The sequence below is a fragment of the Triticum urartu genome, chromosome 5A (assembly GCF_056163025.1).
Source record: "Triticum urartu cultivar PI428250 chromosome 5A, HENAU_Tu73, whole genome shotgun sequence".
Lineage (NCBI taxonomy): Eukaryota > Viridiplantae > Streptophyta > Magnoliopsida > Poales > Poaceae > Triticum > Triticum urartu.
In genome coordinates, this window is record NC_141877.1 from 603087080 (window position 1) to 603231258 (window position 144179).

The 144179-nt window shown below is 46.0% G+C and overlaps 4 protein-coding genes, 2 non-coding genes and 1 pseudogene across 9 annotated transcripts; 2 read left to right on the forward strand and 5 right to left on the reverse strand.

The window, feature by feature from the left end:
- Positions 1-2861: 2861 nt before the first annotated feature.
- Positions 2862-25802, reverse strand: LOC125506789 (tubulin beta-6 chain-like). Of its 4 annotated transcripts, XM_087524838.1 has the most exons (4): positions 25350-25802; positions 25153-25248; positions 4833-4974; positions 4133-4194 (listed from the first exon to the last, which is right to left on the reverse strand). In XM_087524838.1, the coding sequence occupies exons 1-4, from the start codon at positions 25800-25802 to the stop codon at positions 4154-4156; spliced, it is 732 nt and encodes a 243-aa protein (XP_087380964.1). In that variant the 3' UTR covers positions 4133-4153. The 4 variants fall into 4 exon arrangements, 1 of the variants encoding a protein (XP_087380964.1); XR_007284805.2 differs by lacking the exons at positions 4133-4194; positions 4833-4974; positions 25153-25248; positions 25350-25802 and adding exons at positions 2863-2940; positions 3423-3459; positions 3982-4124; XR_015603628.1 differs by lacking the exons at positions 4133-4194; positions 25153-25248; positions 25350-25802 and adding an exon at positions 2862-2940 and having other exon boundaries at positions 4833-4920.
- Positions 25803-34682: 8880 nt separating this feature from the next.
- Positions 34683-37036, forward strand: LOC125507937 (uncharacterized). The gene is made up of 3 exons (XM_048672469.2): positions 34683-36055; positions 36155-36280; positions 36558-37036. The coding sequence occupies exons 1-3, from the start codon at positions 34989-34991 to the stop codon at positions 36715-36717; spliced, it is 1353 nt and encodes a 450-aa protein (XP_048528426.1). The 5' UTR covers positions 34683-34988; the 3' UTR covers positions 36718-37036.
- Positions 37037-41207: 4171 nt separating this feature from the next.
- LOC125507938 (small ribosomal subunit protein uS19) lies at positions 41208-43771 on the reverse strand. The gene is made up of 4 exons (XM_048672470.2): positions 43622-43771; positions 43384-43535; positions 43221-43278; positions 41208-41658 (listed from the first exon to the last, which is right to left on the reverse strand). Exons 1-4 carry the CDS (start codon positions 43622-43624, stop codon positions 41410-41412), a joined length of 462 nt encoding a protein of 153 aa, XP_048528427.1. The 5' UTR covers positions 43625-43771; the 3' UTR covers positions 41208-41409.
- On the reverse strand, positions 41851-41939 carry LOC125511865 (small nucleolar RNA Z102/R77). The gene has a single exon (XR_007285137.1). It is a non-coding gene; the product is annotated as a small nucleolar RNA Z102/R77 (small nucleolar RNA).
- Positions 42060-42146, reverse strand: LOC125511866 (small nucleolar RNA Z102/R77). Its single transcript, XR_007285138.1, has one exon. It is a non-coding gene; the product is annotated as a small nucleolar RNA Z102/R77 (small nucleolar RNA).
- Positions 43772-129065: 85294 nt separating the features above from the next.
- Positions 129066-130379, forward strand: LOC125507939 (uncharacterized). Its single transcript, XM_048672471.2, has 2 exons — positions 129066-129374; positions 129485-130379. The coding sequence occupies exons 1-2, from the start codon at positions 129177-129179 to the stop codon at positions 130115-130117; spliced, it is 831 nt and encodes a 276-aa protein (XP_048528428.2). The 5' UTR covers positions 129066-129176; the 3' UTR covers positions 130118-130379.
- A 1920-nt stretch (positions 130380-132299) lies between these two features.
- LOC125540190 (protein FAR1-RELATED SEQUENCE 5-like) lies at positions 132300-134391 on the reverse strand (annotated as a pseudogene).
- Positions 134392-144179: the final 9788 nt, after the last annotated feature.

Consider the following 144179-nt stretch of genomic DNA (forward strand, 5'->3'; position numbering starts at 1 on the left):
TTTTTTGGCTTCCGCAAAATGCACAGATTTGCTTCTCGTGCAGGTACATGTTTACTCCCGTGAGAGGCACGTGCATGTTTTTTCTGCTATTTTTCTCTCGCGAGAGGCACGGTTGTGCCTCTCAAAAAGGGAAAAAGGTAGAAAAAAACCATGCTTCCCGCTCAATTTTTTCTCTTCTAGTTTTTCCCATGAAACAAAAAGGTCATCGAAATCTATTAACATGTGATATAGTTTGAAAGATTTCGAAGCGAGAAATTCAACTGTTGAAACGATTTGGGATTTGAATGCACGGTTGTGAAATAAAACATTTTGAATAAACGAATATACAAAAAAGAAAATACTCTTAGATGAGAGTGACCTTTGCAAGGAGTACCTCTTAATTACTGATTTCTCGTTTGTGTCTCGCATGAAGCGAGACTGTCTCCCTTCAAGCAGCTGCCCAATTGGGCCGGCCTAGCGCGGATACATGCCTTCAGTGCTTTGCTTCTTCTGTTTCTTTTACTTTTCCTTTTATTTTGGAATATTCTGAATATGTCTTTAATCAAACTCACTTTATGTACAAAAGTTGAAAATGTATAGTGCAAATGGAAAAAAGGAAGAAATCAAAAAAATAAAATCTTCAGTTTCTAAAAAATGTTAACTATGCACTTAAAACGTTAAATGTGCATCTAAAACATGTTTCAATGTATAAGAAAAATTTATGCAAAAAATATACAATGTGAATGGGGAAAAGTAGACATAAAAAATTCCATAAATTTAATCATGTATTTGTACAATGTTAAACGTGTATAAAATATATTCTTGATGCATACAAAAAATGTAGAATGTGTATGAAGAAATTAGACATAAAAACTATAAGTTTTAGAAAATGTTAATCATGAATTTGAATATGTTGTATGTGTATACTGATGTATACAAAAAATGCACAATGTTTATGGAAAAAGTAGACATCAAAAAAATTATGTTTTCAGAAATGTTAAGCATGTATTTCCAAATGTTAAACCTGTATATAAATGTGTATGAAAAAATTAGACATTAAAAAATATAGTTGTCAAAAATGTTAATCATGAATTTGATAAATATTAAACGTGTATATAAGAAATGTTTCTAGTGTATACTAAAAATGTACAAAGAATACCTAAACCAAAAAAGAAACAAAAAAAGCTAAGAAAAACAAAAGAAACAAACAAAAAACCAAAAAAATTCAGGAGAAAACAAAAAATAAACATAAAGAAAGAAAAAAACTGGTAACAAATGTGAAAGAAATGAAGAAAAATGATGAAAACCCACAAAAACCGATGAAGAAAAAAGAAAACCGAAAAAATAATGGACTGAACACATACGAAGAACGAGCGACCGACTGGCTCAAGTTGCAAGCGAGCGACAGCTCTAATGGTCCGGCCCATACGCGCGAGCCCTTCATGTGAGACAGATGGTAATCTCGCCATAAGTAAGACTAGTACAAATGCCCGTGCGTTGCACCGGGTGAAAAAAAACGCAAATCCTGCTCCACGTGCCACTACGAGCCACTTATATCCAATTCTGACAAACGTCGGAAACAATGTTATCCTCATTCTCTATAAGGTGAACATGCCTTTGTGTTGCCACTGGTTGAATTGTCGCTTTTCAAGAGAAACATACATTGTGATTGTTGCGTATACATACTCTTTGAGAGTTTAATAATTTATGTAACTAAATTACCATGAAACCAAATTTCATAAGATCTATATGTTCATACAAATTTAGTATTTTCTTTTATTTTGAGAAATGTAACTAAATTTGTAATAGTAACAAAAATAGTTAAAAATCTACACATATACTGTCAAACCTTTAAAGAAGAAAAAAACTCAAAGCAGTAGTAGATAAGCACAAATGGTCACAAATTTACTTTTTCTTGGTGCACTAAAATAAATGTAGAATAAGTTTAAAAACATGAATGAAATGTTTGCAAAGTTTGGATATGAAAAGAGAAGTCTGCAAGGTTTGTGGTTGCAAGGCTGCTTGTGCTTCACGATATGTCCGTGAGTATCAGCTAGTTAAGTAAAGAAGATTCTACATACTCCTGCAGTTAGACTTTTAGTTGGAGAACTGCAGATAGAAAGCATGGCCTGCCACCGTCGGTACTGTGATCGGTAAAGAAAGTTATATAATCCTTATAGCATCTTATGTAAGACACCTGCACAGCAAATTAAATGCATGAAGAAGAAAAAATAATACTAAACTCAAACCAGAAAGAGAAACTAAGATAACTTAATGGATTCCTAATCCCAGTGTATATGCATTTTGCATTCTTTCAGGCTAAAAAGTTCTAGCAAACTAAAAGCATCACCAAGTAACCACGATTCTAATCAAACATCATGCATGTCAAGCTGCTATCTCCGCCTCCCCAATTAATGCCCGCCACTGTCAATGGCACATTAGAATCACAGTTCTTTCCTTCCATCCCCATCCACAGACTATGCAGATTTGTTTTTTGAACTTCTGAAAGTTCGAATTCTTAATCCAGTGACTCTTGTTCTATCTTTGTATGCATGAGGTAAAAAAAGTTACTGAGCAGTACCTCAGGAAAACCAGAAGGTTATGCAATGTTGAACTAAAACCACGACAAGAATTATGTAACGGAAGGAGTACAGAGTGATGTCCGTACGTGATGATTATTTCCTGGACATAATGTATACTGAGTGTAGGTTTCAGATGACAAACAGTATAAGCACAGATTCAAAATAGAAAGATGTCTAAACTAAGCCTAACGACGACACCGACTGAACAGATCTACTGGGAGATCAGAAAAGTTGTGCAACAATAAAAGCAAGACCAGGATAGAATAGTACACAAGGTTGTCACACTTACATCAGAATTAATTGTGCTCCTATCATCAACCCTCACTGTCATAGAATTCACCTCAGCTTTTTCAGCAACGGAAGAAATGTAGTTACCTCCCTGCAAAAAAGTTGAGTTACCAATTGCAGGAAACAAATTGCACCACAAGGAAACATATTTATTGCCATGAAACATAATCAAAAGGACCAAATACTATTTACTTGGATTGTTAGTGTAATCCTACCATATGCTTAAAGCCTAAAGAAATTGGCTGTGAATCACAATAACCAAACAACAATAAAAAAAATGAATTATTCCTATGCAAGCTTACAGATATATTTTAGTGGCTGTTGCAGAGTTAAATGGGTTGTACAGAGAATTACATAGTAGACTATATATGCTGAAGAACCATGAGCATGGAGATGTACTAAATTTTTGACTATCAAGTAGAAGGGAAAGAAGTAGAGATAGCACAGTAGAAGAGGAAGGGGCAGCTCCAATATATCTACTGGGAAGCCTTACAAAAATAAGAATCCTACTGTACTAAGCCCACAAAATTGGCTCGGAAGATTGTATGATTAGAATAACCAATAGGATTTTACCTGGTTGAAGCACACAACAAAAGACTCCATACATTTTCTTCAAGAAATTCATTGAACGTTCGGTGTGCGACAACAATGGAACCATAACTGGATTAGTAATGCCATAAAAATGTAATCGTATGTCAATACCTGCATGTCACCTATTTTATGTTTGATTCCCTCTACAGTGGCAGATAAGTTTGCTCTTATCTTTCAGACTGAATTGTACAATAAAAATGTTTTTTCAGATTTAAAAATCTTATTTATGTTGGATGCCCTCTATAATGAACAAGAACTGATTTTTATCTATCCTGAGAACAACTGGATCAGCATTGATCAGTTGCAAGTGCAAGCAGGCTCGGATAACCTGTAATTGAATGCACGTGCACAAAATTTTCTGGTACAACAGTAGTTACTTCACAGAACAATAAGCTAAACTGTTGTTACAATTTCTGTTCTAATAAGTTGAAGGTTTTGTTAGCATGACCAACTTCAGTTCAGGTGTCACAAAAAACATTAGTTCAAGATTTTGAAACAGTTAGTCAGCTTAACCGACAGACTAAAGCCATACTTCACTCACCACGGGCATCCAAGCATCCAGCTTATTTGCATATTGAATTGCAAATGTAATCAAAGGGGCGTAGGGATGGAGGTGCAAGTTAGCCCTGACAGGCATAAAATTCTGGATCACACCCACATATCCTGGTCCAATTTTCCAAGAGGGGTCTTTCTTATCACCCAGATGTCTGGTGTTAAGAAGTTCTCTTGGAGAGTGTCCTCATTCCACCACCTACTGTCAGCAGAAAACAGTTCACCCAGCTTCCTCACCCTTGAAATTCCCTGGGACATTAGGTATTCAAGGTCAACCCAAATATGTTTGGTCGTGCCATCTCAAATTCTCTTCACTAAGCCTATTTCAAGTGCTCTCCTCCTTTTCAGGATTGCCTCCCAAGTTGTGCGAACTATTGAGCTTAGATCTCACATTAATAAAAAATCACTATTAGAAGTACAATGTGCAGCCAATTGGTGTGCTAAAAAAACCAGAGCACCTTGTAACAACAAACCGGTTAACTGCTCCCCTATAGAATGTTTTGCCACCAAATCTGCACTTCTATTTTGATCTCACTTAACTAATTGACAATGTGTGCCACAGTAGAGCAATCTGAATCCCTGCTTTAAACTGAACTAATCCTATGTATATGATTATGACAAGAGTTGCAAAGCACATGATTTTACAGTTAGCTTTCTACTAATCGCTAGACTATCACAAATCACGGTTCCATCTGTACCAGAATCTCGGTCAAGAAACCAATATAAAGTTGCCAAGCCAGAGTCAGTGTATTAATCCTCTATCTCTTCTATTCATTTAGCATTCACATTAGTAAAAAAGTACAGGCAGGTAATATAGCTTGATGTCACAGATTTGCTTACAGCTAGGTGTGGTCAGCTTGAGGGTGCGGAAGCAAATGTCGTAGAGCGCCTTGTTGTCCAGCACCATGCACTCGTCGGCGTTCTCCACCAGCTGGTGAACCGAGAGAGTGACGTTGTAGGGCTCGACCACCGTGTCAGAGACCTTTTGTCACATCCCAAGTTTTGGTAATGCCTAGTGCTAACATATGGTGTTGCATCATGTCTACTTTACTCAGAAAATTTGAAATGGGGATGACAAGCCCTAGCACCAAATGAAATGCAATTAGGATCAAAATAAAAATATTTTCAATGAACCCAGAATGCCCTTTAGAAAAGTTCATTATTTTTGATAAAGGTGAAAACCTCTGCCAAAAATGATGCACATATTTTTAGGCCATCCTGGATTTTTGAATTAAATCATATGTTATTTGCAATTGGGCATTTAAATGCTATATAATATTTTAAATGCTCAATTAATTCTGAACTTAAGTGAGGGCTGTTGGGAATATTCCAACCAGAGGCCACAATTATTTTCAGGATTTTTGGAAACGTTCTGGTATTTTTAATAAAGTCCAGAAGTTACAGAGAAATAGAAAAACATTAACAAAGGAGAGAGAGAGGTTACCTGTGCAACTTACCTAGCAGCCCACTAGCGGCCCAGTAGACAGCCGGCCTGCTAGGCCCAGCCCAGCCCCTCACGCGTCGTCTTCCTCGCGCCTACTGGCGTTGTGCGTGGCGCGCGCACAGCCGTGCCACGGCCACCTCCTGCTAGCCATGCAGCTGCTCCCCCTCGCCCTGGACGCTGCCACGCGACCCCTCCCCCTCGATCCCCTCTGCCTCTCCCCTCACTCTCTGCTCTCCCCCTCGCCTCTAGCCCTTCCCCGAGCTCACCCGAGAGCAACCGCCGCCGCCGTTCGCTGCCACCATGCCCAGAGCCACCTCCTCGCCCTCCACCCGAGTCCAGAAGCTCTGCCTCGTCTACCTCGTCCTCTCCGTCGACTCACGCGACGCCGGACGCCTCGAAGCGCCGCCATCGATGCCTTCTTCAACCTCGGGACCGCCGGCCATCTCCGTCAAATTTGTCGGCTCCGGACCGTCCCTGACCTCGCCGAGCGTCCCCTCGTCATCGCTGTGAGCCATTGACCTTCTCCCCTAATTCAGCAAGCTCGCCCCCATGCCGTAGCGCCGTTCCCCACGAGCACCGAAGCCGCCGTCCGCCATTACTGCTGCACGCATAGCCTCCGTGCTCCCCTGGCCTCACCGTGCTGCTCTTAGTGCTCCCCGTGTCTAGCCGGTGCTGCCCAGCCTCTCTATTTGCTCATTGATGCACCGTAGCGACGAATCCGTCGAGCCCGTGCTCCGGCCGCCGCTGACCTTGACGCCATCGTCGCCTCCGGCCATCCCACGGTCTCCTGCGTGTTCCATTGGATGCGCGAGAGCCTGGGCTTCGCACCGGTGGTCTCGGCCGCTAATTTGGTCGCCGGAGGGCGAAAATCCGAGCCCCTCCGCCGTCTCGGCCTCGCCGGCGACTCAACGCCGGCAGGGTTTGACCCCTGTTTGACTGGGGTTTGACTCCCCTGAGTCAGTGACATGTGGGCCCAAGCCCCTAATTAGTTAACTCGAGATTAATTAGAGCTAACTAATTTAGTTAACTAAACTAGACACTGACATGCGGGCCCCGCCCTGCTAACAGCCTGGTTAGGGTTAGTTTAACACTAACTAACTCAGTTAGTGGACTGAGTCACTGACTAGTGGGTCCCACTGGTCAGGTTTGACCCGGACCAGCCCCTGTTGACCTGCTGACATCATTCTGACGTCAGGCTGACGCAGTAATGCTTTCTGGATTTTAAATAAATTAGAAATGATTTATTAAATTCCAGAAAATTACCTAAACTTCAAAAAATCATAGAAATTCAACTGTAACTCCAAATGAAATAAATTATATATGAAAAATTATCAGAAAAATTCAAGGAATCCATCTGTGCCATTTTCATGCATGTTAAAACAACTTAAGGCCACTGTTTAGGGCAAATCCAATAAAGGGCATTTAAATAATCATATATGGAGTTGGAATTTGAATCTTGTATTCAAACCAACTTCATTTAATTGTGTTGCTAGTTGCATTAGCTCAATCAACAACATATTTCCATGTCATTATCATGCATCATGTTGTGCATTGCATTGATTGTGTTCCTTCTCTATTGCCGGTGGTTGTCCCCTCTCGATAGACGTTGTACCGACGTTGTGATCGTTGACACTGATGCAAACCCAATGATATCTTCAGAAGTGTCAGGCAAGCAAAACACCCTTGTTCATTCCGATACAATCCCACTCTCTCGCTCCTGCTCTCTTTTACTGCATTAGGACAACAATGATTCATTTGTTACTTGTTGCGGTAGTTGAACCCCTTATCCTCTGCATGACCTGTCATTGCCACAGTAAATAGATGAAACCCACTAGCATGAGTAGGAGTTGTTTGAGCCCTGATGTGCCTACTCATCCGTGCTTGTTTGTCATGCCTGCTACTGCTTAGAGTTGAGTCAGGTCTGATTCATCGGGGGTGAATTGGGAACAGTGATGAACATGTCCTACTGTGTGTGAGCTAAGTGTGTGAACACGATTTGGTAAAGGTAGCGGTGAGAGGCCATGTAGGAGTACATGGTGGGTTGTCTCATTGCAGCCGTCCTCAGGAACTGAGTTCTGTGTCTGTGATCCATGAACAGCTACTACCACTCATTGGGATCCTTAATTGACCCTCTCGGCTTCTTAATCACCCTAGTACTCGGTCCAGGAGTTGCAACTAGTTTCTGGTGTTTGTAGGTTATGTGTTGGCGGCCGTGCGTAGCGCTGACCCTAGGGGTGGGCTATGTTGCGGTAGATACACCATGGCACGGTGTACCGGGCGCCCGTTTGGTGTCTCGGGAACCCTGTTCACATCGTTCGGGGCCGTATGTGGAAACCTCGGCCGGACTCCCTGCGGATGGAACCTGGATAGGCGATAAACCTGGACTAGAGACTTAAGTGTTTAGGTAGGCCATGGCCGACACCCTCGCCAGGCTTCCGCTTGAAGGTTGCCGAGATACATGACGTGTATATGGTGGTAAGTGGTGGGAGCGTGTGTGAAGAAGTACACCCCTGCAGGGTTATCATTATCTATTCGAATAGCCGGATTCCTCGGATATGGAAACTTGGGCCCCTTGCATAGTTCATAGACAAGTGAAAGTGGATACTCTAAAACTCGCAAGATAAGCGTGAGTGCTATGGATGGCCTTCTCGTAGGGAGACGGAAGCAGTTCCATAGTGGTGTATTGAATGGTGAATATGTGGACTCGTGTGCGCCACCTCAAAAGAGTTGCTTGCAGTCGTAGTTCAGGTTAGCCACTGAGTCAAAGCTGGCTTGCTGCAGTTAAACTCCACCACCCCCCTTGTTGATACCGATGCATGTAAGTCTTGCTGGGTACATTTGTACTCACGTTTCCCTATTTTATGTTTTGCAGAGAGACGTCAGTCTCGCTAGTAGTTTCGCGTGGACTTCGACGTTTAGCTTGATACCTCAGCTAAGATCTTGTGCCCTTGACAGGATCTGGTAGATAGTCAGGCTTCTCAGCCTTCTTCATTTGTAGTTGTCTGTACTCAGACAAGTTAAGCTTCCGCATGTGCTTGTTGCTTGTATGCTCTGTGTGTTGGGTCATAAGACCCATGTTTGTAATATCTCGCTCCTCGGAGCCTAATGAATAAATACTTTGAGTCATAGAGTTATGTTGTGATGCCATGTTGTATTTACACATATCGAGCATATTGTGTGTATGATTGAAATGCTTGGTATGTGTGGGATCCGACAATCTAGTTGTTTATCCTTGGTAGCCTCTCTTATGGGGAAATGTAGTCCAGTGCTTCCTTGAGCCATAGTAGTCCGCTACAGCCCGGTTCACCGGAGTCCTGCTAGCCCAGTACTATTGCTCAGATCACTTGACTGGCCGGCATGTGTTTCACTTCGTTCCTGTGTCTGTCCCTTCGGGGAAATGTCACTCGGTGACATCCGGAGTCCTGCCTAGCCTGCTACAGCCCGGGTTCCCGGAGTCCTGTTAGCCCAGTGCTACAGGCCGGATTCACACGCTGCTGACCGACATGCTCGATGTGATTCATGTATGCCTGTCCCCATAGGTTAGTGCCGCTTTGGGTTCATGACTATCCATGTCGGCCCGGGTTCTCTGTCATATGGATGCTAGCGACATTATCATATACGTGAGCCAAAAGGCACAAACGGTCCCGGGCCATGGTAAGGCGACACCCGTGGGAATACCGTGCGTGAGGCCGCAAAGTGATATGAGGTGTTACCGGCTAGATCGATGTGACTTGGAATCGGGGTCCTGACAGCTTTGGTATCAGAGCCTGACTGCCTGTAGGATTACCAAGCCAAATCGGTCGAAGTTGTGTCTAGAAATGCTTTAGTTATGTAGGGGAATTGATTGTGGAAGGGAACGTAAGGCTCTCTTTACTCCTTTACCTTATGCCCTTCTGATCTGAGTCAACCTCTTCTTTTCTACGGGGATTAAGAATTAGGCCTTCTCATCTTTCTATCAGGATGACGTGTTACTAATCCATAGACTTATAGAATTGATAGTTTCAAGCCTCAGTTCCGTTCCTACTACCTCCGTATGTTGTCAGTTGATCTCGGAACCTTGATATTGTTGTTGAGTGGCTATGCCACCATTTTTGCAGGTTGTCTCAAATCTTTTTGAGCATTTACAACCGTTATGCTGTCCGAGTCATCCCAGGCTTCTAAGTAGTCTGATGCATTTGCAAACCCCTTCCTCCTGTTCCTAATGTCCATTTGGGCCAGATTAATCACACTAATCGGTGAGTTGACGTACTTTGTTGCCTCGACATATATGCTGGAGCTATTACTATGACCCTAGGTGTTTTAGGGAGTCACCTAGTGATCTAGCCATGTTTTGTATTCCCAGTGTGTGATTCTGGCCATTATTCTCAAAAGCATCCCGTGATGCCATGTAGTGGTAGGTATTCTATTCATGGGTTCTTGAACCCGAGATCCACTCTACTTTACCTCGTGTTGATAGTGTTGCTAGTTCCTTTAGGATATTAGTAACCCTTGCGATAGTCCTCGAGGTCTGTGGTATATCGTTCTTCCAATACCATGAGCCAATATGGCAGTAGTTATTTGAACCAAAAGATCACAATCAAAGTACTCTTGAGGAGTTCTCCATTCATAATTGTGACTCTGCTAGTCCTACCTCTCTGCATGGGTTATCCGGAAGAAACATGTCGAACTTGGTTCGACATACTAATCTATGCATCCACAACTCAGAAAGTTATATGTTTCTTTGAGTTGTCCCTCTTTAGTTGTGCATTCGTGTTATCGATGCTTATTTTTCTCGTGGTCCGTCGAGCCATTCTATTTCAGAATGACTAGGAGAAACAAACTCCAGTACCTCATCCATATCCGGAATTGGGTCAAAGTAGTTGTGTTCTGCAGATCAAATGCCATCCAGCTTTTGCTCTGTTCTACCCTAGAGTATTACCCCTTTTATGTTAGGACTGTCATGAGAATTGCACCACCTCTTATGAATTCTTGACGCAGTAATGCTTCTTGCCATCATTGTTCATTCCTCAGTTTCGTGTTATTATAACCGGAATGCCGACAAGTGAACCGTGATGTGTGAAAGCAATATTCCTAGCAACTCCGTTGCTTGGTAGTTAATGGACAATACTCTCATTCTTAGTGTGCTGGTAATTAAATCACCATCCTAAGATTGATCGTGCTACCTAGTCCTTATTTCCTAGTGCACTCTTCGATCAACGAGTTAGGATTTTGCCAAACCCTTGCTCTATTGATCATATCGTCTTGCTCTGAAAAGCAAGATTGATCTCGAGCTTAGTATCATATCAGTGGTTCGTGATGTTCCGATTATCTTCTCGGAAGTATTACCTGGTTGTCACCTGACCGCTATGTTGAGTTCGTGATCATGTTGGTTTTCCTCCAAACCACCCATTCTCCAAGAATCTATGTTGGATACCCTGAGCTAGTTGGTTAAGCTAAACAACAACTTGGAGAGTTGGAAGATGAAAACTTGTCCGATTTAGCTCATCACTAAGGGATATCCTTGTGTGTGTGTGTGTGTGTGTGTTGAAGAAAGATGATATCTTCATCGACTGATCCCCGTGATCAGCTGTTGAATCTATTATCTTGTCCAAACCTTGATTTGAGTGTGGGCTATCGTCAAATCAAATCAGAACCAACGATGTTCGTAATGTTGTCTTACTTGCGGTTGTCCCTCGAGCATACACCATTATATCTTTGGTCTGAACAATACTATCACATTGTTCACATAGTGGTGGAAGTCCAGTGATATGGAGATTCCGATGAGTTGCTGTTAAGCCCATCAGCAGCATTTTGTCTCCCCCATGATTCACGTTGAACATTACACTAGTGTTGGAAACATTATAAGCATTGCCCTCATGTCCCGATCATGAAGCATATGTCCGGTTGAAAGATGTGACTTCCTCTAATTCATGTGCATCCGATGTAACTTGCCGCCGTGAATTCGAGAAAGTTTGTTTTTGCTTCCTCTGGAATCATCCCAAGTCAGTCATGCATGTGCGAAGTATTCTATGGTCTGATAGACTGATCATCCACATTCTATACGTATCCCTAGCACACCAAGCCACTGATTGATTTGTTCAAGGAGAAGAAGTTTCTTCTTAAGAGTTAGACCTACGCAAGGACTTCGATATCCTCGTTGATGGTTTCCCCTGAACTCGGTAGTGTTTCATTTTAAGACTACTAGGTGACCATGCTTGTCTAGGACAACGTGTTCACATGCTTGTAGCAGAACCGGCTCATGTTTTGGAGCTTACTACCGTAGTTCATTCCCCTGAGAATCTCGCAACGTCGTCTCGTCGATTTGTGTTGCAAACCTTCATTTTCCTTTCTAGAATCGATGAGTCTGGAATATCCTGACACCAACCAGATCTGAATCTCAGGCAGATATGATGGTTGGAACCTACTCCAAGAACTATAATGTTGGTCTCTCTGTAACCGGTAACGTGGATGTCGTGGCCAACACACCTAGCCAGAAGGCCTATTATTGTAGTATCTTGATTGAGGAAGTTGGTCACCTCCCCATAAGGATTTCATACGATTTACTCCAGAAGTTGTTCCTTATGGATGTATTGTATTCCGAAGTCCGACCACTACTTGGTGGCTATGCCGATGCCTTAAAGCATGAACGTGGTAGCCAGTACATCAAGGAGAACATTAGAAGCGGAGAGCTAAATGTCTCTGGGTCGATCATCCAGATTTCATTCCCTTGGCCTCGCCAAGGTGAAATCTGAGAAAGTGTTATCTTCCTTTGCACCCGCATTGTCCATCACTATTCATCATGGTAGTAAGATGTGTTGCCAGGATCCTCGGCACGGATGTTGGTAAGACCTTGATGAGTATGGAAATGCTCAAGTTCTTGAGAGCACGCTCAGGCACTAGGTTCTGATGTTGTCGTTAACTGGAATGTGCCTCCGTTCTCTCAGTTGTTCGATAGCCATCCAATTGGTGGAATCACCTTTGCCGGTGAACCTTCTCCCCAGTTACTAGAATCATTCCCAACATTTGCATTTTGTTCCCAGCTTACACCTCAGTAGTTGTTGTTCAGGATCGTCTTCAAAAGTGGACTTACCATGGGTCTCATCCATTTCTGATGATAAGCAAAAATCATCCATTGCGTTGTCTTCAACAAGATAGTCCACATCATCCATCCTAGTCGGAGTATGCCATTCTTTCGAACCCCTTCCAACGATCGATTATGATTACCTCAGGCTGGTATAGAGAGTTTCAATGATCTTTGTATCAAAAGTAATTCTTTTTGCCACTTAAGGGAAATGCTCTATGAGTCACTTTTCCCTAAGGTGTCCCGTTATGGAATCATGGCAATTACCTCCTCGCTACTTTGAAACCATGCACCATCCTACTCCAGCAGGGAATTGTTGCCTACCAATTTGAACCCTTGTCATCTATTACCTTCCATCTCTCTCAATGTGTGTTTTGTGTCTCAGCTTAAGAGATGTTCCAATGTCTCACTCCATGAGTTGATCCTAAGTTGCTCGATCTTTGAGAAGATCGTTTCCTGTAGAGTTTCCTTCCCTCTTCATCGTGTTGGATGAAGATCTCGAAGACAAAGACGTCAAGAGCAATGTGATGCAATATATCGGTATCTTCGAGAAGGGCAGTTCGATCAAGAAGACTGTGATAGTTTTGTGACCCCTCTGTCTTCTTACTCCACCTCCTGAATCTCGGGACGAGATTCTTGTTTTAGTGGGGGTGAGTTGTCACATCCCAAGTTCTGGTAATGCCTAGTGCTAACATATGGTGTTGCATCATGTCCACTTTACTCAGAAAATTTGAAATGGGGATGACAAGCCCTAGCACCAAATGAAATGCAATTAGGATCAAAATAAAAATATTTTCAATGAACCCAGAATGCCCTTTAGAAAAGTTCATTATTTTTGATAAAGGTGAAAACCTCTGCCAAAAATGATGCACATATTTTTAGGCCATCCTGGATTTTTGAATTAAATCATATGTTATTTGCAATTGGGCATTTAAATGCTATATAATATTTTAAATGCTCAATTAATTCTGAACTTAAGTGAGGGTTGCTGGGAATATTCCAACCAGAGGCCACAATTATTTTCAGGATTTTTGGAAACGTTCTGGTATTTTTAATAAAGTCCAGAAGTTACAGAGAAATAGAAAAACATTAACAAAGGAGAGAGAGAGGTTACCTGTGCAACTTACCTAGCAGCCCACTAGCGGCCCAGTAGATAGCCGGCCTGCTAGGCCCAGCCCAGCCCCTCGCGCGTCGTCTTCCTCGCGCCTACTGGCGTTGTACGTGGCGCGCGCACAGCCGTGCCGCGGCCACCTCCTGCTAGCCATGCAGCTGCTCCCCCTCGCCCTGGACGCTGCCACGCGACCCCTCCCCCTCGATCCCCTCTGCCTCTCCCCTCACTCTCTGCTCTCCCCCTCGCCTCTAGCCCTTCCTCGAGCTCACCCGAGAGCAACCGCCGCCGCCGTTCGCTGCCACCATGCCCAGAGCCACCTCCTCGCCCTCCACCCGAGTCCAGAAGCTCTGCCTCGTCTACCTCGTCCTCTCCGTCGACTCACGCGACGCCGGACGCCTCGAAGCGCCGCCATCGATGCCTTCTTCAACCTCGGGACCGCCGGCCATCTCCGTCAAATTCGTCGGCTCCGGACCGTCCCTGACCTCGCCGAGCGTCCCCTCGTCATCGCTGTGAGCCACTGACCTTCTCCCCTAATTCAGCAAGCTCGCCCCCATGCCATAACGCCGTTCCCCACGAGCACCGGAGCCGCCGTCCGCCATTACTGCTGCACACATAGCCTCTGTGCTCCCCTGGCCTCACTGTGCTGCTCTTAGTGCTCCCCGTGTCTAGCCGGTGCTGCCCAGCCTCTCCATTTGCTCATTGATGAACCGTAGCAACGAATCCGTCGAGCCCATGCTCCGGCCGCCGCTGACCTTGACGCCGTCGTCGCCTCCGGCCATCCCACGGTCTCCTGCGTGTTCCATTGGATGCGCGAGAGCCTGGGCTTCGCACCGGTGGTCTCGGCCGCTAATTTGGTCGCCGGAGGGCAAAAATCCGAGCCCCTCCGCCGTCTCGGCCTCGCCGGCGACTCAACGCCGGCAGGGTTTGACCCCTGTTTGACTGGGGTTTGACTCCCCTGAGTCAGTGACATGTGGGCCCAAGCCCCTAATTAGTTAACTCGAGATTAATTAGAGCTAACTAATTTAGTTAACTAAACTAGACATTGACATGCGGGCCCCGCCCTGCTAACAGCCTGGTTAGGGTTAGTTTAACACTAACTAACTCAGTTAGTGGACTGAGTCACTGACTAGTGGGTCCCACTGGTCAGGTTTGACCCGGACCAGCCCCTGTTGACCTGCTGACATCATTCTGACGTCAGGCTGACGCAGTAATGCTTTCTGGATTTTAAATAAATTAGAAATGATTTATTAAATTCCAGAAAATTACCTAAACTTCAAAAAATCATAGAAATTCAACCGTAACTCCAAATGAAATAAATTATATATGAAAAGTTATCAGAAAAATTCAAGGAATCCATCTGTGCCATTTTCATGCATGTTAAAACAACTTAAGGCCACTGTTTAGGGCAAATCCAATAAAGGGCATTTAAATAATCATATATGGAGTTGGAATTTGAATCTTGTATTCAAACCAACTTCATTTAATTGTGTTGCTAGTTGCATTAGCTCAATCAACAACATATTTCCATGTCATTATCATGCATCATGTTGTGCATTGCATTGATTGTGTTCCTTCTCTATTGCCGGTGGTTGTCCCCTCTCGATAGACGTTGTACCGACGCTGTGATCGTTGACACTGATGCAGACCCAATGATATCTTCAGAAGTGTCAGGCAAGCAAAACACCCTTGTTCATTCCGATACAATCCCACTCTCTCGCTCCTGCTCTCTTTTACTGCATTAGGACAACAATGATCCATCTGTTACTTGTTGCGGTAGTTGAACCCCTTATCCTCTGCATGACCTGTCATTGCCACAGTAAATAGATGAAACCCACTAGCATGAGTAGGAGTTGTTTGAGCCCTGATGTGCCTACTCATCCGTGCTTGTTTGTCATGCCTGCTACTGCTTAGAGTTGAGTCAGGTCTGATTCATCGGGGGTGAATTGGGAACAGTGATGAACATGTCCTACTGTGTGTGAGCTAAGTGTGTGAACACGATTTGGTAAAGGTAGCGGTGAGAGGCCATGTAGGAGTACATGGTGGGTTGTCTCATTGCAGCCGTCCTCAGGAACTGAGTTCTGTGTCTGTGATCCATGAACAGCTACTACCACTCATTGGGATCCTTAATTGACCCTCTCGGCTTCTTAATCACCCTAGTACTCTGTCCAGGAGTTGCAACTAGTTTCTGGTGTTTGTAGGTTATGTGTTGGCGGCCGTGCGTAGCGATGACCCTAGGGGTGGGCTATGTTGCGGTAGATACACCGTGGCACGGTGTACCGGGCGCCCGTTTGGTGTCTCGGGAACCCTGTTCACATTGTTCGGGGCCGTATGTGGAAACCTCGGCCGGACTCCCTGCGGATGGAACCTGGATAGGCGATAAACCTGGACTAGAGACTTAAGTGTTTAGGTAGGCCATGGCCGGCACCCTCGCCAGGCTTCCGCTTGAAGGTTGCCGAGATACATGACGTGTATATGGTGGTAAGTGGTGGGAGCGTGTGTGAAGAAGTACACCCCTGCAGGGTTATCATTATCTATTCGAATAGCCGGATTCCTCGGATATGGAAACTTGGGCCCCTTGCATAGTTCATAGACAAGTGAAAGTGGATACTCTAAAACTCGCAAGATAAGCGTGACTGCTATGGATGGCCTTCTCGTAGGGAGACGGGAGCAGTTCCATAGTGGTGTATTGAATGGTGAATATGTGGACTCGTGTGCGCCACCTCAAAAGAGTTGCTTGCAGTCGTAGTTCAGGTTAGCCACTGAGTCAAAGCTGGCTTGCTGCAGTTAAACTCCACCACCCCCCTTGTTGATACCGATGCATATGTAGCTAGTTCTGATGTAAGTCTTGCTGGGTACATTTGTACTCACGTTTGCCTATTTTATGTTTTGCAAAGAGACGTCAGTCTCGCTAGTAGTTTCGCGTGGACTTCGACGTTTAGCTTGATACCTCAGCTACAATCTTGTGTCCTTGGCAGGATCTGGTAGATAGTCAGGCTTCTCAGCCTTCTTCATTTGTAGTTGTCTGTACTCAGACAAGTTAAGCTTCCGCATGTGCTTGTTGCTTGTATGCTCTGTGTGTTGGGTCATAAGACCCATGTTTGTAATATCTCGCTCCTCGGAGCCTAATGAATAAATACTTTGAGTCATAGAGTTATGTTGTGATGGCATGTTGTATTTACACATATCGAGCATATTGTGTGTATGATTGAAATGCTTGGTATGTGTGGGATCCGACAATCTAGTTGTTTATCCTTGGTAGCCTATCTTATGGGGAAATGTAGTCCAGTGCTTCCTTGAGCCATAGTAGTCCGCTACAGCCCGGTTCACCGGAGTCCTGCTAGCCCAGTACTATTGCTCAGATCACTTGACTGGCCGGCATGTGTTTCACTTTGTTCCTGTGTCTGTCCCTTCGGGGAAATGTCACTCGGTGACATCCGGAGTCCTGCCTAGCCTGCTACAGCCCGGGTTCCCGGAGTCCTGTTAGCCCAGTGCTACAGGCCGGATTCACACGCTGCTGACCGACATGCTCGATGTGATTCATGTATGCCTGTCCCCATAGGTTAGTGCCGCTTTGGGTTCACGACTAGCCATGTCGGCCCGGGTTCTCTGTCATATGGATGCTAGCGACATTATCATATACGTGAGCCAAAAGGCACAAACGGTCCCGGGCCATGGTAAGGCGACACCCGTGGGAATACCGTGCGTGAGGCCGCAAAGTGATATGAGGTGTTACCGGCTAGATCGATGTGACTTGGAATCGGGGTCCTGACAGCTTTGGTATCAGAGCCTGACTGCCTGTAGGATTACCAAGCCAAACCGGTCGAAGTTGTGTCTAGAAATGCTTTAGTTATGTAGGGGAATTGATTGTGGAAGGGAACGTAAGGCTCTCTTTACTCCTTTACCTTATGCCCTTCTGATCTGAGTCAACCTCTTCTTTTCTACGGGGATTAAGAATTAGGCCTTCTCATCTTTCTATCAGGATGACGTGTTACTAATCCATAGACTTATAGAATTGATAGTTTCAAGCCTAAGTTCCGTTCCTACTACCTCCGTATGTTGTCAGTTGATCTCGGAACCTTGATATTGTTGTTGAGTGGCTATGCCACCATTTTTGCAGTTTGTCTCAAATCTTTTTGAGCATTTACAACCGTTATGTTGTCCAATTCATCCCAGGCTTCTAAGAGGTCTGATGCATTTGCAAACCCCTTCCTCCTGTTCCTGATGTCCATTTGGGCCAGATTAATCACGCTAATCGTTGAGTTGACGTACTTTGTTGCCTCGACATATATGCTGGAGCTATTACTATGACCCTAGGTGTTTTAGGGAGTCACCTAGTGATCTAGCCATGTTTTGTATTCCCAGTGTGTGATTCTGGCCATTATTCTCAAAAGCATCCCGTGATGCCATGTAGTGGTAGGTATTCTATTCATGGGTTCTTGAACCCGAGATCCACTCTACTTTACCTCGTGTTGATAGTGTTGCTAGTTCCTTTAGGATATTAGTAACCCTTGCGATAGTCCTCGAGGTCTGTGGTATATCGTTCTTCCAATACCATGAGCCAATATGGTAGTAGTTATTTGAACCAAAAGATCACAATCAAAGTACTCTTGAGGAGTTCTCCATTCATAATTGTGACTCTGCTAGTCCTACCTCTCTGCATGGGTTATCCGGAAGAAACATGTCGAACTTGGTTCGACATACTAATCTATGCATCCACAACTCAGAAAGTTATATGTTTCTTTGAGTTGTCCCTCTTTAGTTGTGCATTCGTGTTATCGATGCTTATTTTTCTCGTGGTCCGTCGAGCCATTCTATTTCAGAATGACTAGGAGAAACAAACTCCAGTACCTCATCCATATCCGGAATTGGGTCAAAGTAGTTGTGTTCTGCAGATCAAATGCCATCCAGCTTTTGCTCTGTTCTACCCTGGAGTATTACCCCTTTTATGTCAGGACTGTCATGAGAATTGCACCACCTCTTATGAATTCTTGACGCAGTAATGCTTCTTGCCATCATTGTTCATTCCTCAGTTCCGTGTTATTATAACCGGAATGCCGACAAGTGAACCGTGATGTGTGAAAGCAATATTCCTAGCAACTCCGTTGCTTGGTAGTTAATGGACAATACTCTCATTCTTAGTGTGCTGGTAATTAAATCACCATCCTAAGATTGATCGTGCTACCTAGTCCTTATTTCCTGGTGCACTCTTCGATCAATGAGTTAGGATTTTGCCAAACCCTTGCTCTATTGATCATATCGTCTTGCTCTGAAAAGCAAGATTGATCTCGAGCTTAGTATCATATCAGTGGTTCGTGATGTTCCGACTATCTTCTCGGAAGTATTACCTGGTTGTCACCTGACCGCTATGTTGAGTTCGTGATCATGTTGGTTTTCCTCCAAACCACCCATTCTCCAAGAATCTATGTTGGATACCCTGAGCTAGTTGGTTAAGCTAAACAACAACTTGGAGAGTTGGAAGATGAAAACTTGTCTGATTTAGCTCATCACTAAGGGATATCCTTGTGTGTGTGTGTGTGGGTGTATTGAAGAAAGATGATATCTTCATCGACTGATCCCCGTGATCAGCTATTGAATCTATTATCTTGTCCAAACCTTGATTTGAGTGTGGGCTATCGTCAAATCAAATCAGAACCAATGATGTTCGTAATGTTGTCTTACTTGCGGTTGTCCCTCGAGCATACACCATTATATCTTTGGTCTGACCAATACTATCACATTGTTCACATAGTGGTGGAAGTCCAGTGATATGGAGATTCCGATGAGTTGCTGTTAAGCCCATCAACAGCATTTTGTCTCCCCCATGATTCACGTTGAACATTACACTAGTGTTGGAAACTTTATAAGCATTGCCCTCATGTCCCGATCATGAAGCATATGTCCGGTTGAAAGATGTGACTTCCTCTAATTCATGTGCATCTAATGTAAGTTGCCGCCGTGAATTCGAGAAAGTTTGTTTTTGCTTCCTCTGGAATCATCCCAAGTCAGTCATGCATGTGCGAAGTATTCTATGGTCTGATAGACTGATCATCCACATTCTATATGTATCCCTAGCACACCAAGCCACTGATTGATTTGTTCAAGGAGAAGAAGTTTCTTCTTAAGAGTTAGACCTACGCAAGGACTTCGATATCCTCGTTGATGGTTCCCCCTGAACTCGGTAGTGTTTCATTTTAAGACTACCAGGTGACCATGCTTGTCTAGGACAACGTGTTCACATGCTTGTAGCAGAACCGGCTCATGTTTTGGAGCTTACTACCGTAGTTCATTCCCCCGAGAATCTCGCAACGTCGTCTCGTCGATTTGTGTTGCAAACCTTCATTTTCCTTTCTAGACTCGATGAGTCTGGAATATCCTGACACCAACCAGATCTGAATCTCAGGCAGATATGATGGTTGGAACCTACTCCAAGAACTATAATGTTGGTCTCTCTGTAACCGGTAACGTGGATGTCGTGGCCAACACACCTAGCCGGAAGGCCTATTATTGTAGTATCTTGATTGAGGAAGTTGGTCACCTCCCCATAAGGATTTCATACGATTTACTCCATAAGTTGTTCCTTATGGATGTATTGTATTCCGAAGTCCGACCACTACTTGGTGGCTATGCCGATGCCTTAAAGCATGACCGTGGTAACCAGTACATCAAGGAGAACATTAGAAGCGGAGAGCTAAATGTCTCTGGGTCGATCATCCAGATTTCATTCCCTTGGCCTCGCCAAGGTGAAATCTGAGAAAGTGTTATCTTCCTTTGCACCCGCATTGTCCATCACTATTCATCATGGTAGTAAGATGTGTTGCCAGGATCCTCGGCACGGATGTTGGTAAGACCTTGATGAGTATGGAAATGCTCAAGTTCTTGAGAGCACGCTCAGGCACTAGGTTCTGATGTTGTCGTTAACTGGAATGTGCCTCCGTTCTCTCAGTTGTTCGATAGCCATCCAATTGGTGGAATCACCTTTGCCGGTGAACCTTCTCCCCAGTTACTAGAATCATTCCCAACATTTGCATTTTGTTCCCAGCTTACACCTCAGTAGTTGTTGTTCAGGATCGTCTTCAAAATTGGACTTACCATGGGTCTCATCCATTTCCGATGATAAGCAAAAATCATCCATTGCGTTGTCTTCAACAAGATAGTCCACATCATCCATCCTAGTCGGAGTATGCCATTCTTTCGAACCCCTTCCAACGATCGATTATGATTACCTCAGGCTGGTATAGAGAGTTTCAATGATCTTTGTATCAAAAGTAATTCTTTTTGCCACTTAAGGGAAATGCTCTATGAGTCACTTTTCCCTAAGGTGTCCCGTTATGGAATCATGGCAATTACCTCCTCGCTACTTTGAAACCATGCACCATCCTACTCCAGCAGGGAATTGTTGCCTACCAATTTGAACCCTTGTCATCTATTACCTTCCATCTCTCTCAATGTGTGTTTTGTGTCTCAGCTTAAGAGATGTTCCAATGTCTCACTCCATGAGTTGATCCTAAGTTGCTCGATCTTTGAGAAGATCGTTTCCTGTAGAGTTTCCTTCCCTCTTCATCGTGTTGGATGAAGATCTCGAAGACAAAGACGTCAAGAGCAATGTGATGCAATATATCGGTATCTTCGAGAAGGGCAGTTCGATCAAGAAGACTGTGATAGTTTTGTGACCCCTCTGTCTTCTTACTCCACCTCCTGAATCTCGGGACGAGATTCTTGTTTTAGTGGGGGTGAGTTGTCACATCCCAAGTTCTGGTAATGCCTAGTGCTAACATATGGTGTTGCATCATGTCTACTTAACTCAGAAAATTTGAAATGGGGATGACAAGCCCTAGCACCAAATGAAATGCAATTAGGATCAAAATAAAAATATTTTCAATGAACCCAGAATGCCCTTTAGAAAAGTTCATTATTTTTTATAAAGGTGAAAACCTCTGCCAAAAATGATGCACATATTTTTAGGCCATCCTAGATTTTTGAATTAAATCATATGTTATTTGCAATTGGGCATTTAAATGCTATGTAATATTTTAAATGCTCAATTAATTCTGAACTTAAGTGAGGGTTGTTGGGAATATTCCAACCAGAGGCCACAATTATTTTCAGGATTTTTGGAAATGTTCTGGTATTTTTAATAAAGTCCAGAAGTTACAGAGAAATAGAAAAACATTAACAAAGGAGAGAGAGAGGTTACCTGTGCAACTTACCTAGCAGCCCACTAGCGGCCCAGTAGACAGCCGGCCTGCTAGGCCCAGCCCAGCCCCTCGCGCGTCGTCTTCCTCACGCCTACTGGCGTTGTGCGTGGCGCGCGCACAGCCGTGCCGCGGCCACCTCCTGCTAGCCATGCAGCTGCTCCCCCTCGCCCTGGACGCTGCCACGCGACCCCTCCCCCTCGATCCCCTCTGCCTCTCCCCTCACTCTCTGCTCTCCCCCTCGCCTCTAGCCCTTCCCCGAGCTCACCCGAGAGCAACCGCCGCCGCCGTTCGCTGCCACCATGCCCAGAGCCACCTCCTCGCCCTCCACCCGAGTCCAGAAGCTCTGCCTCGTCTACCTCGTCCTCTCCGTCGACTCACGCGACGCCGGACGCCTCGAAGCGCCGCCATCGATGCCTTCTTCAACCTCGGGACCGCCGGCCATCTCCGTCAAATTCGTCGGCTCCGGACCGTCCCTGACCTCGCCGAGCGTCCCCTCTTCATCGCTGTGAGCCACTGACCTTCTCCCCTGTTTGACTGGGTTTGACTCCCCTGAGTCAGTGACATGTGGGCCCAAGCCCCTAATTAGTTAACTCCAGATTAATTAGAGCTAACTAATTTAGTTAACTAAACTAGACACTGACATGCGGGCCCCGCCCTGCTAACAGCCTGGTTAGGGTTAGTTTAACACTAACTAACTCAGTTAGTGGACTGAGTCACTCACCAGTGGGTCCCACTGGTTAGGTTTGACCCGGACCAGCCCCTGTTAACCTGCTGACATCATTCTGACGTCAGGCTGACGCAGTAATGCTTTCTGGATTTTAAATAAATTAGAAATGATTTATTAAATTCCAGAAAATTACCTAAACTTCAAAAAATCATAGAAATTCAACCGTAACTCCAAATGAAATAAATTATATATGAAAAATTATCAGAAAAATTCAAGGAATCCATCTGTGCCATTTTCATGCATGTTAAAACAACTTAAGGCCACTGTTTAGGGCAAATCCAATAAAGGTCATTTAAATAATCATATATGGAGTTGGAATTTGAATCTTGTATTCAAACCAACTTCATTTAATTGTGTTGCTAGTTGCATTAGCTCAATCAACAACATATTTCCATGTCATTATCATGCATCATGTTGTGCATTGCATTGATTATGTTCCTTCTCTATTGTCGGTGGTTGTCCCCTCTCGATAGACGTTGTACCGACGCTGTGATCGTTGACACTGATGCAGACCCAATGATATCTTCAGAAGTGTCAGGCAAGCAAAACACCCTTGTTCATTCCGATACAATCCCACTCTCTCGCTCCTGCTCTCTTTTACTGCATTAGGACAACAATGATCCATCTGTTACTTGTTGCGGTAGTTGAACCCCTTATCCTCTGCCACAGTAAATAGATGAAACCACTAGCATGAGTAGGAGTTGTTTGAGCCCTGATGTGCCTACTCATCCGTGCTTGTTTGTCATGCCTGCTACTGCTTAGAGTTGAGTCAGGTCTGATTCATCGGGGGTGAATTGGGAACAGTGATGAACATGTCCTACTGTGTGTGAGCTAAGTGTGTGAACACGATTTGGTAAAGGTAGCGGTGAGAGGCCATGTAGGAGTACATGGTGGGTTGTCTCATTGCAGCCGTCCTCAGGAACTGAGTTCTGTGTCTGTGATCCATGAACAGCTACTACCACTCATTGGGATCCTTAATTGACCCTCTCGGCTTCTTAATCACCCTAGTACTCTGTCCAGGAGTTGCAACTAGTTTCTGGTGTTTGTAGGTTATGTGTTGGCGTTCGTGCGTAGTGCTGACCCTAGGGGTGGGCTATGTTGCGGTAGATACACCGTGGCACGGTCTACCGGGCGCCCGTTTGGTGTCTCGGGAACCTTGTTCACATCGTTCGGGGCCGTATGTGGAAACCTCGGCCGGACTCCCTCCGGATGGAACCTGGATAGGCGATAAACCTGGACTAGAGACTTAAGTGTTTAGGTAGGCCGTGGCCGACACCCTCGCCAGGCTTCCGCTTGAAGGTTGCCGAGATACATGACGTGTATATGGTGGTAAGTGGTGGGAGCGTGTGTGAAGAAGTACACCCCTGCAGGGTTATCATTATCTATTCGAATAGCCGGATTCCTCGGATATGGAAACTTGGACCCCTTGCATAGTTCATAGACAAGTGAAAGTGGATACTCTAAAACTCGCAAGATAAGCGTGACTGCTATGGATGGCCTTCTCGTAGGGAGACGGGAGCAGTTCCATAGTGGTGTATTGAATGGTGAATATGTGGACTCGTGTGCGCCACCTCAAAAGAGTTGCTTGCAGTCGTAGTTCAGGTTAGCCACTGAGTCAAAGCTGGCTTGCTGCAGTTAAACTCCACCACCCCCCTTGTTGATACCGATGCATATGTAGCTAGTTCTGATGTAAGTCTTGCTGGGTACATTTGTACTCACATTTGCCTATTTTATGTTTTGCAGAGAGACGTCAGTCTCGCTAGTAGTTCCGCGTGGACTTCGACGTTTAGCTTGATACCTCAGCTATGATCTTGTGCCCTTGGCAGGATCTGGTAGATAGTCAGGCTTCTCAGCCTTCTTCATTTGTAGTTGTCTATACTCAGACAAGTTAAGCTTCCGCGTGTGCTTGTTGCTTGTATGCTCTGTGTGTTGGGTCATAAGACCCATGTTTGTAATATCTCGCTCCTCGGAGCCTAATGAATAAATACTTTGAGTCGTAGAGTTATGTTGTGATGCCATGTTGTATTTACACATATCGAGCATATTGTGTGTATGATTGAAATGCTTGGTATGTGTGGGATCCGACAATCTAGTTGTTTATCCTTGGCAGCCTCTCTTATAGGGAAATGTAGTCCAGTGCTTCCTTGAGCCATAGTAGTCCGCTACAGCCCGGTTCACCGGAGTCCTGCTAGCCCAGTACTATTGCTCAGATCACTTGACTGGCCGGCATGTGTTTCACTTCGTTCCTGTGTCTGTCCCTTCGGGGAAATGTCACGCGGTGACATCCGGAGTCCTGCCTAGCCTGCTACAGCCCGGGTTCCCGGAGTCCTGTTAGCCCAGTGCTACAGCCCGGATTCACACGCTACTGACCGACATGCTCGATGTGATTCATGTATGCCTGTCCCCATAGGTTAGTGCCGCTTTGGGTTCACGACTAGCCATGTCGGCCCGGGTTCTCTGTCATATGGATGCTAGCGACATTATCATATACATGAGCCAAAAGGCGCAAACGGTCCCGGGCCATGGTAAGGCAACACCCATGGAAATACCGTGCGTGAGGGCGCAAAGTGATATGAGGTGTTACCAGCTAGATCGATGTGACTTGGAATCGGGGTCCTGACACCTTTGGAGATGGGAACACGAAGAAGGTGAGCATCACCCGGCCTAGGTACTCCTCCCTGATCTTGGAACTGGTGCCCCCACCGAGGGAGTGGCACACCTGGAAGCCTCACGACAAGCACATGAACAAAAGTCAGAATCGCTGGCCAGAATCTGCGGAACGGAGTAACTGGAGCGACTCCTCAAGAAAGGGGAAAGTACCTTGGAGGCAGCGCAGTTCTCGGCCTCCTCGCGGACGACGTCGAGGACGGAGTCGATGAGCTCCCTGCCCTCGGTGTAGTGGCCCTTGGCCCAGTTGTTGCCGGTGCCGGACTGGCCGAAGACAAAGTTGTCGGGGCGGAAGATCTGGCCACAGGGCCCCGTGTGCACGGAGCCCATGGTGTCGGGTTCGAGATCCATGAGCACGCACCGAGGGAGTTGGGAACGTGCGCTCCTGGTCGCCGCTGGCATACATGAGATGGTGGAGGCGCCGGTCGGCGTGCGGGATGGAGCCGGCGGGGACGGCAGCCACGGCGCCGCCGCTGACTTCCGAGTCTCCGCGGAGGAGGGGGGCGAGGCGGGCCTCGATGTGCTCCACACCGGCTGCGGCAACATCCTCATCCCGCAGGTAGACGAGGCAGGCGAGGCGGCCGCGATGCGACCACGCCCTGGCATCGACGACGCTGCAGCTCATGTCACTAGCACGTCGAACACCTCGGAGATGAGCCCTGTGCGGTCGGCGCCCGTCAGCTCAAGCATGGTGGCCGAGGCTGCCGCCGGCGACGCCGTTTGTTTGCACGGAGAGGCGAGGTCGAGGAGGAGGCCGGGGTTGCGGGGGACGGCGGCGCGGCGTGGCTGGGGCTTCGGGGTGGCGCGCGGAGAGGTGCGACGGTCGCTGCTTATGGTCGCCGGCGACGGCGTGTGGCGAGTGAGGCCGCCGGAGCGGTGCAAGGAGGCGCGAGGCGCGGGCACAGGAGCTCAGGCGCGAGCGCGCCTCTCCGCGCCGTCCATCCTCCCGGCGAGCGCACTCCATCCTCCGGTGCGAGGCACGGCGGCCGCCGGCGCACGATGGAATGGGCGTAGCCGCCGGCGCAGAGTGGATAAGAGGAAGGAAAGGACTGCGGACTGAATTGAAATGCCTATAGGGTTTTGTTTGTAAAAGTGAAACGTTTTTTCTGGGTGCCACTAAAACATGGACTGCGGGTTGATTTCCTGTAAATCAAGGGGCTTTTTTTGCAAAACAACCACGACGGACGACCAAAAGCAATAGCTGGTTTATTTTTTATTTTATTTTTGAGCATCAGTACAGACACAAGCGCGCATACCCTCACCCCTATGAACGCATACACGCACATCCTACCTCTATGAGCACCTCCGAGAGACTGAGCCGGCATATCATCTTGAGATTTACGAAGTCACCGTAGGCGCCTCGTCGTCGACGGGAACGTCTCCTCCCACTGAAAGCGCATCGCCGGAAATCCTGAAATAAATCCAGGAATAATGCGAGCACCAGGATTTGAATCCTGGTGGGTTAGGGATACCACTGTCCACATAACCAACTCAACAACAGGTTGATTCGCCAATAGCTAGTTTATTAGTAGGTAAAGATATACCATTCGCCCGTTTGGTCGCCTCCCCGCCTGCCCGCCCTCACTGCTAGGAGGTCTCAACACGCGGGGACTATAATCTTACCATCCCCACAGTAGCCGATCACCAAATAGTCCAGCCCTGGGTTCCCGTGGGGGCGATTTTAGGAAGTTCTATGACTCATTCGCACCAGTTTTAGAAGCTTAGGTGTTCGTTTATTTTTGTTCTTTTTGTGTAACTTTTTCTTTCGGTTTCTAGTTTTCTGGGATTTCTCATCAGTTTTATTCGTGTCTTTTTATTTTATTTTTCCCCTTTTCCTTGTTTTGCAATACATGTCTGCATTTTTCAAGACATGTTCTACATTTTCTGTACACATCTGGCACATTTGTTTGATACATGTTGAAAAAAAAATTAAACATGATGAACATTTTATTCAAATGCATGTTAAGCATTGTTTCAAATACACGTAGCATTTTTTTAATGATGTGAAACATTTTTGATACGCGAACATATTTATCACTGTATAGAAAAATTAAAAGTGTCCCATACATTTTTTTATGGTACAAAAGATTCACTTGAATGATGCGGCAAATTTTTTGGCACTGTGTAAACATTTTTTTCAAATGCGTGAACATTTTATAAAACTTGCTTTAACATTTTTAAAGAGAAAAGTATACTTTTCGTCCCTTAATTCTTGGCGGAGTCTAGATTTGGTCCCTTAACTTCAAAACCGGGCAACTTGCATTCTTCACTTCTGAAACCGGACAAGATTCATCCCTGATCACGGTTTTGACCGGTTTTGGTGTTGTCTCACCCTGGTTTTGACTGTTCCGACCCAAATATGCCTACCTTTTCCAAGTCCACGCAATGTTTTCAAATTCGGTTACTTTTTTCAAATATGCGAACCTTTTTAAAATTTGTGTACTTTTTTTAATCTGCGTACTTCCAAATTCATGTGCTTTTTCAAATATGCTTATTTTTTTAAAGTTCATTTAATTTTTTAAAATTGATGTAGCGTTTCATATTCGAGTACATTTTTTTGAAAGAGTTCATGAATTTGAAAATTTTATGCGAACTTGAAAAAAGTACACGGATATGGACTTCTTTTATGCAAAAATATGTGGAATTCAAAAATTATTTCAACTTGAAACAAGTACGTGAATTTCAAACAAAGTTCATGGATTATAAATGGAACACGGATTTGAACAAAAATGCGGACTTTGAAAAGCATGTGGATTTGAAATAAGTATGCAAATTCAAAAACAGTTCATGGCTTTGAAAAATACTTGGATTAGATAAAATTACACAAATTTGGGAAAATACAGGGATTTGGAAAAGTACGTAAATGTTAAAAGATCACGGATTTGAAAAAAATATGTGAATTTCAGAATAGTTTGCTGATTTGAAAAAAGTATGTTTATTTTTGAAATAAATACGCGACCTTGAAAAACTACGCGAGTTGAAAAATGTACGTGGATTTCAAAAAGTTCACGGATATAAAAAAATTACAGGAATATGAGTGAGCACCAGTCAAAACCGGGGTGAGTCAACACCAAAACCGGTCAAAACCGAGTCAAGGGACGAACCTTGTCCGGTTTCGGTAGTTGGAGGTGCAAGTTGTCCGGTTTTAAAGTTGAGGTACCAAATCTAGACTTCACCAAAAATTAAGGGACGAAAAGTATACTTTTGTGCAAAGAACATTTTAAATTTTAAATATAATATTTTTCTTTTTCAATAAAAAAAAGGGAACCAACACTTATCCCATCCTAGGCCGGCCTAATGACGAAGCAGTAGAGGCGAGCATGTTCTTTTTCTCGCACGAAGCGCAAGAAAACCGAGAAGAAACAGTGTCACGCCAAACTGGACCGGCGGCCCTTGACTGCACCCACCGCGTCACAACAACAGTCTGAAGCTAATCGTCATAGGATGCCTCAATATTTAGGCCCAACATACTACGAAAAATAACTCTTCGAATATAGCAAGTCAGAGATGTGAACATCTAATACTATACATCGAAAAAATAGAATAAAAGGGATAATGTACAAGTCGGCCGACTGAAAACTGGAAAAAGTCCGCCATCTCGTCCACCATTTGATCAAAGCATAATCAATTGTTGGATTCCCTCAACACTGTAATTTCCCGCTTCGACCTCTCAAGAGTACTTTGCAACATGAGTCATGTTGCGCTCGAGAGTATACAACATGACCCATGTTGCAACCACGTGGGTCAATCTGCAACATGAGCCAAGTTGTGCTTGCTTTGTAAAGGTTTGGATGGGTTGGCAACATGAGCGCATTGGTCAGCTTGCAAGTGGCAGTCCCTTATGAAACCAAAGATGGGGAGTAGTGGGACAAGACAAATAGCGGACGGTTCATTGATGATTTGAGCAAGAGTGATAGTGCGCCATGGGAGGGGGTGGGATAAGCTAGAAGTTGGGTTTGACTCGCGTGGAGCATCATGGACGGGAGGGTCAGGGGAAGGACATGGCACGTGTCGCTTCAAGGAGGCGGTCGACATTTCGAGTGGAATCACCCGGGTGATTTTGAGCATTTCCCAAAAAAATATCAAAGAGCCAACTCGAGGCTTGGCCTGTTTTGGGGTTTTCCCCTGGAAATATTTATGTGATGATAGCTTTATGAATGATTATATGTATATCATTACCACAAGACCTAAAGTTTCAAACATCATGTTGTAATTAGAGCCACCAAGAACACACTATGTCTTGTGTTCTTATGACTTCGAGAATCTCTGTTGGTAGATGCTTCATTGGAAAATATGCGTGGGCCGAATGTTTATGCACGTCCTAAATTTAGGTCTCTTTGATCCAAAGGAACTTTGTAGGTATTTTGAGGGATCATAATTCTTAGGATTTTTTTAGGTCATTTGATCTGCATGATTTAATCCTATAGGGTTTGTTTCTACGGATCACTGTGTACTACATTACATATGAATTTTAGCATCCACTCAAACATTGAAAATAATCCTTTGTTGTTTCTGTAATGCAACTAAAAGAAACCAAAATCACACTGGATTAAAATATGCATGGATTGTAATCCTATTGCATTTTTGGAATCCTGCGAATCAAAAAGGCCCAAATAGATTGAATCCTACACATGCTATTTGGGCCTTTGGTGTCAAGGAGACATGTCCAATGTTTTAGTTCTTACTAAACACCATAGTTTCTCGTACATAGGTGATAAGGGCAACAAGCTAGCAAAAGATCATTGGTATCATCTATACCAATATAAAAAAGAGTGAGTTGCGTAGATCCAACAAGCCACACTCATTCAACCACATATATCCACTGGTCTATGCCGCTCTGATGTTTAGCATTAAATATATTTAGCACTACACATGTTTAGCATCCTCCACTAATTAATATCGGGCCTAATATCAACATGCATAATATTTTATATCTGTTTGATATTAATGTGGAATATCTTGCCTAATATTAACGTGAATTGCATATACATGATTACTAGTTATTCCAAGTGTACCAGAGCATTTTATTAATTCTAAAGAGTATTAATGAGTCATTGATGTCATTTCACAACAATTGATTACATGATAGCCTAGATCGATAAAGAAGACAAACGTAAACATGGGTCATGGTGGGGAGCTAGTGGCAAATTGGCAATGAGCTCCAAGTCCCCACTACTTCCTATGACTACAACCAAGAGGACATCAACACCTCTGATGATCATCAGGGCGATTCCAAGGTTCGACTGTAGGCTGAGGTGATGCTAGAGGAACAAGAGGAAGATGGTTCAGATCATACATCAAAGTTGGTGGTAATGGTACGTAGGGAGGGCCCTCGCCCCCTCCCCCTCTAAGGCCTCTCTCTCTCTATCTCTCTCTCTCTCTCTCTCTGCCAAATGATCAGCTCTATTATAAAAGTTCATCGGAAGTACAGACCATCTCAAACATAATAAAAATTGCATCGAGATTCTAAGCCCACCGAACGACCACTACTCCCTCTATTTAACTTAACCTTTATTGGTAATAAATTATCTCACTATAATGAATAACAAAAGCGTTGGTTACATAAGTGGGTGTAGATGTGGGTGTCAAAACCAAAAAGTGCATTTGGCCACCGGCTTCATAGTAAGTCTTTACTTTTTTTCTCTAAGACCTTATTTACACTTATTAAAAAATTCTACAAAAGTGTGCACATATGAATACACATATACTACATATGTACAAAGTTTCATAATAATATATTTTCATATGTGGTCTACACAAAAAGCAAATGCATATATCAAAACAGACTTTTTGTTGTTGTTTTTGGGTCATAATTTTGTTTGTTCTGTGCAAACCTACAATTTAACAAATTAGTATCTAATGAAATTTTACGGATATGTAGTGAACATGTATATATTTTCAAAGGAAAATTGGTTTTGTTTTAAAACTTTAATTAGCATTTTTAATGCATTTTTGGTTGTGTTAACGAAGTTTGGCCTCAAAAAAGATTTGGAGGAAGTCCTTTAGCATTGTCTATGTGTATAATACTTTTTCCATATGGTTCATTTATGTCATCTTTTGCACAAAACGAAATTGTGAGGCATTTCTTTCTTCTTGATAACCTAGTGTGCATCATAACATGTTGCACTTTTTTTAAGTGTGCAAGTTGCACCTTAAACTTTACCAACAAAATATGGTGCAACTTGAAATGATCCACCAATAAAATGGCGTGAATTTTCAATTTCATTTCAAACTGCCCACAAATGTGATCTCACTGCCTCTTTAATTTGAAGAAAAAAGAAACTTTGAGTCTAGAGGGTGTATCCTTCATATCTTATTTATATTATTATTTTTCCCGACCGGGGGGTGGGGGGTGGGTGGGGGTATATTTTCATCTGGGTAATTTTGAGGTCATGTTCCCTTCAACACTACTGGAAACCGATGAAAAATGGACAATGATGAATACCATAATACTGAATATTTGAACTATGAAGCAAGTATAGTTTTTGAATTTTCATTTGAACCTAACATTTGATTGTATTGAGTCATTTTCTTAGTTTGCTTTGTGGAAATTTGGTGGTATGTAGCTAAGTAGTTCAGTTGATTAAGTGCTTCCTGGATTGACAACCATTGCATTTTCTTTAGTTGTCTGACAGACCGTCTTTCCCTTTGTTAACTGTAAAAATATACCTTTGAATGCCCCTGGATTAATTATTTATAGTTGTTTGTTAACATTTGAAGTTGGAACTTCAATTCCTTTTAGACCTTATACTCATTATATGATACAAAAACAATATGCAAATTTTCTTGAATGATGGGTACACCCATAGGGTTCATGCAAATGCATATGAGAAATCATAGAATATAGGCCTAATTGATAGTATGATAATCTCCAACATAAAAATGTGTGCCCTTTAGTTGCAAGGCCTACAACTATGTTATAGTATCCTTTTCAAACATACTCCCTCCGTTTCTAAATATAAGCCTTCGTATATAGGTGTATTTTAGAGTGTAGATTCACTCATTTTGCTTTGTATGTAGTCCATATTGAAATCTCTAAAAGGGCTTATATTTAGGAATGGAGGGAGTATATGCTATCTAATACACTGGAAAACATGAGATGTTAGGTACACTTCTTCATTATCCTTCAGATTTTGTTGATATACTCCCGATAATATCTATATCGCCTTCTATTTTTCAGTATTTTTAAGTAAATACTTCTGGCATGGGGGTAAGTCCTCTAGGTGAAAGGCCACAAGCTTGGTTCTCCCAAAAAGCCCCTGGCTTCGGGTCCTTCCTTGACATAAAAAGTCGGGCCTTTGAGTTTCTTCCTATTTGCCTAGCAATTCAGTTTTTATTTTAATCTTTTCAGTAAAAAAAATTATTGCGCTTTGACATACTTCTTTTATTATGTGCATTTGATAAGTAATTTTGAGCTTATGTTCTACTATGTTATTTCGTCCAGTATTGACATGCCTTCAAAGGGGGCTGGAATTTGTTAGTTTTGTTTGATGATGTTGCAAAGCAAATGATATGTTACTTGGAGCTTGTTTTTTCCATGGAGTAATGTAATGTGAACCAACACTCTGGCCAAAATTCACACATCAAATGAACTATAGTATCCCGCAGCAATGCATGGGGTATCATCTAGTTAGAAAAGTTTTGAGGTGTACTTTCTGTCATCAAAGATGCACCACACATGGTGACAATAAATGTGTCCTTTATAGTTTGCTTCTACGCATTACTTCCCTTTATGTGAATATAACCTTATTGATATAGTTTTGTTAGTTTAATTTGAAATTCACAGCATACAAAAATGACATAAATATATTGTCGTGACACGGCATGCCACGCCGGGAAGGCTGGTTTCTCTTGAGGATACAACCAAGAGGACTCCGACACCTCTGATGATCATCAAGGTGATCCCAAGGTTCAACCATTGGCTGAGGTTCATTGAGGATGCCAGAGGAAGTGAGGAACAAGAGGAAGATGGTTCAGATCATACAACGGTAATGGCATCGATATGTAGGGAGGGCCCTTGCCCCCCCCCCCAATCTAGGGCCTCCCTCTCTCTAACTTAACCTACAGTGATAATAAATTATTCACTATAATGAGTAACAAAAGCGTTGGTTAAATGAGTGGGCGTAGATGTGTGGGTCAAAACTAAAAGGTGCATTTGGCCACAGGGCTCATGGTAGCTTTGTACTTTTTTCTCTAAAATCTTATTTACGCATATTAAAAAATTCTAAAAAATCCATATATGTATACACATATACTACGTATGTACAAAGTTTCATGATACAGTTAAATACACTCGAGATGCTAAAAGTTTCTTGGCAGTTCACTTTAGTCCTACTTTCAAAATGCATCTTTAGGTCCTAATTCTATAGTAAGTGGTTCACCCGAGGTTCTTTTTTTCTTTGCACGAGCGCTCGCTGGCCTGCTCACGAGGCGCGTTGACCGACACCACGTCAACTTAGGGGCCACCAGCTGACTAGGAACTTTGCAAAAAAAAAAACTCCTGATCTATTCCCCTCTCATTAGTGGTCCTTCTCCTCTTTCACCCTAGTCTGGCAACACAGGAGGCAATCGGTGGCGGAGGCGACGACAGATTTCCTCTTTGTGGCGGCGGCGGTGACAGATTTCCTCTTTGCGGCGGCGACATGGGTCGATCTGGAGGGTAATGCGAGCGACATGCAGAAGAAAAAAACGTTGACTCTAGAGGGTGCATCCTTCATATATATATTTTTTAGGCCGGACAGCGGGGGGAGGGGGGTGTTATATTTTCATCCGGGCTACTTTCTAGAATTCATAAGCAGACTTTTATCCTATTGTTGTACTAACAACTTGCATACGTAGCTTCTTTTTTCTTATATAGCATTGAATTATTGCGGTCTTGTATTGCCCAGTGTTTAGACTTAATCAAATGGCACTATGACAGTGACCCAACATGGCAATCATTCACATATCGGTTAAAGAAGGTTGGCACAAGAATTTCCATGGGAATTGTTTGTGTGTCCTACACTTGAGATGACGGCTGGAGTTTGATTGATTCAACTGAATAAAAACAGGGGGGCTTTGAAACGTTGATCCATTCTGCCAGTGAGCTGGCAAAAGTAAAATACAGCTGAAGAAAAACTTATCCTGCTCACCAAGCTGCTCTTTAAAATGTGGTCTTTAGCAAAGTCTTCACTTCGTTTCTCTCTGCATTTTCTTCTAAAAACCATTGATCTTGCAATTATATATAGTTTTTTTTGGTAGGTTTCTAGTGGTCCAGGTTTATACTGAAAACTTTCTTTGTAAGGAAAATATTTAGTCGGCACGGTTCCCGATGTCTCCAGTGCTTAATTGACCAGCTTAAAAAACAGAAGAAGAAAAATAGTGTGACCTTGAGTGAAAAGGACAGGTGAATCAACATCCCGGCCGTCGATCAAATCGACGGCTGTGATCGTCACCAGCCTAGTTGACTTTGCTAAATTTTTATTCTGGTAGTGCTCCACCTCTCACTCTCGGCCTGAATATTATACCCGCGCCAATTACTTCCTGCACAAGTGAAGGTCCCAACGAGAGAGACTAACAATGTCGCATATGCTCTGGTCCATCCCTGTATAAAGTCGCCGCGAGATCCAGCAGGAACCTTTTCCTGGTCCGGCCGCCATTGCCGCGACCTTGCTCACCTTGCGCAAGCTTCTGCATGCGCTTGCATGGTGAAACTCTTCTCCACCTTGTCCATCTCTTGATGTTCAACCCGATCTAGACTAGAGCTATTTGATTCATTGCACCACCAAGATTGTATTCTTGGGTTCTTTGTCCATGGAGGGGGTGGAGGAGGCCAACCGGGCGGCGGTGGTGAGCTGCAAGAGGCTGGTCGCGCGCCTCTCGTTGTCCGCCGGCGACCCGTTCCGGCTCGCCGCCGTCGCGGCCGAGACCGAAGAGGCCGTGTCCCGGTTCAGCAAGGTGGTTAACATCCTCGGCAATAGGGTTGGCCATGCGAGGGCGAGGGTCGGCCGGAGGAGCTCGCCGCCGGCCGACCCGATTGCGAGGTGCCTCCTTGAGTACCACCCTCCCCCGCCGGTGCCGTACTGCCCACCTGCCAGTGCCCCCCAACTCCATGGGAGTAGCAGTAGCACTCCTGCGCCGCCGCCGACGCCGCTGAAGCAGATGCCGGTGCCGGTGGCGGCGGCGGCTCCCTGTGCCGCCGGCAACGGCAAGGTCGTTGCACCGGCGGCCAAGGGTGCTGCGGACAGGGACATGTTCTTCCAGACGCCGCTCCTGGATTTGAGTGCGTGCAGCAGCGTTACTCCCGCCTCCATTGCCGCCGCGCAGATCAACGGCTCGAGACTTTCCGCAGCTCCGGCGGCCAAGGCTCCAGACAGGGACATGTTCTTCCAGACGCCAATCCTGGATTTGAGTGGGTGTACTCCCGCCTCCATTGCCGCCGTGCAGATCAACGGCTCCAGAGTTTCGGCAGCTCCGGCGGCCAATCCTCCTCCTGCCCCTCCACCTCCTCCTCAAATCCAATTCCACCATCAGATTCCGCAGCAGCAGCAGCAGCAGCAGCAGCAGCCGCAGAAGAGGATACTCGAGCAGCAGCAGAGGCCGGCCAGCAGCGACAACAAGAGGTTCCACTTCGAGCCGAAGCCGGCGAGCGAGAAGCCGTTCCACATCGAGATCCCGGCGGCGAGGAGCGGCAAGGAGCCGGAGGTGATCACCTTCAGCTTCGACAACTCGGTGTGCACCTCGTCGGCGGCCACGTCCTTCTTCACCAACATGAGCAGCCAGCTGATCACCATGTCGGAGACCTCCGCCTGCGCGCCGGCGTCCAGGAAGGCGGCGCACAAAGCCGACGACGACGGCAAATGCCACTGCCCGAAGAAAAAGTCGGTGCCGGTCGCATGCGCGCGCCATTGATTTATCTAGCTCTGCCGATTGCGTGCGCCTTTACTTTACTTACAATCGTGTGATTGGTTGGTTTGCAGGAAGCCGAGGGAGAAGAGGGTGGTGAGGATGCCGGCGGTGAGCGACAAGGTGGCCGATATACCTTCCGACAGTTACTCGTGGAGGAAGTACGGGCAGAAACCCATCAAAGGCTCTCCACACCCAAGGTATATTATGCTCCAATCTTGGTTAATTAGTCTAGCTCTCTCTCTCATGTTCATTGTTATGTATATAATGTCACCAAGTATTATCCATGAATGAAACAAACTTATTAGAAATGTCAGTAAGAGGTTGTGGGCATGCACCGTAGCCGTGTCGATCTCAGCATTCATTGGGCGTGCAAGCATGCATTTGGTGCTGAGTGAGACATTACAATTGGATATGATCAGGTGGTAATAAATTCAGGCGGGTATGAAGTATGAACTTGTTGTTGGTTAATTGCAGGGGATACTACCGGTGCAGCAGCATCAAGGACTGCCCGGCGAGGAAGCACGTGGAGCGGTGCCGCGGCGACGCCGGGATGCTCATCGTCACCTACGAGAACGACCACAACCACGCGCAGCCACTCGACCTCGCCACGCTCACCGCCAACTCCGAAGCCTGACCGAGGCTGCCGGTGCCAGAAGAAATCTGAATTTCTATGCCATGGATGGAGCATGCCATTCAGCCTGACCAAATCTGAATGCAAGTGAAAATTGTATGAGGAAGGCGAAGATTTCGCCTACGCGTCTTTCGCAATGTATAGTGAGCACTTGATTGTCCTTTTGGATTGTATCCTGTCGAAAAATCGCTCGGTGCAAATGCTTGTTAAATTTCCTTGTAGAACTAGTACTAGCTTTGCTTGTTTTGTTTTCAGTGTAGCTTTGCTTGTTTAACCACGGTGAAGAGATCACAATTCATGGCATTGTCCAGCTTGTCACATACTTATGACCTTGCCTAATGTTCTAGTAGACGTGCTGCTGTATGAACAACTCTATCTATCAAGACACCAAATCTTGCATTACAATTACAGAAAGTCGGAAACTAAAAACCTCATCTCAGAAGTACTCCCTCTAGTGATCTAAACGCTTTTACATCTCTTTACGGAGGGAGTGCCTAACTATGGTGCGCAAATCACATGTTCAAAGCTTTTTTGAGCTTGACACATGACATGCCATCTTTCCTAACGTCAGAAAGTAAAGGTTGCACATATGGCAAATTTTAACATGGTACCTCTTACCTCTTTTTTTTACATGTGAGGTAAGAAGGTAAGAGTCAATCAAGCCATTCATTGATGAGATCAACGGCTAAGATCTATTTTATACTCTTACCTCTCATGTGAAAAGAGGGGGTAGAGGGACCATGTTAAAACTGCTCTGCACATATTATCATCGCAGAAACTAAAAGCTCATCTGACAAGAGCTATTCAGAATTTCAGATGCCGCTATTAGACGAACTAACGTGATGTTCAGCGTATCTTCTGGAGCTCGCTTGTGCGCATCAACGACAACGCACGCACGCACGCACGCTCGAGAGATCAAGCCAATAAATGGGATGATTGCTTCAGATATATTCCAAAAACTGTCATGAACCAACCAGCTAGATAGATCATCATGATTTATGTGTACATACCTGCCTGCCGATCTTCCAAAATCCAGTCCAGTGGGATGGCGATCTACTCGCCTGCTAAGCTGCTGCTTAGGCTAAGCCTAAGCCTAAGCCAACTGTAAACCACCCGAACAAGTAGCTGCAAAACATTGACCAAAACCTAGTTTAATCCACGCTTGGTGTCTCTCGCCCTCTGCAGCTGAAGCATGCGGGTGCTAATCTAATCTGGAGCCACATGAGGAGGAATCAAGAGAATCATGGTGGCATTAAATGCGAGCCACCCCCACGATTAGCGGCGCTAAGCATGTGCCGCAACTGTATGTCTGTCAGGGGAGGAGCTGGCCAACGGTTATGTCCACCTGGCTTTGCCTATTATTATTACGTGTTATTACTACTAATTGAGGCACTTGATTAGCATTTGGGGAGTGTCATGCGTGCGCATCAGATATCTTGAACTTAGTCGCCTAGGATGGGGAAAATGAATGTGGTTGATATCTCTATCCGGAATTGAGATCATAACCAATATCGGAGATAGGATCATGTGTGTACAGTATGTATTCTCTGTAGATAGACTGTCCAAGGAAAAGAGAGAAGGCAAATAATGCGTTTCATTTTAGGATGATATGCCGAATTTTAGAGGGGTGAGACATGGTGACCCCCTTTCCCATTTCCTTTTTAACATATCTGCCAACTGCTTGCAGAGAATGATTCAGTTAGCCAAGTCAAGTGGTCAGATTGTGGGCCTGATCCCCCACCTAATTGATAAGGGAGTTGTCATTTTGCAATATGTTGATGATATTATCCTGTTCATACCGGATGATCTGGATAGTGTTAGGAACCTCAAAGTGTTGTTGTGTTTCATTGAACACATGTCAGGTTTGAAAACCAATTTTTCAAAAAAAGTGGAGTCCTGATGGTGCTACAGGATGATGATAAAAGGCAGAGTTATGATGACCTATTTAAGTACAAATTAGGGGCCTGGCCTATCAAATATCCAGGGGTTCCTGCTTGTGGGAGTAGACTACATGTTGCTGACTGGATTCCTGCTGAAAAGAAAATCGTGAAGAGAATGTAGGGCTGGTATGCTGGAAACCTGTCCCCTGGTGGCAAGGTGACTAAAATCAAAGCTTGTTTAACCAGTGTTTTAGTTTACCATTTCTTCATGTATAGATTCCCTAAGACAAATATAGGGAGGGTGGAAAATCTATTAGAAGGCTTTTTTGGCAAGAGAAAAGCAATAAGTCACTGGGTGCGAAGGCATGTTATTTGTAGGCAAAAGAAGAAAGGAGGCTGGGTATCCACAATTCAGAGAAATTTAATGTCAGTCTCATGTGTAAATGGTGATGGAATCTGGAGAATAAAGAAGGTATGTGGCAGAATTTAGTTAGAAAGAAGGAAATATGAGTTAAAATTGCTAATGATTCTCCATGCTGAGTTGATTTGATGAAACTAAAACACATCTATATAAAAGGTAGAATGATGATTGTGGGTACCCAGCCTCCTCAAAAGACCAATTGATGATGGTGTGGAGAAACCTCTTTAAAAGACCAATTCCGTGGGCTTTTTGAAATCGACAAAGCTAATTTCCTGCCGGCAGGAAATCTGCAACAGATCCGAACGACCCCATCGTCGTCGGATCCTGATCGTGCGGCCGCCAACTTGCGCGAGAAAAAGAAGGGGCAGGACGGGATTCGAACCCGCGACCTCCTGCAATTGGCCCACCACGGTAACAAACTTACCCTGACTTTGTTGCTGTCGAAAGTGCCCAGGCTATGAATATATTGCGTAGTGGCTCTTTGTTCAAGATTTAAAATGTGAATGACTCGCTAACTTTGATTGCAAATTTAGTGGGAAGAATCTGAAGACTATGCCGTTGACTGTCGCGATTTTTCTCTAAATTGGATCTGTCATTTTTTTTTGGATTCTAGATCTATTGGCACGCCCTCGTTACATTTTTAGTCAAAAAAAAAATCATGCTAAATATGGGATTTGAACTCACGCCTAGCAACTAATGTGAAACACACACTAACCAGCTCAACTGGACCATGTGTTGCAAAAAAGTATGCACGCCATATTATTTGACCATTCCATGTTGCTTTCTTTTCTTCTGTTCTATGAGGAGTTGATCAAATATACCCTGGTAACTGTTATGTGAATAACATGGTCACTCACACATCACAAACCCGATAACTTATATATCCCTGTCCTGATAACTTTGGCGACCGAAGGGGGAGGGGAGAGTTGACGAATTTTTGTGTGAATAGCATGGTAACTCACACATTGCAGACCTGATAATTTATGCACCCTATCCTGATAACTTCGGCGGGGGGGGGGGGGGGGGGGGTAGCATGGTACACATCGTAGTCCTGATAGCTGATGTACAAATAACGTAGTAGTTTTTTGACCCAAAAAAAACTAGTATAAACATACCTTCGATAACTTTTTGTATGAATAGCATGGTAACTCACACATCGCATACCTGATAACTAATGCCAGTCATCCTGGTAACTTTGACAACGAGGCGGGGGGGGGGGGGGGGGGTTGATGAAATATCCCCTCGGTACCTTTTGTGTGAATAGCATGGTAACTCATACATCATAGACCTGATAACTTATGTACCCAGGTCTTGATAACTTTGGCAAGGAGGGTGGGGGGAGTTGATCAAATATCCCTTCGGTAGCTTTTGTGTGAATAGCATGGTAACTCACACATCGTAGACATGATAACTTATGTACCCAGGTCCTGATAACTTTAGCGATGAGCACATCGCAAACCTGGTAACTTATGTACCTAACCTGATAAAAAAGTCATAGAGGAGTCCCTCTACACATTCACACGTATAGTACATCATCATTTATGCAGTGATTTTTTTTTCAAGAAAATGCCTTTCTTTTTGTCATCAGACAATGGTGAAAAAGAGTTTTAAAAGACTTGTTTTCAAGTATTGAACAACAGCCTGGGTTGGTGTAATGGTTATTGGTCATGGTATTAGGTGTTCCCTAGCTATTTGATGCAGGTTCGAATCCCATGTAGCGCACTTTTTTTCTCAATTCCCCTTTTTTTTGTTAGTGTCAATCGGGGGTGGACGGGTGACACTTGGGAGATGGCTGACTAAAGACAGTTGGCAAAATTTAGAAGGAAAGCCAGTGGGATTACAATGACCGAGGCCAAAGGATCTGGACTGGTGACCCTAATTGAGGCTATATGCTCAAGATGACACTTCACTGCCATAGCTTGGGTCTTTTGGAAGCTTGTTTTAGGGCTTGTTCTGATTACAAGATTTTTATGCTTTACTGGGCAGATCTTCAAAATGCCAAAGATCACAAAGCATTCAAAATGATAAAGATCAAGGAGCAGCTGCTAACTAATGTGTTGCTTTTGCCAGATTAACGGTTTGTCAAGCGAATAGTGCAGAATATCATCCCAAGCACCGTTCACAGCCTGATGACTAAAACGATACTCGACTTAGACGTAAAGAAATCTGATCAAAATTTAGAAGAGCACACAAATCGCAACAGATGACAACTTTAAGGAGATAAACATGTTCGATCCTCCTCATGATAACTTCAAAATCTGGAACAGGATTAGTTCAAGGTTCAAAGGGAGCTGCTCCACCACTAGACTGACAGTCGGTATATCAGGTGCTACATTTGACTAGGATAAGAACACTGGATTCCAGACATCTCAGACAATTTTCCTGACCATATTGTCACTTGAGAGGAATGAACCTCGACGAGTGGGTGGCACCGATACCAGGCCTCCCGTGCTTCACCGGCTTGTACGACAGGGAGAACTCTGCCAGGTAGTGCCCAATCATCTCCGGCTTGATCTCCACCTGGTTGAAGCACTTGCCATTGTAGATGCCCACGACGCTTCCGATCATCTCAGGCATGATAATCATGTTGCGGAGGTGGGTCCTCACTTGCTCAGGCTTCTCACCAGCAGGGGCTTCGCTTTTCTGTTTACAGGACAGACAATGAGTGAGTTGCTGAGATAAACATAGAGAATGTATATGCAAAGTAAATAGAAGGAAAAGCTGTAGCAAGAGACTTATAGATGAGGTTCATAACAGAAAGTAACTAACAAAAAAATCTCAAAAGTGATTCCCCAGTAGTACATAATCACACAAACAGATAGTCAGTAAGTAGAGAGATGATCAGATAGAGCTAAATACAGAATTTAGGCCATCATGCCGGCAAATCAACCCAATAGGGATATAATATTATCTTCATTTCAACCTCCCACAAAGAACAACAAAAGCTGACTTTAATAAACACAAATGATGAAAAACAAAGAAAGCATGCATATAGATAACAAACATAGACGACTGATCCAAAAGCTGGAGTACTCGATCAGTAGTGATGATCAGATAGAGCTAAATACAGGTTTTGCCATCATGCTGGCAATCATCCCAATAGGGATATAATCTCATCTTCATCTCAATCTCTACAGACATGATTAAATGGGAGACGACATGAATAGATACATTAAACTCGGAGCACAGATCAAAGTGCACAAGAAACAAACAAGTCATATATCATACACATTGATGATGAACAGCAAACAGGGTCCACAAAATACAATGAAATGGGCAAGAGAGAATAGACTACCACATGAAAATTTTATACGGACAAAATTTGTGCCAGCATACAAGTTATGAAACAAAATTCCATTGTTACATAATGAATCATGTCAAGGCAAATATTATTTGCTACAAATAATGTCTACATAATATTATCCACTCAAATACTTGACACTTGAATTAGCAAAAAACAGGCAATGAGCAAATTACAGACACAGAAACACACATCAGAACAGCTACAGCGGATTAAAATAGTAGCAGCATAGCATGATGACTGAACTTTCTCCTTAAGCATTAATGAATGTTACTAATAAATTAGTTGGAAGAAGTTGCATTTCCTATAGTACAAAATTAGCAGGCCAGAATGGATCATATCCTGCAGAGCTATATTATTGACAGATTCAGTATTGCCACACAATCATAAAGAATGGAAACAGACCATACCATGAAGTTCGAAACAGAATAAACAATACATATACATTTTCCAGTGGAAAATCACAGAAACAGTTGATGAAAATATGCATCCAAAGTTCTAACAATGCATGTCTACAACAAAACAAGACTGGGATAATTGCTGTAATTCTAATGCAGCAATAAAACAAACTTAATTACATCGTTCAGCAGCTTTGAATAAGAAAAAATCCACCATTTATGACTAATCCAACAAACAAGACTAAATAGCATAGGCCATCCGGGACAAATTATAGTTGCACGCCGCCTGCCATGGTGAACTAACGAGGAACTGATATTAACACGAACGTAGAGGACTAATTTCCAGAAGGAACTAAATAGCTCAACTCAAGCACAATTCCGAAACTACAGTGATGTCAAAAATTAAGAGCGGAGCAGGCAAAAATCAGATCTATACAAAGATAAGCAAGCAGTTCACTGTTCGGCACTCAACTACAAACAAGTGTACTAGGGGAACCATGACTCACCGCCTTGCGCAGCTTCTTGACGAGCGCCATCGGCTTCCTCTTCAGACCCCTCGAGAACCTAACCAATCCAACCACAAATCGAATCAACAAGCCGGATCAGACCAGAGACAAGCGCAGCCAGCCACGGATGCAGATTCGCAGCGCAAAGGAGACTGCGCGTTACCTTCTGCGGGCGCGGGCAGGGAAGAGGCCGACGAGGTCCTCGCTGGACATGTCGAGGAGAGCGTCGAGGTCCACGCCGCGGTAGCTGAACTTGCGGAACGTCCTCTTCTTGGGGCCGGCGGCCGCCACCTCGGGGTCGACATCAACGTCAGCCTGAGACGAGAAAACAGCGCGCGCGTCAGAGGGGAAGGGGGACGAGATATGGGACCGAGGGACTAGGGTTTCGGAGAGGTGCTCACCATGGTTGAAGGGAAGGCTGGAGCTCGGGCCGGTGGAAGGCGGCGGCGCTGCTTGCAGGACGAAGAGGAGGGGGCGGCGGCGGCTAGGGTTTGGAGGAGGGCGCTCACGGGAGAGAATATATAGTGGTGGCCGTGTGTCACGCGGATGGGTTTTCGGTGGGAGACCCGGCCCGTGTATACATTTCAGACGGCCTTCTGTGTGAAGCGGCTCGCAGTGGGCTTAGAGGCCACTTTAGCCCGTTTTGTTTTGCAAATGGGTTATTTCATCGACAGCTCGGCCATGGAACAGCCCATTAACTCGTTATATTTTATTTTATTTTAAATCGAGAAAATTTTGCTTGTTTAACATGTTTCTAAAAATTATTGTAAACATTTAGTTTAAAAATGGAAAAATATTTAAAAACTAAAAATGTTCCTTTACATCAATATAATCTTTTCTATGCATGAAATAAAATGGTCATCTTGCATTCAAAAATTATGCTTGTCTAAAATATTATATTCATGTACTTAAAAATGTAAAGATATATTTTTTAAAACATATTAAAAATTGTCCATGGACATCTTGATACATGTCCATATGTTTTTTAAAAAAACACAAGGCCAGAAGAAGTAAAACATAAACATAAATTAAAAAATGTAACAGAGTAAAATGAACAAATAAGAATGTTATAAAAAATTAGAGAAAATGTGGAAGAAAATGGAAGGAAATGGGAAAAGAATAAGAAAAAAATAAGTGGAAGAAAGAAAAAAGGGGGGAAAGGGAAATGGCCAAGCCCGTGACGGCGAGGGTGTATCTTTTTCGTCGTTGCTATTTAACCACTTACTAGCTTAATGATTTCTCAAGAAAAAACTTACTAGCTTAATGCATGCCCGTGGGTTGCCACGATGGAAAGTAAATCATGGCGATTTAATCCTAGATCGAGAAATCCTCTCATCTTTCTAAGCACACATTCTCTATGTTGGAAACAAAATTATGTCGAGCTGTCTTGGAAGCAAACTCGTTGGCAAAGCAAAGCAAATTACTCTAGGTAGGATCCAAGATGAACTAGAAATAAAGTTCACCGCAGTTGGAAACAAATTATGTTCATAGGAAAGCAAAATGCATGGCAATTAATGGAAGCAATTGCCATGGCTTGTTTCTAGAAAAACAATGCTTCTGTCCACTGGGAGCATGAATATTTTTCTTTCCAATGGAGGCAGCATCATGGTACTTTGAAACAACATAGTATTATAAGACACAAAAATCCTATACCATCGAAACAAACATCAATAATCATGTAAGCTAATTCTCCAATAGATGGAAACTTACTTTATCACGTCACATGGAAGATCTGTATTAAAGCAATTTTCAGTTTCATTGAACTAACTTGAATAGCTTTGCAGGGATATTTTGCTTCTTAAGGCGACGAACTATATGTCGTGGAATGCCAATTTTCTAGAGTTAGTGGTTTCTTACCATGTGAAATTAGTGTGCTAAATATCTGGAAAAGATGAATTAGTTTCAAAAATATTGGGTGTGTTTATTAGCAAATGCCGTGTAATCAGCTCACCTAGTTTCAACCCGTGTAATCAGCTTATCTACTTCCAATCTGGGAAACTGCACGTGAAAGGTGCTCATCCAGTGACACCATGCGGGGGCTTCCATACAACGAACCACCCATCTAGCTTTTGCATCAACATTCTGCGACTTACCTGATGCCTAGTGGTGCCCGAACGAAAATGGAGGTTGGAGGGAATATGAATACCAGATGACGTGCCAACCTATGATCACCACCACATCCTCTCCTTTAATAGTAAAGAAGAAAGGTGCTCATCCAGCGACACCATCTCGGGCTTCCATCCAACGAACCACCCATCTAGGCTTTGCGTCCAACAGTGTATGACTGGTCTGATGCCTAGTGGTGCCCGGAAGAAAATGGAGGTTAGAGGGAATACGAATACCACATGACGTGCCAACATACAATCACCACCGCATACTCCCCTTTAATAGTAAGGAAGATTATCCAGACCTTGTTCTTTGGACTCCAATCAAGATGTGTGCTTAGTGGCAAGTTTTCGCTTGAGAAGGTAACTACGGGAGTTAATGCCTTCATGGTAATGAATATTCTCCCTCAAGTAGCATTGTAACATATAAATAGTTTACATGTGTCCCAGACAACTCTAGTGCAGATGTCAATCACGGTAGTCTTACTAGTTCTTCTCTACTTAAAAAGAACATAAGATTACCATTTACCTTTCTTCCCACCACCCTTCGTCCAATCTTCCATGTATATGATAATCAATCATCTTAATTTACTTACCCTCTGAACCAATTCCACTTTAATTTACTTACCAAACTTCTAATCAAAATATAAGGTAATTCACGGTCAGAATTTGATAAACATTTATTTACATCCCGTTGCAATGCACGGGCATTGTTCTAGTTACTTTAAAAGAACCTCATGTTCCATCTTTCACTTTTTCTCCACACCACTCCTTCATCCAACCTCTACTTATATTACCTTCACCTTCTACCGGGTTTTTATCCCTACATATATTCTTTAATAACATTTTTTAATCTGATCGGTCTAATCAGATTAATATCTGGTGACGCAATAAATTCATGGGAAGGAATTAATCATGATTGGCAATTATTTGGTAACACAATATTTTTAAATTCATTAGAAGGAATCAATCATGATTATTAGTTATTTGATACCATAATAAATTCACCAAAGAAATCAATCATAATCGGTCATCATTTCTTTCCCAACTGCAATGCATGGGCAATTGCCCAGTAGAAAGTAATGAGTAGATGATGATAGATAAAATGTATTCATATTTTAAAGTAATTAATAACTAGAATAAATTAACAAGTAAATGATGTTTTGAAGGTCTTTTTATAGAGTATTTGGACCGAGGTTTGTAGGTTTTGATGTTGAGCATCTCGTGGACATCACCTTTGCTCCTTCTTCTCTTCTACAAGTAGCCCCCTGCCAACCTCGATCTCATCATGGCCTTCCCGGTGTCTATCTGCTTGAGTTTGTAGGATACACCTTTGCTCCTTTGCAACCCTAAACCTCTACATCTATACCTCTTCATTCGTCTTCTCAATTTTTTAGCATACATTGCTTTTTGAAAGTCCACCTTGCCAACCCCATCATGTCAATCAAAAAACTCGGTAAGATCAACCACCATTTTTTGATAGGGCTTGCAGAGATGCTCATTCTCCTTCAAATTAGCTAGCTCTATGCCATAGGCCTGCTTGGATGTCACCTTGCCAGAGTTTTGCTCATGAAACATGTCCCATAGCTTGGTCAAGCAGTTATGTAGTATGACAAGCTAAGGCCCATAAACCCACTGGACTACTCCATAGTTTTTGCCTCTCTGTTAAAGTAAACTAAATGTAAGAATTCTTGACATTCATAACTAATTCAACAATTGCAAAACTAGCAGATAAGCAAAATTTAATTCAAAGTACAGAGCCTATGGCCATTTCATGTGCTATCCTTTGCAAAACTAACACCAAATACTTACATTGCCATTTCCATATCTAAGCACACAACAATTCATCTACTAGGCAGTGTACTGGTACTGGCTACATAAGTTAGAGTGTCAATTATCAAGTTAATGGTCACTTAGAGCATCACTTAGCTACATTAATTAGAGTGTCAATTAACAAGTTAATGGTCAGCGACCAACTCAGCACCAACATAAAAGATTCTCAATTGTGCAGTGAATCTACAACTATCACCACCTCATCTGCTCCACTATACTCTAAATTTTCAGATATATGTGCTATCTAGGTACATTGAAACATTATAATTCATCTGCTGGTTACTCACCCGCACAAAGAACCAACGAATCTCCTTCCAGTATCAATTCCTTCAAAAACACCACATTTCTTTGGCCTAGGCCTGTGCATCATGCACTTGGGCGCATCATCCACCACAACATCGCAATAGAGTGGCCCGGGAATGATGTCAGGGGTCCCCTAAATCCATTAGAAGTTAGATCAACGAAAGATTCATTCCAATCGGCGCAACAAAGCTCAAAACAGGAAAAAAATCCCTAAATCCAAGAACCCTAATCCTAACCAATCGAGGAGAAATCTTACAAAGTACTGCATGTCCATGAAGTCGTCGCCCATGCTGATGTCCTTGTCAATGTTCTCAACCCCATCTTCCACGACGACATGGTCACCGCCGATTGTAAGGGCATTTTTATCCCTAAGGTGTTTTGGTGATTGATGACAATGCTTTTGCGGACTAATCGTGTGCCTTGAGTTTCCCAGACGTTTCATCGCTAGGCACAAGATGGTTTGGTGCCCCTCGAAGACTATTGAAGACGGCGGTTTTTCTACATTTCCTTTTGGTGGATTTGAGTCGTAGGAAAGCCGTACTATTAAGAGGGGGTTCACGTCGGAAAGGTTCAGGTGGAATCATCACGTACACGTTTTCTTCCTTGACCCCTCCTTTCCCCTGCACTTTGGAGCATCCTCCGTTTATCCTCATTGCCTTGTCCTGGTTGCTGTTGTTGGGCTTGTGGTAGTACTGCTCCCTGGAGCGGTAGTACCGCAGGCACCTGCGGTAGTACCGTACTATGGCGCGGTAGTACCGCAGGTGCCCACGGTAGTACCGCTCCTCTGGAGCCGTAGTACCGTGGCCCCCAGGCCAAGTACCGCTCCATCGCGGTAGTAGGGCGGATGTAATTTTTTACATCCGCGCCACCGCGGTAGTACCGCATCCCTTGCGCGGTAGTACCGTGCGCGGCCTGGCTCAGCTGCCAGGCGGTAGTACCGCTCCTCTGCGGAAGTACTGTGTTGGATTTTTGCTTCGTCCGTTTTCCAGCGGAAGTAGGCACGGATGTATTTTTATTCATCCGCGCTCTTCCCAAGCTAGGGTTTTCCTGCCTTGCGGTAGTACCGCAAGGGGAGCGGTAGTACCGCGCCTGCGGCAGTACCGTCCTCAGCCCTTGTGCTACAGGTCTGCCCTAGCTACTGCTGCTGTTGCGGTAGTACCGCGGTTCCTCGCGGTAGTACCGCATGGCCTTGCGGTAGTACCGCTTGTCAGGAGCGGAAGTACCGCATGGCCTTGCGGTAGTACCGCTGGTCTGGGGCGGTAGTACCGCTAGTCGCGGGCTGGTAGGTGGATAACGGTTGGATTTTGTCCATAGCTATAAAAGGGGTGTCTTCTTCCTCTAGTTGACCACCTCTTCCAACCCCAAGCTCCATTGTTGCTCCAAGCTCCATTTTTACCTGATCTTACTCCCTAGCCAATCAAACTTGTTGATTTGCTCGGGAGTGGTTGAGAAGGCCCCGATCTACACTTCCACCAAGAGAAATTTGATTCCCCCACTAATCCCTTGCGGATCTTGTTACTCTTGGGTGTTTGAGCACCCTAGACGGTTGAGGTCACCGCGGAGCCATAGTCCATTGTGGTGAAGCTTCATGGTGTCGTTGGGAGCCTCCAATTAAGTTGTGGAGATTGCCCCAACCTTGTTTGTAAAGGTTCGGTCGCCGCCTCCAAGGGCACCAATAGTGGAATCATGGCATCTCGCATTGTGTGAGGGCGTGAGGAGAATACGGTGGCCCTACTGGCTTCTTGGGGAGCATTGTGCCTCCACACCGCTCCAACGGAGACGTACTTCCCCTCAAAGGGAAGGAACTTCGGTAACACATCCTCGTCTCCACCGGCTCCACTCTTGGTTATCTCATGCCTTTACTTGTGCAAGCTTATTTGTGATATATCTCTTGCTTGCTTGTGTACTTATCTTTGTTGCATCATATAGGTTGCTCACTTAGATGCATATCTAGACAACCTACCTTGATGCAAAGTTTAAATTGTTAAAGAAAAGCTAAAAATTGTTAGTTGCCTATTCACCCCCCTCTAGTCAACTATATCGATCCTTTCAATTGGTATCAGAGCCTTGTCTCTTTATTAAGGACTTTACCGTCTGAAGAGTATGGTTGACGTCGTAGAAGGTGAGGAGGAGCACTCCGGTGCAAATCCGATATCTTCTACGGGAGATGGGGGAACCGCGGTCTCTCGTGAGGAGTTCAATGTGGCATTGGACACATTGAAAACCTCCATGACGACCAAGGTCAAAAGCATGTTTAAAGTTTTCTTAGAAGAGCTTAAACTTTCCACCGCACCGTTGAAAGTGGGTGAACCCGCCAACAAGGTGACGGATGCTACCTCCGACAAGGGGGAAGCTACTAGCGAGAAAGCCCTTCCTACTAGTGGTAAGAGTGGCACCGACATCTTTGCCCATGTGGAACCTCCACTTGTCTATGGTGGACCTCTCCCTTCCACTCATTTGAATCATGCCGACCCGGCCCCTAAGATTGATAAGAATGTTGAATTTGACTCTTGGGTCTATCATTTTAAGCGTCATTTAAATCATGTGAACACTAACCTTTGGAGAATCATTGAAGAAGGTTTCTATCCGCATGACCGAAGCAACTTCACTCCTAGAGAAGCTGTGGATAATCAATTCAATGAGAATGCTCTCTTCATCATTCAAGAAGTTATCCCACCTGAAGACCTTCCTCATCTCCGGCCCTACTCCTTGGCCAAAGATGCTTGGCGCCAAGTGGTTTCCCTCTACCGGGGAAGCGCAAGCATTCAACGCTCCAACTATGAAGTGGTGCAAGATGAAGCCAATGAGTTTGCAATGAAAGAATAAGAACCTCGTGAGCTCTATCGGAGGGTAACCAAACTCGCGGTCTCGCTTCGAGATCATGGAAGCAAGGACACGGATGACAATTGGATCAAGCGCAAATTCCTCAAGGCAATGATGCCCTACCACAAAGCCATGTCCTCCATCATTCGTCAAAGGCCGGACTTCCACACCTTGTCCTCAAGTGATGTGTTGGATGAGTTTGTTGCTATGAGCATCTTGGACAAGACCGCCGACAATGCGGTACTTCGCTCTCAAAGAGTAAAGAAACCCAACCTTGCTCTAAAGGCCAAGGTTAGTATGGAGGAAGAGGACGAAGAGGAAGAAGAGGAGAGCAACCTCGAAGATACGAAGTATGCCTATCATGAACACATGGCCCTTGCTTCAAGGCAATTTTGGAGCAAGAAGAACTCAAGGCCCAACTTCAACAAGAACAATTCAAGTGGCACAAAGGGCAAGCAACAAGTGAGGACTTGTTTCAATTGTGGCAATGTAAGCCACTTTGTTGCGGAGTGCCCTTATGAGAAGAGGGAAGACAATGGTGGCAAGCTCATCCGAAAGGACAAGGCCAAGTCGTTCCCCAACAAGAGCAATTTCACCAAGAAGACTCCTCCCAAGGCATTGGTGGTACAAGAAGAGTACAATGAGGATGATGACGATGATGAAGATGGTGAGTCGGTTGCCATGGCCTCCGTTGCCATTGCGACGACTCCACGGGTGTTTCTCTTCGACTCACCCAATGAGAGCATCATCTCCAAGTGCCTCATGGCTAAAGCCACCAACAAGGTAACCCCCAACATCAAAACTACCATCATTAATCATCCTTCTTCGACGGATAGCATTGATGAACATGAGGGAACTAATGTGGAGGTGAATGAGTTTGAGGCATTTATGGGTAAACTCAAGGGTAAATCCAAGAAGCACTTTGTTGCTCTCTTGTAACAACTTGGTGAAGCCAATGACATGATCGAGGCTCACGAAGATACCATCTCTAAGATGGAGGGGCATAGTCGTGACTATGCCGATGAGATTTCGGATCTTTCCAATGCTCTTGAGGAAGAGCGTGGTCTTCGTTTGGCTCTTGAGGAGTCTCACAACGATGATCATGCTAAATTAAAGAAAGATCTTGATCATGCGCTTGTTGTTTCTCGTGTGCTAAACTTCGAGAAGGCAAAGCTTGGGGTTGATCTTTCTAGACTCAAAGAGGAGTTTGACATTCTCGACAAGGCTCACAAAGTCTTGAAGGGTGTTCATGCTACCCTAAAGGAGTCTCATGATCAACTCCAAGTGAAGCTAACCAAGGAGAAAGCCACTTTTCCTTGTATGGTGTTAATGGATAATGCAAATGCTACTAACCCTTGTTGTGAGCATGTGCATCTTATTGAGGAGAATGTTAAGTAGAAGTAGCAACTTGAGAAAGGCCTTGTGTCATGCATACAAGGTGAGAAGAACCTAAACGACCTTTTGAGAAATCAAAAGGGAGTTGTGGCCAAGGAGGGGATTGGGTTCGCACCCAACCCCAAGAACAAGAAGAAGGATAAGAAGACCAAACGACCTCCTCCTCTCAAGCAAACGTTTGTGACGGAGGGAGAGAGTCCTTCCAAGGATAAGAAGAACAATGCGAAGGGTAGCGGTGTCAAAAAGGGCAATGCCACCCCTCCCAACAAAGCCGGCGACTTTAATCCTTCTTATGTGTTATGTCGTGCTAGTGATGGGCATGTCTATGCCAAATTTGTTGGTTCTCCTCATGAGTACATTGAGTGGTCTATTTGGGTTCCCAAGACCCTTGTTACTAACATCAAAGGACCCATTACAAAATGGGTACCTAAAACCAAGCATTGATCTCTTGTAGGTGTTTTCTTCCGGTGGGGGATCATGGTTCCTCGATAGTGGAGCTACAAATCATATGACCGGAAGCAAGGACTTGGTGGTGGACGTGCACAAGATTCCATCTATGGCCACCAATGTCGAGCGGGGTGATGCCTCATCTTCTAAGGTATTGGGACTTGGCAAGGTTGTCATCTCTCATGATCTCACGATCGAGAAGGTCATGCTTGTTGAGTCCCTTGCATACAATTTACTTTCCGTTTGTCAACTTGCAACCATGGGCTTTGTCACTTTCTTTGATATTGATACCGTGGCCCTCTTGTGGAGCAAGACTCTTAAAGTAGCCTTTGTTGGGCATGTCGAGAATGGTCTATATGTGATTAACTTTTCGGAGCGACCCACTAAGACCGCGACATGCCTAATGGCTAAAGTTGATGTGGGATGGCTTTGGCATCGCCGTTTAGCCCATGTCAATATGAGATCTTTGCAAAGTCTTCTCAAGGGGGGCCATGTCCATGGACTAACGAATTTTAGTTTGGCTAAAGATCGTGCTTGCAATGCTTGTATCAAAGGAAGGCTTCATGAGAAGGCTCACCCTCCCACGACTATCATTTACTCAAAGAGGCCTTTGGAGCTCCTTCACTTGGATCTCTTTGGGCCTCCATCCTTTGATAGTCTTGGGGGTAGGAAGTATTGCTTGGTGATTGTGGATGACTAGTCAAGATATACTTGGGTGTGTTTCTTCAAGAGAAAGAGCGGGACCCAACAAACAGTCATTGACTTTGCAAATGAAGCACAACATCAACACAATGCAAAGATCTTGACAATAAGAAGTGACAACGGCACCGAGTTCAAGAACTGCACCTTGGATGAGTTTTTTAGTGATGAGGGGATCAAGCATAAATATTCCGCACCTTACACCCCTCAACAAAACGGTGTTGCGGAGAGGAAGAACCGGACGTTGATGGATGCGGCAAGGACCATGATGGCGGAGTTCAAGTCTCCGTGGGCCGAAGCCATCAACACCGCGTGTCATGCATCCAATCAGCTCTACCTCCGCAAGGGCTTGAACAAGACTCCATATGAGATACTCACCGGTAACAAGCCCAACCTCAAGTACTTTCGGGTGTTCGGGTGTAAGTGTTTCATTCTCAAGAAAGGTGTTCGGTTGTCTAAATTTGAGGCTAGAGCTTATGAGGGCATATTTGTTGGTTATGCTACAAATTCTCATGCTTACCGTGTCCTCAATAAATCCACGGGACTTATTGAGGAGACGTGTAACGTGGAGTTTGATGAGAATAACGGCTCCCAAGTGGAGCAAAGTGGCACTTGTGATGTAGGTGATGAAATTCCTCCTCAAGCCATAAGAAGAATGGGTGTTGATTTTATCCTACCCATTGAGGAACCCCTTGTGGCCGAAGGAGAAGGACAATGCTCCACTCAAGTGGAGCCATCACCAACCCAAGGCCCACATGCTTCCGAAGAACAAAGTGAAGGCCCTCATCCTCATGAACAAGACCAAGGGCAAGATCATGCTCAAGACGGTGTTGCACACCAAGTGATGCCCAAGGTCAAGTTCTCTCCTCCGAGCAAGTTCAAGATCAAGAACAAGCTCAAGACGTCGCTCAAGATGATCAAGTGACCGCTCCTCAACTCACCACCGAGGAGGAATTGGAGTGTCGTGCCGCCAAGATTGCTTCCAAGCTCTCCACCAAGGGTCATCTCATGAAGAATGTACTTGGAAGCATTCAAAAGGGGGTAAGCACTCGTAGACAATTGACAAACTATTGTGAACATCACGCGTTTGTCTCTTGTGTTGAACCCCAAAAGGTATATGAAGTACTCGAAGATCCGGATTGGCTTAATGCCATGCATGAAGTGTTGGGGAACATAGTAATTTCAAAAAAATTCCTATGCACACGCAAGATCATGGTGATGCATAGCAACGAGAGGGGAGAGTGTTGTCTATGTACCCTCGTAGACCGGAAGCGGAAGCCTTAGCACAACGCGGTTGATGTAGTCGTACGTCTTCACGGCCCGACCGATCAAGCACCGAAACTACGACACCTCTGAGTTCTAGCACACGTTCAGCTCGATGACGATCCCTGGACTCCGATCCAGCAAAGTGTCGGGGATGAGTTTTGTCAGCACGACGGTGTGGTGACGATCTTGATGTTTTACCGTCGCAGGGCTTCGCCTAAGCACCGCTACAATATTATCGAGGATTATGGTGGAGGGGGGCACCGCACATGGCTAAGAGATCAATGATCAATTGTTGTCTTATGGGGTGCCCCCTTGCCCCCGTATATAAAGGAGTGGAGGAGGGGGCCGGCCAAGGAGGGTGGCGCGCCCTAGGGGGAGTCCAACTCCCACAGGGAGTAGGACTCCCCTTTTTCCTATTAGGAGTAGGAGAGGGAAGGAAGAGGAAGGAGGGAGGAAGGAAAGGGGGGCCCGGCCCGCCTCCCAATTCGGATTGGGCCTGGGGGGCGCCCCCTCCCTTGCTCCTTTCCCCTCCTTTCCACTAAGGCCCAATAAGGCCCATATACCTCCCGTGGGGTTCCGATAACCTCCCGGTGATTCGGTATTGTCCCAATCTCACCCGGAACCTTTCCGGTGTCCAAATATAGTCGTCCAATATATCGATCTTTATGTCTCGACCATTTCGAGACTCCTCGTCAAGTCCGTGATCACATCCGGGACTCTGAACAACCTTCGGTACATCAAAATATATAAACTCATAATGAAACTGTCATCATAACGTTAAGCGTGCAGACCCTACGGGTTCGAGAACAATGTAGACATGACCGAGACACGTCTCCGGTCAATAACCAATAGCGGAACCTGGATGCTCATATTGGCTCCTACATATTCTACGAAGATCTTTATCGGTCAGACCGCATAACAACATACGTTTGTTCCCTTTGTCATCGGTATGTTACTTGCCCGAGATTCGACCGTCGGTATCTCAATACCTAGTTCAATCTCGTTATCGGCAAGTCTCTTTACTCGTTCTGTAATACATCATCTTGCAACTAACTTATTAGTTGCATTTCTTGCAAGGCTTAAGTGATGTGCATTACCGAGAGGGCCCAGACATACCTCTCCGACAATCGGAGTGACAAATCCTAATCTCGAAATACGCCAACCCAACATGTACCTTTGGAGACACATGTAGAGCACCTTTATAATCACCCAGTTACGTTGTGACATTTGGTAGCACACAAAGTGTTCCTCCGGTAAACGGGAGTTGCATAATCTCATAGTCGTAGGAACATGTATAAGTCATGAAGAAAGCAATAGCAACAAACTAAACGATCGGGTGCTAAGCTAATGGAATGGGTCATGTCAATCACATCATTCTCCTAATGATGTGATCCCGTTAGTCAAATGACAACTCATGTCTATGGTTAGGAAACATAACCATCTTTGATTAACGAGCTAGTCAAGTAGAGGCATACTAGTGACACTTTGTTTGTCTATGTATTCACACAAGTATTATGTTTCCGGTTAATACAATTCTAGCATGAATAATAAACATTTATCATGATATAAGGAAATAAATAATAACTTTATTATTGCCTCTAGGGCATATTTCCTTCAGTCTCCCACTTGCACTAGAGTCAATAATCTAGATTACACAGTAATGATTCTAACACCCATGGAGCCTTGGTGCTGATCATGTTTTGCTCGTGGAAGAGGCTTAGTCAATGGGTCTGCTACATTCAGATCCGTATGTATCTTGCAAATCTCTACGTCTCCCACCTGGACTAGATCCCGGATGGAATTGAAGCGTCTCTTGATGTGCTTGGTTCTCTTGTGAAATCTGGATTCCTTTGCCAAGGCAATTGCACCAGTATTGTCACAAAAGATTTTCATTGGACCCGATGCACTAGGTATGACACCTAGATCGGATATGAACTCCTTCATCCAGACTCCTTCGTTTGCTGCTTCCGAAGCAGCTATGTACTTTGCTTCACATGTAGATCCCGCCACGACGCTTTGTTTAGAACTGCACCAACTGACAGCTCCACCGTTTAATGTAAATACGTATCCCGTTTGCGATTAAGAATCGTCCGGATCAGTGTCAAAGCTTGCATCAACGTAACCATTTACGATGAGCTCTTTATCACCTCCATATACGAGAAACATATCCTTAGTCCTTTTCAGGTATTTCAGGATGTTCTTGACCGCTGTCCAGTGATCCACTCCTGGATTACTTTGGTACCTCCCTGCTAGACTTATAGCAAGGCACACATCATGTCTGGTACACAGCATTGCATACATGATAGAGCCTATGGCCGAAGCATAGGGAACATCTTTCATTTTCTCTCTATCTTCTGCAGTGGTCGAGCATTGAGTCTTACACAACTTCACACCTTGTAACACGGGCAAGAACCCTTTCTTTGCTTGATCCATTTTGAACTTCTTCAAAATTTTGTCAAGGTATGTGCTTTGTGAAAGTCCAATTAAGCGTCTTGATCTATCTCTATAGATCTTAATGCCCAATATGTAAGCAGCTTCATGGAGGTCTTTCATTGAAAAACTCTTATTCAAGTACCCCTTTATGCTATCCAAAAATTCTATATCATTTCCGATTAGTAATATGTCATCCACATATAATATCAGAAATGCTACAGAGCTCCCACTCACTTTCTTGTAAATACAGGCTTCTCCAAAAGTCTGTATAAAACCAAATGCTTTGATCACACTATCAAAGCGTTTATTCCAACTCTGAGATGCTTGCACCAGTCCATAAATGGATTGCTGGAGCTTGCACACTTTGTTAGCTTCCTTTGGATCGACAAAACCTTCCGACTGCATCATATACAACTCTTCTTCCAGAAATCCATTCAGGAATGAAGTTATGACATCCATTTGCCAAATTTCATAATCATAAAATGCGGCAATTGCTAACATGATTCGGACAGACTTAAGCATCGCTACGGGTGAGAAGGTCTCATCGTAGTCAATCCCTTGAACTTGTCGAAAACCTTTTGCGACAAGTCGAGCTTTGCAGATAGTAACATTACCGTCAGCGTCAGTCTTCTTCTTGAAGATCCATTTATTCTCAATTGCTTGCCGATCATTGGGCAAGTCAACCAAAGTCCACACTTTGTTCTCATACATGGACCTCATCTCAGATTTCATGGCTTCAAGCCATTTTGCGGAATCTGGGCTCACCATCGCTTCTTCATAGTTCGTAGGTTCATCATGATCTAGTAGCATGATCTCCAGAACAGGATTACCATACCACTCTGGTGCGGATCTTACTCTGGTTGATCTACGAGGTTCAGTAGTAACTTGTTCTGAAGTTTCATGATCATTATCAATAGCTTCCTCACTAATTGGTGTAGGTGTCACAGAAACCGGTTTCTGTGATGTACTATTTTCCAATAAGGGAGTAGGTACAGTTACCTCATCAAGTTCTAATTTCCTCCCACTCACTTCTTTCGAGAGAAACTCCTTCTCTAGAAAGGATCCATTCTTAGCAACAAATGGCTTGCCTTCGGATCTGTGATAGAAGGTGTACCCAACAGTCTCCTTCAGGTATCCTATGAAGACACATTTCTCCGATTTGGGTTCGAGCTTATCAGGTTGAAGCTTTTTCACATAAGCATCGCAGCCCCAAACTTTCAGAAACGACAAATTTGGTTTCTTGCCAAACCATAGTTCATAAGGCGTCGTCTCAACGGATTTTGATGGTGCCCTATTTAATGTGAATGCGGCCGTCTCTAAAGCATAACCCCAAAACGATAGCGGTAAATCTGTAAGAGACATCATAGATCGCACCATATCAAGTAAAGTACGATTACGACGTTCGGACACACCATTACGCTGTGGTGTTCCGGGTGGCGTGAGTTGCGAAACTATTCCGCATTGTTTCAAATGTAAACCAAACTCGTAACTCAAATATTCTCCTCCATGATCAGATCGTAGAAACTTTATTTTCTTGTTACGATGATTGTCAACTTCACTCTGAAATTCTTTGAACTTTTCAAATGTTTCAGACTTATGTTTCATTAAGAAGATATACCCATATCTGCTTAAATCATCTGTGAAGGTGAGAAAATAACGATATCCGCCACGAGCTTCAACATTCATTGGACCACATACATCTGTATGTATGATTTCCAACAAATCTGTTGCTCTCTCCATAGTACCGGAGAACAGTGTTTTAGTCATCTTGCCCATGAGGCACGGTTCGCAAGTACCAAGTGATTCATAATCAAGTGGTTCCAAAAGTCCATCAGTATGGAGTTTCTTCATGCGCTTTACACCGATATGACCTAAACGGCAGTGCCACAAACAAGTTGCACTATCATTATCAACTCTGCATCTTTTGTCTTCAATATTATGAATATGTGTATCACTACTATCGAGATTCATCAAAAATAGACCACTCTTCAAGGGTGCATGACCATAAAAGATATTACTCATATAAATAGAACAACCATTATTCTCTGATTTAAATGAATAACCGTCTCGCATCAAACAAGATCCAAATATAATGCTCATGCTTAACGCTGGCACCAAATAATAATTATTTAGGTCTAATACTAATCCCGATGGTAGATGTAGAGGTAGCGTGCCGACCGCGATTACATCGACTTTGGAACCATTTCCCACGCGCATCATCACCTCGTCCTTCGCCAGTGTTCGCTTAATCGGTAGTCCCTGTTTTGAGTTGCAAATATTAGCAACAGAACCAGTATCAAATACCCAGGTGCTACTGCGAGCTCTAGTAAGGTACACATCAATAACATGTATATCACATATACCTTTGTTCACCTTGCCATCCTTCTTATCCGCCAAATACTTGGGGCAGTTCCGCTTCTAGTGACCAGTCTGCTTGCAGTAGAAGCACTCAGTTTCAGGCTTAGGTCCAGACTTGGGTTTCTTCTCCTGAGCAGCAACTTGCTTCTTGTTCTTCTTGAAGTTCCCCTTCTTCTTCGCCTTGCCCTTTTTCTTGAAACTAGTGGTCTTGTTGACCATCAACACTTGATGCTCCTTCTTGATTTCTACCTCCACAGCTTTTAGCATTGCGAAGAGCTCGTGAATTGTCTTATCCATCCCTTGCATATTATAGTTCATCACGAAGCTCTTGTAGCTAGGTGGAAGTGATTGGAGAATTCTGTCAATGACGCAATCATCCGGAAGATTAACTCCCAGTTGAATTAAGTGATTATTATACCCAAACATTTTGAGTATATGCTCACTAACAGAACTGTTCTCCTCCATCTTGCAGCTATAGAACTTATTGGAGACTTCATATCTCTCAATCCGGGCATTTGCTTGAAATATTAACTTCAACTCCTGGAACATCTCATATGCTCCATGACGTTCAAAACATCGTTGAAGTCCCGATTCTAAGCTGTAAAGCATGGCACACTGAACTATCGAGTAGTCATCAGCTTTGCTCTGCCAGACGTTCATAACATCTGGTGTTGCTCCAGCAGCAGGCCTGGCACCCAGCGGTGCTTCCAGGACGTAATTCTTCTGTGCAGCAATGAGGATAATCCTCAAGTTACGGACCCAGTCCGTATAATTGCTACCATCATCTTTCAACTTTGCTTTCTCAAGGAACGCATTAAAATTCAACGGAACAACAACACGGGCCATCTATCTACAATCAAACATAAACAAGCAAGATACTATCAGGTACTAAGTTCATGATAAATTTAAGTTCAATTAATCATATTACTTAAGAACTCCCACTTAGAAAGACATCCCTCTAATCTTCTAAGTGATCACGTGATCCAAATCAACTAAACCATAACCGATCATCACGTGAAATGGAGTAGTTTTCAATGGTGAACATCACTATGTTGATCATATCTACTATATTATTCACGCTCGACCTTTCGGTCTCAGTGTTCCGAGGCCATATCTGCATATGCTAGGCTCGTCAAGTTTAACCTGAGTATTCTGCATGTGCAAAACTGGCTTGCACCCGTTGTAGATGGACGTAGAGCTTATCACACCCGATCATCACGTGGTGTCTGGGCACGACGAACTTTGGCAACGATGCATACTCAGGGAGAACATTTTTATCTTGAAATTTAGTGAGAGATCATCTTATAAAGCTACCGTCAATCAAAGCAAGATAAGATGCATAGAAGATAAACATCACATGCAATCAATATAAGTGATATGATATGGCCATCATCATCTTGTGCTTGTGATCTCCATCTCCGAAGCATCGTCATGATCACCATCGTCACCGGCGCGACACCTTGATCTCCATCGTAGCATCGTTGTCGTCTCGCCAATCTTATGCTTCCACGACTATCGCTACCGCTTAGTGATAAAGTAAAGCATTACAGCGCGATTGCATTGCATACACTAAAGCGACAACCATATGGCTCCTGCCAGTTGCCGATAACTTGGTTACAAAACATGATCATCTCATACAATAAAATTTAGCATCATGTCTTAACCATATCACATCACAACATGCCCCGCAAAAACAAGTTAGACGTCCTCTACTTTGTTGTTGCAAGTTTTACGTGGCTGCTACGGGCTTAGCAAGAACCGTTCTTACCTACGCATCAAAACCACAATGATAGTTTGTCAAGTTGGTGCTGTTTTAACCTTCGCAAGGATCGGGCGTGGCCACACTCGGTTCAACTAAAGTTGGAGAAACTGACACCCGCCAGCCACCTGTGTGCAAAGCACGTCGGTAGAACCAGTCTCGCGTAAGCGTACGCGTAATGTCGGTCCGGGCCGCTTCATCCAACAATACCGCCGAACCAAAGTATGACATGCTGGTAAGCAGTATGACTTATATCACCCACAACTCACTTGTGTTCTACTCGTGCATATAACATCAACGCATAAAACCTAGGCTCGAATGCCACTGTTGGGGAACGTAGTAATTTCAAAAAAAATCCTACGCACACGCAAGATCATGGTGATGCATAGCAATGAGAGGGGAGAGTGTTGTCTACGTACCCTCGTAGACCGGAAGCGGAAGCGTTAGCACAACGCGGTTGATGTAGTCGTACATCTTCACGGCCCGACCGATCAAGCACCGAAACTATGGCACCTCCAAGTTCTAGCACACGTTCAGCTCGATGACGATCCCCGGACTCCGATCCAGCAAAGTGTCGGGGATGAGTTTTGTCAGCACGACGGCGTGGTGACGATCTTGATGTTTTACCGTCGCAGGGCTTCGCCTAAGCACCGCTACAATATTATCGAGGATTATGGTGGAGGGGGGCACCGCACACGGCTAAGAGATCAATGATCAATTGTTGTGTCTATGGGGTGCCCCCTTGCCCCCGTATATAAAGGAGTGGAAGAGGGGGCCGGCCAAGGAGGGTGGCGCGCCCTAGGGGGAGTCCAACTCCCACAGGGAGCAGGACTCCCCTTTTTCCTATTAGGAGTAGGAGAGGGAAGGAAGAGGAAGGAGGGAGGAAGGAAAGGGGGGGACGACCCCCCTCCCAATTCGGATTGGGCTTGGGGGGGCACGCCCCCTCCCTTGCTCCTTTCCCCTCCTTTCCACTAAGGCCCAATAAGGCCCATATACCTCCCGGGGGTTCCGATAACCTCCCGGTGATCCGGTATTGTCCCAATCTCACCCGGAACCTTTCCGGTGTCCAAATATAGTCGTCCAATATATCGATCTTTATGTCTCGACCATTTCGAGACTCCTCGTCAAGTCCGTGATCACATTCGGGACTCCGAACAACCTTCGGTACATCAAAATATATAAACTCATAATGAAACTGTCATTGTAACGTTAAGCGTGCGGACCCTACGGGTTCGAGAACAATGTAGACATGACCGAGACACGTCTTCGGTCAATAACCAATAGCGGAACCTGGATGCTCATATTGGCTCCTACATATTCTACGAAGATCTTTATCGGTCAGACCGCATAACAACATACGTTTGTTCCCTTTTTCATCGGTATGTTACTTGCCCGAGATTCGATCGTCGGTATCTCAATACCTAGTTCAATCTCATTACCGGCAAGTCTCTTTACTCGTTCTGTAATACATCATCTTGCAACTAACTTATTAGTTGCATTGCTTGCAAGGCTTAAGTGATGTGCATTACCGAGAGGGCCCAGAGATACCTCTCCGACAATCGGAGTGACAAATCCTAATCTCGAAATACGCCAACCCAACATGTACCTTTGGAGACACCTGTAGAGCACCTTTATAATCACTCAGTTACGTTGTGACGTTTGGTAGCACACAAAGTGTTCCTCCGGTAAACGGGAGTTGCATAATCTCATAGTCATAGGAACATGTATAAGTCATGAAGAAAGCAATAGCAACAAACTAAATGATCGGGTACTAAGCTAATGGAATGGGTCATGTCAATCATATCATTCTCCTAATGATGTGATCTCGTTAGTCAAATGACAACTCATGTCTATGGTTAGGAAACATAACCATCTTTGATTAACGAGCTAGTCAAGTAGAGGCATACTAGTGACACTTTGTTTGTCTATGTATTCACACAAGTATTATGTTTCCGGTTAATACAATTCTAGCATGAATAATAAACATTTATCATGATATTAGGAAATAAATAATAACTTTATTATTGCCTCTAGGGCATATTTTCTTCATGAAGAACTCAACAACTTCGAGTACAACAAGGTGTGGTGATTGGTGCCAAGGCCAACGGGTAACCACAATGTCATTGGAACCAAGTGGATATTTAAGAACAAGCAAGATGCTCATGGGACCATCATTCGCAACAAGGCAAGATTGGTGGCACAAGGCTACTCCCAAGTCGAGGGTATCGACTACAGTGAAACCTTTGCTCCCGTTGCTTGGCTTGAATCGATTCGTTTGTTGATTGCTTATGCTTCTCATCACAACTCTCTTCCGGACTCCGAACCATCTGCGCTCCCGCCAATCGAATCCGATTGGGCGCCGATCATGGAATTCACCGCCGCGGATATCTTTCAGCACTCGCCCTTCGGCGACATTCTGAATTCACTAAGGTCTCTCTCTTTGTCAGGAGAGCCCTGGCCGGATTATGGCCAATAGGATTGGGATGCGGACGACGAAGAAATTCGACGCCCACCCACCACCCACTTTGTAGCCACTGTCGATGATTTAACCGACAGTGCTCGACTTCGACTCCGAAGACATCGACGGTATGGATGACGATGTAGGAGACGAACATGAACCAACACCTATAGGGCACTGGAAAGCCACCTCGTCATATGACATATACATGGTGGATACACCCAACGAAGGCAATGGCAACGAGATAGCGGAGGATGACCCCTCCAAGAAGCATCCTAAGCGCCGACGTCAGCGGCGCCGCTCTAAGTCCCGTCAATGCAAAAGTGGTGATACCGGCACAGGAGATAATAACACTCCGAATAGTGCCGAAGACAACAACAATCCCCTCCAGCAAGAGCAGGAGGATGAAGGAGCCATCTCTCCTGAGAGAGCGGCAGACGGAGAGGACGAGGATGACAATTACATCCCCCCTCCGAAGATGAGGCAAGCCTCGGCGATGATGAATTCGCCGTACCAGAGGATCCCGTCGAACAAGAGCGCTTCAAGCACAGGCTTATGGCCACAGCAAATAGCCTGAAGAAAAAGTAGCAGCAGCTTCAAGCTGATCAAGATCTACTAGCTGACAAATGGACTGAAGTCCTCGCGGTCGAGGAATATAAACCCGAGCGCCCCTCCAAGAGTTACCCAAGGTGCAGGTTACTACCCCGACTGGAGGAAGAAGCGTATGATACGGCTGATCGGCCACCTCGTGGCCGCGATAGAGAGGCATTCCAGCCAAAAGCTCAGCCCCCACCCCAACGACATTCAAATAAAAAGGCATGGGGAGATACGCCAGACCTGCGAGACATATTGGAGGACAAGGCAAAGCATTCAAGATCGATCTACGGATCACGAGGGCACACCACTCTGCAAGACGACAAACGTCACGTCGGATACAGTAAAAGCAAATCCGGCCGGGCTGAACACAGTGGGCAAGACCCATTCGAGCTGCGTCGCGATATAGCCCAATACAGAGGCGCCGCACACCCCTTATGCTTCACAGACGAAGTAATGGAACATCAATTCCCAGAAGGTTTCAAATCCGTAAATATTGAATCATACGACGGCACAACAGATCCCGCGGTATGGATTGAGGATTTCCTCCTCCACATCCACATGGCCCGCGGTGATGACTTACACGCCATCAAATACCTCCCACTAAAGCTCAAAGGACCAGCGCGGCACTGGCTTAACAGCTTGCCAGCGGACTCCATTAGCTGTTGGGAAAATCTGGAAGCCGCATTCCTCGACAACTTTCAGGGCACTTATGTGCGACCACCAGATGCCGATGACTTGAGCCACATAATTCAGCAGCTAGAAGAGTCGGCCAGGCAATTCTGGACTCGATTCCTTACAAAGAAAAAATAAATCGTCGACTGTCCGGATGCGGAGGCCTTAGTGGCTTTCAAGCACAACATCCGAGACGAGTCGCTAGCCCGACACCTTGGTCAGGAAAAGCCGAAATCTATGGCAGCTCTCACGACGCTCATGGCCCGCTTTTGTGCGGGAGAAGACAGCTGGCTGGCTCGCAGTAATAACATATCAAAGAACCATGGTACCTCAGATACCAAGGACGGCAATAGCAGGTCACGTCGCAACAAGCATAAGCGCCGCATTAACAGCGAAAATACTGAGGATACGACAGTCAATGCCGGATTCAAAGGCTCTAAACCCGGTCAGCGGAAAAAGCCATTCAAACAAAGTACGCTGGGTCCGTCCAGCTTGGATCGTATACTCGATCACTCGTGTCAAATACACGGCACCCCAGACAAGCTAGCTAATCACACCAACAGGGATTGTTGGGTGTTCAAGCAGGCCGGCAAGTTACTTGCCGAAAACAAGGACAAGGGGCCACATAGCGATGACGAGGAGGAACCCCGGCAGCCGCACACTGGAGGACAGAAGAGGTTCCCCCCGCAAGTGCGGGCGGTGAACATGATATATGCAACCCACATCCCCAAGAGGGAGCGGAAGCGTGCGCTCAGGGACGTCTATGCGTTGGAGCCAGTCGCCCCAAAGTTCAACCCTTGGTCCTCCTGTCTGATCACCTTCGATCGCAGGGACCACCCCACTAGTATCCGTCATGGCGGATTCGCCGCACTGGTCCTAGACCCAATCATCGACGGATTTCACCTCACTCGAGTCCTTATGGACGGCGGCAGCAGCCTGAACCTGCTTTATCAGGACACAGTGCGTAAAATGGGCATAGACCCCTCAAGGATCAAACCCACAAAAACGACCTTTAAGGGCGTCATTCCAGGCGTAGAGGCCCATTGCATAGGCTCAATTACACTGGAAGTGGTCTTCGGATCCCCGAATAACTTCCGAAGCGAAGATTTAATCTTTGACATAGTCCCGTTCCGCAGTGGTTATCACGCGCTGCTCGGGCAAACCGCATTTGCTAGATTCAATGCAGTACCGCATTATGCATACCTCAAACTCAAGATGCCAGGACCTCGCGGAGTTATTACAGTCAATGGAAACACAGAGCGCTCTCTCCGAACAGAGGAGCACACCGCGGCCCTCGCAGCAGAAGCGCAAAGCAGCCTCTCAAGGTAATCAACCAGTTCGGCGCTTCAAAGCCCGGACACCTTCAAGCGCGCTCGGGGCAATCGGCAAATAGACCGCCTGGCGCGATCTGAGCTCGTGTAGCAATTCGGCGGCCACCCCAATCCCAGCCCAACGGCGATATTTGTGTCACGCGTACATAATTACGCATTAAAAATACCATGGGCACATGTGGGGAGGGGGGCACAACTGCGACGCGCCCCAAAACGCGGCCTAAACCGCACTAGGGGCTTTCCGTCTGGTTATTTTTCTTTTTCTTTCAGGGCCTTAATCTCTGGAAACACTGTCCGGCAGCATTATTGCCAAACACATGATGCAACAACCAAGAAGGAAGCCAGCTATGTTATACCATGAAATTCCCAGGTTGATTGCAGTAACGAGTGAAATATTCAATTTAATGTCATTCCTCACCTTGCCCTTGGAAGGGACATAGTCCTACTCTTTACTTATCGCATTATCTGTATCACTCTGCTTCAACGCAATTTTTTAATAAACAATGCATGACATTACGACTATTATTGCATTTTTTGTTATATATATATATCCACGTGTTCATTAATGATGCCTTGCAACCATACACTCTGGTACGGCCAACACACGAGGGGCTTACGTACCCCACCATGCGGTGTGAAAAGTCCGAACACTTTCACAAGTGCGGCACCCCGAACTTCTAGCATTATATGCATCAGCTCCGAATCATGTCTTTGGTCAAATGTTGGGTTTGCCCAGCTCCTATGTTTTGGTACCTCACGTTCCGCCCTATCGGCTAAGGTAGCGCTAGGAGAACTACTGCGATTGTGCCCCGGTTCTGCCGGGCAGAGCTGAAGGAAATATGCCCTAGAGGCAATAATAAAGTTATTATTTATTTCCTTATATCATGATAAATGTTTATTATTCATGCTAGAATTGTATTAACCGGAAACATAATACTTGTGTGAATACATAGACAAACAAAGTGTCACTAGTATGCCTCTACTTGACTAGCTCGTTAATCAAAGATGGTTATGTTTCCTAACCATGAACAAAGTGTTGTTATTTGATTAACGAGGTCACATCATTAGTTGAATGATCTGATTGACATGACCCATTCCATTAGCTTAGCACCCGATCGTTTAGTATGTTGCTATTGCTTTCTTCATGACTTATACATGTTCCTATGACTATGAGATTATGCAACTCCCGTTTGCCGGAGGAACACTTTGTGTGCTACCAAACGTCACAACGTAACTGGGTGATTATAAAGGAGCTCTACAGGTGTCTCCAATGGTAGATGTTGGGTTGGCATATTTCGAGAATAGGATTTGTCACTTCGACTGTCGGAGAGGTATCTCTGGGCCCTCTCGGTAATGCACATCACATAAGCCTTGCAAGCATTGCAACTAATGAGTTAGTTGCGGGATGATGTATTACGGAATGAGTAAAGAGACTTGCCGGTAACGAGATTGAACTAGGTATTGGATACCGACGATCGAATCTCGGGCAAGTAACATACCGATGACAAAGGGAACACGTATGTTGTTATGCGGTCTGACCGATAAAGATCTTCGTAGAATATGTAGGAACCAACATGGGCATCCAGGTCCCGCTATTGGTTATTGACCGGAAATGTGTCTCGGTCATGTCTACATTGTTCTCGAACCGTAGGGTCCGCACGCTTAACGTTACGATGACAGTTATTATGAGTTTATGCATTTTGATGTACCGAAGTTAGTTCGGAGTCCCGGATGTGATCACGGACATGACGAGGAGTCTCGAAATGGTCGAGACATAAAGATTGATATATTGGAAGCCTATATTTGGACATCGGAAGTGTTCCGGGTGAAATCGGGATTTTACCGGAGTACTGGGAGGTTACTGGAACCCCCCGGGAGCCATATGGGCCTTAATGGGCTTTAGTGGAAAGGAGAAAGGGGCAGCCCAAGGTGGCCGCGCGCCTCCCACCTCCCCTAGTCCTATTAGGACTACGAGAGGTGGCCGGCCCCCCTCTCTCTCTTTCCCCCTCGGGGAATCCTAGTCCAACTAGGATTTGGGGGGGGGGGAGTCCTACTCCCGGTAGGAGTAGGACTCCTCCTGCGCCCTCCTCCTGGCCGGTGGCCCCCTCCCCCTTGGCTCCTTTATATACGGAGGCAGGGGGCACCTCTAGACACACAAGTTGATCCTTGAGATCGTTCCTTAGCCGTGTGCGGTGCCCCTGCCACCATATTCCACCTCGATCATATTGTAGCGGTGCTTAGGCGAAGCCCTGCGACGGTAGAATATCAAGATCGTCACCACGCCGTCGTGCTGACGGAACTCCTCCCCGACGCTTTGCTGGATCGGAGCCCGGGGATCGTCATCGAGCTGTACGTGTGCTAAGAACTCGGAGGGGCCGGAGTAACGGTGCTTGGATCGATCGGATCGGGAAGACGTACGACTACTTACTCTACGTTGCGTCAACGCTTCCGCAGTCGGTCTGCGTGGGTACGTAGACAACACTCTCCCCTCTCGTTGCTATGCATCACCATGATCTTGCATGTGCGTAGGAAATTTTTTGAAATTACTGCGTTCCCCAACAGTGGCATCCGAGCCTAGGTTTTATGGTTTGATGTTATATGCACGAGTAGAACACAAGTGAGTTGTGGGCGATATAAGTCATACTGCCTACCAGCATGCCATACTTTGGTTCGGTGGTATTGTTGGACGAGACGACCTGGACCAACATTACGCGTACGCTTACGCGAGACCGGTTCTCCCGACGTGCTTTGCACATAGGTGGCTTGCGGGCGACTGTCTCTCCAACTTTAGTTGAACCGAGTGTGGCTACGCCCGGTCCTCGCGAAGGTTAAAACGGAGTCTATTTGACAAACTATCGTTGTGGTTTTGATGCGTAGGTGAGATTGGTTCTTACTTAAGCCCGTAGCAGCCACGTAAAACTTGCAACAACAAAGTAGAGGACGTCTAACTTGTTTTTGCAGGGCATGTTGTGATGTGATATGGCCAAGAAATGATGCTAAATTTTATTGTATGATATGATCATGTTTTGTAACCGAGTTATCGGCAACTGGCAGGAGCCATATGGTTGTCGCTTTATTGTATGCAATGCAATCGCGATGTAATGCTTTACTTTATTACTAAGCGGTAGTGATAATCGTAGAAGCATAAGATTGGCGAGACGACAACGATGCTACGATGGAGATTAAGGTGTCGCGCCGGTGACGATGGTGATCATGACGGTGCTTCGGAGATGGAGATCACAGGCACAAGATGATGATGGCCATATCATATCACTTATATTGATTGCATGTGATGTTTATCTTTTATGCATCTTATCTTGCTTTGATTGACGGTAGCATTATAAGATGATCTCTCACTAAATTATCAAGAAGTGTTCTCCCTGAGTATGCACCGTTGCGAAAGTTCTTCGTGCTGAGACACCACGTGATGATCGGGTGTGATAGGCTCTACGTTCAAATACAACGGGTGCAAAACAGTTGCACACGCGGAATACTCAGGTTATACTTGACGAGCCAAGCATATACAGATATGGCCTCGGAACACGGAGACCGAAAGGTCGAGCGTGAATCATATAATAGATATGATCAACATAGTGATGTTCACCAATGAAACTACTCCATCTCACGTGATGATCGGACATGGTTTAGTTGATTTGGATCACGTGATCACTTAGAGGATTAGAGGGATGTCTATCTAAGTGGGAGTTCTTAAGTAATATGATTAATTGAACTTAAATTTATCATGAACTTAGTCCCTGATAGTATCTTGCTTGTTTATGTTGATTGTAGATGGATGGCTCGTGCTGTTGTTCCGTTGAATTTTAATGTGTTCCTTGAGAAAGCAAAGTTGAAAGATGAGGGTAGCAATTACACGGACTGGGTCCGTAACTTGAGGATTATCCTCATTGCTGCACAGAAGAATTACGTCCTGGAAGCACCGCTGGGTGCCAGGCCTGCTGCTGGAGCAACCCCAGATGTTATGAACGTTTGGCAGAGCAAAGCTGATGACTACTCGATAGTTCAGTGTGCCATGCTTTACGGCTTAGAATCGGGACTTCAACGACGTTTTGAACATCATGGAGCATATGAGATGTTCCAGGAGTTGAAGTTAATATTTCAAGCAAATGCCCGGATTGAGAGATATGAAGTCTCCAATAAGTTCTATAGCTGCAAGATGGAGGAGAACAGTTCTGTCAGTGAGCATATACTCAAAATGTCCGGGTATAATAATCACTTGATTCAATTGGGAGTTAATCTTCCATATGATTGCGTCATTGACAGAATTCTCCAATCACTGCCACCAAGCTACAAGAGCTTCGTGATGAACTATAATATGCAAGGGATGAACAAGACTATTCCCGAGCTCTTCGCAATGCTGAAAGCTGCGGAGGTAGAAATCAAGAAGGAGCATCAAGTGTTGATGGTCAATAAGACCACTAGTTTCAAGAAAAAGGGCAAAGGGAAGAAGAAGGGGAACTTCAAGAAGAACGGCAAGCAAGTTGCTGCTCAAGAGAAGAAACCCAAGTCTGGACCTAAGCCTGAAACTGAGTGCTTCTACTGCAAGCAGACTGGTCACTGGAAGCGGAACTGCCCCAAGTATTTGGCGGATAAGAAGGATGGCAAGGTGAACAAAGGTATAGGTGATATACATGTTATTGATGTGTACCTTACCAATGCTCGCAGTAGCACCTGGGTATTTGATACTGGTTCTGTTGCTAATATTTGCAACTCGAAACAGGGACTACGGATTAAGCGAAGATTGGCTAAGGACGAGGTGACGATGCGCGTGGGAAACGGTTCCAAAGTTGATGTGATCGCGGTCGGCACGCTACCTCTACATCTACCTTCGGGATTAGTATTAGACCTAAATAATTGTTATTTTGTGCCAGCGTTGAGCATGAACATTATATCTAGATCTTGTTTAATGCGAGACGGTTATTCATTTAAATCAGAGAATAATGGTTGTTCTATTTATATGAGTAATATCTTTTATGGTCATGCACCCTTGAAGAGTGGTCTATTCTTATTAAATCTCGATAGTAGTAATACACATATTCATAATGTTGAAGCCAAAAGATGTAGAGTTGATAATGATAGTGCAACTTATTTGTGGCACTGCCGTTTAGGTCATATCGGTGTAAAGCGCATGAAGAAACTCCATACTGATGGACTTTTGGAACCACTTGATTATGAATCACTTGGTACTTGCGAACCGTGCCTCATGGGCAAGATGACTAAAACACCGTTCTCCGGTACTATGGAGAGAGCAACAGATTTGTTGGAAATCGTACATACAGATGTATGTGGTCCGATGAATATTGAGGCTCGTGGCGGATATCGTTATTTTCTCACCTTCACAGATGACTTAAGCAGATATGGGTATATCTACTTAATGAAACACAAGTCTGAAACATTTGAAAAGTTCAAAGAATTTCAGAGTGAAGTTGAAAATCATCGTAACAAGAAAATAAAGTTTCTACGGTCTGATCGTGGAACAGAATATTTGAGTTACGAGTTTGGTGTACATTTGAAACAATGCGGAATAGTTTCGCAACTCACGCCACCCGGAACACCACAGCGTAATGGTGTGTCCGAACGTCGTAATCGTACTTTACTTGATATGGTGCGATCTATGATGTCTCTTACAGATTACCGTTATCGTTTTGGGGTTATGCTTTAGAGACGGCCGCATTCACATTAAATAGGGCACCATCAAAATCCATTGAGACGACGCCTTATGAACTATGGTTTGGCAAGAAACCAAAGTTGTCGTTTCTGAAAGTTTGGGGCTGCGATGCTTATGTGAAAAAGCTTCAACCTGATAAGCTCGAACCCAAATCGGAGAAATGTGTCTTCATAGGATATCCAAAGGAAACTATTGGATACACCTTCTATCACAGATCCGAAGGCAAGACTTTTGTTGCTAAATTTGGAAACTTTCTAGAGAAGGAGTTTCTCTCGAAAGAAGTGAGTGGGAGGAAAGTAGAACTTGACGAGGTAACTGTACCTGCTCCCTTACTGGAAAGTAGTACATCACAGAAAACTATTTCAGTGACACCTACACCAGTTAGTGAGGAAGCTAATGATAATGATCATGAAACTTCAGATCAAGATACTACTGAACCTCGTAGATCAACCAGAGTGAGATCCGCGCCAGAGTGGTACGGTAATCCTGTTCTGGAAGTCATGCTACTAGATCATGATGAACCTACGAACTATGAAGAAGCGATGGTGAGCCCAGATTCCGCAAAATGGCTTAAAGCCATGAAATCTGAGATGGGATCCATGTATGAGAACAAAGTATGGACTTTGGTTGACTTGCCCGATGATCGGCAAGCGATTGAGAATAAATGGATCTTCAAGAAGAAGACTGACGCTGACGGTAATGTTACTGTCTACAAAGCTCGACTTGTCGCAAAAGGTTTTCGACAAGTTCAAGGGGTTGACTACGATGAGACCTTCTCACCCGTAGCGATGCTTAAGTCTGTCCGAATCATGTTAGCAATTGCCGCATTTTATGATTATGAAATTTGGCAAATGGATGTCAAAACTGCATTCCTGAATGGATTTCTAGAAGAAGAGTTGTATATGATGCAACCAGAAGGTTTTGTCGATCCAAAGGGAGCTAACAAAGTGTGCAAGATCCAGCGATCCATTTATGGACTGGTGCAAGCCTCTCGGAGTTGTAATAAACGCTTTGATAGTGTGATCAAAGCATTTGGTTTTATACAGACTTTCGGAGAAGCCTGTATTTACAAGAAAGTGAGTGGGAGCTCTGTAGCATTTCTGATATTATATGTGGATGACATATTACTAATTGGAAATGATATAGCATTTCTGGATAGCATAAAGGGATACTTGAATAAGAGTTTTTCAATGAAAGACCTCGGTGAAGCTGCTTACATATTAGGCATAAAGATCTATAGAGATAGATCAAGACGCTTAATTGGACTTTCACAAAGCACATACCTTGACAAGATTTTGAAGAAGTTCAAAATGGATCAAGCAAAGAAAGGGTTCTTGCCTGTGTTACAAGGTGTGAAGTTGAGTCAGACTCAATGCCCGACCACTGCAGAAGATAGAGAGAAAATGAAAGATGTTCCCTATGCTTCAGCCATAGGCTCTATCATGTATGCAATGCTGTGTACCAGACCTGATGTGTGCCTTGCTATAAGTTTAGCAGGGAGGTACCAAAGTAATCCAGGAGTGGATCACTGGACAGCGGTCATGAACATCCTGAAATACCTGAAAAGGACTAAGGATATGTTTCTCGTATATGGAGGTGACAAAGAGCTCATCGTAAAAGGTTACGTTGATGCGAGCTTTGACACTGATCCGGACGATTCTAAATCGCAAATCGGATACGTGTTTACATTAAACGGTGGAGCTGTCAGTTGGTGCAGTTCTAAACAAAGCGTCGTAGCGGGATCTACATGTGAAGCGGAGTACATAGCTGCTTCGGAAGCAGCGAACGAAGGAGTCTGGATGAAGGAGTTCATATCCGATCTAGGTGTCATACCTAGTGCATCGGGTCCAATGAAAATCTTTTGTGACAATACTGGTGCAATTGCCTTAGCAAAGGAATCCAGATTTCACAAGAGAACCAAGCACATCAAGAGACGCTTCAATTCCATCCGGGATCTAGTCCAGGTGGGAGACATAGAGATTTGCAAGATACATACGGATCTGAATGTAGCAGATCCGTTGACCAAGCCTCTTCCACGAGCAAAACATGATCAGCACCAAGGCTCCATGGGTGTTAGAATCATTACTGTATAATCTAGATTATTGACTCTAGTGCAAGTGGGAGACTGAAGGAAATATGCCCTAGAGGCAATAATAAAGTTATTATTTATTTCCTTATATCATGATAAATGTTTATTATTCATGCTAGAATTGTATTAACCGGAAACATAATACATGTGTGAATACATAGGCAAACAAAGTGTCACTAGTATGCCTCTACTTGACTAGCTCGTTAATCAAAGATGGTTATGTTTCCTAACCATGAACAAAGTGTTGTTATTTGATTAACGAGGTCACATCATTAGTTGAATGATCTGATTGACATGACCCATTCCATTAGCTTAGCACCCGATCGTTTAGTATGTTGATATTGCTTTCTTCCTGACTTATACATGTTCCTATGACTATGAGATTATGCAACTCCCGTTTGCCGGAGGAACACTTTGTGTGCTACCAAACGTCACAGCGTAACTGGGTGATTATAAAGGAGCTCTACAGGTGTCTCCAATGGTAGATGTTGGGTTGGCATATTTCGAGAATAGGATTTGTCACTCCGACTGTCGGAGAGGTATCTCTGGGCCCTCTCGGTAATGCACATCACATAAGCCTTGCAAGCATTGCAACTAATGAGTTAGTTGCGGGATGATGTATTACGGAACGAGTAAAGAGACTTGCCGGTAACGAGATTGAACTAGGTATTGGATACCGACGATCAAATCTCGGGCAAGTAACATACCGATGACAAAGGGAACAACATATGTTGTTATGCGGTCTGACCGATAAAGATCTTCGTAGAATATGTAGTAACCAACATGGGCATCCAGGTCCCGCTATTGGTTATTGACCGGAAACATGTCTCGGTCATGTCTACATTGTTCTCGAACCGTAGGGTCCGCACGCTTAACGTTACGATGACAGTTATTATGAGTTTATGCATTTTGATGTACCGAAGTTAGTTCCGAGTCCCGGATGTGATCACGGACATGACGAGGAGTCTCGAAATGGTCGAGACATAAATATTGATATATTGGAAGCCTATATTTGGGCATCGGAAGTGTTCCGGGTGAAATCAGGATTTTACCGGAGTACCGGGAGGTTACCGGAACCCCCCGGGAGCCATATGGGCCTTAATGGGCTTTAGTGGAAAGGAGAAAGGGGCAGCCCAAGGTGGCCGCGCGCCTCCCACCTCCCCTAGTCCTATTAGGACTAGGAGAGGTGGCCGGCCCCCCTCTCTCTCTTTCCCCCTCAGGGAATCCTAGTCCAACTAGGATTTGGGGGGGGGAGTCCTACTCCCGGTAGGAGTAGGACTCCTCCTGCGCCCTCCTCCTGGCCGGCAGCCCCCTCCCCCTTGGCTCCTTTATATACGGAGGCAGGGGGCACCTCTAGACACACAAGTTGATCCTTGAGATCGTTCCTTAGCCGTGTGCGGTGCCCCCTGCCACCATATTCCACCTCGATCATATTGTAGCGGTGCTTAGGCGAATCCCTGCGACGGTAGAACATCAAGATCGTCACCACGCCGTCGTGCTGACGGAACTCCTCCCCGACGCTTTGCTGGATCGGAGCCCGGGGATCGTCATCGAGCTGTACGTGTGCTAAGAACTCGGAGGTGCCGGAGTAACGGTGCTTGGATCGGTCGGATCGGGAAGACGTACGACTACTTCCTCTATGTTGCGTCAACGCTTCCGCAGTTGGTCTGCGTGGGTACGTAGACAACACTCTCCCCTCTCGTTGCTATGCATCACAATGATCTTGCATGTGCGTAGGAAATTTTTTGAAATTACTGCGTTCCCCAACATGAGCACCGCAGTAGAGAAAGCTGAAACTGACTGTCATGATAAGGTGAGAGACTGGTCGCTGTTCGGCGAGGTTTTTCGAGTCCCTAAAGACTTATGCCGCTTAGGGCGAGGGGTCGGCTTTGTCCGGCTTACAGGCGTGTATCGCACCCCGAATTCGGTCTTCCGAATACCAGGGGCTTCACCGAAATTTAAAATTATAGAATTCTATGGCTAAGTGAGAGTGATAAAGCATTATTAGTCCGGTTGCCTTGTTCGTTGTGCTGAGCACCTCCCTCGAAGAACCCAAATATGGGAACAAGAGTGCTCAGGTTTATCCCGAACACCCCAGCACTCGTGGCATGGGGGCAGAAGCCGAGGACTAGCCATCTCTCAGATTAGATAAACGGCCAAACAGAAGGTAATATTTTAAATTCACACAAGCGTTGCATAGCGTATATGAAACAAGTTTTCATCATACAGGATAAAACGAGCAAGTTTACTCAAATATTACATCTTTCGAGCACTCGTCCGCGATGAGACGAGCGCCCGGCAGCACACCCTCGTAGTACATCTCGGGGTGGCGGTGCTCCTTGCCCTCTGGCGGCCCCTCCTTGATCAGCTTCACGGCGTCTAGCTTGACCCACTGCGTTTTTACACGGGAAAAAGCCCGGCGTGCACCTTCAATGCAGACAGATCGCTTGACGACCTCCAGGCGCAGGCAGGCATCCATGAGCCACCTCACCAGGCCGAAGAAGCTGTTCGGAAGGGCGTCGCTAGGCCACAACCGGACTATAAAGCTCTTCATGGCCTGATCGGCCGCCTTATGTAGCTCGACCATCTGCTTCAGCTGGTCGCTCATCGACACCGGATGTTTGGCCTCAGCATACTGAGACCAGAACAGCTTCTTCGTCGAGCTTCCGTCCTCAGCCCGGTATAATTGTGTGGCATCGGACACACTGTGGGGCAAATCTGCGAATGCTCCTGAAGAGCTCCGGATCCGGGTAAGTAATCGGTAATTTACTTTTACATGCTTGCTTTGCATATAGAAAGCCTTACCCGCCGCTATCTTATTCATTGCATCGATCTCCTGGAGAGCCTTCTGGGCCTCGGCCTTGGCACTCTTTGCACTCTTAAGGGCTGCAGCAAGCTCAGACTCTCGCGTCTTCGAGTCAAGCTCCAACGCCTCGTGCTTTGTCACGAGAGCCTGGAGCTCTTGCTGCACCTCGCCCACCCGAGCCTCGTGCTTCTCCCGCTCGGTGCGCTCCTTGGCCACCGTATCTTCGGCCTGGGCCAGCGCTTGCTTTAGGGTCGCCACCTCGGTCGTGGCCCCTGGCAAACATACAATAATCCTGTCATTTCTGCAATCGCGTCCTTTTTTATATATACATATCTATAGACAGGGTATTACTTACCCTTGTTCTCCTCGAGCTGCCTCTTGGCAAGGCCGAGCTCTTTCTTGGACCCCTCGAGGTCCTGCTTCAATACGGTGACCTCCGCAGTCAGTACGGCGGATGCCAGCAGCGAAGCCTGCATATGCATATTGACATACTTCTATTAGACTCCTGCGATATTATTTGATCCTCTGTTCGGCTTTTCTTTGTGAACACCGAACAAAGCATCAGGGGCTACTGTCTATGCGGTAATCTTTCTACTACATTTTAAAACACTTACCTCGAAGCCCGTTAGAAGGCTAGCACATGCTTTAGTCAATCCGCTCTTGGCGGACTGAACCTTCTGGATCACCGCACTCATGATAGTGCGGTGCTCCTCGTTGATGGAAGCGCTGCGAAGCGCTTCCAGTAGATTGTCCGGCGCCTCTGGATGGACAGAGGTCACTGGCACAGGCATCTTGCCCCTCTTAGGAGGAGACAGCCTGCCCGAGCCCGGAACCGCTAGAGGTTCCGGCGCGGTGTTCGGCTGAGGACCGAACTCGGAGCTCTCAGGGGCCCCGTCCCCTCTGCTCCCGGAGTCTGGAAGGTCGCCTTGAGGCACCTCCGGGACTGTCTCCCCTCGATCTGGTGCCTCTTGAGACAACACGTCGGCGTCGTCGGCAGGATGAGGGGAGGTGGCGGTCGGGACTGGATCGCTATCCATGTCCGACGTGCCCAGGGAGCCGTCCGATGACACCTCCATATTGGCTTGTGGTGGCCTGCGTAATCATGTTTGGCGATTAGGGAAAGCAGTGCGACAAAGGAATCCTATGGGTTACTTTGGTATCCGAATACTTACGATCTCCCCTGGGGCTTGGCCCTGGGCAGCCACTCGTCTTCGCCTTCGCCGGCGGCGGTGGAGCTGTTCGGAAGGAGAGTCCTTCCCTTCTTGGACCCTTCGCCCCCCCAGTTGGGGCGGCCTTCCTTTTTCTGTCTCCCCCAGTCGGTGGGGGAGCATCATCTTCTTCTTCTTCCTCGTCTTCGGGGGAAGAGTGCACCACAGAGTCATCGGACGGTGAGTCCGATGACGCCTGGCGTCGGGGACTCTTTCGAGCTCCCTTGGCCTTCTTGGTCTTCTTCGGCACCTTATAAGGGGCCGGAGTCAGCATCTTCGTCCGAAGAGCGTCTGTGGGGCCTTCGGGCAAGGGAGCCGGACAGTCGATCTGTCCGGCCATCTTCTGCCAGTCCTGTCAAGAGTACGGGAGTTTAGATCCCGCATAGAGTCAATCTATATAAAAAGTATCCTGTGAAAGGTGAAGCGGCTTACCGCACTGGCTTGGCACTTCGTGCTGAATCCGCGATCCTCAGTAATGGGGGGAGGGACCTCGACACTTTTGAACAGCACCCTCCAGACGTCTTCATGAGTCGTGTCGCAGAGCCTGTTCAGAGTTCGGTGCTGTGCCGAATTGAACTCCCACAAGGTGAACTCCCGTTGTTGGCACGGGAGTATCCGGCAGATGAGCATAACCTGGACTATGTTGACAAGCTTGAGCTTCTTGTCCACCATGTTTTGAATACACGTTTGGAGTCCGGTCAGCTCTTTCGAATTACCCCAGGACAGGCCCTTCTCTTTCCAGGAGGTGAGCCGCGTGGGGATGCCAGATCGGAATTCGGGGGCCGCTACCCATGTGGGGTCACGCGGCTCGGTGATATAGAACCACGCGATTGCCACCCCTTTATGGTTTCCACAAAGGAGCCCTCGAGCCATGTTATGTTGGGCATCTTGCCCGACATGGCGCCTCCGCACTCCGCCTGGCGGCCGCCCACCACCTTCGGCTTGACATTGAAGGTCTTCAGCCATAAGCCGAAGTGGGGCTTGATGCGGAGGAAGGCCTCACACACGACGATAAACGTCGAGATGTTGAGGATGAAGTTCGGGGCCAGATCGTGGAAATCCAGTCCGTAATAGAACATGAGCCCCCGGGCGAAGGGATGGAGAGGGAATCCCAGTCCGCGGAGGAAATGGGTGAGGAATACAACCCTCTCATGGGGCCTGGGGGTGGGGATGAGCTTCCCCTCATCGGGGAGCCGGTGCGCGATGTCGTCGGGCAGGTATCCAGCTCTCCTCAGTTTCTTGACGTCTCCCTCCATGACGGAGGAGACCATCCACTTGCCTCCTGCTCCGGACATGGTTGGAGAAGGTTGAGGTGGAAGTGATGACTTGGGCGCTAGAGCTCGAGTGTGCGGAAGCGGATGAGCAAAGGAGGAAGAAGGCGTGGATAGAAAGGTGGATCCTTATCCTTTTATATGGGTGGACGAAACTAAGCGTCCCCACTTTCCTGGTAAAACTCGCTTATCCCCCAAGCGCCGCAATTGATGGCGCGGTTGGGTTACCCACGCCCGTATTGATGAGAATCCCGTCATAAGGGGACACGATCTCTGCTTTGACAAGACGTGTCGAAAAACTGTCTCGCGTTATGTGCGGGGCTGGTTGAAAGAAACGGTTCGAATAATCACCGGGCCATGACATAACGTCATGCTGCCAAAACAAGTCAGCAAATTAGATCTGCGAAAATATTATTCTCTCTACGGTGGAATATGGAACTTATTTTGCAGGGTCGGACACTATCCTCGTATTCAAATTCTTCTGCGGTGTATTCGGAGAAGGAACCCACCTTGCAATGCCGAAGACAATACTACGCGCCGGACTCATCGTCATTGAAGCCTGGTTCAGGGGCTACTGAGGGAGTCCTGGATTAGGGGGTCTCCGGACAGCCGGACTATCTCCATTGGCCGGACTGTTAGACTATGAAGATACAAGATTGAAGACTTCGTCTCGTGTCCGGATGGGACTCTACTTGGCGTGGAAGGCAAGCTAGGCAATACGTATATGGATATCTCCTCCTTTGTAACCGACCTTGTGTAACCCTAACCCTCTCCGGTGTCTATATAAACCAAAGGGTTTTAGTCCGTAGGACGACAATCACAACATACAATCATACCATAGGCTAGCTTCTAGGGTTTAGCCTCTCTGATCTCGTGGTAGATCTACTCTTGTACTACCCATATCATCAATATTAATCAAGCAGGACGTAGGGTTTTACCTCCATCGAGAGGGCCCGAACCTGGGTAAAACATCGTGTTCCCTGCCTCCTGTTACCATCCGGCCTAGACGCATAGTTCGGGACCCCCTACCCGAGATCCGCCGGTTTTGACACCGACAGTACCCAAGAGGAGCAAACTTCAAGCTTGTAGGCTATTCGGACTCCGATTGGGCGGGAGACAAAGTGGATAGGAAGTCCACTTCTGGAGGGTGCCAATTCCTTGGTTTCTCTTTGGTAAGTTGGTCTTCCAAAAAGCAAAGTTGTGTGTCTCTCTCATCCACCAAAGCGGAGTATGTAGCGGCCAGTAGTTGTTGTGCACAACTCGTATGGATGAGGCAAACTTTAAAGGATTACGGTGTCATTTGGGACAAAGTGCCTCTTTGGTGTGACAATGAAAGTGCCATCAAGATTTCTCTCAACCCGGTGCAACACTTCAAGGCGAAGCATATTGAGATTCGGTATCACTTCATCCGGGATCACATTAGGCGAGGGGAGATCGAGCTCAACTACGTCAACACTCATGATAACCTCTCTTTCCTTGTGTTTGGAAACTGCTTCTTCTTGAGCCCACGATACTACCGCGGTGAGCCACGGTACTACCGCACATGGAGTGCACGGTACTACCGCACCTAGCGCGGCAGTAATTTTTTACTACCGCCTGGGAGAGTGGTACTACCGCTTTGGTGCCGTTCTTCCGCCCAAGCGGTACTACCGCGATGATACGCGGTACTACCGCGCTGTCGGAGGCGCATGGGGGATAAGGACGGGAATAGGGGGTTCTAACTCCCCCATACCCATTCATCAGTTTTCCCCACTTCGTCTCTCTCTCTCTCTCTCGCTCGCTCAAGAACGGGGCCGGAGTCCCTCGCCGGATCTCCGTCTCTGGCTGCTCTCCTTGGATTCTGACCGGTGGGATCGTTCCCCACCACTTCCTCTTGCCATGGACCAAGGTTTTTTCCCCAAATCCCTCTCTTTCTAGTTGGTTCTCTTGTCTCTAGGTTTTTGGGGAGATGCATGTGTTCTTGAGATGTTAGGCCAAATCTTTGCAAGAGAAGGTTGTAGGAGAGTAGTGTTGCGTAGAAATTATACTTGATATATTATCCCATGGTAGATTTGATCAACCGTAGTTCCGCCGTGGTTTCGCGGGTCTTCTCAGATTCAAAAGTAGGTTCGGATCTGACGCGGTGCGGTACTACCGTGCTTCTGCTGCGGTACCACCGCTTGTCCGGTACTACCGCCCGTTCGGTGCGGTACTACCGCACGTTCTGTGGGACTAAGGTCTTACTACCACTCCAAGCCACGGTACTACCGTATCCTCACACGGTACTACCGCGACTAGGAGCTGGCGGCACTACCGTTGTTGTCCCATCTTCCTTGTGGCATTTATCCCATATGCTTTCTACCTGTTTCCCTTGCGTTGCCATGGTCTTTGCATTGATTCTTCTCGCTCTTTGTGTGTGCGTTCTCTTGTGTCCTAGGTGGTGGGTCTCGCCATTCCAATCCCAGTCGTGACATTGGCTCCAAGCGACTGCGCAATCCTCAAGATGAAGCACCAGAGGGCTCCAGTGTCCCCAAGTGCAATGTCAAGACCACTGCCAGCAAGCACAAGGAACCTGCTAAGGGCATGGACGAGATTCCCCTCACTGAGTACATCGAACGCCGGAATATCAACCCTTATGTGAATGCTCGTGCTATCCTCAGAGGCAATGAGTTGTTTTGGACCAAGCAGCAGGCTCTCATTTATCTGGATGTAATCAAGAACAAGCAAAATACCTACGTGGATGTCAAGTGGATAGACATGAATCACTTGAGGAAGGACAAGTTTCGTGAGTATTTTGGAGAAGCTCTGGATTTGGTGGAGCAGTTCGGTATTGAACATGTGATCTCCTTCCACCTTGACTATGACCCTGAGCTTATCTGTCAGTTCTTTGCCTCAGTTTGCTTTCACCCCGGGGATGAGCGGAGGATGACCTGGATGATCAATGGCCGTTAGTTGACTGCTACCTGGAAGGAGTTCATGGGTCTGCTCCACGTTCCTGATGACGGGCTCAACACACCTGTTGGTGTTCACCCCCATGCCAATTCTGAGTCTGCTAGCAAGAACAAGCTATAGTCGTTCTATGTTGAGAAGGTGCTTCCCAGTGGCAAGTCGACTTGGGTGCTGAACTCTTTTCTGGATATCATGCATCGCATCTTCCGCAACACTCTGTTCCCTCGCATTGGCGACAAGGACAAGGTTCATGCCTATCTAGTGGACATGATGCTCCTGTGCGAGGAGGCACGTACGTCTCAGACTCAGCCACTTGATGTCTCACACATCATGTGGTGCGAGCTTCGGTTTGCGGTGTACACCCGCAAGGTACCTATCTATGGACCATACCTGTTTCTGTTGATCCCCACGACTTGGGAGAAGTTGTACCCTGGTGATGAGTTCCTTGCTCCAGACTGGATTCGGCATGAGTCCATCAGTCTTCGCGTCAAGCCCAACTGGGCCAACACTACTACTCGTGCTGAGGCGTCTGCTGCTAGGAGGGCTGTTGATGAGGAGGAGGCTCGAGTAGAGGATGTTGTTGAGGACCGTGCTGCTAGGTCTTCCCAACCTTCCCAAGAGCCCTCGTGGGCCAAGAAGTTGAAGGACAAGATGAAGACTCTTTTCTGCATGTAAGCAAAGGGGCAGTACAGGACTCACGTGGCATCCAAGGAGAGTCGTCACCGCGACAAGAAGGTTATGAGGCTCTTTGGAGAGGACGTCTCTGGCGGTTCTGAGGATGCCATCACGCCAAAGGCTGCATGGATGGCGAAGCAAGGATTCAAGTGGACTAGTTATGAGGAGGACATCGAGGAGACCGTCCCCGCCGCCGAGTCTGACGAGGAGCACGAGGAGAGTTGGGATGATTTCTCTGCCTGAGCCACCCCTTGTGTGTAGGTGTCCTCTCTGCCTTTTTGGCGTCTCGATGCCAAAGGGAGAGAGAGTGTAGGGATTTGCGTGTCGTGTTTGGTGTGTTTGCTTTGTCGTTTGGACCTCGTTTGCTTTGGTTTGGTTTGCGCCTTTGAGACTTATCCTTCATATGGTGTAAGACATATGACTCTATCCTATCTTAGTGAGCCTATGATTGTGCTACTTATATTATGCTCTCGTACTTGCTATCTTGTCTAGTGTTAGCCTTACTATTGCAAGATATGCCTTGTCTCTAAAATACAGGGAGAGTTTTGATCCTAGTATGTGTGCCGTGCAGTCCAAAGCACCCATCTTGTTTGCACACATCTAGGGGGAGCTTGTCTATATTCTAGAGAGGAGGGGTTTGCATTTGCTCAATATTATTTCCCTTTGTGCAAATCCCGTATTGTCATCAATCTACCAAAAAGGGGGAGATTGTAAGGGCATTTTTATCCCTAAGGTGTTTTGGTGATTGATGACAATGCTTTTGCGGACTAATCGTGTGCCTTGAGTTTCCCAGACGTTTCATCGCTAGGCACAAGACGGTTTGGTGCCCCTCGAAGACTATTGAAGACGGCGGTTTTTCTACATTTCTTTTTGGTGGATTTGAGTCATAGGAAAGCCGTACTATTAAGAGGGGGTTCGCGTCGGAAAGGTTCAGGTGGAATCATCACGTACACGTTTTCTTCCTTGACCCCTCCTTTCCCTTGCACTTTGGAGCATCCTCCGTTTATCCTCATTGCCTTGTCCTGGTTGCTGTTGTTAGGCTTGCGGTAGTACTGCTCCCTGGAGCGGTAGTACCGCAGGCACCTGCGGTAGTACCGTACTATGGCGCGGTAGTACCGCTCCTCTGGAGCCGTAGTACCGTGGCCCCCAGGCCAAGTACCGCTCCATCGCGGTAGTAGGGGCGGATGTAATTTTTTACATCCGCACCACCGCGGTAGTACCGCATCCCTTGCGCAGTATGAAGGAAATATGCCCTAGAGGCAATAATAAAGTTATTATTTATTTCCTTATATCATGATAAATGTTTATTATTCATGCTAGAATTGTATTAACCGGAAACATAATACTTGTGTGAATACATAGACAAACAAAGTGTCACTAGTATGCCTCTACTTGACTAGCTCGTTAATCAAAGATGGTTATGTTTCCTAACCATAGACATGAGTTGTCATTTGACTAACAGGATCACATCATTAGGAGAATGATGTGATTGACATGACCCATTCCATTAGCTTAGCACCCGATCGTTTAGTTTGTTGCTATTGCTTTCTTCATGACTTATACATGTTCCTATGACTATGAGATTATGCAACTCCCGTTTACCAGAGGAACACTTTGTGTGCTACCAAACGTCACAACGTAACTGGGTGATTATAAAGGTGCTCTACAGGTGTCTCCAAAGGTACATGTTGGGTTGGCGTATTTTGAGATTAGGATTTTTCACTCCAATTGTCGGAGAGGTATCTCTGGGCCCTCTCGGTAATGCACATCACATAAGCCTTGTAAGCATTGCAACTAATAAGTTAGCTGTGGGATGATGTATTACGGAACGAGTAAAGAGACTTGCCGATAACGAGATTGAACTAGGTATTGAGATACCGACGATCAAATCTCGGGCAAGTAACATACCGATGACAAAGGGAACAAACGAATGTTGTTATGCGGTCTGACCGATAAAGATCTTCGTAGAATATGTAGGAGCCAATATGAGCATCCAGGTTCCGCTATTGGTTATTGACCGGAGACGTGTCTCGGTCATGTCTACATTGTTCTCGAACCGTAGGGTCCGCACGCTTAACGTTACGATGACAGTTTCATTATGAGTTTATATATTTTGATGTACCGAAGGTTGTTCAGAGTCCCGAATGTGATCACGGACTTGACGAGGAGTCTCGAAATGGTCGAGACATAAAGATCGATATATTGGACGACTATATTTGGACACCGGAAAGGTTCCGGGTGAGATTGGGACAATACCGGATCACCGGGAGGTTATCGGAACCCCCCGGGAGGTTATCGGAACCCCCCGGGAGGTATATGGGCCTTATTGGGCCTTAGTGGAAAGGAGGGGAAAGGAGCAAGGGAGGGGGAGCCCCCCCAGGCCCAATCCGAATTGGGAGGGGGCGGCCCCCTTTCCTTCCTCCCTCCTTCCTCTTCCTTCCCTCTCCTACTCCTAATAGGAAAAAGGGGAGTCCTACTCCCTCTGGGAGTTGGACTCCCCCCTAGGGCGCGCCACCCTCCTTGGCCGGCCCCCTCCTCCACTCCTTTATATACGGGGGCAGGGGGGCACCCCATAGAGACAACAATTGATCATTGATCTCTTAGCCGTGTGCGGTGCCCCCCTCCACCATAATCCTCGATAATATTGTAGCGGTGCTTAGGCGAAGCCCTGCGACGGTAAAACATCAAGATCGTCACCACACCGTCGTGCTGACGAAACTCATCCCCGACACTTTGCTGGATCGGAGTCCGGGGATCGTCATCGAGCTGAACGTGTGCTAGAACTCGGAGGTGCCATAGTTTCGGTGCTTGATCGGTCGGGCCGTGAAGACGTACGACTACATCAACCGCGTTGTGCTAACGCTTCCGCTTCCGGCTACGAGGGTACGTAGACAACACTCTCCCCTCTCGTTGCTATGCATCACCATGATCTTGCGTGTGTGTAGGAAAATTCTGAATAACTACGTTCCCCAATAGTGGCATCCGAGCCTAGGTTTTATGCGTTGATGTTGTGCACGAGTAGAACACAAGTGAGTTGTGGGCCATATAAGTCATACTGCTTACCAGCATGTCATACTTTGGTTCGGCAGTATTGTTGGATGAAGCGGCCCGGATCGATATTACGCGTACGCTTACGCGAGACTGGTTCTACCGACGTGCTTTGCACACAGGTGGCTGGCGGGTGTCAGTTTCTCCACCTTTAGTTGAACCGAGTGTGGCTACGCCCGGTCCTTGCGAAGGTTAAAAAAGCACCAACTTGACAAACTATCGTTGTGGTTTTGATGCGTAGGTAAGAACGGTTCTTACTAAGCCCGTAGCAGCCACGTAAAACTTGCAACAACAAAGTAGAGGACGTCTAACTTGTTTTTGCAGGGCATGTTGTGATGTGATATGGTCAAGACATGATGCTAAATTTTATTATATGAGATGATCATGTTTTGTAACCGAGTTATCGGCAACTGGCAGGAGCCATATGGTTGTCGCTTTATTGTATGCAATGCAATCGCGCTGTAATGCTTTACTTTATCACTAAACGGTAGCGATAGTCGTGGAAGCATAAGATTGGCGAGACGACAATGATGCTACGATGGAGATCAAGGTGTCGCGCCGGTGACGATGGTGATCATGACAATGCTTCGGAGATGGAGATCACAAGCACAAGATGACGATGGCCATATCATATCACTTATGTTGATTGCATGTGATGTTTATCTTTTATGCATCTTATCTTGCTTTGATTGACGGTAGCTTTATAAGATGATCTCTCACTAAATTTCAAGATAAAAGTGTTCTCCCTGAGTATGCACCATTTCCAAAGTTCGTCGTGCCCAGACACCATGTGATGATCGGGTGTGATAAGCTCTACGTCCATCTACAACGGGTGCAAGCCAGTTTTGCACACCCAGAATGCTCAGGTTAAACTTGACGAGCCTAGCATATGCAGATATGGCCTCGGAACACTAAGACCGAAAGGTCGAGCGTGAATCATATAGTAGATATGATCAACATAGTGATGTTCACCATTGAAAACTACTCCATTTCACGTGATGATCGGTTATGGTTTAGTTGATTTGGATCACGTGATCACTTAGAAGATTAGAGGGATGTCTTTCTAAGTGGGAGTTCTTAAGTAATATGATTAATTGAACTTAAATTTATCATGAACTTAGTACCCGATAGTATCTTGCTTGTTTATGTTTGATTGTAGATAGATGGCCCGTGCTGTTGTTCCGTTGAATTTTAATGCGTTCCTTGAGAAAGCAAAGTTGAAAGATGATGGTAGCAATTATATGGACTGGGTCCGTAACTTGAGGATTATCCTCATTGCTGCACAGAAGAATTACGTCCTGGAAGCACCGCTGGGTGCCAGGCCTGCTGCTGGAGCAACACCAGATGTTATGAACGTCTGGCAGAGCAAAGCTGATGACTACTCGATAGTTCAGTGTGCCATGCTTTACAGCTTAGAATCGGGACTTCAACGATGTTTTGAACGTCATGGAGCATATGAGATGTTCCAGGAGTTGAAGTTAATATTTCAAGCAAATGCCCGGATTGAGAGATATGAAGTCTCCAATAAGTTCTATAGCTGCAAGATGGAGGAGAAAAGTTCTGTCAGTGAGCATATACTCAAAATGTTTGGGTATAATAATCACTTAATTCAACTGGGAGTTAATCTTCCGGATGATTGCGTCATTGACAGAATTCTCCAATCACTTCCACCTAGCTACAAGAGCTTCGTGATGAACTATAATATGCAAGGGATGGATAAGACAATTCCCGAGCTCTTCGCAATGCTAAAAGCTGCGGAGGTAGAAATCAAGAAGGAGCATCAAGTGTTGATGGTCAACAAGACCACTACTTTCAAGAAAAAGGGCAAGGGGAAGAAGAAGGGGAACTTCAAGAAGAACAACAAGCAAGTTGCTGCTCAGGAGAAGAAACCCAAGTCTGGACCTAAGCCTGAAACTGAGTGCTTCTACTGCAAGCAGACTGGTCACTGGAAGCGGAACTGCCCCAAGTATTTGGCCGATAAGAAGGATGGCAAGGTGAACAAAGGTATATGTGATATACATGTTATTGATGTGTACCTTACTAGAGCTCGCAGTAGCACCTGGGTATTTGATACTGGTTCTGTTGCTAATATTTGCAACTCAAAACAGGGACTACCGATTAAGCGAACACTGGCGAAGGACGAGGTGATGATGCGCGTGGGAAATGGTTCCAAAGTCGTTGTAATCGCGGTCGGCATGCTACCTCTACATCTACCATCGGGATTAGTGTTAGACCTAAAAAATTGTTATTTGGTGCCAGCGTTAAGCATGAACATTATATCTGGATCTTGTTTGATGCGAGACGGTTATTCATTTAAATCAGAGAATAATGGTTGTTCTATTTATATGAGTAATATCTTTTATGGTCATGCACCCTTGAAGAGTGGTCTATTTTTGATGAATCTCGATAGTAGTGATACACATATTCATAATGTTGAAGCCAAAAGATGCAGAGTTGATAATGATAGTGCAACTTATTTGTGGCACTGGCGTTTAGGTCATATCGGTGTAAAGCGCATGAAGAAACTCCATACTGATGGACTTTTGGAACCACTTGATTATGAAGCACTTGGTACTTGCGAACCGTGCCTCATGGGCAAGATGACTAAAACACCGTTCTCCGGTACTATGGAGAGAGCAACAGATTTGTTGGAAATCATACATACAGATGTATGTGGTCCAATGAATGTTGAAGCTCGTGGCGGATATTGTTATTTTCTCACCTTCACAGATGATTTAAGCAGATATGGGTATATCTACTTATTGAAACATAAGTCTGAAACATTTGAAAAGTTCAAAGAATTTCAGAGTGAAGTTGAAAATCATCGTAACAAGAAAATAAAGTTTCTACGGTCTGATCGTGGAACAGAATATTTGAGTTACGAGTTTGGTTTACATTTGAAACAATGCGGAATAGTTTCGCAACTCACGCCACCCGGAACACCACAGCGTAATGGTGTGTCCGAACGTCGTAATCGTACTTTACTTGATATGGTGCGATCTATGATGTCTCTTACAGATTTACCGTTATCGTTTTGGGGTTATGCTTTAGAGACGGCCGCATTCACATTAAATAGGGCACCATCAAAATCCATTGAGACGACGCCTTATGAACTATGGTTTGGCAAGAAACCAAAGTTGTCGTTTCTGAAAGTTTGGGGCTGCGATGCTTATGTGAAAAAGCTTCAACCTGATAAGCTCGAACCCAAATCAGAGAAATGTGTCTTCATAGGATACCCAAAGGAAACTGTTGGGTACACCTTCTATCACAGATCCGAAGGCAAGACATTTGTTGCTAAGAATGGATCCTTTCTAGAGAAGGAGTTTCTCTCGAAAGAAGTGAGTGGGAGGAAAGTAGAACTTGATGAGGTAACTGTACCTGCTCCCTTATTGGAAAATAGTACATCACAGAAACTGGTTTCTATGACACCTACACCAATTAGTGAGGAAGCTAATGATAATGATCATGAAACTTCAGAACAAGTTACTACTGAACCTCGTAGATCAACCAGAGTAAGATCCGCACCAGAGTGGTACGGTAATCCTGTTCTGGAAGTCATGCTACTAGATCATGATGAACCTACGAACTATGAAGAAGCGATGGTGAGCCCAGATTCCGCAAAATGGCTTGAAGCCATGAAATCTGAGATGGGATCCATGTATGAGAACAAAGTGTGGACTTTGGTTGACTTGCCCAATGATCGGCAAGCAATTGAGAATAAATGGATCTTCAAGAAGAAGACTGACGCTGACGGTAATGTTATTGTCTGCAAAGCTCGACTTGTTGTAAAAGGTTTTCAACAAGTTCAAGGGATTGACTACGATGAGACCTTCTCACCCATAGCGATGCTCAAGTCTGTCTGAATCATGTTAGCAATTGCCGCATTTTATGATTATGAAATTTGGCAGATGGATGTCAAAACTGCATTCCTGAATGGATTTCTGGAAGAAGAGTTGTATATGATGCAGCAAGAAGGTTTTGTTGATCCAAAGGGATCTAACAAGTGTGCAAGCTCCAGCGATCCATTTATGGACTGGTGCAAGCATCTCGGAGTTGGAATAAACGCTTTGATAGTGTAATCAAAGCATTTGGTTTTATACAGACTTTTGGAGAAGCCTGTATTTACAAGAAAGTGAGTGGGAGCTTTGTAGCATTTCTGATATTATATGTGGATGACATATTACTAATCGGAAATGATATAGAATTTCTGGATAGCATAAAGGGATACTTGAATAAGAGTTTTTCAATGAAAGACCTCGGTGAAGCTGCTTACATATTGGGCATTAAGATCTATAGAGATAGATCAAGACGCTTAACTGGACTTTCACAAAGCACATACCTTGACAAAATTTTGAAGAAGTTCAAAATGGATCAAGAAAAGAAAGGATTCTTGCCTGTGTTACAAGGTGTGAAGTTGAGTAAGACTCAATGCCCGACCACTGCAAAAGATAGAGAGAAAATGAAAGATGTTCCCTATGCTTCAGCCATAGGCTCTATCATGTATGCAATGTTGTGTACCAGACCTGATGTGTGCCTTGCTATAAGTCTAGCAGGGAGGTACCAAAGTAATCCAGGAGTGGATCACTGGACAGCGGTCAAGAACATCCTGAAATACCTGAAAAGGACTAAGGATATGTTTCTCGTATATGGAGGTGACAAAGAGCTCATCGTAAATGGTTACGTTGATGCAAGCTTTGACACTGATCCGGACGATTCTAAATCGCAAACCGGATACGTATTTACATTAAACAGTGGAGCTGTCAGTTGGTGCAGTTCTAAACAAAGAGTCATGGCGGGATCTACATGTGAAGCAGAGTATATAGCTGCTTCGGAAGCAGCAAACGAAGGAGTCTGGATGAAGGAGTTCATATCCGATCTAGGTGTCATACCTAGTGCATCGGGTCCAATGAAAATCTTTTGTGACAATACTGGTGCAATTGCCTTAGCAAAGGAATCCAGATTTCACAAGAGAACCAAGCACATCAAGAGACGCTTCAATTCCATCCGGGATCTAGTCCAGGTGGGAGACATAGAGATTTGCAAGATACATACGGATCTGAATGTAGCAGACCCATTGACTAAGCCTCTTCCACGAGCAAAACATGATCAGCACCAAGGCTCCATGGGTGTTAGAATCATTACTATAATCTAGATTATTGACTCTAGTGCAAGTGGGAGACTGAAGGAAATATGCCCTAGAGGCAATAATAAAGTTATTATTTATTTCCTTATATCATGATAAATGTTTATTATTCATGCTAGAATTGTATTAACCGGAAACATAATACTTGTGTGAATACATAGACAAACAAAGTGTCACTAGTATGCCTCTACTTGACTAGCTCGTTAATCAAAGATGGTTATGTTTCCTAACCATAGACATGAGTTGTCATTTGACTAACGGGATCACATCATTAGGAGAATGATGTGATTGACATGACCCATTCCATTAGCTTAGCACCCGATCGTTTAGTTTGTTGCTATTGCTTTATTCATGACTTATACATGTTCCTATGACTCTGAGATTATGCAACTCCCGTTTACCGGAGGAACACTTTGTGTGCTACCAAACGTCACAACGTAACTGAGTGATTATAAAGGTGCTCTACAGGTGTCTCCAAAGGTACATGTTGGGTTGGCGTATTTCGAGATTAGGATTTGTCACTCCGATTGTCGGAGAGGTATCTCTGGGCCCTCTCGGTAATGCACATCACTTAAGCCTTGCAAGCAATGCAACTAATAAGTTAGTTGCAAGATGATGTATTACGGAACGAGTAAAGAGACTTGCCGGTAATGAGATTGAACTAGGTATTGAGATACCGACGATCGAATCTCGGGCAAGTAACATACCGATGAAAAAGGGAACAAACGTATGTTGTTATGCGGTCTGACCGATAAAGATCTTCGTAGAATATGTAGGAGCCAATATGAGCATCCAGGTTCCGCTATTGGTTATTGACCGAAGACGTGTCTCGGTCATGTCTACATTGTTCTCGAACCCGTAGGGTCCGCACGCTTAACGTTACAATGACAGTTTCATTATGAGTTTATATATTTTGATGTACCGAAGGTTGTTCGGAGTCCCGAATGTGATCACGGACTTGACGAGGAGTCCCGAAATGGTCGAGACATAAAGATCGATATATTGGACGACTATATTTGGACACCGGAAAGGTTCCGGGTGAGATTGGGACAATACCGGATCACCGGGAGGTTATCGGAACCCCCCGGGAGGTATATGGGCCTTATTGGGCCTTAGTGGAAAGGAGGGGAAAGGAGCAAGGGAGGGGGTGTGCCCCCCCAAGCCCAATCCGAATTGGGAGGGGGGCCGGCCCCCCTTTCCTTCCTCCCTCCTTCCTCTTCCTTCCCTCTCCTACTCCTAATAGGAAAAGGGGAGTCCTACTCCCTGTGGGTGTTGGACTCCCCCCCTAGGGCGCGCCACCCTCCTTGACCGGCCCCCTCCTCCACTCCTTTATATACGGGGGCAGGGGGCATCCCATAGAGACAACAATTGATCTTTGATCTCTTAGCCGTGCGCGGTGCCCCCCTCCACCATAATCCTTGATAATATTGTAGCGGTGCTTAGGCGAAGCCCTGCGACGGTAAAACATCAAGATCGTCACCACGCCGTCGTGCTGACGAAACTCATCCCCGACACTTTGATGGATCGGAGTCCGGGGATCGTCATCGAGCTGAACGTGTGCTAGAACTCGGAGGTGCCGTAGTTTCGGTGCTTGATCGGTCGGGCCGTGAAGACGCACGACTACATCAACCACGTTGTGCTAACGCTTCCGCTTCTGGTCTACGAGGGTACGTAGACAACACTCTCACCTCTTGTTGCTATGCATCACCATGATCTTGCGTGTGCGTAGGAAATTTTTGAAATTACTACGTTCCCCAATACAGTAGTACCGTGCGCGGCCTGGCTCAGCTGCCAGGCGGTAGTACCGCTCCTCCGCGGAAGTACTGTGTCGGATTTTTGCTTCGTCCATTTTCCAGCTGAAGTAGGCACAGATGTATTTTTATTCATCCGCGCTCTTCCCAAGCTAGGGGTTTCCTACCTTGCGATAGTACCGCAAGCGGGAGCGGTAGTACAGCGCCTGCGGCAGTACCGTCCTTAGCCCTTGTTCTATAGGTCTGCCCTAGCTACTGCTGCTGCTACGGTAGTACCGCGGTTCCTCATGGTAGTACCGCATGGCCTTGCGGTAGTACCGCTTGTCAGGAGCGGATGTACCGCATGCCCTTGCGGTAGTACCGCTGGTCTGGGGCGGTAGTACCGCTGGTCGCGAGCTGGTAGGTGGATAACGGTTGGATTTTGTCCATAGCTATAAAAGGGGTGTCTTCTTCCTCTATTTGACCACCTCTTCCAACCCTAAGCTCTATTGTTGCTCCAAGCTCCATTTTTGCCCGATCTCACTCCCTAGCCAATCAAACTTGTTGATTTGCTCGGGAGTGGTTGAGAAGGCCCCGATCTACACTTCCACCAAGAGAAATTTGATTCCCCTCACTAATCCCTTGCGGATCTTGGTACTCTTGGGTGTTTGAGCACCCTAGACGGTTGAGGTCACCGCGGAGCCATAGTCCATTGTGGTGAAGCTTCATGGTGTCGTTGGGAGCCTCCAATTAAGTTGTGGAGCTTGCCCCAACCTTGTTTGTAAAGGTTCGGTCGCCGCCTCCAAGGGCACCAATAGTGGAATCACGGCATCTCGCATTGTGTGAGGGCGTGAGGAGAATACGGTGGCCCTAGTGGCTTCTTGGGGAGCATTGTGCCTCCACACCGCTCCAACGGAGACGTACTTCCCCTCAAAGGGAAGGGACTTCGGTAACACATCCTCGTCTCCACCGGCTCCACTCTTGGTTATCTCATGCCTTTACTTGTGCAAGCTTATTTGTGATATATCTCTTGCTTGCTTGTGTACTTATATTTGTTGCATCATATAGGTTGCTCACTTAGTTGCCTATTCACCCCCCCTCTAGTTAACTATATCGATCCTTTCACTGATGATAATTGCGGTCGTCGACGTTGTCGAGCAAGCCTGGGAGAGTGGGAGCAGGGAGAGCGAGGGAGAGAGACTGAGATGGCTCAGGTCCTATCGACCCGATCGGAACGGCCTGCCCAAATGGTCATGAGCGGGAGCACCGTTTGTCCACGGCTTACGTGGCCCTGACGGGTGGGCCAGGCTTGTCATAAACCCCATTATAACTTAATAATTTAACAACTAGTTTTTTTAAACAGCGAACCAAGACAACGGTAGCTTTAAAAAAAAGTGATAGTTTTTTAAAACCTAGCCCGAATTATGATAGTTTTGTGCTATTCACGCTCCGTGTACGTGTGTGTGATGCGTGCATGTGTGTGGATGTGCATGAACATTCATGTGCGTGTGTCAGATTGATCAAGCGTATATGCGCGTATGTACGTGAAGCGCGTGGATCACATGAATGCATGGAGAAGTGTTGCACATCGACTTGGTGATACTAGTTAATAAAAGTTTGACTTACACAAAAAAATCAGATGACTTGTAAATAGAGGGTCCCAAGAAGGAAGAGAGTACACCGTCGTCTTTGACACGACCATAACATCGTCAAAAATGGCGTGACCCAAAACAATATGACATACACGACGCCAAAGATGATGGCACCCAAATAAACACCTTGACCCAAGAAACTATAGCCTATAACAAAAATATAGCAAGGCATGAAATCAAGAAACACCCACTACGAGAGCATGAACAACATACATATGGGTTGGATTTTCTTGTATCCTGTGACAGTGTGACGCTACCATGAAACGATGTACTCGCTCCGCCGCAAAAAAACACCCAAAAAAACCGATGTGCTCGCTAATGCCTGGCTCAACCCTCCCAATAAAGTTCCTAAAGCAAACCCGAGTCAAAAAACAGGTCAAGTGGCATCGGTGAGTGAATCAGTGAATAGGGACCTCACCATTCATGTTCATGTTCAGCTGATTCTTGCATGTTCTTTGACAGCAAAGTGAGGAGGAGACAGAAAAACCCCATCCGAGATACTCCCTCCGTCCGATAAAAGTTGTTCGCGATGACAATTTGTGAAACCCCCCTCGCATTAATCCGACAAACGACACAGCCCGCACCGCGTCCCCCATCCTCCCCTCCTCAATCTTGCGACGGTGACGGCGACATCCTCACCCCCGGTCGCTTGCTCCGTCACCTCGCCACGCGCCGGCCACCTTCTCCCCTTCATACCGCCGCCTTTCTTCGTCCGCGTTGCCTGATCCCGATGAGGGGGGAGGGGAGGGGAGATCAAGAGGAAATGGATCCCCTTCTCTGCAAAGCTCTCGATTTGCCGGCTCCGACATGCTGTGTGCCGAGGCCAGGCGGACCTGAGCGCGCTGCTGCTAGCGGCCGCCGTCAGATCGCTGGCCTCCGACGCCCCCCTCCATGCCTCCGGATACACGTCGGTGTCGTTGGCCACTGACATGCTCCTCCTCCTACTGGTGGTGCTCCTCTGACGAGGCAAGACGCCAGCGTCGCTGCAGAGCCAGGAGACACAGGAGGAGCCCTACGCGTACAAGGATGAGGCCACCGACGGGACCAAGAAGAGGCTGACCTCGGAGGCGTCATGGCTGGCGCAGTACGCCTCACCTCCCCTGCAAGCTCCCCTGCATGCTCGCCAAGCATGTCCTGAACTGCAGTGAAGATCCATCGGAAGAAGGGCAGCAGGGTGGCATGCTCTGGAAGGTTGTACTGCATGCTCGCCAAACACATGATGCAGAAGGTTCAGTCTAGACAGATTGAATATGTTGTTGTGGTGGTCACAGAGATCAAATTTGTGCATGTATATAGAGTATGATAATATTAACTCTGCTGTCAAAAGTTAGTGCAAGTTCAGTATGTTCAGTTCAGTTCTTTTTGCTGCAGGATCAAATTTGTTTCTCCCTGAGGGAGTCCTGGATTAGGGGGTGTCCGGATAGCCGGATTATAACCTTTGGCCGAACTCTCGGACTATGAAGATACAAGATTGAAGACTTCGTCTCGTGTCCGGATGGGACTTTCCTTGGCGTGGAAGGCAAGCTTGGCAATACGGATATGTAGATCTCCTCCCATTGTAACTGACTCGGTGTAACCCTAGCCCTCTCCGATGTCTATATAAACCAGAGGGTTTTAGTCCATAGGACGAACAACAATCATACCATAGGCTAGCTTCTAGGGTTTAGCCTCTTTGATCTCGTGGTAGATCTACTCTTGTACTACCCATATCATCAATATTAATCAAGCAGGAGTAGGGTTTTACCTCCATTGAGAGGGCCCGAACCTGGGTAAAAACATTGTGTCCCTTGTCTCCTGTTACCATCCGCCTAGACGCACAGTTCGGGACCCCCTACCTGAGATCCGCCGGTTTTGACACCGACATTGGTGCTTTCATTGAGAGTTCCGCTGTGTCGTCGTCATCAGGAAGGATGCCTCATCCCGTCTTTAAAGATGGCACTGTTGCTAAGGGAGCTTTGGTTGTCGGCCAAACTCTCCGGCTAGGTGGTTTTCTTATGACTGCCTGTTCGGCCGCTGCGCCGACGATGACTTCTCGGGTCATCAAAAGCAATCTTCACGTCAACTCGGAACTCGCTGAGCAGTTAGATCCAATGGAGCTCTCTTCCCTAAACGAGCTCTTGGATCGCATCGCCGCCCTGGGAGTCGCTACAGACTACGATCAGATTGGGCCTAAACCCGATCTGAGAGAGATCAACTCTCCCCAGGTCACCCATCATGTTGCAGTGGTGGAGGAACAATGCGGCGACCCTTCATCTATCTTAATGACTAGCTATGTCCAGATTCCCGATCCCTCCTAGCCTGATACCCGCGGAGGGGAGGACGTCACTCAAGACCTGAACCTAGAGTCAGGCAGCGGGCTAGATTCAGTGGAAAACATCCAAGAATCCAAACTTCCGAGTTCGGAAACTCCTTGGCCCCTGAGTCTCAGATTGGGTGAGGTTTCAGATTCAATTCCACCCACCCACCCAAACATAAGTGATCTATCCCAAATTAGGCAAGAGCCCGAAGAAGCAGTACACCATTACTAGGCCAGATTCCTCCTGGTCATGAACAGGATAAAGGACTGCCGCGAGGAAGACGCAATTTCATTCTTCTGCAATAATTGCATGGACAAGGGAATCCTCAACGCCATAAGTCACTGTGAAATTACACGCTTTGCCGACTTGGCGTCCATAGTACGAAAGTACTGTGCGATGGAAAGCGCCTGGAAAACTGAAATAAAATTTTGGGACAATCCGGCCCTGAATACAAACCCAGTCCAAAATAAAAGGGTGCATTATCGCCAGACACCCGGGTTAAACACCAAAAGGCAAAAACCCTCTACAGGGCATGGAACCGTACTGGAGGGATGGCTCAATGGACCCTGTAAAATTCACAGTGTAGAGGGCGCCACACCAACTCATAGCCTTAGAGCATGTTGGATACTCCAGCAGGTGGCCAAAAGTGGCGAAGATCTTCTAACCCCAGAAGCCAAAGATCACCAGCCCAGGGATACCAGTACGGTATTAACAGTCTTCGAGACTTTCACATCAAATAATATGCGAAAACGAACACTCCGCAGCCTTGCCGAAGTCTACCACGTGGCAACAATAAACCCATGGAGTGACACGGCTATTACTTTTAATGCCAGTGACGAACCTAAATTCCGAACAGCCCTAGCACTAGCCGCATTGGTCCTCAGTCCAATAGTGGACGGCTTTCGACTCACCAAGGTACTCATGGACGGTGGCAGCGGATTGAATCTCATTTATGAGGAAACCCTTCGAAAAATGGAAATAGACTGGAACCGCATTGAGCGAAGCAGCACAACCTTTAGAGGAATAATCCCCAGTCGGGAAGCGCGCTGTACAGGAAAAATCACACTAGATGTGGTGTTCGGCACGCCGGATAATTATAGGTCCGAAGAGGTCACGTTCCAAGTGGCCCCGTTCACTAGTGGATACCACGCTCTATTAGCGCGGGAGGCGTTTACAATCTTCCAAGCCATACCCCATTACGGGTACATGAAGCTCAAAATGCTCAGGCCCAACGGAATCATCACTCTTGCTAGTGATCCGGACATAGCACTCCGCGCTGAAAATAAGATAGCCGCACTGGCCCTCGAGGCATTATCCGAAGCCCTAGCGGTCGAGGAACTGACTGCGCTGCGCTCCACGGTGAACAGGGACAACGTGATACTCGATAAAAGATCCAAGTCCACCTCCTTTAAACCGGCGGACGAAATAGTCAAATTCCAAGTCCATCCAACGGACCCTACAAAAACAGCTTCCATCAGGGCACAATTAAACCCTGATGTAGACGCCGCACTACGAGAGTTCCTACGCGAGAACTGGGACATTTTTGCCTGGCACCCTTCAGACATGCCAGGAATCCCACGAAGGCTGGCCGAGCACAGCCTAAATATCCTAAAAGGATTCAAGCTAGTCAAGAAGGCTCTTCGGCATTTCTCCGAACCTAAGAGACAAGCCATGGGAGAGGAACTAGCCAAGCTATTGGAGGCCGGATTCATCAGACATAAAACATCCGGACTGGCTAGCAAACCTGGTGATGGTACCAAAGAAGGACAAATCCTGGCGCTTATGCGTCGATTTTAAGGACCTCAACAAGGCTTGCCCAAAGGATCCCTTCCCCCTCCCCCGCATCGATCAAATTATCGACGCTACTGCAGGACACGATTCATTGTGTTTCCTCGACGCATACTCCGGCTACCATCAAATTAAGATGGCAGAGCCAGATCAAGCCGCAATGGCATTCATCACACCATACGGCCCATTCTGCTTCAACACAATGCCCTTGGGCTCAAAAACGTCGGCGCAACATATCAGCGCATGATTCAGACATGTCTGGCAAACCAGATCGGCAAAACAGTGGAGGCATACGTAGATGACGTGGTCGTCAAAACCAAGCATGTCGAATCTCTAGTAGACGACTTGAGGCTCACATTCGATAACCTCCGAACATATGACATCAAGCTCAACCCGGAAAAATGCGTTTTCGGCGTACCAGCCGGAAAGATCTTGGGCTTCATTGTATCCGGTAGAGGAATTGAAGCAAATCCAGCCAAGATCCGAGCTCTGTCACAATTGGACATCCCAAAGGACCTCAAACAAATACAAAAATTGACCGGATGCGTGGAGGCTCTAAGCCGCTTTATCTCCCGCTTGGGAGAAAAGGCATTACCCCTTTATCGCCTCCTCCGGCGCACCGAACACTTCGAGTGGACGGATGCCGCCACGGCCAGACTCGATGAAATAAAAGCCATATTGGCAACAAACCCAGTCCTGGCCGTGCCAAACATTGGCGAACCAATGCTATTATACATTGCGGCAACTCATCAAGTTGTAAGCGCAGTGCTCGTCGTCGAACGAGAAACGGACGGACACAAATTCCCCCTTCAAAAGCCGGTTTACTATGTGTCCACTGTCCTTACTCCATTCAAGTCACGGTACCCGCATTATCAAAAGATAGCGTACGCGGTATTTATGGCATCCCGGAAGCTGCGACACTACTTTCAAGAGTGTTCGATAACGGTGGCCTCGGAAGTACCACTTAACGATATTATAAACAACTGCAACGCGACGGGCCGGATTGCCAAATGGGCCATTGAGCTCCTCCCGTTCGACATAACTTACAAGCCACGATGAGCTATTAAGTCGCAAGTTTTGGCCGACTTCGTCGCCGAATGGACGGAAGCCGAACTCCCTAAAGAGTACGGCACATATTCCAACTGGATCATGCACTTCGACGGCTCCAAAATGTTGGCTGGTCTGGGGGCTGGCGTCGTTTTGACGTCCCCAACAGGAGATACAGTTCAATACGTACTCCAGATAATATACACGGACTCCAACAACGCAGCCGAATATGAGGCCCTTCTACATGGTCTCTGGATGGCAGTATCCATGGGCATTCAACGCCTAGAGGTGCGTGGGGATTCGAACCTCGTGATATCCCAAATAAATGGAGACTTTGATGCCAAGGATCCGAAAATGGCAGCTTATCGCAACGCCGTCCTAAAAATGTCAGCTCGGTTCGAGGGGCTTGAATTTCACCATATAGCCCGGGAAAACAATCAGGCAGCAGACGGCCTGGCACGCATCGGTGCAAAACGCGATGCCGTCCCTCCCAACATCTTCTTGGAGAGGCTATTCAAGCCATCCGTAGTATGGGAAGGGGAACCCGGAAATATCAGCCCGGACCCAACCGCACTGCCCGACACCGAACATTCTGACATAATTGGAGGCTCTGCCAATGAAATAACATCTTCAGCCCACGTAATAATGGCAGTCATCGCCCCGTAGACAGAACCATTCCTAGCCTACCTAACTAAGCAGGAACTTCCTGAGGATCAAAACGAGGCATGCTGCATAGTGTGGCGATCTAAAGCCTATAAAGTCCATGAGGGAGAGCTTTATAAGAAAAGCACCACCGGAGTCCTTCAAAGGTGCATCTCCGAAGAGGAAGGGCGGAATCTTCTGGCTGAAATTCATGTCGGACTCGGCGGTCACCACGCTGCAGCCCGGGCCCTTGTAAGCAAGGCCTTCTGTACATGCTTCTATTGGCCGACGGCCCGTGCAGACGCTCAGGACTTAGTCCAACGATGCGTTGGTTGCCAGCTTTTTGCTAACCAAAGCCATATGCCACCCACCGCCCTCCAAACTATCCCCATCACCTGGCCCTTCGCGGTCTGGGGGCTTGACATGGTTGGACCCCTTAAAGGAGGAACCCACAAGCAAAAATACTTATTGGTCATGGTGGATAAGGTCACCAAATGGATAGAGGCCAAGCCTGTTAAAACGGCCGAATCCAGACCGGTGATAGACTTCATATCCGGGGTCGTACACTGTTATGGCGTCCCCCATAGCATCATCACTGATAACGGCATGAACTTTATGGCCGACGAGGTAAAACTTTGGTGCAAAAACATGGGCATCAAGCTCGACTATGCTTCAGTCTATCACCCACAAACTAACGGTCAGGCCGAGCGAGCAAATGGTCTAATCATGAACGGCATCAAACCTAGGTTAGTGCGGTCCCTCAAGGAATCTAACACGCACTGGGTAGAGGAGCTCGAATCCGTACTCTGGGGGCTGCGGACCACGCCGAACCGCACTACCGGATACACACCATTCTTCATGGTATACGGCGCAGAGGTAGTTCTGCCCTGCGACATAATACATGACTCACCTCGAGTGCGCATGTACAAAGAAAGAGAAGCCGAGATCGATCGGCAGGACAGTTTGGACGCCTTGGAGGAGGAGCGTGACGTGGCAAAAGCCCGTTCCGCATTCTATGAACAGCAGGCTCGAAGATACCAAAGCAGAGAAGTACGGGCCAAAACTTACAATGTTGGCGAGTTGGTTCTATGCCTGCCGGATAAGAAAAAGGACAAACTCAAGCCCAAGTGGGAAGGTCCTTTCATTATTGACCAAGTCCTGACTGGTGGAGCGTACCGTCTACGGGATGCATCGGATAATCGACTCGAGCCGAACCCATGGAACGCAGCCTGACTCCGAAGATTCTATGCCTAGCGCCGGACTCTGTGTTCGTCTCCTTCCTCTGTCCATTTTTTATACACAATCTGTCTTATATTTTTCTCCTTCTCCCCTTCTCTTCTCTCAAGACCTTTAAAGGCCCATTTGTGCCTTGTTTGCACGCAACTGACGCGCTATCCGTGCCCATCATACCTGGGGGCTTCTTTAAACAGAAGCTTATTCATACGGGCTTTATGCCCAACACATGTGTTATCCTTCCACATGTACCCTTTATTCACCATTATATGCATCGATATGAATTAAGTTTTGGCCAAGCGGGGTTGCCTGGCTCTTGTATTTATGCCCTACGTTCCCATTAATTCGACCAGGGCATAAGGGGAGCACCTCTGGGATTGTTACTGCCGGGTCAGCCGGATGTGTATCTCAGACTGGGTGAAGCTGAAAGCTAGCGTTCTTAAGGGAATATTCGGTTGGTGAACTAAAGATGATTTTTCACTTATTTACTTATGCGCCCCCAGATGTTTTTTTTGTGTCTCTTTTCGCAATCCGGACATGCACTTTAGGGCATGCCTCCCAGGGAAAGGAACCCTTAACGGAACTATTCTCCCTGGAAGATGTTTCTTACTAACCATGTAACATAACATAACTAGTTGGGCACTTGTATGTTTAAGCACTAATGACCCCTACGCCTGGTCTCCATGCATGCCTCGGTTCTTACATAACCGAGAGGGTATTCGGATACACTCTGGACTGTCGGGTCCCGAGGTTGAAGCGAAAAGATCCGCCATGACAAACGATCTACAATCCGGCTAGAAGGCATTATACATGTCACCTTCAATTACATAGTCAATTTGACTGGTTAAATTCCTCTTCAATACCATCCAACAGGCTGTCTAGTTTACAGTCCTGTTGGGAATACTTTGCGGCCAATTCTACTTGGCCGTACACTAAGCTCACAGGGATCTCCTTCCCATCGGGCCCCACAGGTTCGACCTCGGCCATGTGGTTTGGGTCAGCCTTCGTGTACCGCGTCTTCACCATGGCCCAGGCTTCCCTAGCGCCCTGACGGCAGGCCGATATCTTCCATAATCGGAAGCGCCACCGCGCTCCCTTCAGCTTCTCTGCAAGCTCTCCAAGGCCTTCGGGCATGGAGACGGATGGCCACAAGGCCTGGGCGACGCCTTGCATCACCTGCCGAACTCGTTCGTGCAGTTGTGAGAGCTCGGGAAGAAGGTCACCCGTAGAACCGGGCATTTCCTCTGCAGGACGACCTGTTAGCATACCTACAGACATAACTCTATCAGCCAACTTCTTAACGAACTCTTTTTCAAAGTTCGTTCAAGCACTTACTAAATATGTCGCGTCGAAGCCGCCGATTCTCCTTAACGGAGTCCGACAGTTGGGCACGAACATCCTTTAGTTCCACGCCCAGCTTGGTGTTGGCATCTAGGAGATTATTCTTCTCCTGCCTCACCCTCGTAATCATGCTCTCACCGGCCTTTAGCTGGCGTAGGAGCTGTTGCTTATCCGGATTTACTCCAGCGTCATCTGCAATTTTACCGTCAGATCTGCATATACGCCGCACTTTATATGATACTTATCATTTGAAGGATATATTACCAGAGGGGGTCTCTTTGGGCTCCCCTGCTGCGGCTAGTGTGGCCTGAAGTTGGGCTTTGCACTCTTCCAGCTCCTGGGACACTTGGGTATTCTTTTCTGTAAGAACCTGCATAACAAATGATCCTTAAATCAGTTATTCTAACTGTTTCAAGTCTCAGGGGCTACTGATATATATAATCACCAAATTTTCTCACCCGTATGTCTTTTACATACTGCTCCGTGGCTCTGGCTAGACCATTTTGAGCGGCACAGAGGTACACATCTCCCGAGTTGAAGGCATCCAATGCCTCTTGGGAGAAACAAGCATCACGAAGAATAGTCCGGCGACGCATGTAGTTCATGGCACTTTCCACCTCAGAATTGGTGGCAGACAGTTTGTCCGCATCCTCTGTCGGAGGAGCGCCCGACGCACGCCTCGTATTCGTTCCCGCCTCTGAATCCGGCCTTGGAGCCTGGCTGGTGGAGGCACGATTAGTAGCCTCTCCGGATATAGTCCGGCGAGCGCTCTTTTTCCTAAAAAGAAGGCATGGGCATTAGTATGCCTCTGAGAATAATATCTTGGAATAAAGACAACGCGTCGTACCACTGCGCCGGTGTCTCAATCCGGACTACGTGTCTTTTCAGCTTGCCTGGCCTCACGGCCCCTTGTTGGCTAGTCGCGGCAGGCTCGGCCTTCCGCCTCGAGGACCTCCCCTGCAAAACACGGTTGTTATACAGTAATCAAAAACACGCAAGGACGGTTCCCTTTTCAAAGTGCTGGGACTTCGGTCTCAGTTACCTGTGAGGCTGGAAGTAGCCCAGGGTAATCGGCCGTAATGGCCACCAACGCGTTGTCATTGCTCAATTGGTAAAATACCCCATCGATCAGCTCCACAGATATGTCCGGATCCTCTTGGGAGGCCGGGTCAAGGGACCGTTCCGGGTCCTCGGGTTGTGGAGGAGGGCTGTTTATCTCCCTTACAGCCTGGCGCAGCTCCTGCGTTGAAATCGCTAGACTGAATACTTAACTGTGGGAATATGAAACAGATGGGCAAGAAAGAGTGTCCGCTTACCCAGCTCGGAGGATTGTACATAGAAAATCCGCCCTGCGGGTTGACGCAGAGGAATTCCTCCTCTTCTCCCTTGTACAAAGTGGATAAGATCTTTATTAGAGCGGCAACCGATTCCGGCCCTTTACGGCCGCAGCGGGTGGCGTCATCCTCCCCGTTGAAATCCCACATGGGGTGGCCTCTATACTGAAGCGGCTGCACCCCCCGCATAATGCATGTGGCCATGACCTCGATCGTGGTCAATCCGGATCGAGCTAACAAACTTATCCGGCTCATCAGGTAAAGAACGTCCCTGTCATCTTCCTCCTGGGGGCTCGGTGGACGCCAGCTCCGGCGCTTCTTCAAAGGAGCGTTGTCGAACTCATGGAGGCCGATTCGAATAGGGTCCGGGAGGGGGATGTCTTCTATATAAAACCATTCTGAAGGCCAGTCCTCGGATGTCTTCTTTGGGGTTCCGGATAGATATCCGGTCCCGGCAATACGCCACACTTCGGCTCCGCCCACTTGATATATTGACCCCTCCTGAGAACGGGGCACAAGTCAGAACAGCTTCTTCCACAACGCGAAATGAGCCTCACAGCCCAAAAACAGCTCGCAAAGGGCTACGAAGCCCACGATATGCAATATGGAGGCAGGCGTAAGGTTGTGCAACTGGAGGTCGTAGAACTCCAGGAGCCCCCGGAGAAACGGATGAATTGGAAATCTGAGCCCTCTTACCAAATGAGGGACAAAGCATATCCGCTCTCCCTTGGAGGGATTGGGAAGGCTCTCCGCTTGCTCTCCGCCATTATAGGTGGCGAGCCCAGATCGAACCGGGACCATGTATGCTGGGGGAAGAAACCCCTTGGTCTGAAGCATCACTAATTTGATGTGCGGGATGGAACATCTCTCCCAATCTCCAGGCTTGGGGCTAGGGGAGCGAGAGGAGGAGCTGCGTCGACCGGCCATGATGGAATGGATCTCTGTCGGGTGCGCTCCGATGAAGGCTCGCCAAGGGAGGATGGTGTGATTTGGATCTGAATCCTCGTCGCTTTAATAAGCAGCTCATTCACACAGCTAGGGGGTAAATGTAAAAACATCCTGGCTTTTCACATTCGCTCGACACGTTGTCGGGACCGGATATTCGGGATATTAGTTTCTCAAAAGCGGCCCTTATGCTCACCAGCCCCAGGATTACTGTTAGCTGATGAGACACCAACTTGTTACAGAAACTCCAAGCAAAATACAAAATATGAAGTACAAGACCATTCTGGCCTATGGGTACAACAATTGGTTTCTAGAGGTTGATGGCGGAAGCGGTTTGTGGATCATCAGCGTCTATGGGACTCCATTTCCCACAGGAACAGCTGACCAGGATAACTCCTATCTTCGCGAGGCTGCTATCACCATTGCGTAGGTTCCGGGGCTGTCATTGCAACGCTCCTCTCCATGCAAGAAATCTGGCCAAGACAATAGCCAGGGACAAGCCAGTGAGTACTTTGAATGTACTCGCAAACATTAAGAACACAGGTATAATATAGCCACTGATAACCATGTTTTTGAAATATTCTATGATCACTTGTCGGTTATGATATAAGGTTCCTGATGCACGCAGGTAGATCATTCAAATAAAACATGAGTAAACAATTAGGGAGTAGAAATGAAAAGCACCGATCGGGTGTCTGAAGCGACGCCTCGAAAGGATAATAATATGAGGCATGCCTCAGTCGGGCGTCTGAGCGACACCACAGAAAGGGCTTATAAGTAAATGAAATAATGAACATGCCACAGTCGGGCGTCTGCGCGACACCACATAAAGGGCTTATAAGTAAATGAAATAACAAGCATGCCACAGTCGGGCGTTTGGGCGACGCCACATAAAGGGCTTATATAACAATAACCACAGTGAGTACCCAGGAGGTAGAACCGTCCCAGGGACACTCCATAATTCAAATAACATAAATGGTTAGTCCATGATAATAATAATCATAATCATCATACGTCACAAGTTATGATCCATGTTCTGGTTTAGTAGTTTCTCCTCCGAAGACCGACACTAAGACTGACACTTGACCCATCCCAGACTGTAGTCCTTAACCATGGACACGGCTATTCGAATAGGTATAATATCTCTGCAGAGGGTGTACTCTTTACCCACGAGTAACGGATTTCTTTAGTACATCGGAACTAATTCCGTCTACGGTCTTTTAGTCGAAAACACGCCTGACTTGCACACACCAGCTTAACTTTACTCGTGTCTGGAATCACCCAGACACCTGTTAAGCAAAACTCTAAGTGGGGAGGCTACAACCTCGCGTAGCATGGGATCAAATTTTTATCGCGCGCTCTAAGGGGTGGCCTCCCCTCTCGGTCCCAACCGGAAACACCCATGCCCCCGGACCAGGTGGAATGCCTACCGGCTACAACTGATATCTTCCACCATGGCCTCTCTGTACGGTGTGTGCTAGGACAGGGGTTGACAACTTACTGAACTGTACCCTACCTACGGCAGGGACAAGTGGCAGCACGAAACAAGTATGGGGGTTACTGGAACAAGACTCGATCTACGGCCGACTCAGGAGGCTTAAGTATTTCCTGCATGGTTAGCTCAAGAATTATATTTCACAGCCATCAGACACAACCACCACTCATCATACCTCCCCCTGCCCTACTGGTCATAACCGTCTCGATGAGGGACAAGCTCGTGTCTACACAAGACAGAGACTTTCCCGGTTCCTTCCCGGTAGGCGTGAGAGGCATATGAGGGTGATTGCTATCACAAGCTTATCCATTTCCAACAGCAAGAATTTTCATTTATGCACTCAAGGTGTATGATCATATTGTCACATAAAAATAACTAACGCTTCATGTTGAGGTGGTGTTATAACTGTATCAAACAACCCACAAAACATTATGCTAGGGTTCAGAATGCTTTCCTTCAAGGTGTGGAGAGGTGAGGTGCTCTCCAAAACTTCTTGAAAGTTTCTCCTCTCTCCAACAAATCCTATTTTAAATAAATTTGAATTAACACATACTTTAAAAATAGTACAAAAAGGTTGTTTGGAATTTTTTTAAATAAATATGAAAATAAACTAGACAATATTTGAGGAACAACAGAAAAAGAATCAAGTCATTTGGATTTATATTTAAAAAGTTATAGCCAGTCAAAGTTTCAGTCAAACTCTATTTTTAAAATAAAACAGAAAAGAAAACGTTTTGATGAGAATGCGCTTTTGGAGCGGAGGAGGCGTACTTCCGGCTGTTTGCGCTTTCACTTAAAACACGCGGGCGGGGCTAGGTCGCTGACAGTGGGTCCAAGGGGCCCACTGGTCAGGTTTGACCAGTCGCCCCCGCCTCCTTCTTCCTCTGGCCGAACAGGGGCGGGGTTCCGGTGATCAACGCCAGCGAACGGCGGCTTCCCGCAGGCTCCGAAGGGCAGGGATGGATCCGCCACTCCGGGGCGGTCCTCCCGGTAGTCGAGGGGGTGACGGGGATGGAGAGAGTCACCGGCAACGAGCTTCGCAGCGGACGGCAGCCTCGGGGGAGTTGGGGCTTTGCGCTATGGTGGTTCCCGAGCGGGTTTGACGTGTTGGGTGGCTCCGCGAGATCGAGGGGGAGCTTCTGGTGAAGAGAGTGGTGAGGGGGAGGCCCTGGGGGCGCCGGTATGATCGAGGCAGTAGCGGCGGCCGTGGTTGCCGGAGACGAGGAAGACGACCTTCCTCTCTTCGATTGTTGGCCAAGGGGGCACTGGAAGGATGGTGTGAGGCTGCATGAGGGACTGGATGCGCTCGGGGCTCCTTAAATAGGCGAGCAATGGCGGTTCCGCGGCGGCCAGGGATAAGATCATTGGCGACCGCCGTCCTGTAGTTGCAGTGCGACGTGGCGGCGACGTTCGCTAGAGGACGCGTTTGCGGATGAGATCGAGCTGTCCCAGGGGCAGCTGGCGCGCTGGAGTGGCTCGGGCGGTGCTGCCATGGCCGGGGCCTGCTGTGGCCGGTCGCTAGTTGCCATGGCTGACCTGACGGCGGCGCTGTGGAGCTCCAGGGGCGGCTCTGCGGCGAGGGAGGGGTCGGGTGCGTCGACTGGGAGAGGGGAAGGGCCAGAACGGGTGCGGGGCGTTGGCAGTGGGACGCGGCGGCTCGGTGCACGCGCGTGCAAAACGTGCGCTCTGGGCGCGCCCAGAGCACGCACGCTAGGTGTTCGGCGAAATGCCAAGTCATGCCAGGGGACTCCAATCCACAAGAGGTTAAGCAGGGAGGGGCTATAGGCTAGGGCAAAGCTATGGGACATGCTGGTTAGGCAAGGCAAGCAAGTCCAGTGTGCAAACTAAAAACCATACCAAAACTGGCCATGCACACCAGGTGTTTGACAAAATGCTAAGGGCATCTAGGCAACTCTTGGGGTGGCCAAACTTTCCAGATTGGGGTCTCTTTAGATGATACAGAGAGTGGTGAGGTTAGTTTGCCAAAATCTCAAACTTGTTAGTGCAAGTTTTGCAAAACTCCAGTTTTGGACAGAAGGAAAAAGGCATGATTTCATGAACCAAAAGTGCTCCAATGAGTCCAACCTCCTGGACTTAAGGGTTTTGTAGCATGGGCTATAAGTAGGAAAAGGAATCATAGCTAAAAGGGCAAGTTAAAAGTTGGTTGCTGTACAAATCACCATGCTGGACCAGAATGAAAAAGAGGTTGATTCACTCAAATTTTTCAAAGAACATCCAGGGTTTTTTGCTTAATGTTGAATGAAATACTCCTATTAACAGCCCATAATTTTGGTGGAAGTTTTAAAGAAATATTTAAAGGGGTTGTAGAGCAAAATTGCTCTCTGGACCAGATTTGAAAACTTGGTGTAGAGCTCAAAATATCCAAAGAATGAAATATATTTTTGCATAAAAGTGATTCAAAAACATCACATGACCTCTCCAAAATTTGGTTGGAATCTCAGATGAATTTATAACAGGGTTGTAGTACAAATGGGGCCCTAAAACCATGGGAAGCCATTTTTAAAGAAATGAAGATCAGGAAAAATAATTATACAATTAATCCCATAGATAAAAGAAAAGTTTTCTTGAGAGGGTAACAAGTTCCAATATACTTGGAAAGTTTTCACTTGGGGTAAAACTCCATAATAACCAAGAAAGAATGGTTCTGAAATCAAAAGAAAGATCCGGAAAGTGAAAGTTTAAATCTCCTGGCAAAATTTTAATTAATAAAACAAGGCCAAAATTTTGGGGTGTCACACACGTGGAAAGTGGCTATTATTGGGCGTGGAAGCCAAGGAGCGCAACATTCACAAGAAGCCGGGCACTATTTAAACAGGTACACGGAATTTGGAGAGGAACCCGCCTTGCAATGCCGAAGACAATCTGCGCGCCGGACTCATCGTCATTGAAGCCTGGTTCGAGGGCTACTGAGGGAGTCCTGGATTAGGGGGTGCCCGGATAGCCAGATTATAACCTTTGGCCGGACTCTCGGACTATGAAGATAAAAGATTGAAGACTTCGTCCTGTGTCCGGATGGGACTTTCCTTGGCGTGGAAGGTAAGCTTGGCAATACGGATATGTAGATCTCCTCCCATTGTAACCGACTCGGTGTAACCCTAGCCCTCTCCGGTGTCTATATAAACCGGAGGGTTTTAGTCCATAGGACGAACAACAATCATACCATAGGCTAGCTTCTAGGGTTTAGCCTCTTTGATCTCGTGGTAGATCTACTCTTGTACTACCCATATCATCAATATTAATCAAGGAGGAGTAGGGTTTTACCTCCATCGAGAGGGCCCGAACCTGGGTAAAAACATTGTGTCCCTTGTCTCCTGTTACCATCCGCCTAGACGCACAGTTCGGGACCCCCTACCCGAGATCCGCCGGTTTTGACACCGACACTCCCATTTTACAGAAACAAAATGTGTTCAAAACTGAAAATTGCTGTCATTTTAACTGAATTTGGTAAACTAAAAACTGATGTTATTTTAATTGAAGATATAATTGCAGTGGCTAGTCCTCGATATTGGTGAGAATCACAGTCTTGTGTGGTTGAAATTCTTCCACAAGTTCAATCATTGGCTTTATAACGTTTTAGTTGTTACAGTACAGTCTCTTGGTTCATGACAACTAAAAGATCAGAATTTAGTAAATTCAGTTTAACTCTCAATATGTACTTTGATGTAAATTTGGACATGACTACAGCCCATCTAAGTTAGACAATATTCTGAAGAAGAGAAACTTAAAAGTGTAAGTTGTTGTGTCCAAATACTCCTGACAAATTTGATGGAAATTACTCCTTTTGTGATAATAAAGACTCAGGTCCATGGGGATTTGCTTTTGTAATTAACTACTCAAGCTCAATTTGTAAAGTGGAGTACTGCATCAGATTGAATTCTCTCACGGACTTTTTCAATGATCATCATCATTCTCAGTTTCAATGATCATCTAACTGAATTTGATTTATTCTTTTTGGTACAATCATCATTCTAATAAGAAGAAGAAGCAGAAGAATCTAATCAAGACAGTACTCCAAATTAGTTAGCCATTAATGCTTTATATTCTTCTTCTTCTCCATCCTTGTAATGACCCTGTACATGTGAACTTCACAGAGAGGGAGTATTTATTGAAGATATTATTTCTCTCAACTGGAGAACTTCACAGAGAGGGAGTATTTATTGAAGATATTATTTCTCTCAACTAGAGTTTTGTCATTACATCTTATCATAATATTCAAATAAATGAAGAAAGAAGAAGAAGAAGAAGAAGAAGAAGAAGAAGAAGAAGAAGGAAGAAGAAGAAGAAGAAAGAAGACGAAGAAAGAAGACGAAGAAGAAGAAGAAGAAGAAGAAGAAGAAGAAACAGATGCAAAAGCTTTGCCTCATCAATTAATTAAGCAGAGAGAATGGCCCAGCTAATTAGTGGAAAACCAGGCGAAAACCGATACAACAAGGGCCAAGTCCACTCCCACACAATCAAGCACACATGACTAAGCCCACTCTTGCCGACAACATGTCGAACACACAACTTCCACCAGTGCCGGAAAGAAGAATCCATGACTACTAGAGATTGCTAGGAACATTTTTTCAGATGATACAGTACAATGGATCAACTTAATTAAGCAGAAGAATCCACTCTCCGTCAGTTTTGGGATGGTACAGTACAATGGTTTCAGATGATAGAGATTGCTTGGAACATTTTTTCTCTTGGGAAATTGATCCATTGTACTCTACTGTATCTGATGATATTTGAATTAAATGGATCGACATGTTTGTTAACTGAAACTGTTCCTAAATCTGACCAAGAGTACAAAAGATGAAAGGAGATCTTGTTGTGGCCAAATTGCTCTTTTATTTGAATTTTTTTGTTGTGGCCAAAAGAAAATGGATGGATCTACGTAATGTTCAGTAAAGGGGTATAGCAACTTTTCTTCTTCTTTTTTCTCTAGTGTGCCATGTTTTTTCTTCTCCTGTGTAGAATTAATAAATGTTCACAATTATGTTGTGTATGCCAGTGTTGTGTTAACACTTAACCTGCATCAGTTTTGAGATATCTGTAATTATGCAAGCATGGAATTCAGGTAGCAACAGTAACAGCAACATGGTTATTTGTTATGTTCTCACTGCTCACAAGCTAACAGTAACATCAACATGATTTAGTTTCTGAAGCTAACTGGATTTTCTCAAGCTAGCAGCAACAAGTCATCCCACACATAGCTAACTGAATCTTGTCCATGATTTGGCAAAGCAGAATAGAGGTTTCCATGATTATGGACATGAATATTGTCTAGGTTTCTTGAAGTTTGATACTGTTTGTTTGAAATCTGTAAATTTCAGACACAAGACACTGAATGGAGTATGATTGACAGACACAGAACACTGTAAATTTCAGATAACATCAGCAGTAGATCAGCACTGCAATTGACAATTTTAATACTCCAATTAACACTGCAATTGACGCTGATGGAGTACTTCGTTGACAAACTGAAATTGATACTGCAATTGGCACTGTACCTGCAGCCAACAGCAGCAGCAGAGGCAATCAACAGTCGAGGTGGTTGAGGGCAGAGGCAATCAGCAGTGGAGGGCAGGCGGCAGTGGCATCAGCATGTCTGCATGGTCGTCTCGCCGCCGGAGAAGATCCGCCTTGCCCTGCATGGCTGCCTGCTGAATTCTTCAAGAGGGGAGCGGCGACCGGGTGGGCAGCGACGGCTGGGGTTGCCGCGCGGGTGAGGAACCGGCGAGCAGGGCCACGAGGAGGCGCCCGTCGAGGTGGTCGCCTTGGAGGAGCAGCCTCACCTGGGCGGTGGGGCAGCTCGCCTTTGTGTGGGTGGCCCACGTTCGCAGCGGCGGAGCAACTGCAGGTGGGCGACGGCTCAGGTGGGCGTCTGCATAGGTGATCGCCCGCTCTTTTTACGGTGGCTGCCGGGCGTGGCTACGACGGCCGCCGGCGATGGCTACGACGGCTGCTTGGTCGAGGAGGAAGAAGCAGAGGCGAGGGGGGGGGGGGGGGGGGTTAGCACTAGATTTAAAAGCGGAAGGATTATTTTGTAAAATTTGACATGAACTAAGCTGTGGACAACTTTTTCCGGACGCAGTGGGTATGAGTGTGACGCCGACGGGGAGATGCAAAAGATAGTAGATAGCTCTACTTTTGCTCCCAGCCACTCGGTTGCATATACAGAAAGAAAACGAGAACTCGGTTCTGCAGTGGCCATGATTACTAGCTCGTTTATCGGCTGGCTACTGCCCAAATTAAGAACACCCCGAATCCAGGTAAACATGTCACGTATAATTAACCAGCTGTTTGTTGAGCAGAGATCATGCTTTTTTGATTCAAGATGCTAAAATGGGTTCAAGGATAATTGAAAGAGAGTGATAAAGCGAGAGAGTGAGATGGTTAACTGCACAAATCATCCCGTTCATGGATGAAATCGACTCATGCATGGGCGATGGTCCTTGGAAAACCTCCCGTCCATGGCCAGGCTGATAGCACGGCTACTGAACAGCTCTATCAAGAACACCTCGTCGTGCACCCACAGGCCACGTGATGTGTATCGGTGCACATGCCATCACCTTTTGCTATCCATTCTCGTTATTGATCCCGTGATTTTTGCGATGCACCGGTTGGATGCTTGAGAATTGAGATCTCCAAAAGCTGTCTTGTTGGTTTTGTGATCCCTTTGTGTTCACCTATGTGGTCATGTAGCCATCAGACGTTGTTATACTTCTTTTCAATTAATGAGACGAGGCAAATATTTTGCCTCCATTCAAAATAAAACTTGTTGAGTGTGCATACCACATCATGGGGTCACTCGACCAGACTCAAGAGTGAAGCGTGATTGGGGCCAAACTAGACCTATAGTACCTCTTCTAAACAAAAATGACACTGTTTAGCATATTTCCTGTTTATACATCAGCCAAAGGAAGTAAGAAATAGCTTTTTATAGTTTTGTAACATAGTTTGCCAGATTGCCCCCTCTATGCATTTCGTTTCAAGCTTCACTCTTTCGGAGATCGTGAAATCAAGTTTTGTGGTCCCTTTGTACCGATCAAGATTGTAGCACCATTTTTTCAAAACCATAGTAAATGAAAACCTCAGTATTCCAATGCATGGGCAATGAATACTTCAGTTTTTAGAAACCACAGTTTTTCTCAGTTTCAGCAAAACTATGTAGGTGTTTGGCAAATGCAGTTTTTCTCACTTTCCCTGGTTTGACCGCTGAACCAAACCCAGCTACACTCAAGGAGTTACAACGACCTGATCATGCTTGTGCTAAGGCAGCCGCATGCATGTAGCCTTGCGATGCACGCACTAGTTAGAGATGCTAGGATTTGTAGACAGAGTCATCTACTCATCTCTTGTATCTCTGGCCGCATAGAATCGATTGATCTAGGACTGCTCCAATGATCTATCCAACTACTCAACGATCTAAGCCTCGGCATGCACATGTTTCCAGCCGTTGTTGTAGTGTTGTACATGCGCCTCTGGCCAGATATGACCGAAATTCTAGCTAGCTTAGTATGTTGCCCAACGTATTAAAGGGATCAACGGCGGAGTAGTCCAGTGGAGGTCGGACGTAGGAGTGGCAGAGTAGTCAACATAGAAGAGCACCTAGTTTTCTTGCCATGTTGGCTGCAGAGAAGACAGGGAATGGCGGATGATAACGGTTCGAAGAAGAAGTCGAGCAAGCGTTTCTCAGTTTACAGAAAAAGGGGTCTGGACCTGTTTTTCAAATACCACAAAAAACCACAGTATCAGATATACTACACTTTATAAAACTGGAGTATTAATTGACGTCAAACACGTCAAAATATTTAAAACTGTATTTTTTTTTCCAAAACCACAGTATTCTTGTAAAACTTCGGAAATATTGAGCTGCCAAACGCAGCCTGACTTGTTGAGTTTGCATACCAGGCCTTTTCGAATCGTGGGGTCACTCGATCAGTTGGGGCCAGGCCTGGCACCTCTTCTTCTAAATGAAAATGTCACTGTTTGGTAAGTACTCCCTCCGAAATTAGTGATCTAAATGATCTTCAACTATGGTAGTATCATTATTTCTTGTTTATACATCAACCTTAGGAAGTAAGCAATTGCATTTTGTAGTTTTGCAACATAATTTGCCAGATTGTCCCCTCTATGCATTTCAGTTCAAGCTCTGCCACTGGCAATGATCATGATGAACCGACACCCGACAACTTGTCCATGCTCTGAACCCGGTAAAATCAAACATGAGAATTTTTATCTTCTTGATAATCTTTGAATCGTTTGAATGCTTTATTGTTTGCATTTTCCTGAACTTGGTGGAACAGTTAACACTCCACAATCGACCACCCCTATATGCCCCACACGATGGAGAAAGTTAACAATCATATGTACTCATATAAACTTATGTTTTTCGGGCACAATAAAATCAGCACATCCAGGTCCCTATCAATCTTTGGATGAGATGTGGCACAACATATACAATGTAAAGTAGTAATATACATAAGAAAAATATTGGCTCCCTAGATTATAAATGACGGAACGGAGTTAAAAGAGGATAAGAATCAATATATGCTCTCTTGGGTACAAGTTGCCGTTGACACAACCCACATGAGGAAACCTAGTGATGGAGTTTAATAGAATAAATTGTGAAATTATTTCCTCTGATCACAAGTGATGGAGAAAGTTAAAACAGGATAGCAATCAATACGTGCTCTTTCCAGCACAGTCTGGACTAGCTAGGACGTCATGACACATGTTCAAACATCATCGCAAGTTACCCAATTTATTGGATAGATTAGGTTTCATTTTGGCAGGAGATAGATGGGGCTCTATTGTTAGCGTTTTTGGGGATTCTATAAGTTTCCATCATCCTGCCTTTTTTTCAGTCCAATTCATTCTTGTGATATTAACTGCTTACTCGCCCTTGTCTTGTCCTTCTTGCTTGCTTTCTTCCTTTCTTCGTGAAAGACGTAGGTCCAACGGCTAGCCTAATTTTGGAGGGGGTTATAAACTATAGTCTGGCCAATCTGGATACTCCATCCCTTTTGATCCGCTATGTAACTCTTCAAATGTCGTAACATTCTCTGGAATCGGTCTTTGGCCTGGTGCGGTCTTTCAACTGTGGTGCCTGTTATCGATGCCACTTTTTTCGACTGGTGGCCATCTTCTAGAACTAATATTGTGACTAGAGACAAAAGAATAAACTCAATTGCATTACCATCCTAGTCGCTTGGTCCGTCCATCGACTAGTCTTACTTACCTCACCGCCCGGCGAAAAGGGATTTCTCATTTGAAACTAGAGGAACAGTGGGCTCTTCAACAAATCAAGTGTGACACTCGCTACCGATTCTTAGCGGGTGCTAGTTGCTTAGAGCCTATGTTTGCCTAGAGTTATAGTTTTAGTTCCCTGCTTCTAGGCCGCCTTTTGTTCGGATTGGTTGTTTCATTGTTGTCTGTTCCTTTATTCGTCGCATCTCTTGAGACTCTGTGCTTTCTTTTCTTCTACCAAGATTACATGCAGCTCTCATGTATGGTTCGCAAAAACCCTCTCGAAGTGAGTCTCCGGCAATTTTATGTCGACGGCATCGGTGATACTGATAACCGGCCAAGCTTAACTATCATGCGATCATTTCGTACATATGGTACACAACTCTCATCTCGGTCGACCTCGCCGCATGTGTTCCCGTTTCTCCCCTGCGACACGGAACCTTTTTTTTCTGAAGGAAGGGGAAATCAGCCTCTACATCTACTGATGCGAGACCCTCCTCATCGCCAGAAAGAATAAGAGCAGCTGCGTGTATCCGCTGGCCGGTACATGATGGTGATGCAGACGCCCGAATGATGTTGGCTCGTTGTGCCGTCAGTTCAAAAAACATGGGCATCTTCGTTCCAGTAGCTCATCATTTAGAAATATGAAGCTAGTGTTATGCCTATTTGAACAATTGACCGGGTTAAAGATTAACTTTCATAAGAGCGAGTTGTTCTGCTTTGGTAGAGCCAAAGATGACCAGGAGTCTTACAGGCAATTGTTTGGGTGCGAGTTGGGGAGTTTACCCTTCTCTTACCTTGGTATTCCGATTCACCATCGTAGGCTTACAAACAGAGAATGGAAGTGCATCGAGGATCGATTTGAGAAAAAACTGAGCTGTTGGAAGGGTAAGCTCATGTCATACGGAGGCCGCTTGATATTGATTAATTCGGTGCTCACGAGTATGCCTATGTTTCTCTTATCTTTCTTTGAGGTCCCAGTTGGTGTTAGGAAAAGACTGGACTTCTATCGATCGCGTTTCTTTTGGCAGGGTGATGAACTTAAGAGAAAATACCGGCTTGCTAAATGGGACATCATCTGTAGACCGAAAGACCAAGGGGGTCTTGGTATTGAAAATCTCGAAGTTAAGAACAGATGCCTTCTTAGTAAGTGGTTGTGGAAGCTGTCTTCCGGGACTGAGGCCATGTGGGCGCAGATCCTACGCAGCAAGTACCTCCAGACTAAAACATTGTCCCAGGTCGCAGTCAGGCCGACTGATTCGCCTTTCTGGAAAGGACTAATGAAAGTCAAACAATCTATGTTCAATAGGACGAGATTTGTTATTGAAAACGGTACGAATACACGTTTCTGGGAGGATACTTGGCTTGGTGAATCACCTTTGGCCATTCAATATCCGTCTTTATATCGGATTGCTCAACGACACGAGGTGTTTGTGGCAACGGTATTCCAATCTGTTCCCCTTAATATTCAGTTTCGACGGACGCTAGCGGGCAATCGTTTGGAACAGTGGCTCCATCTAGTTAGGAGATTGATGGAGGTTCACCTGTCTGACCAACCCGATATATTGCGCTGGAAGTTGACTAGATCTGGAGTATTTACAGTTAAATCAATGTATATTGATGTTATTAATTCGAATGCTATTCCAACTTCCAAGTATGTTTGGGCTGTCAAAGTTCCTTTAAAAATTAAAGTGTTTATGTGGTTTGTCCATAAACAAATTATTTTGACAAAGGACAACTTGATTAAGCGCAATTGGACCGGACCTACTAGGTGTAGTTTCTGTGATCGGGATGAGACGATTAAACATCTATTCTTTGATTGCCCGTTGGCCAAAGTTCTTTGGCGGACGGTCCATATTGCTTTCAATATTACTCCACCGACTTCGGTCAATGCTTTATTTGGGACATGGCTTAATGGGGTTGAGCCTGCATTAGCAAGACATATTCGGGTTGGAGTTTGCGCCTTGTTATGGACTATCTGGAATTGCAAAAATGATTTAGTTTTTAACAGAACTTCATGGATTCATTTTTTGCAGGTTATTTTCCGAGCTACGGCGCTGATCCGTTCATGGTCGCTACTCACTCTGATGGAGGCCAGGGAGCATTTGGTTACTGGATCTATCCGTTGGGAGATGGTAGCTCGGGATATCTTCAACCGGTTTGGATGGCGGTCATGTAATAAGATAGGCAATTAGTTTCCCTATCTATTTTTAGCCAGCCGGTTGTGGCATCTTTTTCGGGCTAGTTTGTGTATCTAGCCGTCTGTCGCTCTGTGTGAGCTGCATTTTTCCTTTGCTTTTTGTTTGGCTGGAGACTGTGGAACCTTGTTGGCACATTTGGTTATTTGGTTAATAAGATGGCCGTATGCATCATTCTGATGCAGAGGCCGGGGAGATCCTCCTTTTCGAAGAAAAAAAAAAGCTCATCATTTAGCCCCGACCTCCACTAAACTGCAAGTGGATGGATTTATATGTCTTTGCATGGTTAATCACATGAGTGGTAAAATGAATCCACAATGACACATGTATGGCTGAGCTGATGGCACACCCCTGCCAGGAACATCTCACCCATCTATTCCTGCATAGAGCTGCTGTGTATGAGATCGGTGTACATGAAGCGTTGCTGCACATTTATAGTCCGTCTGTTTGGATGCTCAAAATCCCCATGAAAGGAGTTTTCGAGTTTGCATACAGCATGGAGGGTCGCTCACTCAGTCCCACGATGAACCGAGGCTTCTCGACAGTCTCTGGCTCGTCGTTTGTATTTTCGAACGTCGCGAGTAGACTGGGTCCTGCGACCTCATTTTAAATGGAGAATGTCGCTGCTAAGTGACATTAGTTTCCACTGATTTATTTATACACCAATCAAGAGGAAGTGTGCAATTGTTTAACATACTCTCTGCATTTGGGTTCAGCCTCTTATATGATCCAAGATCTTGATGCTCAACCGTCCGGGTGAATCAAATGAGATCTTTCATCTTCTTGATAGTTAATCTTTGACTCGATCGCTGTAACTTTTGATTGATTGCAAAAAAGAAAATGGATAGAAGAACAATTAACGTTCCATGATCACACGGATAAGCTCTCTACGTCATGCGCCTGGAAAAAAAAGGTTTGCAACTGTCACTTTTATTCATGACCGAATGATCTTCATCCAACGGCCTGAAAAGAGATCACACATTGTTCATCTTCGACCTCCCCTTCTTCCTCACGCAGTTGTCGGCCTACCCAGCCCTAACTGTCTGCCTTCACCCCTTGCGGTCGGCAGGCATGGTCACGTGCCACCTCACCCTCCCCTCGACCTCCCCCCACCGCCATGCTGGCCGCCGCCCTCGACCATCCCTCTAAGCCGCCCTTACCCGATGAGCAGTTTCAAGGACCTCCCCCTCCCTCACCCTCAAGTTTTAGGCTCGCTCCTGCCAGGTACCGCTCGTGCATGTCTCGGCCTCGCCGTGGCCGACACTCCTCATGTCGTCCCATCCTTCCGCCTCGCGCGAAGCAGAAAGGACCGACGCATGGAAAAAAATCCAGATACCTGGCATTTAGCAAACGAGATAGGCTATTGCTTTCCGGGCACAATAAGTCAGCATAGGCCCTATCAATCTTAAAATGAAATGTAGTGGAATATGCATATGTAGATGGATGTGTTACACAGAAGAATCTTTACAAACTTAAAGTTTCCCTTGATTACAGTGTTTGACAAAGTTAAAAGAGGATAGTAATCAATTTATGCTCTCTAGGCCACGAGTTAGTTCTCGACCCAACCCCTCACTGGAGCCCGCACCAGCGAACTACAAAACCTAAAGGAGTGTCACAGCACGATTTCGAGAACTTAGTTGATCCATTCACAAGCGGTGGATGAAGTTAAAACGAGATAGCAATCGATGCATGTTCTTTCGAGCATGAGCCAACATGGCTAGTGTAACACATGCCTAGGCATCACTGCAAATTTCCTCAAAATTACCAGTTGGGTTAGGTTTCCAATTTGGCGGTAGAGCGCGGCGGCGAGAAAGGGGAGAGGTTCCTTTTTTGTCGAATCCTATGATTCTTGAAGGTTCCCTCGACTCGTTGTGTTTTGTCTACATTCATGTGATGATCAAGTCGCCGTCATCCCCTCCTACCCGCATGACATGCGTCGATCGGTTAACCCTCCAAGCTGGTTGCGGGTATCCGAACATAAGATGTGACACATGTTCTTCAAGAATGAGTCGTGCAACAATATTGCTTTTATAAGAACTCAAATCCCCAAAAAGATGAGCTGCCATGACGATAACCAACCGAGCAAAGCCCCTTGATCTTCCAAAACAACCAACTGAGCTTGATTGCAAGCAATCAAATGATCACGGATCAATCAAATTCAGTCGATGAGCGCGCTGCACGCTAATGTGTGCCGGCGCGTACCACACAGCCTGCGTGCGGTCTTGACGGGGCACACATCGATCGTGCACTGGCCGACGACGTACGTACGTGGGGGTGGTTTTGCCGTGGTCAGAAAAAAAGGCACATGCCTCACTCACTGAATTTTGCGCGAACACACAAAATGAGACACGATAATCACACACTTATTACACTGTAGGTGTTCTTCGACAGCGAGATGATCGAGCTATTTATCCAGGCAGAAATTAATACCCTGGAGATATATGATCCTACATATGCGTGACGCCGAGGACGACATGCAATCAAGATCACAAAGCAGCGCCGGCCACTTTTGCTCCCAGGTCCCAGCCACTTGATCGCCGGCGACGTTCCTATCCTTTGTATGCTACGTAGTTCCGGTAAGCAATGCAGAGCTGGATGGAAACACAAGCGTACGTTTCACCCGCGCAAAATTCGTCTCGGTCAGAGCTACTCTAGCCGATCCCCTGAAATTTGGAGGAGTAAACGGCCGAGTATACTTTAAAGGAGTACATGTGCTACTCTAACAAAAGTCGTTTCTAAGCGAACCCAAAACTTAATGGAGCAAAAACATCAGAACGCAAATTCGGTGCTAAATTAGGTTCAAACTACTACACAGAACTTAACTAAAACGAAATCCGGTGCAAATTCAAAATATTTTACATAAAACTTACTCAAATGAAATTCAAAATTTAGGCTAGAATTTCAAACCCAGTCGTCATCCGACTCTTCCGCTAGTCTCTTTCAATCCTTTTTGCTCAACCCTCCGATCATTTGGTCGGGGCCGTCGTCGTCGCCTCCTTCGTCGCTGGAGAGGTCGATAACACCTGTCCTTCCCGTGGCGTACTCTGAGTACAGACGGTGCTCCGCCTCGATGTGCTCCTAGTAGCGGCGGCGAAGCTCCGCTATGAATGCCTCGCCGACTTGCTCTGCCGCGATACGCTTGCGGGCCTCTTGATCTTCCCGTCTCTCGCATGGGGTGGCCACCCTGTGTGGACCGGTTCCAATGGCAGCGGGCAACGAAGGGGAAGTTAAGGCGGCCGGCGGCGCTATACAGGTGCACCGACTTGATGTCATATGCACGCGCTGCATGTTGTCCCGAGTGGAACAGGCCGAGCCAATGGATCTTGCCGGTGTCGCGGTCATAAATCTCGGCCACCCACGCCCCCCACTTGCGCTGTTGCACATCGTTGTATTTCGGCTATGGTGGCGGCGGGATGTCGGGGAAGGCGGGTGCATGACCGGCGTGGGAGGAGGATGGGCCGGCGTGACGTGGATCCGCCGGCCGAGATCTCCGAGCAGGCGGCGGTTGGACCCGGTGATTGTCGTCGAACGCGCAGGTGGTGGAGTGGACGTGGGCGTGGCGCTGGTATGGACAAGCGGTGGTAGGTGAGGCACGTGGAGTTTTGTTTACTCGGCAGCTGAGAGGTCGAGTATATTTAGTGAAAATTATAATAACCTAGCGGTTATACGAGTTTGGCTATGTCTGGTTTATATAAGTAAACCAAAAATTTTACTCTTCTAATCGGTTATAGGGGATCGGTTAGAGTTGATCTGATGGAGGAGTTTAACAAGCAAGTTTTTTTTTTTGCGGGAAAAGAAATATTTTTTTTGCAGGGAAGTTTAACTGCACCATCATCACCTAGCATTTGGTACCTCGCCTATCGTCTGGAAGAACACCGCAAATCCAGGCAAATCATCAAAGATAGTTTTCGACAAAGAAATCATCAAAGATAGTAGTACATATAGCAAGTTGTCTGGGCAGATTAGGCTCCGTGACAATTTGATTTGATTTTTGAGATGCTAAAACGAGATAGGAAAGATGGGGTGGTCTAGTAGTAGAAGTGGAGAGTGATGTGGACGGAGGAATTGTCAAAGCCTAGAACATGGGTTCACCGGTGCATCATCAAGTGAATGGATTTGTACGCATGTCTTTGCATGATTCAATCAAGTTCAACATGGTTAGCGCTCCTAGATGATTAAGCGTCTGAGATCAATCCATGGTGACAGCGTGCGTGCCCTACCAGGAACACACTCATCCATCCTCTTCTTCCGTAGAATTGGTGTAATATGCCGTATGATTTCTTGTTGTTAATCGTTCTTGACCCTCGTACGGATGCATCTCTTTGAATGTTTAAGATCAACATGAAACGAGCTCTTGAGCTTGTTTATGTTACACCGGTGGCCCAGGTTCACCATGAGCCGAGACCATGCAGCTATCTGATGGCACTACTCAGTTTCAAACAAACAAGTTTGCCTTTTCCTGTTCTTGGTAGTCCCTGACTCGTCATTTGCATTTTTCAAACTTCTCGAGCAGATCAAAACTTTCTGAATTCCATGTGATGGAACGTCGAGCTGATCAACTCGATCGATCACCAGGTTTGGCAGAGAGCACCACACCCAGCCCAACTTTGACCCCTTCCTGGACAGATTTCTTGGTCCGAACAGTAACGAAAGCTTTCAAAATATTCACTCCAGTTCGTCGTTCCATCAAAGACTAGATACAACTGCGTCGTGCGTGCATCGAGGGATCGTCCGAAATCATGATGAAATTTGGACTCAGAGGTAGAACAATCCAGTTTCCTGGCACCTGGTAGACTTTCACCAACCACAAGAACAATCACCGATCACTCCAATGCAAACTAAACCGGATCCAAGTGTGACAACCCAAATGCTGCGGCTGGGAAGCCTTCCCCATGTGCACACCTGCCGGAGGACGGCGGTTCTCCGGCGAGCCGGCCGGCCACCGCGCTGGTCCATCGAAAACCTCCCGTCCATGGCCGGGCTGATGGCTGGCACGGCCCCTCTACAGCCCTGCCAAGAACACCTCGTCGTGCACCCACAGGCCACACGGACCCACTTGCTGTGTATCGGTGCACATGCCGTGACCTTTTGCTGTCCATTTTCGTTGTTCACCCCATGAATGAATTTACGATGCACCAATTGGATGCTTGAGATTTGAGATCTCCAAAAGTTGCGTTGTTGAGTTTTGTGATCCCTTTGTGTTCTGACCTCTGTGGTCATGTAGCCATCAAACGTTGTTAGTGCTTCTTTTTAATTAATAAGACGAGGCAAATCTTTCGCCTCCATTAAAAAAACTCGCTTAGTGTGCATACCACATCATGGGGTCACTCGACCAGACTCAAGAGCGAAGTGTGATTGGGGTCACACTGGACCTATAGTACCTCTTCTAAACAAAAAGAGCGCTGATATACGTATGATCAAACTTCATACGATTTTGCGTACGAGCAGACTGTTTTGGTGTAGTGGGCCCAAATGTTGGGGACGGGCCTGTGTCTTGTCGTACAAAATCGTATGAGGAAAATATCGTACGCAAGGCAGTTTCGAAACAAAAATGTCGTTGTTTAGCATATTTCCTGTTTATACATCAGCCGAAAGAAGTAAGAAATAGCTTTTCATAGTTTTGTAACATAATTTGCCAGATTGTCCCCTCTATGCATTTCGTTTCAAGCTCCGCCACTAGCAATGATCATGATGAACCGACACCCAGCAACTTGTCCATGCTCTCAAGCCGGTAAAATCAAACATACGAATTTTATCTTCTTGATTATCTTTGAATCATTCGAATGCTTTATTATTTGCATTTTTTCTGAACTTGGTGGAACAATTAATAGTCCACAATCGAGAACCCCTATATGCCTCACGCAATGGAGAAAGTTAACAAATCATGTGTGCTCGTATAAACTAATGTTTTTCGGACACAACAAAATCAGCACATCCAGACCCCTATCAATCTTTAGATGAGATGTCGCAGAACATATACAATGTAAAGGAGTATTATATGCATAAGAATATTATTGGCTCCCTAGTAGGTTATAATTGATCGAACAAAGCTAAAAGAGGATAGCAATCAATGTTCTCTTGGGCACAAGTCACCGTCGACACCACCCACATGAGAGCCTATAATAATAGTGAACTACAAAACCTACTGATGGAGTGAAATAGAATAAATCTATGAAATTATTTCCTCCGATTAAAAGTGATGGAGAAACTTAAAACGGGGTAGCGATCAATACATGCTCTTTATAACACAATCTGGGATGTCATGCCAAATGTTGAAACATCGCCGCAAGTCACCCAATTTATTGAATAGGTTAGGTTTCATTTTGGCGGGAGAGAGATGGAGCTTATTGTTATCGATTTTTGGGATTCTATACGTTTCCCTCATCTTGCCTTCTTTTTTCAGTCCGATACATTCTCGTGATATTAACTGGTTACTCGCCCTTGTGTTGTCCTTCTTGCTTGCTTTCTTCCTTCACGAAAGACGTAGGGTCCAACGGGTAGTAAAATTTGGACATACTTAAGACACAAATTGCCTAGTTCCCAAGGGGGTTATAAACTATAGTCTGGCCAATCCGGATACTCCACCCCTTTGATCTACCATCCATACTCTGTTTTGATGAGGTAGTCATGTAACACTTCAAATGTCGTAACATTATCTGGAATCGGTCTTTGGCATAGTGCGGTTTTTCGACTGTATCGATGCCACTTTGTCCGACTGATAGTCATATGCTAGAACTAATATTATGATTGGAGACAACAAAGAAGCTCAACTGCATTGCCATCATGGTCTCTTAATCTATTTGGAAGGGGAGAAACAATAGACTCATCAACAACAAGCATTGATCAATTTACACTCTGCTTGACCAAATCAAGTGTGATGCTCGCTACCGGTTCTTAGTGGGTCCTAGTTGTTTAGATCCTTTGTTTGGCTAAAGTTGTAGTTCTAGTTCCCAACTTCTTTAGGCCGCCTTCCGTTCGGATTGGTCGTTTCATTGCATCTCTTGTGCTTTCTCTTCTTCTACCAAGATTACACGCAGCTCTCATGTATGAGTCTCCGGCAATTTCTGTCGGCGGCATTGGCGATACTGATAACCGGCCAAGCTTAACTATCATGCTATCATTTCGTACATATGGCACACAACTCTCATCTCAGTCGAGCTCGACGCATTTGTTCCAGTTTCTCCCCTGCGACAACCATGCTGTTTTTTTTTCTGAAGGAGGGGGAAATCAGCCTCTACATCTACTGACGCAACACCCTCCTTATCGCCAGAAAGAATAGGAGTAGACGCGTGTATTCGCTGGCTGGTACGTGATGGTGATGCAGACGCCCGAAAGATGTTGGCTCGTTGTGCCGTCAGCTCAAAAAAAAAACATGGGCGTGCTCGTTCCAGTAGCTCATCATTTGGCCCCGACCTCCACTGAACTGCATGCATGTGAACGGATTTATATGTCTTTGCATTGTTATTGGTTAAAGACATGAGTGGTAAATGACAGCGTTAACTCAAATTACATTAGTTAATGGGATAGATCCATCCTATGATGAACACATGTATTCGGTGTACACGCCACATGATATGATCCGTTGCTGCAAATTTATAGTCCTCCTGTTCCAGCTAGGGTCGCTCAAGATGCCCATGAAATGGGTTTGCGAGTTTGCATACAGCATGGAGGGTCACTCACTCAGTCCCACGATGAACCGTGACCACGCGTGTAGAGCCGCCTGGCACTGCACGTCTCCTCGGTAGTCTCTGGCTCGTCGTTTGTATTTTCGAACTTGGCGAGTAGACTGGGCCCTGCGACCTCTTTTTAAATGCAGAATGTCCCTGTTAAGTACGATTAATTTCCAGTATCCTTTGTACGTATACACCAATCAAAAGGAAATATGTAATTGTTAACAGAAATTGTTAGACTGTCCTCTCTGCTGCATTTGGGTTCAACCTACCAAGGCTTACATGATCCAAGTTCTTGATGCTCAACCGTCCGGGTGAAAACAAATGATGTTTTTCATCTTCTTGATAGTTAATCTTTGACTCCACCACCGTAACTTTTGATTGATTGTAAAAATAATAATGGATAGAAGAACAATTACTGTTCCACGATATAAGCTATGGGAGCGCCTATACGTCATCCGCCTGAAAATAAGTTTTGCGTCAGTCACTTTAGTTCATTACCACTAGATCTTCATCCAACGACCGGAAATAGATCATGTATTGTTCATCTTGAGCCTCCCCTTCTTCCTCATACAACCGTCGGCCTACCCGACCCTAACCCTTTGCCTCCCCTTCCCGGGCCGACGGGCGTTGTCGCGCGCCGCCTCGTCCTCCCCCCGTTGCCGTGCTGGTTGCCGCACTCGGCAATGCCTCTAAGCCCCCACCCTCAAACAGCTTTGCCGACCCCCCTCCCCCCCCCCCCCCTCCTGCACTGTCAAGTTTCAAACTCGCTCCCGTCGGCTACCGCCGACTCCTGCTCGTGCACGGCCACGACCTCGTTGTGGCCGGCGCTCCTCATGCCGTCACAGCCTTCGGCCTCGCGTGAAGCAGGAGTGAATGACGTCTAAACAAATTAAATGCTTTTGGCATTAATTTAGCAAACACAATAGGCTATTTCTTTTGGGGCACAATAAATCAGCATAAGCCCTATCGATCTTAAAATGGAATGTCGTGGAATATGCATATGTAGATGGATGTGTTAGCTTCCCTTGATTACAGTGTTCAACGAAGTTAAAAGAGGATAGTAATCAATATATGCTCTCTAGGCCATGAGTCAGTTGTCGATCCAACTCCCTCACTAGAGCCCGTGCAAGCTATCTAAACATCTAAAGGAGTGTAATATCGTATTTTCAAGAAATTAGTTGCTCCGGTCACGAGCGATGGATGGAGTTAAAACGAGATAGCAATCAATGCGTGCTCTTTCGAGCACAAGCCGACATGGCTAGTGCAACACATGATTTAATATCATATCACTACAGAGTTCATCAAAATTACTGGTTGGGTTAAGTTTCCAAGTTGGTGGTAGAGGATGGTGGCGAGAGAGGGGACGGGCTCTATTGTTGTCGAATCCTACGATTCTTAAAGCTCCCCTCAACTCATTGTGTTTTTTCTACATTCATGTAACGATCAACTCGTCGTCCTGCGCCGATCGGTCATGCCCCCAAGCGGGTAGTGGTATCCGAACATAAGATGTAACACACATTGTTGATCCTGGTCGAAGAGGGGAGTATAGGCCATAGTTTCTCCAATCTCAACTTTAGCCTGTCCACCGTCAACACTCGGTCTTCAAGAACGAGTCGTGCAAAAATCGTGCGTGTGTGACGACGCACGGTCGTGATGGTGCACACATCGATCGTGCACGAGGCGACGACATACGTTGCGTGTTTCTGCATTGGTCAGAAAAAAAGCACATGCCTCGCTGGATTTTGTGCGAACACACGAAATGAGACACTCTTGTTGCACCGTTGATGTTCTTGGAAAGCGATACGATTGAGTACCCTGGGAGATATATGATCCTACACAGTACATACTATGCGTGACGCCGAGGACGACATGCAATCAAGATCGCAAGCAGCGCCGGCCACTTTTGCTCCCAGCCACTTGATCGCCGGCGACGTTCCTATCATGGGTATACTACGTAGTTCCGGCAAGCAAAACAGAGCTGGATGGAGCACAAAGCGTACGTTTCACCGGCGCAGGTTTCGCCTTGCTTAATTACAGATGAGTTTAACGAGCACTCGGTTCAACTGCACCATCATCGCCTAGCATTCCCTACCTCGGTTTACCCTCTCGAAGAACACCCCAAATCCGGGCAAATCATCAAAGACAGTAGTACAGATGGCAAGATGTCTAACCAGATTAGGCTCCGTGACAATTTGATTTGATTTTTGAGATGCCTAAACGAGATAGGAAAGATGGGGCGGTCTAGCCAGTGGAAGTGGGGAGTGATGTGGACCGTGGAATTGTCTACTGCCATAACATGGGTTCACCGGTGCATCAACAAGTGAATGAACTTATTATACGCATGTCTTGGCATGATTCGATCAATTGCATCATGGTTAGCACTCCTAAATGAGCTAATAGCAGCGTTAACTCCAAGCCCATGAGTCGATTAGATCAATCCTCCATGGTGACAGTATGTGGATGAGCTGATGGCACACCTCTGCACCGCAGTCCTGCCAAGAACACACTCATCCGTCCTCTTCTTCCGTGGTATTGGTGCAATATGCCGTATGATTTCTTGTTGTTAATCGTTCTTGGCCCTAGTACGGTGCTGCAGATTAGGATGCATCTCTTTGGATGTTTAAGATCAGCATGAAACGAGCTCTCGAGCTTGTTTATGTCGCACCGGTCGCCCGGGTTCACCATGAGCCGAGACCATGCAGCTGCCTGATGGTACCACCCAGTTTCAAACAAACAAGTTTGCCTTTTCCCGTCGTCGTAGTCCCTCACTCGTCATTTGCATTTTCAAACTTCTCCAGCAGATCAAAACTTGTTGTGAATTCCATGTGTTGGGATGTCGAATTGATCAACTCGATCGATCATCATGTTTGGCAGAGAGCACCACACCCAGCTCAACTTTGACCTCTTCCTGGACAGATTTCTTGGTCCCAACAGTAGCAAAAACTTTCAAATTTTTCAATCCAGTTCGTCGTTCCACCCAAGACCAGACAACAATTTGCGTCGTGCATCCATAGATCATACGAAATCGTGATGAAAATTTGATCTGAGAGATAGAACAAGCCAGCTTGTATCACCAGGTAGACTCCCCAACCACAAGAACAAGCACCGATCACTCCAATGCAGATTAATCCCAACTCAAATGTGACAACCCAAATGCAGCAGCTGGAACGCCTTCCCCATGTGCACACCTGCCGGAGGACGTCGGTTCTCCGGCGAGCCGGCCGGCCACCGCGCGGGAGAACGGTGCAAAGCAGGGCTGAACTCACACAGCACCAGCAAAGGGTGCCACAAGCTGTGCAACTTGTGTCTCGTTCCATCGCCTCGTAGCCTATCCAAACGACGTCAGATCGACGTGATTCATACATGTACGGGTTGCTACGTTAACCAGCTACATGACCATGCCGAAAAATCTCATTGTTCGCCGGTGCACCCCGTGCCGCTGGCCGGAAATCTCCGGCGAACTCACACAAAGGCACCATCCTGACCAGTCCCTGATCGCCGGCTCATTTCTCCCAGAATACTCAACCAAATCGCACAAACTCAATCTCGTTACAAAGCCATGGTCCGTGCCTACATGATGCAAAAATTTACACTCCAAACGATGGATCCGATTGAGCGATATTCGATCGGAAATCGAGAGGAGAAGCACACTCTGGAGGTCTGGAGGCTGGTTCGCGAGCCGGGGAGGGCCAACCAGGGGGGAAGCAATCCGCGGCACCCGATGGGGCGCGTGGAGGACCGTTGGATGGGAGCGGATCGGGCGGGCCAGGTTTGCTGACGGCCGCTTAGGGGGGCGATCCGCGGCAACGCCCCCTCGACCAATCAGCGCGCGGCATTCGGGCCTCCCCCGTCTTCCCTACGTCTCCCACTATTTAACCACCGCTTGCTCCGCCACGACCTCCTCACCCACCACCGCGCCTCAGCTCACGCATCTCTCTCTCAGCTCCGGCAAGCAACACCAGCGCTCTCCTCTCCCCTCGGTTCCCCGCTGCAATGTCGACTGACGTGGTCGCCGATGTCCCGGCCCCTGAGGTGGCGGCGGCCGCCGACCCCGTCGTGGAGACCACGGCAGAGCCCGCCGCCGGCGACGCGAAGCCGGCCAAGGAGACCAAGGCCAAGGCGGCCAAGGCCAAGAAGCCCTCCGCCCCGAGGAAGCCCCGCGCCGCCCCCGCCCACCCGACCTACGCTGAGGTAAACCCCGAGTCCTTCGCCGAATCTCGCTCCATTCTCGTTCGAATTGCTCTCTGTTCGTTCGTGTTTGCGTTTGATCTGATGGTTCGTTCGTGTTTGCGTCTGTGCAGATGGTGTCGGAGGCCATCACCGCCCTGAAGGAGCGGACGGGGTCGAGCCCGTACGCCATCGCCAAGTTCGTCGAGGACAAGCACAAGGCGCACCTCCCGGCCAACTTCCGTAAGATCCTGTCGGTGCAGCTCAAGAAGCTGGTCGCCTCCGGCAAGCTGACCAAGGTCAAGGCCTCCTACAAGCTGTCTGCCGCCGCGGCCAAGCCCAAGCCGGCGGCCAAGAAGAAGCCCGCGGCCAAGAAGAAGGCGCCAGCCAAGAAGACCGCCACCAAAACCAAGGCCAAGGCGCCCGCCAAGAAGGCCGCCGCCAAGCCCAAGGCCAAGGCCCCAGCCAAGACCAAGGCCGCGGCGAAGCCCAAGGCGGCCGCCAAGCCCAAGGCCAAGGCCCCCGCCAAGACCAAGGCCGCGGCGAAGCCCAAGGCAGCCGCCAAGCCCAAGGGCCGCCCCGCCAAGGCTGCCAAGACCTCGGCCAAGGACGCGCCAGGGAAGAAGGCGCCGGCCGCCGCGGCGCCCAAGAAGCCCGCCGCCAGGAAGCCGCCCACCAAGAGATCCACGCCGGTGAAGAAGGCCGCGCCCGCCAAGAAGGCAGCGCCGGCGAAGAAGGCCCCCGCCGCCAAGAAGGCCAAGAAGTAGATCCTTGGAGGAAGATCCTAGGGCTTGGCGATAGTTTTCCAGTAGCAGTTTTTTCTGTTCTGTGCTGTTAGTCGGGATGTCCGGCTGTGTCGACGGTGCTAGACTGTAAATTTGAAATCTGGGTTTGGGTGCACCGGATCACCGGTGCACCCCTTGGTGTGTGTTGTGAGGAAACGGTGACGACGATCGCGCTGTAGTAAGCTTATTATGTATTTGTGTAACTGAATTGGGTAATTGAATCTTAATTTTAGCCCACAATTTACATTGGTTCGCTTGCCCAAATGTTGGTACCGCGCAATTGAAATTCGTGTTCTCTGTGGTGATTTCGGTATGATACTGCAAATCTTGTACTGTTTTGGATCAGTACAAGATTTGAGATCTGAAATTTATTTGATGGCAAATGCCAAGCAAATCTCGTCGGATGTTGATTCAGTCCAACGTCTAGTAGGTGGGTTTATGAGCTGTAAATAAGAAGGCTGTGGTATTCTTCTCTGTACTGTACATGGCCGGTGCGGCCGTCGGTTAGAACATCCAGTGCGATTTTAGACCGTACGTTAATGATTCTGCACCAGCTGCATGTGATTTTTCCAGGATAGTTAAGGAATGGGCGGAAGTTCAGAATGGAAGGCGGGCTCCAAAAGCTCGAGATCCACGATGGTTTCGGCTATGGCGGGAGCGTTTGGGAAAGGGAAGGCAGCCTCGGCCTTTGGAACGGTCCAGAAGGGACAGGGATCTGCATGTCAGGGATCTGCATGTCACCGTGTGACTTGCGACCTAAATTCAAATTTAAACATTATAAAAAAATCTGAAAAAAATCATGCATGTTCATAGCACATATTAAAATAATCCCTAAAAAATTCAGATCAAAATTCGAAACATACATCAAAAAGCAAAAAAGAGAAACTCATATGTGAATAGTATACAGAGAACCATTCGCAATTATTCATAACAGATTTCTCTTTTTTGCTTCTTGATGTATGTCTCGAATTTTAATCCGAATTTTTTAGGGATTATCTTAATATATGCTATGAACATACATGATTTTTTTCAGATTTTTTTATAATGTTTAAATTTGAATTTAGGCCGCAAGTCACACGATGACATGCAAAGGTGCATATCACCTGATCCCTGTCCCACGGCAGGGGCTGCCGCGCCGCGCCAGAAGATTCGCAATAACCCGTTGGCTCCGGTGACCTGTTAGGTTGGCAGGACGTTCTTCTGGGTGATGCCTGCAGAGTAACTGCAGTGTTACCGTTTCCGAGCTTCAACTCACCGTCCCTATGCTAGGCATTCTCTCACCAATGTCACCATGGTGCTGTGAGTGAGAGCGAGGAGAAGGGAGAGAGATCCAGTGACTTCACTTGGTGAAGTTACGTTGCAACTTTAGGCTCTTCATCTCCATCCAAAACAGATCCAATGGTCCATATCACATAAGGCAAAAGCCCTCAGCACTTGGTCAGTTTTGCAGCCCAGCAGCGACAGAAGACTCATCGTAGGATTCAGTTAAAACAGATTACATGCCAACTATCTAATCTTCATTTCTGAATATATAAACTATAGGTCTATAGCCGTTTCAACATACATGAAGCAAGGTTATCATTTGGCTGTATAGAGTGGCATTTGACATTGAAAGGCTGCATCATAGAACATCCAAATGCTACAGCAAAAAATGCCAATGTCGAGTAATCATTCAAGTACACAAAAGCAGGCCATTTCACTTGTACACTAGGCCAAAAAAGACTGGTCAATCCCCAAAATACTGTAGTTAACCCTGTCCAAAATACTACCTAGCAACTTTGAAGATACTAGATCAGATCATCATGAAGATATCATCGTCAACTCGTGAAGTTGTCAAAAGCTTGGTAAAGCTGTCGATTGCATCGTATTCTTGACGCTTCTCACTTTCTCCCATGGGACTCCCTCCTTTGTTTGTGCCATCATTCTCCATTTGCACTTAAGGCTGCACACTGTCTTTTTTTTTATTGTTGTTGCTGTCCATGTAAATGAAAAATCATTTTGTTAGTTTAGGAATGAATAAGAACAGATAGTACATACATACTGTAGCTGACCTTTGCTTCTTTTTTTGTTGTTGCCGCTGATTTAGGTTGCTTTCGCCCCTTGCGTAACTTATCAAACCAAGTTTGCTTTCTCCTTAAATTTTTAGATGAAACCTCCTTTTTCTTCAGTTTTGCAGAACTAAGAAAGTCATTGGCTTGCTGCACATTTGGATCATTTTAGCATCAGCCCAGAATATGTTGGTTATATCCTCCTCACAATCCAACTGTAGTGCATATTGGAATGATGGATTGTCAGCAGTTTTGTCATGAAAATATTTCAACATACTTCCAGCTTGTCCAAAAGCCAACTCCCTTTGTCGCTTGGTTCGCAAATGATTTTTTTGGTCACGACAAGTATATCCAAGGTTAATCGGTCCACCAACTTGATGAGAAGCAAACTCATGTGCAGCTTGTGGCATAATGCCGGAATCATCGGCGGTTTCAATTTCAAAAGCTTATCTTTCTGAAATCTTTCTTTGGGATATCATCAAGTGGCGAGTTTGTGGCAATGGCAACAAGTGGTTGTGTTCCAGCACAACCTCGGTTACTTCATAATTTCCGGCCTCTCGATCCAATTGAAAAGACATACGAACTTGGCAATTGGTTCTTGTTTCAGCTCTAAAACGCTTTGTTGCGTGATCGGTTTGCCCTTTTCTTCGATGACCCTCGTTGGAACAAACAAATCTACATGAACCAACCTGACCATCAAGTCTGCTTTTGTTTGCATATCTCCTTCTCACACCAAAGCCTGTGTGACCCCCATATGCAACCCAAAATGCCCAAGCCTCATCCACATTTCTGAATCTCATACCAACTTGAGGTATTCCCTTGCCAATTTCTACCATCTCACAATAGTCAATTGTGAAGCACAACACTGAATTCTGTCAAATAGCACAATAGAGAGCACTCAATTTCAGAAATTCCAAATGAAAGTCTAAAATCAGAGGACAAAATTTCATCAGAGTGTACGTGCAAACTATTCCAAGCAATTTGTATTGTACATGCATCATGAGTAATCAAACTGACTACCATTCTGCACCCAAGCAACTCAAACTGAACCTGTACAAGAACTGCTCTGTACATACCTAACTCTTACTGTATCTGTATGAATCGGGGACACATTACCTCGACTGGATGCGGGATGGCAGAGGTCCGACGGCGACGGCGGCACGCGTGGCCTTCCCACTCCTCCGGCGGCAGCCCGCCCCTCCCTCTCCTCCAGCGACGGTGCGGCCGCGCGGCTCCTTTTCCTCTTCAATGCGGCGGCCGGCGCGGCCACGCGACTCCTCTCCAATGCGGCGGCCGGCGCGAGTCCCTTGCTCTCTCTCCCAGATGTTGCGGTGTGGTGCGATTCCCCTTCCTCTCCGATGCGGCGGAGCAGCGCCGTCTCCCTGTCCGAGACGCCGGCGCGGCGCGGGAGAGCGGAGCAGATTCCCACGAACTCTTTTCTTCAGCTGCACTCGTCCAAAACTGCTAAGTGCTAAGGGCTTTTTCCTTTGTGTGATATGGACCATTGGATCTGTTTTGGATGGAGATGAAGAGCCTAAAGTTGCAACGTGACTTCACCAAGTGAAGTCACTGGATCTCAGTCCGAGGAGAAGATTGCAGCATGTGAATGTGCAGCAAGCGTGTGTGGGGATGTACCACCGGAGTGGCTAAACATGAGGACCTATGAATGATCAAGCAGCCAGAGGGTGTGGCATGATGCACAATATTGGCCCGGCGCCTAAAAAATCGAGTCACATGCTTTAAAAGGTAAATCATGGAATTCATATTCAAAAGAATTATTTTGTGATAAATAACTTATATTACGTTGTCAAATTGACAATCTACGCCGGACTTCACAATCCGAGAGGGAGGGGCGAACGGAACGAGTAAGCGGGTAGCGCAACATATGCATAGATGACACAAATTATTTACTCCCACCCCATAGTAAAACCACGGGACAAACCGTTATGCTTCAACCTCTACTGCTTGTTGTTAAGGTAACTAATGAGATTCACTATCTATTATAGGTGGTTTGGTGTGTGGTACATGCTCACTGAGCTTTATCGAAAGGTGGAGGGAGGAAGGAGAAGAGAGACACAAGAGAGTGTAGTCGTCACCGTACTCCACATGAAGTGCTAGGGCTGAGAGCCTGCTGATCAAGTAGTCCTTTCCTTCCTGGGACTTGAAACCATTATGGACCACTGACTCTGGGGTTGGCTTCCTCACCATGGTAGTCTTGGGCCTGATCACCCTTCTTGTCATGTTGTCGCTTGGAGTAGATGCTGTCTTGTGTGTGTTTGGAGCAGCAGGGGAAGTAGAGGTAGAACCGTACAAGTGTAGCCAACAATTCCCTCTCCTTGAAATCCGGGTTGTCCCCAAGTCAGAGCTTCAGGGTGGCCTTGATGTAGGTGATGAGATCTTACCGAAGCCTCTCTTGTTCATACCCCTTTCTCTTGTTCAATGTGTTTCTATGTCAAAAGTAATTACCCAAGCCTCTGCACTTCGTAGATGATTAAAAGAGTATAGAAGATATCTTAGGAGACCCGTGTTTCCATCAAAGTCCTTTCAAGCTATATCAGCGTTCTTACCTCGTTCCACCGAAATGAATTGAATGACGGTGCATCATCTCTTTCTAAGCAATCATTTCAGTGATGTTTCCTTTTGAGTGGGCCCATAACCCACAAGTCTTCAAGATCTTACATGGCTTTTCTAATCCTTTGCTATAGATTTTTCTCAAATCTTTGTCGAAATCTCACGTAAGAATGGATTCCATCAGTCATATGCCTTCTCAAAGATTGCTTTCGAATTATTTTTTCTTTTGAGCAACCTTTCTATTTTTCATTGTTTCGGTGTGTTTCAACAATTCTTGCTGGTATTTCTCATCGTCATTCTCAACTTTTGAAGACCAAAGAAGAGTTTTTCCTCTAAATCTTTGCCCGTTCTCTTGAAATTCGTGTTTAAAGCTTGATAATATCCTCTCAAATTGTTTCCGATCGTGAGAAATTCTTTCGCTCCCATCCGAAGCATTTCAGGAGTTTTTTTTTATTCTCCAAAGGCCATCATTCTAGAAGATTTCTTGGTTCCCAACTTTCAAGTTTCGTTCTCCAATTCTTCTAACTGTTGTTTCTTCGTTCATCTCCAAATTTGTCCGACACTTCGTTCAAGTATTCTCTAGTCGGATCGTGGTCTCTTCATTCTCATGTATCTAAATCCCCTCAAGTATCTTCATCCATTTCTAAATTGTTCCTGGTGATCCGTTGAAGACTTCTTCAAGTTTGTGATATCTCTCTTCAATCCTTTTCAACAGGAATAAGTCGCATGCCAGATCCATTGCTTGTCATCAAGTTAAGTTGATGAAGGATAGGCATATCATAATTCTTATTCTTGTTGCATTGAGGTGATTTAATTCCTTCTTTCGAAGTTTATTCACGATGAATAAATTCTGGGTTCAAAATAGTTCGTATTTCCTTTTCCAGAGTTTCAAGTTTTATCGGTTATCCCGTCACGGAGCTTCGTCTTCATTTTCAAAGGTGTTTGAAGGAAATCATTGCAAGGCTTCAAACTTGTTTTTTCCAACCTTCATTTCTTTTATATCATCATTTTTTATTTCCAAAGTTCTTCTAGGAGGCTCTACATAGTGGTTCGTCAAGGTTTTCTTTCATTCTCGAAGTGTTATCCAAGATTCTTTCTTGAAGTTAAGATCCGCCAAGCTATATTCTTAAAAGATACATGATGTTGAACACATGTTTTGTTTTAGGAATTCAAGCATTCTGAAGTGCAATTCATTCTCCATTATCTTTTGAAGTTGTGGTATATCATTCTTGATTCTAGAGAAAGACGAAGAGAAGTTGTCAAGAATGAGATCTTTCAACCCAACATCTTCTCTTCATTTAGGAGACATTTTCAACCCATCAATTCTTTAGTGGAGTTATCTTGGTTTAGATTTCACCTAAAGTCTTCCTGAGGATTGTTGCTATTTGGGGTGCTTATCGATGAGCCAAGTTTCTCTTTATTCTCTCAGTGAAGGAAGTTTGGCATCTCTATGTGACTCTCAAGAAATCTATTTTTTTACTATTAGTGGCACGATTTAAACTCAAAATTTTGAGATGTTTTCCATATACCCATAAGAAGCATATCTTTTGGATGTTGATTCTTTCAACAACTCCGTTCAAGCCTTCATCGCAAGGATGCTCTTTCAAGCTCATCGGTGGTAGAAGATGTTGTTCTTCTCTGTTCTTTTTCATTCCGTTCTTTCACTGGTTCTGGAGGCTTTGTGTTGTTTCTCTATTCGAAGTTTCGTATCATCTTGTCAAGTTCATGTTATATTCTTTATTTCTCCTATTGAAAGGATTGATATAGTTGACTGGGGGGGGGGTGCATACTAACAATTTTTAGCTTTTCTTTACCAATTTAAACTTTGCATCTAAGTAGGTTGTCTAGATATGCAACTAGGTGAGCAACCTATATGATGCAACAACAACAAGCACACAAGCAAGAAAGGGATACGACACAATATAATCTTGCACAAGTAAAGGTAAGAGATAACCAAGAGTGGAGCCGGTGGAGACGAGGATGTGTTACCGAAATTCCTTCCCCTTGAGAGGAAGTACGTCTCTGTTGGAGCGGTGTGGAGGCACAATGCTCCCCAAGAATCCACTAGGGCCACCGTATTCTCCTCACGCCCTCACACAATGCGAGATGCCTTCCACTATTGGTGCCCTTGGAGGCGGCGACCGAACCTTTACAACCAAGGTTGGGGCTATCTCCACAACTTAAGTGGAGGCTCCCAACGACACCATGAAGCTTCACCACAATGTAATATGGCTCCGCGGTGGCCTCAACCGTCTAGGGTGCTCAAACACCCAAGAGTAACAAGATCCACAAGGGATTAGTGGGGGGGGATCAAAATTCTCTTGGTGGAAGTGTAGATCGGGGTCTTCTCAACTAATCCCTAGAAAATCAACAAGTTTGATTGGCTAGGGAGAGAGATCGGGCGAAAATGGAGCTTTGAGCAACAATGGAGCTTAGGAAGGGAAGAGGTGGTCAACTAGGGGAAGAAGACACCCTTATATAGTGTGAGGAAAAATCCAACAGTTACCCACCTACTCATCCCGCGACATGCGGTACTACTGCACATACCCATAGTACTACCGCACAGGCATGCGCTACTACCGTTGGGAAGTGCCGTACTACTACTCGCACGACAGGAGCCAGGTGAGGCCCTGTTGCACAAGGCAATGAGCGGTACTACTGCGCGCCCTTGCGGTACTTCCGCAAGGCAGGGCTCATTCTGGGCTGGGAAGGCATAGAGTAATAAAATTACATCCGTGGCTACTTCCGCTGAGTTTCGGTCAGCGCAAAAATCCAGCACGGTACTACAACTCATAGGGAACGGTACTACCGTGTAGGGCGCGGAAGTAAAAAATTACTTCCGCCCCTACTTCCGCTCACGCCACCTTTCTAGGCCAGAGGCCACCGTACTACCGCTTGCTAGGCGCGGTACTACCGCACTCACGGTACTACTGCTGCCGTGGGCGGTGTTGGGGAACGTAGAAGAATTTTAAAATTTTCTACACATCACCAAGATCAATCTATGGAGTAATCTAGCAATGAGGGGAAGGAGAGTGCATCTACATACCCTTGTAGATCGCTAAGCGGAAGCGTTCAAGTAAACGGGGTTGATGGAGTCGTACTCGTCGTGGTCCAAATCACCGATGATCCTAGTGCCGAACGGATGGCACCTCCGCGTTCAACACACGTACAGCTCGGTGACGTCTCCTACGCCTTGATCCAGCAAGGGGAGAAGGAGAGGTTGGGGAAGACTCCATCCAGCAGCAGCACGACGGCGTGGTGGTGGTGGAGGAGCGCGAGACTCCAGCAGGGCTTCGCCAAGCACTACGAGAGACGAGGAGGAAGAGGGGTAGGGCTGCGCCAACAGGGGAAGGACTTCATGTGTTGGGCTGCCCCTTTGCCTCCACTATATATAGGGGGAGAGGGAGGGCTGCGCCCCCACCTAGGGTTTCCACCATAGGGGTGGCGGCAGCCCCAATCCCCATCCAGGGTGGCGGCCAAGTGGGGGGGGGGGAGAGGGAGGCGCACCAGGGATGGGCCTTAGGGCCCATCTGCCCTTAGGGTTTCCCCCCCTCTTCTCTCTAGGCGCATGGGCCTTGGTGGGGAGGCGCCCCAGCCCACCTAGGGGCTGGTCCCTTCTCACACTTGGCCCATGTATGCCTCCGGGGCCCGTGGCCCCTCCCGGTGGACCCCCGGACCCCTCCGGTGGTCCCGGTACACTACCGGTGATGCCCGGAACACTTCCGGTGGCCAAAACCATACTTCCTATATATCAATCTTTACCTCCGGACCATTCCGGAACTCCTCGTGACGTCCGGGATCTCATCCGGGACTCCGAACAACATTCGGTAACCGCGTACATACTTTCCCTATAACCCTAGCGTCATCGAACCTTAAGTGTGTAGACCCTACGGGTTCGGGAGTCATGCAGACATGGCTGAGACAACTCTCTGGTCAATAACCAACAACGGGATCTGGATACCCATGTTGGCCCCCACATGCTCCACGATGATCTCATCGGATGAACCACGATGTCAAGGAGTCAATCAATCCCGTATACAATTCTCTTTGTCTATCGGTACGATACTTGCCCGAGATTCGATCGTCGGTATCCCGATACCTTGTTCAATCTCATTACCGGCAAGTCTCTTTACTCGTTCCGTAACACATCATCCCGTGATCAACTCCTTGGTCACATTGTGCACATTATGATGATGTCCTACCGAGTGGGCCTAGAGATACCTCTCCGTTTACACGGAGTGACAAATCCCAGTCTCGATTCGTGCCAACCCAACAGACACTTTCGGAGATACCTGTAGTGTACCTTCATAGCCACCCAGTTACATTGTGACGTTTGGCACACTCAAAGCACTCCTACGGTATCTGGGAGTTGCACAATCTCATGGTCTAAGGAAATGATACTTGACATTAGAAAAGCTTTAGCATACGAACTACACGATCTTTGTGCTAGGCTTAGGATTGGGTCTTGTCCATCACATCATTCTCCTAATGATGTGATCCCGTTATCAACGACATCCAATGTCCATGGTTAGGAAACCGCAACCATCTATTGACCAACGAGCTAGTCAACTAGAGGCTTACTAGGGACATGGTGTTGTCTATGTATCCACACATGTATCTGAGTTTCCTATCAATACAATTCTAGCATGGATAATAAATGATTATCATGAACAAGGAAATATAATAATAACCAATTTATTATTGCCTCTAGGGCATATTTCCAACAGTCTCCCACTTGCACTAGAGTCAATAATCTGGTTCACATCGCCATGTGATTAACACTCATAGGTCACATCGCCATGTGACCAACATCCAAGAGTCTACTAGACTCAATGATCTAGTTCACATCACTATGTGATAAACACTCAAAGAGTTCTGGGTTTGATCATGTTATGCTTGTGAGAGAGGTTGTAGTCAACAGGTCTTGCCATATTCAGATCCCTATGTATTTCGCAAAACTTTATATCATAGATGCTGCTACCACGTTCCACTTGGAGCTATTCCAAATTGTTGCTCCATTATACGTATCCGGTATCTCTACTCAGAGCTATCCGGATAGGTGTTAAGCTTGCATCGATGTAACTCTTTACGTCGAACTCTTTATCACCTCATAACCGAGAAACATTTCCTTATTCCTCTAAGGACAATTTTTGACCGCTATCTGGTGATCTACTCCTAGATCACCTTTGTACCCTCTTGCCAGACATGTGGCAAGGCACACATCTGGTGCGGTACTCAGCATGGCATACCGTATAGAGCCTATGACAAAAGCATAGGGGCGACCTTCGTCCTTCCTGTTTCTTCTGCCGTGGTCAAGCTTTGAGTCCTACTCAACTTCACACCTTACAACTCAGGTAAGAACCCCTTCTTTGACTGATCTATTTTGAACTCCTTCAAAACATGTCAAGGTGTGCGTTCTTTGAAAGTATCATCAGGCGTTTTGATCTATCTCTATAGATCTTGATGCCCAATATGTAAGCAGCTTTATCCAGGTCTTCCTTTGAATAACACTGTTCAAACAACCGTTTATGCTTTCCAGAAATTCTACATTATTTCGAATCAGCAATATGTCATCCACATATACTTATCAGAAATGTTGTAGTGCTCCCACTCACTTTCTTGTAAATACAAGTTTCGAGCAAACATTGTATAAACGTAAAAGCTTTGATCACTCCATCAAAACATATATTCCGATTCCGAGATGCTTGCTCTAGTCCATAGAAGGATTGCTAGAGCCAGCATACCTTTTAGCATCCTTAGGATCGTCAAAACCTTTTATTGTATCACATACAACTTTTCTTACGAAAACTTGGTAAGAAAACTTGTTTTGACATCCATCTATAAGATTTCATAATCGAAAAATACAGCTAATGCTAACATGATTCCGACGGACTTAAGCATCGCTACGGGTGAGAAATTCTCATCGTAGTCAACTCCTTGAACTTGTGAAAAGTTTCTTTCCCACAAGTCGAGCTTCATAGACGGTAACATTACCGCCCATGTCCGTCTTCTTCTTAAAGACCCATTTATCTCAATGGCTTGCCGATCATCGGGCAAGTCCACCAAAGTCCATACTTTGTTCTGATATATGGATCCTATCTCGGATTTCATGGCTTCTAACCATTTGTCAGAATACGGGCCCACCATCGCTTCTCCATAGCTCGTAGGTTCATTGTTGTCTAACAACATGATATCTAAGACAGGATTACCGTACCACTTAGGAGTAGTACATATCCTTGTCGACCTACGAGGTTCGATAGCAACTTGATCCGAAGCTTCATGATCACTATCATTAACTTCCTATTCAACAGACGTAGGCGCCACAGAAAACATCTTTCTGTGTTGCATCACTCTCTAGTTGAAGTAAAGGTTCGACAACCTCATCAAGTTATATCTTCCTCCCACTCAATTCTTTCGAGAGAAACTCCTTCTCGAGAAAGGAACCGTTCTTAGCGACAAACAATTTGCCCTCGGACCTGAGATAGAAGGTATACCCAACTGTCACCCTTGGGTATCCTATGAAGATGTGTTTGTCCGCTTTGGGTTCGAGCTTCTTCGGCTGAAGCCCTAAGCATCGCATCCCCAAACATTTAGAAACGACAACTTTGGTTTCTTGCCAAACCAATGTTCATATGACGTCGTCTCAACGGACTTAGATGGTGTCCTATCTAAAGTGAATGCAACTGTCTCTTATGCATAACCTCAAAATAATAGCGGTAGATCGGTAAGAGACATCATAGATCGCACCATATCTCATAAGGTTCGATTACGACGTCCGGGCACACCATTACCCTGTGGTGTTCCAGGTGGCTTCAACTGTGAAACAATTTCACAATGTCATAAGTGTTTACCAAACTCATAACTCAGAAATTCTCATTGATCAGATCGTAGGAATTTGATCTTCTTGTTATGATGATTCTTAACTTCACTCTGAAATCGCTTGAACTTTTCAAACGTTTCAGACTTGTGCTTCATTAAGTAGATATACCTATATCTACCCAAATCGTCAGTGAAGATGAGAAAAATAGCGATATCCACCGCACGCTTCAATTCTCATTGGATCACACGTATTAGCATGCATGATTTCCATCAAGTCACTTGCCCGTTTCATTGTACCTGAAAACGGGATCTTAGTCATCCTGCCCATGAGGCATGGCTCGCATGTGTCAAGCGATTCAAAATCAAGTGACTCCAAACATCCATCGATATGGAGTTTCTTCATGCATCTTACGCCAATATGACCTAAGCGGCAGTGCCACAAGAAAGTGGTACTATCATTATCAACTCTACATCTTTTGGCGTGAACATGTGTATTACCACGACCGAGATTCAATGAACCATTCACATAGGGTGCATGACCATGAAAGGTATCATTCATGTAAACAGAATAACCATTATTCTCTAACTTAAATGAATGACCGTATTGCAATGAACATGATCTAATCATATTCATGCTCAACACAGACACCTGATAACATTTATCTAGGTTCAATACTAATCCCGAAGGCAGATGGAGCATGCGATGGTGATCTCATCAACTTTGGAAACACTTCCAACACACATCGTCACCTCGCCCTTAGCCAGTCTCCGTTTAGTCCGTAGCTTTTGCTTCAAGTCACCAATAATAGCAACTGAACCGGTATCCAATACCCAGGTGCTACCAGGAGTACTAGTGAGGTACACATTAATAACATGTATATACTTTGAAGTTTCCAGCCTTCTTATCTACCATGCATTTGGGGTAATTCCGCTACCAGTGACCGTTCCCCTTACAATAGAAGCACTTAGTCTCGGGTTTGGGTTCAACCTTGGGTTCCTTTACCGGAGCGGCAACTGGTTTGCCATCCATGAAGTTTACCTTCTAGCCCTTGCCCTTCTTGAACCAGTGGTCTTGTTAAACCATCAGCACTTGATGCTCCTTCTTGATTTCTACCTTTTGCGGTCTTAATCACCGCGAACAGCTCCGGGATCAACTCCATCCCTTGCATGTCATAGTTCATCACGAAGATCTAGTAGCTTAGTGATAGTGGCTAGAGAACTCTATCAATCACTATCTTATCTGGAAGTTTAACCCCCACTTGATTTAAGTGATTGTAGCACCCAGACATTCTAAGCACATGCTCACTAGTTGAGCTATTCTCCTCCATCTTGTTGGCTAAAGAACTTGTCAGAGGTCTCACACCTCTCAACACGGGCATGAGCTTGAAATCCCAATTTCAGCTCTTGGAACATCTCATATGTCTTATGGCGTTCAAAAACGTCATTGGAATCCCGATTCTAAGCCGTAAAGTATGGTGCACTAAACTATCAAGTAGTCATCAGGATGTGTCTGTCAGGTGTTCACAACATCCACAGACGATGTTGTAGGGGTTTGCACATCGAGCGGTGCATCAAGGACGTAAGCCTTCTATGTAGCAGTGAGGACACTCCTCGGACTACGGACCTAGTCCACATTATTGCTTACAATATCTTTCAACTTAATCTTTCTCTAGGAACGTATTGAAACATGGAGCTACAACATGAGCTATTTATCTACAACATATTTGCAAAGACAATTTAGACTATGTTCATGATAATTGAGTTCATCTAATCAAATTATTTAATGAACTCCCACTCAGATAGACATCCCTCTAGCCATCTAAGTGAAACATGATCCGAGTCAACTAGGCCGTGTCCGATCATCATGTGAGACGGACTAGTCAACATCGGTGAACATCTTCATGTTGATCGTATCTTCTATATGACTCATGCTCGACCTTTCGGTCTTCCGTGTTCCGAGGCCATGTCTGTACATGCTAGGCTCGTCAAGTCAACCTAAGTGTATTGCGTGTGTAAATCTGGCTTACACCCGTTGTATTCGAACATTAGAATCTATCACACCCGATCATCACGTGGTGCTTCGAAACAACAAACCTTCGCAACGGTGCACAATTAGGGGGAATACTTTCTTGAAATTATTACGAGGGATCATCTTATTTAAGCTACCGTCGTTCTAAGCAAATAAGATGTAAAACATGATAAACATCACATGCAATCAAATAGTGACATGATATGGCCAATATCATTTTACTCCTTTTGATCTCCATCTTCGGGGCTCCATGATCATCGTTGTCACCGGCATGACACCATGATCTCCATCCTCATGATCTCCATCATCGTGTCTTCTTGAAGTTGTCTCGTCATCTATTACTTCTACTACTATGGCTAACGCTTTAGCAATAAAGTAAAGTAATTACATGACGTTTATGTTGACACGCAGGTCATAAATAAATTAAGACAACTCCTATGGCTCCTGCCGGTTGTCATACTCATCGACATGCAAGTCATGATTCCTATTACAAGAACATGATCAATCTCATACATCACGTATATCATTCATCACATCCTTTTGGCCATATCACATCACAAGGCATATGCTGCAAAAA

What these genes read in the sequence shown, in the direction of transcription:
- LOC125506789 (XM_087524838.1), bottom strand. Translation starts at nt 25,802, where the DNA reads ATGCCAGGGCGTGGTCGCATCGCGGCCGCCTCGCCTGCCTCGTCTACC. An exon ending in AGAACTGCGCTGCCTCCAAG is followed by an intron (nt 25,249 to 25,349) that starts GTACTTTCCCCT and finishes TGAGGCTTCCAG; the next exon opens with GTGTGCCACTCCCTCGGTGG. An exon ending in TCGTGTTCCCATCTCCAAAG is followed by an intron (nt 4,975 to 25,152) that starts GTGTCAGGACCC and finishes ATGTGACAAAAG; the next exon opens with GTCTCTGACACGGTGGTCGA.
- LOC125507937 (XM_048672469.2), top strand. Translation starts at nt 34,989, where the DNA reads ATGGAGGGGGTGGAGGAGGCCAACCGGGCGGCGGTGGTGAGCTGCAAG. An exon ending in TGCCACTGCCCGAAGAAAAA is followed by an intron (nt 36,056 to 36,154) that starts GTCGGTGCCGGT and finishes GTTGGTTTGCAG; the next exon opens with GAAGCCGAGGGAGAAGAGGG. An exon ending in AAAGGCTCTCCACACCCAAG is followed by an intron (nt 36,281 to 36,557) that starts GTATATTATGCT and finishes GGTTAATTGCAG; the next exon opens with GGGATACTACCGGTGCAGCA.
- LOC125507938 (XM_048672470.2), bottom strand. An exon ending in CCTGCCCGCGCCCGCAGAAG is followed by an intron (nt 43,279 to 43,383) that starts GTAACGCGCAGT and finishes TGGATTGGTTAG; the next exon opens with GTTCTCGAGGGGTCTGAAGA. An exon ending in TCAAGAAGCTGCGCAAGGCG is followed by an intron (nt 41,659 to 43,220) that starts GTGAGTCATGGT and finishes TCCTGTAAACAG; the next exon opens with AAAAGCGAAGCCCCTGCTGG.
- LOC125507939 (XM_048672471.2), top strand. Translation starts at nt 129,177, where the DNA reads ATGTCGACTGACGTGGTCGCCGATGTCCCGGCCCCTGAGGTGGCGGCG. An exon ending in CCCACCCGACCTACGCTGAG is followed by an intron (nt 129,375 to 129,484) that starts GTAAACCCCGAG and finishes GCGTCTGTGCAG; the next exon opens with ATGGTGTCGGAGGCCATCAC.